Genomic DNA, 123731 nt, shown 5'->3' on the forward strand with positions numbered 1-123731 from the left:
AGGGCAGAGGCCTATTTCATATCAGTTCTGATCCTCTGAAGTTGTGTGGACTGGAGGAAACAGTAAGCTGAGTCGTTTGAAGAAAGACAGAAAAAGAGTGACAGTGTCCCTCCCCATGAAGATCCCTTCTCCACATGTCTCTCATGGCACACCATGACCTGCCTTCACCATTCCATGCTGCCCCCTGCATCAGGACGGCTACACACAGGAGCCCTGAGGAATGATCCCATCCCAAGGAAAGACAGGCTTATAGAATTCCCATCCCATCCATACTAAGGCACTTTTCTCTTCTCCACCCCCACCCCAATCCCAGCCTGAGTGACTTCCTTCCATCTGTGACTCTAGGGTCATTGTGAGGACAGAGCAGTGTGCTTATAAAAAGTGTAGGGGGAAAGAAAAGAAGAAAAGATCCCAGTTCCATTCCTGTACTGGGTTGGCAGAGATCTCAAAAGTTATCTCTTGTGACTCCCTGCCGACACATGCATATCACACACTGAGACACAAAAACACACATAAGCACCCACAGACACAGACGTACAGACATACACAGATGTACAAACACACACACAGACACATAGATAAGCACACACAGAAGGACACTTAAATGAAGGGGTAGTGAAGGGTAAAGGGGGCCAAATATATGGTGACAGAAGATTTGACTTTGGGTGGTGGGCACACAATGTAATATACAGATCATGCATCATAGAAACGTACACTTGAAACCTATGTGATCTTACTAACCAATATCACCCCAATAAGTTTAATAAAAAAGACACAATACATACATGCATACTCACACAGAGGGATACACGCGCAGATACACGTGCAGACACACGAGCACACACTTGCATTTCCCTGGGTAACACTGACTGGATCCCAACCCACGCACTTGGGACAGTCTCCCTGATACCCAGCTTCTACCTATCCTAATGCAACAGGAGCTGTGTTCTTTCTTGGTTCCTGAGCAGACACAGAAAGGTGTGGTCAGAGGCTCTCACCCCATGCCCACCCAGACTTACCGCTCCCGTCACTCCTGTTAGGCCGCTCCCACTTCCCTGCGGTCCCCAGTTCCTCCCAATTCAACCTGCCTCTCTCCCTCTGTGAGGCCATATAGCTGCTGTCCCTCTAAAACCCATGTCTTGAGTCCATTGCCTTATCTTCACTCCCCATCCTTGCTTCTCAAGCCCAGGGCTGTGGCAGTGCTTTGGGCTCACCACAGAGAATATGTGCCCCTCAGCAGCCGGGGGCTGTTGGGTGTCTCCGCATTCTCTGATTATCACATCTCCCATGGTTGGTCTCTGTCACTCTGGTGTGCGTCTCCATCAGCAGTTCTCCCCTTTCAATAAGCCTCAGCTGCATTTTGTGGCACAGGGAAGGTGTGGGTGCCAGGGGCTACAGATGGAGTCACTCACACTGGGTCTCCCCGCTGTAAGCATGGGACCCAGTCTGCTGTGCTCCTTGGTTAGCAAGTCTCCCCCACATTAAGTAGCATATGCCTCTTTGGGAAACACTTTCCCTACAGCCTGTTCACACATCATTTTCCTCTCCTTTTTCCATCGAGGTGTGTCACTGGTATTCACATCTCCAGTTTGTAGTTTGTCTACCTCCCTTCCTGTGGAGAGGACTTGTCTTCTCCCCTGACCTCCGCCGGTGCTTCCACAGCGCTTCCCCCAGTAACCCCTGGAGCATCTGTGCAGTGGTCCCGGGAAGGATGGAGCTCCCCTTCATCATATCAGCAAGGTGGTCCTGTGTCTTTGGCCCACTCCACTCACAGCCCCTCCCCACTCCCCCAGGTAGATGGCCCCCCCAGGCCAGGACCTGCGGACACCCCTCCCTCCGGCTGGCGGATGCAGTGCCTAGCGGCTGCTCCTAAGGACGAAACCAACATGAGTGGGGGAGGGGAGCAGGCCGACATCCTGCCGGCCAACTACGTGGTCAAGGATCGCTGGAAGGTGGTGAGTGACCCGCCGGGGCAGAGGGAGGGGCCGGGGGACGAGGCGAGGAGGGGAGGAGGGGGTCTGGAGACCTGTAAAAACAGGTGCCTTTAGCGCACCTGTCCTAAGAGGGAGGTGCTCCTGAGCTCATTTGCACACTGCTGGCAGGTCATTATTTTTGCCTACACTTGTGGACAGTCTCTTTCTCCCAGGGCCCTCTCCTCAGCCCCGCCCTCTCTCACCCTTGCCCCGCTAGGTCACGCTGTCGGTCCCAGCCGGGAACGACTCCTGGTTGGATGCCGGAGCTGGAGCTGCAGAGCTCCGTGGGGGAGGAGGGAGGGTGGGGGAGGGGGCTCTTTCTCCGCCGGACCTTGGGGAAGGGCGGCGAGTGAGCAGGTGCCCCTCCGCTTCCGCAGAGGACGGAAAGGCTTGGGTTCCGGGAAGAGGTCCGCAGGCTGCTCCCACGGCATCTGCGCTCCATCTTCTCCATCCACCCTCCTCCCCTCACTGGTTCCTGCGGCAGGTGCAACACGCCGAGACTCCATCTCCCAGCGTGCCTTGCTCCTCCAGCCCAGGACTTCAGGCTGCTCGGCCTGCTGGGAGTTGTAGTCCAAGCCTCCTGGGGGTTTGGGTCTGGAGAGGAGGGGGACACTTGAAGGTTAGGGAAAAGTCTGTGCCTGGGGAACAGGACCTACTGTAAATCAATCCCTGTCCCACCCCCACCCCCCTTTTTTCCCCGTCCCATAAGAGCTTCCTGCCTGCCTGCCTCTTTTGATTGTGGGGGCAGGCTCATGTGGAGTGGATTGCGGGGTGATAGTGTGTGAGCTGTGGGTCTGCACCTGGATAGGGAGCCAAGAGGAAGAGAGGGAGAACGGCACAGGTCAGGTCTATAGTGAGCTTGTGTGTGTGTGTGTGTGTGTGTGTGTGTGTGTGTGTTGGGGGAGAGGCTCAGCTCCCTTAGGGATTGAGAGGAGAGTGGGGCCTGCGTGCAGGTGGGTCTCCATGGCAACAACCACCCCACTGGGCAGGTCCCTTAGAGGCCCAGGGATAGGGGCAAAGGTGGCAGCCTTGTCAGAGATGTCTTGGAAGGGGGGCACTGGAGGAGCTGGAGAGCTGAGGGTAGGGGCTGCCTGTTTCTGCAGGGGGACCTCCTGAGAGGGAGAGTAACAAGACAGAGGTTGGGGGAGGAGGAGCCAGCCAGTAATCAAAGGAATGAAGGTCTGGTAAGGTGAGGAGTGTTACAAGAGCTTCTTGTGCTGGCAGATTGGAGGCAGGACATTTGCACTGAAGAGGTGAGAAAAAGATGGTGTTGGTGAGTTTGGGCTAGAGCTTTTTTGTGCTTCTTGAGGGAGGAACTGGGAGATGAGTGGCAAGAGACATGGTAAGTGGGAGTTGGGGAAGGGAGGCATGCATACAATCTGCCAGCTTACCTGTCTACTCTCACTTACTCCCTGCCCCCTGGACAGCTAGAGATGGCGGGGTACCAGATGCTTCCCATCAGCGCATCTCCCTGTGAACAGGACCTACTGTGAAGGATGGGACAGAGGCATGAGGCAGAGCTCAGGAAACAAGAACAAGTTGCCCAGGGATGGTCTGTAGCCAGGAGAAAATGAGGATCAGTGACACTAGGTGGAGTATTTAAAAATTGTAACATTTTCTTCTTCTTGAGGCAGGCTTCTCAGAATTAGAATAGCAAACAATAATAGTAACAAAAACTTAGTATTTGTTTTGAGCACTTACTATTGCCAGACGCTGTGAAAAAATGTGGACACTGTTAGCCCCGTTTCACAGGTCTGAGAATAGAGGCACAGAGATTAGTTAACTTGCCAAGTTACCTTGGCTGGTAGGTAGAAACAGGTCTGTCTGAACCCAGCCATGCTGGGTCAACAGTCATGCTTTCCAAGAATTAGCCCATCCAAGAATCAGGACCATAGAACTGATGGAGTCTGTGACCAATTCCAGTCCAACTCTCTCATTTTACAGAGGAGGAAAAGTGGAATCTAAGAAAATTTAAGAAACTCACCTCAGATCAACCAGAGCTGGGCCAAGAAACCAGGCTTCCTTTTTCCTAAGTGAATGCGGGTTCTATTATGTCATATTTCTCCTCCAGTTTAGGGAGGTTCTTCAGCAGGGAAGGGGATCATGAATAGGGCCCAGTGAAGGGGGTTTGAGAGAATATTCCTGTTACTGGGCTGAGGGCAGGGCTGCATTATGGCTTTCATGGGTCCTGGGCACTTCTCCTCCTTGGGCCCCTTCCTCAATAATAAATTACTAAAAATTGTATTTTATGACTGCATTGGTATAAAAAGGAATAAATTAATATTACATATTAAAATTTTCTTTTTGACCTAAAAGTTTTTTCTCCTTCTGATTTTAAAAGAAACTAACACATTTTCATTGCCTCCTAAAAGTATTATGAGCCTAGTCACTGTGCTTGCTGTGGCCCATGGATAAGTGCCCAGGGAAGAGGGGAGTTGGGTGAGTGGTGGGTGCAGATGCCTGGCTCCCCATCCCAGGGAGGTCCTGTAAAGGGTGGGGGTGGAGTAAGAATGGGACTAAGGAAGGAAAAATAAGCTCTGTTTGGAAATGAAGGTGGTGCAGAAATACCCTTGGGCACCCTGGGAAGTTGGGGAGTAGGTGTGAGAAATACCTTGGATGCTCCGGACCCTCCTTACCATCCCCAGCAAGGATTTTGGAGCCTAGTAGATCTGAGCTTGAATCTCAGCCCTGACAGTTTTAATCCCAGTGTGATCAACTGTCCCTATAGCACTGTGCTTCAAAGTGTGGGTTCTACCTCAGATTGCCTGCATTTAAACAACTCCTGGCTTTGCTACTTACTAGCCCTGTGACCTGGGGCCAGGTACTTAACTCTGTGCAAATGGTGACTCCTGCGACCTTCCTCACTTGTGTTGCTGGGAACCTTTGGGGATGAGCTGAGATGACATCTGTCTTTTCTCACTCTCTGCCCTGGGATGCTGGAGGAAGAGCATCTAGAGGGTTAGATCTCCACTGCACTGCCCCAGGAATAAACAGATTCTTGCCAAACCATCCCCACGTGCTCCCACAGTGTCCCCTGCCCCAAAGAGGGGGCTCACCTTGGTTTTGGGCACCTGAACAGAGGCCTAGGAAGTGATGTGAGCCTCAGTAGCAGGTATGGGCAGTGAGCACTCTTTCCTGAGTCTCCTCCCCCAAATACTCCTCCTACCAATACTCTGGTGGCACTTTTTAGGATTCAGCCAACCCCTTCCGGGAGGATCCGCCCTGAAGCTGGGAGGTTCTGGAAACTGGTTTTCCTTCTGGAGATTGCTCAGTCTATGCAGGGGATTGAGGGGAGCATGATATTTATTGTCCTTCCAGAGAAGAAAAGATTCACGACAGCCCATTATCTCTTCAGAATCCCACATACCCTTGTCCCCATGTCTATATGAAGGCACACATGTCATACTCTTCCCCACTGCCCACTCTGACGTCTGGCCCTGTGTGTGTGTGTGTGTGTGTCTGTTTGTCTACCTGTGGGCTGAGCTGTCTGTCTCCAGCACTAGGAAAGGAGGTGGGGGCCCTGGTGGATGGGGCAAGGAAGGGAGACGTGAGGTCCTCCCCTCCAAGGGTGGCCCCTGCCCCCATCAACAAAGGATATGACCCAGCAGTGGATGGGATGAAGAGCTGCTCAGGCTGATCCCTCTGTCACCTATCCCCCCCACCCCAACCTGTCTCTAGCTGAAAAAGATTGGAGGCGGGGGCTTTGGTGAGATCTACGAGGCCATGGACCTGCTGACCAGGGAGAATGTGGCCCTCAAGGTGGAGTCCGCCCAGCAGCCCAAGCAGGTCCTCAAGATGGAGGTGGCTGTGCTCAAAAAGCTGCAAGGTGCGGGCCTAGGGCAGGAGGATGGGAGGGAAGAGGCGATGGAGCCAGGGGCTAGGAGAGGGGATGGGATAAGAAGCTGGGAGGAGGTGTAGAGGGGCGGAGGGAAGGGGCTAAGGGGGAGCTGATGGACAAGGTGAGATGGACCAGAGTCTAAGAGCAATGACAGGGCTAAGGGCAGGGGGTGGTGGTAGGCAAAGTGGTCGTGGGGCCCGGGCTAGGGGCCCGGGAATCCAGAGCGCGCCAGGAGCCCACCTAAGGGTTGGAAGTGAGGAGAAGGGGTAGGAGTTGGGAGACGCCTGTCTGTGCCCCTCAGGGAAAGACCACGTGTGCCGGTTCATTGGCTGTGGCCGGAATGAGAAGTTCAACTACGTGGTGATGCAGCTCCAGGTGAGTCCCCGTGGTCCATCTTCCGTCCGTCTCACCCAAGGACTTGGGCTGCAACCCTGGTGGCCCCCCAGAGGAGTGGGGAGTGGGCACAAGCCTCAGTGGTGGTGGGTAGGACGGTCGATGAGCAGGGTTACACCCCCACCCCCAGGGACGGAACCTGGCTGACCTGCGCCGCAGCCAGCCGCGAGGCACCTTCACGCTGAGCACCACGCTGCGGCTGGGCAAGCAGATCCTGGAGTCCATCGAGGCCATCCACTCCGTGGGCTTCCTGCACCGTGACATCAAGCCGGTGAGGGCCACCCCCCACCCCCTCTAAAGCACGCCCCCTCCTCTCCCTCTTCGGGCCCTGGATTCTTCTCCAGAATAGTTTCTTCTCCATCCCAGGCCCCATCACTGCCCCTCACCTGCCTCGCAGGAGTACACACCCCTGCCCGCCCCTTGGCCATGCCCATGCCCATGCCCATGCCCTCTCCTGCGCTTCTCTTCTCTTCCTTTCCCTCATCCCTGACCTGAATAGTCCTTGAACATAGAGAGGTGAAGGGGTTGAGGAAGGATGGATGGGGGAGATTGAGAGAAGGGGACCAGGGGCTGGGGCTTTGTAAGGAATCCCAAATAGCTAATTTTGTGACATCTTGGATCTTGGTTCTGAAAAAAACTACCAATCTTAAGAGGTGAAAACTGGGGCCCAGAAGGGTTGGTTGAATGGCCCAAGGTCACATAGCAAGAACAATGTAGGTCCTGCTGAGGAGTCCCAAGGATTCAGAGCCAGACAGACCTTGTTTCAACTGTCAGCTGGGTCATCAGTTGCTGTGTGACCTTGGATAAGCCCCCTAGGCTCTTTGACCTTCAGCTTTCCTCATCTCTAAAATGAAGATAATCCCACCTGCCCCTCCAATGGGTACAGTAACAGGTCAGGGGTTTTACTCTTTCGTGAGTGTAGATGGGCTGAGGGCCCCTCCCCGGTTTCTTGGCTCCCCTTGAGGTGAGCTCACAGCTGCTGTCTCCCTGCAGTCGAACTTTGCCATGGGCAGGCTGCCATCCACTTACAGGAAGTGCTACATGCTGGACTTCGGGCTGGCCCGGCAGTACACCAACACCACGGGGGACGTCCGGCCCGTGAGTACCACTGCGCGCAGGAATCCTGGCCTCCCGGGATCCCTTCGCCAGGTTTCCCTGCAGCTGCCTGAATAGGCCTGGCTTGTGTTCAGTATCAGCAGCACCCAACTCTGTGCCCACACTCGCCATCCCCTCTCTCTAGCCTGGGCTCTTGATGGCAGCCACACCCACGCTCTGTGGTCTGTCTGCCCACTCTGGCCAAGGACAGACGCAGGGGCAGGCGGCAGGCTTAGGACTGAGGATGGGTGTCAGGTTTGTTCCTGACCGGGCCAAGGTGGCGGGGGTGGGGGGTGCCTTGGGGAGGCGGTCAGGGTTAAGCAGGCAGAGGTAGGCTTGGTAAGCAGGGTTGAGCAGGGCCGAGGTCAGGGGCAGCAGGTGAGGTTCCTGGTGGTGTTCTCTCCTCTGCAGCCTCGGAATGTGGCCGGGTTTCGAGGGACTGTTCGATATGCCTCGGTCAATGCCCACAAGAACCGGGTGAGTGGCAGAGCCAGGACTGAGGGGCCTAAGGGCAGTAACAGGACAGGGGTGGCGTGTGCCGCTGAGGGAGAGGGTGGGGAGGGCCGCTCTGGAGGTGGGAGAGAAGTCTGGGGCAGGGGCTGGAAGCTGCCACTCCAGAGACCCCTACTGGGAGAAGGCTCTGCCCTTGACTTCCCCTTCTTCCGTGTTTGTGGGGCTCCTCTCCTCTCTGTTCCCAGCACAAATCTCTGTGGGGTGAGAATGCACAAACAGAAGTTTTGACTGGGACTCTATGTGTGCTGGTCAGGGAGGGAGCCATGACTTCGGGGAGACCCCAGTTCTGCCCATAGAAGCCTGGGTGTCGAGCCTCCTTGACTCAGCGAAGGGTCAGTGCCCTGCTCCCAGGGGAGGACCTGAGAGCTGTGGGTCACCCCCCCCGTTCCCCACCCCTAGGAGATGGGGCGCCACGATGACCTGTGGTCCCTCTTCTACATGTTGGTGGAGTTTGCAGTGGGGCAGCTGCCCTGGAGGAAGATCAAAGACAAGGTGAGCCCAGTGCGGCTGGACCTGCGGTGGGTGTGGACGGGCAGGGGGCCCCATCTGCCTGTGTCTCTCGCCTCCAGGAGCAGGTAGGGATGATTAAGGAGAAGTATGAGCACCGGATGCTGCTGAAGCACATGCCCTCTGAGTTCCACCTTTTCCTGGACCACATCGCCAGCCTTGACTACTTCACCAAGCCTGATTACCAGGTGGGAGCCTGCCGCCGCCTGCACCCCGGACACCTCTCTGTGGGCGACCGCTGCCAGCAGCACCCTCCTGCCGAGGCCCCACGCCCCTGCCGACTTGGCCCCGACCATCTCCCCCTGGTCCTCCAACTGCACGAAACTCTTTTGCGCTCTTACGAACAGTAGGCATAGCTAAGATTTATCAAGAGCTTACCTTGTTTTCAGTGCCTTCCATGCCTTCATTCATTTAAGCTTCAAAACAAGCCTTTGGTGATAATCGTGTGTTCCTTATGTTATTATTTTGGCATTCAACAATTAATTAAGCCAAGTGCTTTCAATTACTTTACACCAAAACTGCAGGAGTCCAAGTGGGATGATTGTCTCCATGTCATAGATGAGAAAACTGAGGCCTGATAGCCTGGTTAGGAGCAGGCCTGGGCTCAGGCACATCTTCTGACTCCAAGTCCAGTGTTCTTTCCAAGGCGCCATCCCCAAACTCCTATGGGATCCATGACCCTGATCAGAGAGTGGGGAAAATGTCAGCAATGTTTGCCCAGGTTCCACTGTGTGCCACCATGGGGAGCACAGTGTCGGGCACACAGTGGGCACTCAATGAAGTGGGTCTTGCCAGCAGAGAGAACTTGCCCTGCATTCTGGAGAGAGCGAAGTCAGAGCGGAATGGTCTGGGGGCCTAAGAGGGTATACAACTGAGCACAGAGCCCTGGTTGCTGACAGAGATGCCTCACTTGGGGAATAGGAAGCCATACACACCCTAACCCCCCTTGCTCAGCCTCGTGGGGTCCCCCAGACCAAACAGCTGAGAGCACACCCTGTGCTGGGCCCTGTGCTGGCTGCTAGAGATGTAGAGTCGGCAAGTAGGCGTGCAAACAGTTCTAGCCCATGCACTGTGCCCAACCAAGGGAGCTGAGAGGCGGGGGAATCAGGGAAGGCTTCAGGGAAGAGAGGTGGGTGGGAAAGGCATTGCAGGCAGAGGGAGCTGACTGCACACCCCTGACCCCAGGTGGTGGGTTTGGGAAACTACCAGTGGTTCTGGGCTGCTGTTGCTTCTGCTGAGATAATGGAAATAGCAAAGGAGTCTGCAGCCAGTGATCAGGGAACAGATTTCAGGGGGCTTCTATCCAGCCAGTGGGGCTTAAACCAAGATGATAATTTGCATGCCGATTTGCATATTGTGTGCATGTTTTCATTTAAAATCAATGTGCCCTTCTCCTTCCGATGCCTCTTCTTGGCCCACCCTGGAAGGCCCCTTTCTTTCCCCTGCAATCCCAGAAACTGTCACCTCCTCCTGGCTAGCCCCAGGGTCACCTCTCTGTCCTCCCCCAAACCCCCACCCCACCCCCTGCAGTTGATCATGTCGGTGTTTGAGAACAGCATGAAGGAGCGGGGCATTGCCGAGAATGAGGCCTTTGACTGGGAGAAGGCCGGCACCGATGCCCTCCTGTCCACGAGCACCTCTACCCCGCCCCAGCAGAACACCCGGCAGACCGCAGCCATGTTTGGGTGAGTCTCAGGAGGGGCGATGGCTGGGTGGGGGACCACATGACCGCTGCCTGGAGCTGTCATCCCAGAAGCCAGTTCTCTCCTCTCCTACCTGGACACACCTGGTTTGTCTCTCCTATTCTTGGTGCTGAACAGTAGGGTTCTAGAACCCCAGGAAGTTCTGCGACACCTGCACCCTCAATCTGGGCAGGAGTGGGATCCTCATTTGAAGCTATTGACCTCGGTGGGGATCAGGAAGCCCTGAGTGAAACTGCCTGAGCCCCACCGTTTGTTATTTCTCACATGCGCTCATTTAGGGAACATGTCTTGAGCCCACACCGCTTGACCCGGTGGGAGCACAGGAAGAACGTGCAGCCCCTGCCTCTGAGTGCTCTCAATTGTGTCTATGGTATTTGTAATTGATGGGTCAGCAATTTCAGAGCAATGTGACAAGCACAAAGACAAAGGTGGCCAGCGTGAGAAGAGGCTCTCCACCCAACTCCAGGAGCGAGCCAGGGAGAGACGTGGGCAGGTCCTCCAGGGACCTTTGGGAAGGAGACTCAACAGGACTTGTCAGCACATTATGGTGCTCAGTCTGTAAAGACATCGCTCTGGGAACTTCAGAGCGATCCTTGTCTTTAGCCCCACTCCTGGTCTAAAGGAAGCCAGGCAGTGAAATGCAGTGGCAATCCCTTAAATAGGGCTAGGTGGTGGTGTGCCCAACCCAGCAGCCACATCTTCTTACAACTCTCTGCCAACCCGAGGATGGCCTAGTCTCAGAGGTTTTGTGAGCCGGGTTGGTTATGGGCCAAAGGACACCCCCACTCCTGCTGGGGCCTCACCTGTGCCCACGCCCATCTGTGGCAGTGATCTCCAGGGCCTGTGCTGGTAGGAGAGGGCACCCATGCCAGCCTTGCCCATCGCCCCCTCCTGGCCTCTCCAGGGTGGTCAACGTGACACCAGTGCCTGGAGACCTGCTCCGAGAGAACACAGAGGACGTGCTGCAGGGAGAGCACCTGAGTGACCAGGAGAACGCACCCCCAATCCTGCCCGGGCGGCCCCCTGAGGGGCTAGGACCCGGACCCCACCTCATCCCCCATCCTGGTGGTCCTGAGGCTGAAGTCTGGGAGGAGACAGATGTCAACCGCAACAAACTCCGGATCAACATCGGCAAAGTAACTGCAGCCAGGGAGAAGGACAGGGGTGGCCTTCCCAACCTGCGCCCCCCCCCCACCGGTCCTCCTGACACCCTCTCCCCAGCTGCAAGCCTGCTTGCCCCGCCTCTGTGGCCTTGCCCCGTCTCAGGTCACCCGCATCCTTGTGCTCCACTTCCTCGTCTCCTTCACCCTGAGAAAACCACCCAACCCACAGCCGCCTTGTGAGCCCCAGCTCATGGAACTCCCCTCTCCTGCAGACCCCCTGTGTGGCTGAAGAGGAGCAGAACCGAGGTGTAGGGGTCCCCAGCTCTCCAGTGCGTGCACCCCCAGACTCACCGACAACCCCAGTCCGTTCCCTACGCTACCGGAGGGTCAACAGCCCTGAGTCAGAGAGGCTCTCCACTGCGGATGGGCGGGTGGAACTCCATGAGAGGAGGTGGGTCTGGGACCAGGGGGTGGTAGTGGTGGGGGGGCCCTGGTTCCCTCCCCCCTCATCTGGTTGGTCTGGAGGAAAGGTCAATTCCAGGCAGAGGTGGGGGACTCTGGGAGTGCTGAAAGGCTTGTACTTGGGTCTTTAGCCAGACTCAGAAAGAGTCAGTGACAGGGCCTGGAGTGTTGGTGAGTTTAGAGCTAAGATGAGCCTTGGGTGGCTGATGACCAGGAGGGACCAGGGCCAGATCTGGTGGGTGGGACAACCTCAGAGGGAAAGGAGATGTCCTTACCCTCACTACCCTCACTTGGCTTTGGGTAGGGCTTCACCTCATAGCAGGGCTGAGGCCACTTTGCAGCAGGAAGGGGATCGCTTCCCCAGGCCCAGCTCTGGAGAGGCCCTTTCCACACGCAAGCAGTGCGGTTCTTCATGCTTCACCTCAGCCATGGCCCCTCCTCTGGTTTCTCCCAGAAACAACACCCCACCTCCAGGATGGGGCACAGTGCTCCTTTGGGGCATGGCGATGCCCGAGACAGAGGAGCACTATCCCTGTCTCTGTGGTGACAGAGGGAGATGGGGATCCTATCTTCAGGGAGCTGACAGCTCTCCCACTCACGTTCACACTCCTGCGGGTTGCCTGCATTTTCACCCTGGGCAGCCTGGCGGGTTCTGGGAACAGGGAGCGTGAGGGGGGCAGTGTGGAAAGGATGTGAGTGGAGGGGAGAGATGGGCAATGCTCTGAACAAGGACAGTCCTGAAGAGCCAATTGCTTTGGCTCAGAGTGAACCCTTGTTTCAGTGATGGTGGGTAAAGGAGAGAGGCGAGGAGGGATTTTTCTGGAAGGGAGTTTTCAGGATCTCATAGGCAGGGCAGAAGGGTTTGGGTGGGCTCTGGGGTACTGGGGAGTAGGGGGGTATGAAGCAGATGGGAATTGTTCCCCCCCCCCTCAGCTTCTACGCCCCTCCTTGCCCCTGATCGTCAGCCCCTCTCCCCTTCGCTGCCCTCTCTCCTGTACGTCCACCAAAACAACGCTCAGGAAAGGAAGCGGCATCAGCCATTTACATGGGAGTATAAATGTCAGATCATGAGTGGCCTCCCTCAGGGGTGTTTTTATTTTAAGCCTTATTAACAAATCAATAAAAATATTGTGTAGAGTCCTAGTTGGCAGATCCTACGTGGGCAGTGGTGGCCTTATGTTGAGAAAGCCCCACAGGTGGCTTCCATCTGCACCCCTCCCCATCACAGGCTGGGGGGGGGCATGAAAGACAGCCCTCTGCCCCCAGGCTGAGTGTGAGGAAGACCCCACCCCAGATCCAAGCCTCCACGGCTCTCAGTGGGCGCTCCCCAGGCATTTGGGAAAGGATAGTTCTTTTGTAGTGGCCCATCCTCCACACACTGTCATACATCCAGAAATATCCTCACGCTGGGGCCAGTACACCCCTGGTTGACAATCTCTGGAAGTAATGTGAGAGTCACAGCACAGTTTAATTTAACAACAAAGGAGATGTCTCAAGGCAGGATCCAGAGGTGAACAGTCAGATGGGTCCTGCCTGGCAGAGCTCACAACCCCTTGGGAGGCAGGTACGTAACCTCACATGTGCTCCTTTCTGTGATGAGAGGGGACACAGGAAGCGCCAGGAGGGCAGACTAACCCCTGTGAAGGATGGAAAGACTCCCTACGGAAAGTGACATCTGAGCTGGGATGGAGAGCAAAGAGTGGAAGGACAGGTCTTGTGGAGGGAATGGCACGTGCAAAGGCACAGAGTTGTGAGCTCGTGGGCAATTTGGGGAAAGCGTGTGAATTTGAGATGGGTCTGGCTGGCTAAGGGAATGGGGAACCGGGCTTTAGTCTGGCAGCCAAGGACCCTGAGTGCCAAACTAAGGAATTTTGACTTTGTCCTCGGGGCTGGGAGCCACTGGAGTTTGTTGGAGGTGAAACCAGCCAGGCAGGGCTGCATGGTGGGAGTAGAAGAGGCTAGAAAAACCATCTGTAAACTCAAGGGCCAGGTGGGCACTTGCCCTGGATGCAGCAGGAGCAAGGGCCTGATGGGGTGTGAGCACTGGACAGGCAAACAGAAAGCTGGCTTTAGGAAGATGAAGTTTCACTGCGGTGGTCTGGAGGAGAGAGCACTCTTGAGCACAGGAACCAGGCTTTATTTCCTGTATGTTTATATTCCTGGAATACAGTAAGCATTCAAAAACGTGTTGAGTGGATGTATGAATGAATAAATGAGATCTTCACAGGGAGTGAGGGTGGAGGGTGACAATCCAGGAGGCGACGGGGCCTCTCCCAGGGTGGGAGAGTGCCATGGTCAGGAGGGTCCAGGTGTCACGGTCCACCCTGTCACCTACGTGGGGTCCTTGGGGCTCCAGAGAGGCCGGGCACTGAGCCGCACCTGGGGTGGCTTTGCAGGTCACGGATGGATCTGCCCGGCTCACCCTCGCGCCAGGCCTGCTCCTCGCAGCCGGCCCAGATGCTGTCAGTGGACACAGGCCAGGCCGACCGGCAGGCCAGCGGCCGCATGGACGTGTCGGCCTCTGTGGAGCAGGAGGCCCTGAGCAACGCCTTCCGCTCGGTGCCGCTGGCCGAGGAGGAGGACTTCGACAGCAAGGAGTGGGTCATCATCGACAAGGAGACGGAGCTCAAGGACTTCCCCCCGGGGGCCGAGCCCAGCACGTCTGGCACCACCGACGAGGAGCCCGAGGAGCTGCGGCTGCTGCCTGAGGAGGGTGAGGAGCGGCGGCGGCCAGGGCTTGAGCCCACCCTCCGGCCCCGGGGACGCAGCATGCAGACACTGGCTGAGGAGGACCTGCGACAGATGCCATCCCAGCTCCCACCACCCCAGCTGAGTCAGGCCGATGGCCGGTCAGAGACTTCGCAGCCCCCCACTCCAGGCAGCCCTTCACACTCGCCCCTGCACTCGGGACCCCGCCCCCGACGGAGAGAGTCAGATCCCACCGGCCCTCAGAGACAGGTAAGGTTGGGTTTGAACCCCACACCCCATCCCTGGACACCCAGTCTTGGTATGGTAGCTTGGAGTGCTCCTCATGTGCTCCACGGGGCTACTGACCAGCAACCAACAGTTGCATGTTGTGATGAAGGCAGACAGGTTTCAGGGCCTGAAATTATGCTTGGAGGGCAAGTGGGCTTCCTAGTGGAAGTACTCCCCAAGTTCTGAGCTGAGTCTGGCATTATGAGCAGTGTCACCCAGGTGACAAAGCAGGAGAAAGGCCTCCCAGGTCAAGAGGACAGCACATGCAAAGGCCCAGAGGTGGCGATCAGAAAACACTGTGCTGAGTGCATGTTGCTGCAGATGAGGCCTCCAGGCAGGTCCTAGGGCCATGTGCTGGAGGCCTTGGGGCTAAGCTAAGGGGCTGGGGCCTGATCTGAGAGCTTGATAAGCCACCAAAGTCTTTTAAACAAGGGTACAACATGATTACATTGGCACTTTTTGAATGACCCCTGTGGAAAGTGGATTGGAGGGGCACAGAACTCTAAGCAGAAAGGCCACATGGCAGGCACCAGCAGGAGAGTCCCCTGTGGCTTGGATCAGGGTGGGGGCTCTGGATGTGGGGCAAGGTGGACGGAGCCAGAGGCATTGGGGCTATGACAGACTGGAGGGGGTCTTGGCTGGTGCCCAGCATTCTGGCTGGACGGTGGTGCCGTCACTGAGTGGTTCGAGGGGAACATGGACTCAGGTTTGAACACAGTGACCTCCTGGTACTATGGGATGTCCACATGGAGGCCTCAGAGCTCAGGAGAGATTTCAGCTGGAGACATGGATTTGGGAGTCATGGAAGCCACAGAAGTGGGTGATGTCACCCAAGACAGCTGTGTGGGGTGGGGAGAGCCAAGGGTGAGGGCAGAGCCAGGGAACACTCACCTCTGGGGGTGGAAGGGCGCTGAGAGGAAAGGAACTTTCGAGAAAGACTGAGAAAGAGGGACTAAAGTGTGGAAGGAGCACCTGGGCAGAGGAGTCCTGGACACCAGGGAAGGGGTGGCTGAAGGGGGTGAGGGCAGCAGGAGGGGCAGGCTCCATGTGGGTGGTGAACCCTGAGAGCCAGGATGAACAGACAGTGATGGGAAGCAACAGAGCCAGGGCGGGAGGGACCCTAGACTGGGCACAGGGGCGGGCATGTTGGGGCCCTAGGAGGACCCGGTTAGGCTGCAGTGGCACTTTCTTGCATGGGAGGACTGAGGGACAAGGCTGGAAGGACAGGGGTGGGGGTGCCAGGCGGTGGCTGAATCATGAATGCCAGGCAGGCTGAGGCTCTGCAGCATTTCTCACGGTATTGTGGTTACTTTCTTCCTGCAAGGATGGGGCGTGAGAATAGGCAGAAGGCCACTGGCCTGGCCTGGCTTCTCTGTGTAGGGAAGAGGCCAATCTCTGTCTGATCCAGCAGGTGGCGCCAGCTCTTACCCTGGGTACTGAATGGGGCCCATGTTCTCTGAGAGAGGTTGGGTGAGCCCAGGAGAGGATGCCGGAGGGCTCAGGGGCTGTGCCGCGTTCACTATATCGGGCCACACTGGAGACATGCTCTAGGATATGTGAAGGTGCAGGGCCGGGGCCAGTCTGTTGCATGCTCAGTTGGGAGGTCGCACCTGGGAGCATGCAGGTGCCCTGGAGAAGGGCAGCTCCAGGCAGGGCTCTATTCAGGCTCCATCCATGTGTCTAGAAGAGAGGACCTCTGAGTTTAGATCCTGAGGAGTGTGCATTCTGGCCTTGCCCTGGACTCTGGAAAATTGAGCCCTCACCCAGAGAGGACCTAGCCAGCGCTGGGGCAGGGTGTGGGCCAGCACGCCTGTGTTGCTGACCTGAACAGTGTCCCCCAGGACCTGTTCCTACTGCCCTGGGGAAGCAGTAAGAACAAAATCTGTTTGGGGCTTCTGCACTGCCCTCTCATTCATTCACTTATTCACTCATTCACTTGTTCATTCCATACCTACTGAGCACCTACTCTATGCAGGGTGCCTGAGGCATCAGAGATCATATGCACAATAGGTTGTCCCCACAGGAAGAGCAGTCTAGGAAGGAGCCAGACAGTAGTGGTGTGGGGCGGAAAGAAAGCCCAGAATTAGAGTCAGGCGGCCTGGGTCTGGCCCTGGGTTCTACCAGTCCCTTCTTGGTGACTGTATGACAATTGAGCCTCAGAATGAGGGAGCTGAACTGTCTGGGAGGTTTTTCTCACTTTCAGATTCCCATCCATCTCCTGGGAATCATCCTCACATTGGGGAACTCTGGCCAAGGGGGCGACGAGAGATTTGGGGGAGCAGGCACGGGCCTATTGTACTGTCAGTCAGTCTTGGACTCAGTTTCTGGTTGTGACACGGGTAGGCACAGCTCGTCCCAGTGAACGATGGCTTGTGTGTCTGGAAGGGGTGTTTGGTGACTGCAGACCTTGGTTTACCCACAGAGGAGAGGATGATTAGCATTCTACAACGTGTGTGTGCATTTCTCTGTCAACTTAGCTCAAGAGTGTGATGGTGTGTGAGTGCGTCCACATGTGTGCACATGCGTATGGGGCACACGGCAGTGCGCCTGTGTGAAGTCAGTAGTGGGTCTGCGAGTGTGTAGAGAACCACAGAAGCCTGGAACGTCAAAGCTGGAAGGAGACTAACAATCACAGCTATAATTCTAATGGCAATCACAGTGGCTGTCACTGCTCTGAGCACTTTCATATTTTGCATGTGTATTGCCCACAACAACACTGTGAATGGGCAGCCCCCATTTAAAAGGTAAGGAAATGGAGGCTCAGAGGAGCTAAGTTTTAGCCCAGGGTCACCAGCTGGTAAGTGGGAGGGCCGGGATTTGAATCCAGGCAGCTGACTGCAGGGTCATGCTCTGGGCCACTCAGTCTGAGGCCTGTGAGTTTAGGAGAGGTGCAGACACAGGCCTGAGAGAGCAGCGGGCTTGTGTGGGGTCAGAGAGAGTCAGACTGGTATGTGTGTGTATGTGTGCGTGCGTGTGTGTGTGCGTGCGTGTGTGTGTGTGTGTTGCATGCAATCCCTGGCTGGACCATGTTAGCAGGTGTGCTGGTGGGCATGTCAGTGTGCATGGTGGCCTCTGTGTCTGTGCGTGAGCACATGGGGTGTGACTTGTTTAACTGAGTATTTCAGTTCAGCAGGGTGGAGCAGAGACCTTCCTTGGTCAAGGGGATGGAAAGAGGGAAAAATGGACTGGCATATCTTTCCTTTTTTTTTTTTTTTGTCTGGAGAGAGTCCTGGACTTGTCTCTGAGGGGGCTCCCAAACCTGGCTGCACATTGGAATCACAGTTAGTGGAACTCCCCTCCCTCCAGTCCTATAACTAGATTAAATGGCTCGGGACAGGCAGGAACTCCCACCCTGCCACCTCCTTTCAAGGAATCCCTCCTAGACCTAGCTCAGCCTGCTCAGAGTCGGATGTATGAACTTCCTCATAACAGCAGTCCTTAAAGATAGAAGCACCTATGACTCTGTCACCTGTCCCCATGAGGAGCAGGGACAAGGATAATGTGGGACCAGGAACGAGTTTGGAACTAGGCACACCAGTAGTTTTTGGTGCCCCTGCCATGATGCTTTAAATGTTTTTCTTTACACACACCTCATGTTCTTCTCTGGGAATATAAGGTGCAGATTGGAAGTGGCTGGGAAGGCTAGGGTGGAGGGGAGAGTGTAGATCAGTGTGTGGTTGGGGGTGGATGTTTGCGAGGTCATCTCCGGCTGATAACAAGGTCAGCATTCCCAGAGCACATGGACATTTGCTGGCAGCCGCTAGGACATTTCCCTGCCAAGTGCCAGGCAGTGCACTAGGGGCTAGGGGACAAAGATAACAATGTGGCTTCCAGTCCTGCTCTTTCGGAGCTCGAAGTCAAGAGAAGTGGGATGCAGAGTGTAGACATGGAGGTTCATGATCAAGGGCCTGGGGAGAGAACAGAGAACTCTTCTTTGCCAGGAGCAGGGAGACTGCCTGGGAAGCTGGAGTGGTCTCCCAGAGGTGGTACTTCAGCTGGGCATTGAGGACAATCACAGGAGGTACCTGGCCTGAAGGGGCAGAAGCTTGCTGGGAGTGAATCCTCCTAGCAGCTGACCAAACTCTGGCTGGGCTGTTACACTCGAGCCACCCACATGTGCGTGAGAGGGACTGTGGGCAACTGTGGGTGCCTCTGTCCCTTGGTGAGTCAGGGTGTGCCTTAGACTCCCACCTTCAGCGCTAACAGGACCAGCTCAGAGAGATCTGGTCTTGGCCAAAAAAAAGAAAAAGAAAAAAAAAAAGCTGGAAGGAAAAGCAGGGTGAGGGCAGAGCCAATCCTATCAGAGTATTCTCTCTCCACCCCTCCCTGCTGGAGGCTCCCTGTTGGGTCCCTCTACCCCCATTTGACATCTGCAAGGGGACACTGAAGCTAAGTGTCCTGGACCCCCTCCCCCTTGAGCCCTCTAACAGCTGGCCCAGCCAGTCCTCACTTTCTCCACCAAAAGCTAAACTGGCCTCAGTCCCAGGAAGAGGTAGGGGTCAGGACAGGGAAAATCTGGTGACACCCAAGCCACCATTTCCATCCTCACATGGCTGGGACACTCAGCCCCATTTTCCTTCTGAAGGCACAAGGGTAGTGAGGTGCCCAGGTCCCTGCCCCTGCTGCCTCGTGGCTCAGCCTTGGAGAGGACAGGGGAAGAGCCACTTCGGAGAAATGATTTCTGTTTGCCCCACCTCCCGCCAGCTTCTGTCCCTTTCCTCACTCTCAAGAGTGATTTAAAGTATAATAAAGCCGCTTACAGGACATAGCGTTTACTCCGTGGCAGGTGCCGTTCTAGTTGCTCTGCGTATTATAACATCTAATCACCGTAACAACCCTGTGAGGTAGGAGCTATTGTTACCCCATTTCACAGATGAGGAAGCTGAGGCATGGAGAAGCGAAGGAAGTAACTCGCTTGAGGTTCCCCCAGGTAGTAAGTGGTGGAGCTGGGATTCAGCCATGAGCAGTCGGACTCCAGAATCCTACCCTTATGATAGTTGTCGCTGAAACCCTAACACCCCCTGTGATGGGGTGGAGGTGCCAAGGCAGAGGGTGAGCGGTGAGAACATGGAGTCCAGCTGGGGACACAGACGGATGGGGAACAGCTGCTGACACCTGCATGGCAGGGACGGCTGCAGAGAGGATTCCCCAGCCCAGAGGGAACTCTGAGCTAGGTGGGGCTAAGCCAGGAAAGCTTCCTGAAGGAGGTGAGTGACCAAGGCCTCTGCAAAGGGACCGCAGAGAGGAGGAGAGGGATGGGCGCTGGAAGCCAGAGCCTAGGTTCCGAGGCAGGACGGGGCGGTCCGCGCCCCCTCCCCCGCCCGACGCTGCCCACCCGCCGGGACGCCGTCGCCGCAGGGGCTGTGCGCGGTGGGTGGTCCCCGAGACGGAGCTGTCGAGTCTGTGCCTGACACCTCTTTTCCCTCCACTCTCTTGGTCTCTTTCAGTCGGAGGAGGACAGACTCTCGGGGCACTCCCTCCCGCGGTACAGCCCCCTGCGACGACTGGCGTCCTCCGTGTTCTCCTCCTCCACGCTGGAGACCGAGCATTACCCTCACCCCGGCGGCGGCGGCTCCTCGGGCTCCTCCGGTTCCCTCATTCAGCGCAGCCGCTCGGCGGAGAGCAGCCCCGTGCGGGCGCCCCACCGGCGCCACGCGCCCCTCGCCGCCGGCAACCACAGACTCGTCCCCTCGGTGCTCCGCATCTCGCGGTCCCAGCTGCAGCAGGTGTGGGCCCGCTTCACCCACAAGACCTAGGCTGGGCCCCCCCCCTCCTGGAGGGGGCAGGTGGGGGGGGTGGGGAGCAGACAGAGACCGTGGTTCCTTCCCGGGACGCAATAATCACACTCACACGCCCCATCCGCCCCACCGTGCAATACAGCCCCCCTAACTTGGCCCAAGGTACTGTAATACCCCTCCCCCGTCTCCCTTTGCCCCGTGCCAGCCACATGGTGCAGGAAGGGTGGTGCTGTCTGCAGTTTCAGGGACAGGACGGTGGTACTTGGCTGGAGTCGTCGGTGAGTCCAGAGTCCAGTGGAAACCAAGGTGTCAGGGAGATGGGTCAGAGTCAGTCTAGCGTGGGGTCGGTTCTGTTTAATCTTTGATCTCTTGGCATGGCTGGGCCCTGTCCGCTCAGGTGGGGGTGGCAGAACTGGGCCTCACGGGGCGGAGCGCGAGTGCCCGCCTGTCTGCTTGGGGCAAGGCAGCGGCCCCGTGTGTGAGATGGAGGCCTGGCCAGCCAGGCCTGGGGTGCTGGGGAGTGCCTCTATACTCAGCGCTGCGGGGAGGCAGCCTGTGACCCAGCGCGCCTTTCCCATGCCCCTGTCACAGAGGACACAGTCCCCGCCTCCCACATCTCAGCCCAGGAGGCCTGGCGCTGGGTCCACTGCAGGCTGCCCCTTCCCCAAGGCGTGTGTGCTTCACTCACTGGCGGGAGTGGTTGCCTGGTCTAGCTCCTTGGGAGCTGAGGATGGATGCATGCAGGCCTGAGATCTGCCCTCCGGAGGGAGCTGGCGCCTAGGGGAGAGGGTACACAGTGTAGAAGTAGTGACAGAGGGTGATTGTTAAGGATGAGGCAGGACCTGTGAGCTCAGGACAAGCCCCACCACTGCCCACCACTGCCCTCTCTGAGGGCGACTTCTTCCTGTAGGTGCTCAGCCAAGCTGGCTGGTCCCAAGGGACCACGGTGAAGTCAGCACGGGGGAGGCAGATCAGACGGGGACCTGGAGATAGGTGGGGGATCAGGATGCCAGATTGCTTATGCCCTTTCTGCCCATTTTTCAGCCCCTAACCTGTCAGTGCAAGGATCCCCAAGGTTCCCTTTCTTTATTCCTGCCCATGCCAGCCAGCACCTCTGTTCCCCGAGGTAATGAGGTAGTGATGAAGGACAATGCCTGTACAGGGACGGGAGGAGGGGGGAGGCCTGAAGGTGTGCAGAGCGTTTGCTGCAGTGAGACTGTGCCCGTGCCTGTGTGCATGCCTGTACACTTGTGGGTGTGAGTCTGCTTATATCTGAGCATCAGTGCGTGTGGCAGGGCTGCCGTGGGTGGTTGCTTAGGCTGTGCACTGCACAAGTCTGTGTGTGGGTGTGCGTGGGTGTGTTAGGGAGTCAGGAAGATATCTGTGCAGTCCTCGATAGTTTCCTATGCACCTACTCTCATCCTGGCTCTTCCCTCTACCCCCATCTCCCCGACCTCTGCTGCCCTCCCAGCTCTCCTCCCGTCCACTCCCCAGCTATCTCTGACTGGAGTAGAGGCCTCAGGGACCTCCCCCCCAGCCACGTCTGGGCCAGGAGCACCTTCCCCATCTAGGAAGGAAACTTATCCCCCACCCCACCCCAGTCCTGGTTGTTCATTCTTAGGCCTTCTCTCTGGGCTATTTTGAGTCACAGAAGCTAGAGGGGGGGTCAGGGTAGAACCTTCTTAAGAAAGGACAGAAAACACAAAGCACAAAGGTGAGAGGTGGGCGAACAGTAGCCCCACTCCCGCCTTCCTGCACTGCCCGCCCCCCTCTGGCCCTATCCGGTCCTCCCCAGCTAGCGGCAGGGTGAAGTGAAGGGGAGTCAGTCCACCAGCCGCTCCAAAAGTTGGCGGCAGTGGGGGCAGGCTGAAACCAAGCACTCTCTTATCCGGCATTCCCTTCTAGAGGGTTCCACTACCCAACCCTGAGCACAGCTCCCACTCAGTGACCAGAACCCTGAGGTACTCTAAGATCCCAAAGTGCCTTGTGACTTATCAAAGACGGTGGCACTACCTTCAGCCTTGTTTTAGCATTAAGTGCATATTACTGTTTCCAAAGCCTTTGGAGGTGGGGAATCCATTCCAAAGGTGGCTGAACTTCCACACACACACACACACACACACACACACGCACACACACACACACACACGCACACACACACACACACGCACACACACGCACACACCCAGAACTGATACCTGTGGGAGAGGGCGTGTCCTTTAAAGTAAGATCATGATTCAAAACATTTTGTCCTTTGGGGAACACTCTTTTTTGCATGCCCTCTGTGTGAGGGAAAGAGTGTCTTATAAGCCATAAAGCTCTGAGCTAACTGGAGGTGATCTTGATAATATTATCTTTTGAGGGTGGCTTTGACTTTTGGAAACAGCTAAGTCCATTTGAAGCCACTTGTTCAAGTTCACATGAAGCTTGGCAGAGCCCTGCCTGGTTTGGAGTTGAGTCACTGTCTCCAGGTCGCAGGCTGGGCGGGGAAGCTGTGAGCCTGTGGTGTTGTCAGGCTCTTCTTTCTGAAGGTTTTCCCAAAGAGGAGAAGTGATACTCTGCTTTGGGAAAGTGCATAGCCTCCCCAAAGTCAGCTTTGAAAGGAGGCAGTGCTCTTGGTTGTACTTTGGAAATGCTGTTTTCATACTTTATAGTCACACCCAGCATACTGGATTGACTTCCAGTTATTTATTTTTTATTTTATTTAACAGTCACTGGCACCCAGGGCTTATTATGTGCCAGGCAGTGGTCTAAGCACTTTACAAAATTAACTCATTTAATCCTCATAATAGTCTATGAGGGAGATCCCAGTATTATCTTCATTTAATGGATTAATTAGAATGTTTAACTTACAAAAACTTATTTTAAAAACACCTCTGTCAATGCCGAATAACTGAGGTCTTGTTTGATAGGAATTTAAAGTATTTCGGTCTGTGTACTGGTCTACTTACTGTCCTTCCTGGTTGGTCCCTCCTCCCCCCATCTAGTAAGAAGGGAGTTGTCTGTGGGTCAGACTCCGATGGTGTTCAGGTGGGGTCACTCCAGAGTACTGGGGTTGTTTGAAATGGCAGAGCCTTTCTCTCCAGAGACCCCAACCTCTCAATCCCACACCATCCCAAGCATCCTATGGCAGCTCTGGGAATTAGGTGGCCGAGTAAGGGTTATAGTGAGAAAGCAGATGCTCAAAACTTTGACCTTGGTGGTCTTGGTGAGATCCTTGGGGTCAGGCTCACAGACAGGGCAGGTACTGAAGTTGGTGAACGTTGACCATGGGATTTCAGCTCAGTGTCACTAACTCACTGGTCAAGAGGAGCCAAGCAGTGTCAGGGAGTGGTAAACAGGGGAACCACTATATCATCCTCTGCTCAGCCAATTGTTGCTGAAATCTCCAATTTTTACATGAAGTCTCTCAATTTTTAATTATTGGCATCTAATTTAAAAAAAACACAACTTTTTAAAGAAAAATCACTGTGTGAACCTAACAAAACCTGTTTATAGGCAGAGACCCCAACTCAGTTTGCAACCTCTGTGAGCCTGAGCACTGTCTACCTCCCTTCTGTCCAAGGCTGCAACTCTCAAAGGGACAGTGCTCTTCCCCCAGTCAGGTGGGCTTCTTAGCAGAGACAGCTCACAGCCGGTGGGGGTGTGTGCTGTGCGGATGTATTGTGTGTGTCTGAATGTATGTGTGGGCCAGTGGACTGGTTCCTCGTGAGAGGGGCCCTCCTCATAGGACCCGAGTCAGTGAAAAATGCTCTATTAAATTCTCCATAATGAACAGACACCCCCACACTCTCAAGGCAGCTTGGGTCACAGCAATAACCACTCTACACTCTTCCAACCACTAGCATCCCTAACCCTGCGATCTCCCTTTGCATTTCCAGTTTTGGGGAAAATGGGCCTAAAACTGCCCAGGTGGGGAATGATGGATGGCATCTCTGAGCCATGCTGGCACATTAACCCTTGCTTCCCCAGCCAAAGGGGGCAGGCCTCTCCAATCCCAGGACCCTCCTTGACTGTTTCTCTCCTCTGCCCCGCCTAGGTCCCTTTTTCTGGGGAGGGGTGGTGCTGTATTCGAGGCAGTGGGGGAGGGGAGCCTGGGCTACTGGGCTTAGCAGAAGGAGCTGAGTCAATGTGTCTGTATTGGGTGGCCAGGGGAGGGGATCATGCTTAGGGGGGGTGTGGGTGCCCTTGGCTGTCGGAGCACAGAGAATGCTGTATCCCCTGCTGCCCTTGGGTTGATTTGAGGATGGAAGCATAGACACTTAAGGAGGGCCTGAACTCCTCCCCACCCTACCCCAGACTCCACTGAGATCCCAACCTGAAGGGCAGGAATCAGTCCACCTTCATGGGCAAACCTTGGTAATAAGGAGGGTGACAAATCGCTCTCCTTAAGTTGGGGGGCATGTCCCCAAAGTTCACATTCCCACTAGGAGCAGAGGTGCCCCTGGGACTGGTGGATCAGCCTCTGAAAATTTTAAAGCATCCCTCTCCCTAAGGGAGAGGCTCCCAGACTGAGGACCACACCCCTCAAATGTCCCTAATGGTTCCACACACCACCCGGTGGGTTCCCAGCCCAGGGAGCCCCCCGAGCCTGAGCGGCCCCTCCTCCGAGTAAAGAGCTGAGACGCAGCAGCAGTGGGGGAGGAGGGGCAATGAAACCCAAAGGAGTACGGGAACCTTCCCAGGCCTCCCCCCTCACTTGGTCAGTTCCCCCACATACCCTCTTTTCCACCTGCGCAGGCTGGGTTGGGGCGCGGGGTGGGGGTCACTTCGCCACACTAACCGGCACACACGCGCACAGACACGCTCCGAGCTGTGCGCGCCCTCCATCCACTCTCCGGACAGCAAACTAGCAGCCCCAGCCAGCGAGAGCACAAGGCCCGCGTTTCCCGGCACCTCTCACAGGTTTCTAAGTGTAACGGGACCCCAACCATCACTTCCCACTCTGTCGGGGTGCCCGGGACCCGCCCGTGTCACACCCCTGTCCGCGCCGCCGTCGCACCACGAATGTACGTTCCGTCTTTTTAACTAATTAGCTGCTACGCCCGTGACCAGAGGACCGCCCGGCCACTGAGCCCCCCCGCACCCCACCCCCGTCCCTAAAGTCCCCAGAGCTTCCCTCCCGGGCGCCAGGCGCGACCCCAGGGACTTCAGCCCCTGCCCTGCACCCCAGCCGCCGAGCTGCCTGCTGCTAAAGACTCCACTTGGGTTCCACCCCCTGCGCCCCGACGTCGCGCTCAGTCCTGGTTTGCTTTCCCCTCTGCTGGCTCGCGGCCGCTGGGTCCCTGGCCCCGGGGAGGGACGGGGGCTGGAGGGAGGCTCGCCCCCCCCCAGTGCTCCCAGGTCAGGGGTGCAGATGAGGGGCTGGGAGGGGGAGCTGGCCCGTTTTCCAGGCTCGAATAGCCCCGTCGCCCCACCCCGGATTCCAGTTACCTCACCGCCCACCTGGCTGTCCCCACCCCCCAAATAATTGGCCTTGTATTTGGATGCCAAAGAGCCCAGAGTTGAGGGGGAGCCAAGCTTTGAGCCTCGATCTCTCAGAGCCACCCAACACCCCCTTTCGCCCACGCCCCAGAGTGCGTATCTCCTGCCCCACCCCACTCCATCACTGGGGGCCCTGGGGTGACCTCAAACTTGCCCCCACTTCCGGCTCTTCTCCCTCCCCAACCCCGAAAATAAAACTCAGGGACCAACATCTGCTTCCTTTGCACTTGCTCCGCCGACCCCTCCCCTCACTTAGGAGGGGCTTCCGTGGGGGAGGGGGCGGGGTTCGGGGCGCTTAGGGCTGACAGTACTGAGCAGGAGAGGGCTGGCCCCGGCCCCCGGCCCCCTGAGAGGTGGGACTGGAAGGATGGGGGGAGCTCAGCCCCGGGAGCCCAGCTGAGCCCCTTCCCTCCAAGCACCCGAGGACCCCCTCCCAGCGTCAGGAGGCGCTCCCCAACCGCGGTGGAGAGGGAAGCGAGGAATGGGAAGGGGGTGGGCGAGAGGACCCTCCCGGGTCCCAGCTGGTTGATTCCTGAGCCCCCCTCCCATCATAACCCCCTTGTGCTGCAGTAATCCTGTATTATAAGCTTGCACTGTTCCCCGGCCTCGGCCCGCGAAAGCATGCACGAAAAACTCAAAACCACACACACGAAGATGGGACGCTCTTTTCTCTCTCTCTCCGGGGTGCGTCCTCAGTGTACGCAGCGCCGTCGGGGCCGCGGGCCCGGTGGGAAAGCAGGCGCCGAGCCCCGCCCCCAGGCTGCGAGTACTGTACAAATCCAACACTTGAAACCGACACGCACACGCGCGGCGCCGCCACGGGGTGGGACACGGACACGCACCCACGCGCACGGGGCCGCGCACTGGCGGGGGTGGGGGCGCCCCGTCGTCACGTGTCCCTGTGCGAGGGATCTTGTGCCTTTTTAAGTCCCTGTATGTTAATGCAGACAATCCGGAGAGCTTGTGTACTACCAAATCCTGATTAAAGACGCCTTCCAGGAGCCCCGCCTCGCCTGCTTTCTTTAACCCACCTCCCTCCTGACCCACCCCTCGCCCGGACCCCAACTCTGGAGTCGCCCTGTCGGGCAGAGGGCAGGGGCTAGGCTTTTGCTGACTCAGGGATGTGGTGGGACCAAAATCTGGATCCAGGGCTCCATCCCCACCCCTACCTCAACCCTCAGCTAAGAAGGGCGGATGGGGAGGGGGAGGGGTCCCCCGGAGGTCGCAGCCAGGTTGGACTTGAGCAGCTCACTCTCTCCTAGCTGGCTGTCTCCTTTCATTCGGGGGAGGAGCTTGGGGCTGGATTCTGGTCTCTGGGGCCCTACTCCAAACTGCCAGATTGCCACCTTGCCAAAGCCAGGAGAGGTAAGGGGTGGACCCACTCATAGTTTCTATACCGATCAGACTGTTGAGTCCATGGGTGCGGTGGGATGGGAAGCTAGGATTCCAGAGAGCTCTGTGAGGCTGCCGCAAGAGCCTTCCCCTGCCCCTCTGCTCCAGTGGGGGCTCTGAGGTAGCTCTGGCTGGGGAGAGGGTCTGTTGAGGGAGTGGGGGTGCTAGGATAGAATGTGAGTTGTGGGACTAGGTCAATGAGAGGGTGGGGACATGGCCAAGGAGAGGATTGCACAGACTTCTGAGACTGCAGAGGGTGGGGTGCTTTCCCTGTCCTCTCTGATCCCCATCACCCCTGCAGGCCTGCTGCCACAGTGCCAAAAGAGGAAGACATCTTCCTCCTTGGGGCCTGAAGCAAGTGTGGGGGCAGAAGAAGGGCAGGCTACAGGTGCATTTCTGGACCTCCAGAGCATTTACAATGCCCTGGGGGGGTCAGCTCCTTGCCCCCGGGACAAGGGATGGGTTGGGGACAAAGAGACCTGGAGATGGAGTGTGTGAAGATCTGCATAGATCTAGGGTAGGCAGTCACCTTCCACCCAGAGGACTGTCACTGGCCAGTGAGTCTGGGGTGGGTGGGACTCCTGGGTGTAGGGTGGTGGGACAGGAGGAGGACTCCTGGCTCGGCAGATGTGGTTTGAGAGTGGAGACACAGACAGATAGGTAAAGAATCTGGGAAAGGCGTGGTGGGCAAAAGAGGCGACACTGTTGACTTCTCATCTCCAATTTTCAGGCTGGGCAATTATGGCAAGGAAGAGTTTTCCCTGGGGAAGGGGGGGATAGGAGGTGTGCACCTGGTGGCTGCTGAGGAAAGAGGAGGGGGGCACTGCTGTGAGCGGCACAAAGCCTTCCCCACCCCCACCCAGCGGGGGAGGGGTGGGCATCAGGGCTCACCCTCCTGTTTCTGTCACTCAGCAGCCCCCCTTCTTCGACCTTGGGACCCGGGTGCGGATGTGCAGTGTGCAGTGTCTGGGCTTGGCCGGGGGCCAGGCAGGAGAGTTGCTCTATGCACCCTGTGTGGGGATGGAGGAATGTGGAGTAACCTGCCCCCAGTGTCAGTGTCAGAGGGTGAGAGCTGAGGAGAGCCAGTTTTGTTGGTGGTAGGGGAAGATCAGAGCCTGGCCTGTCTACCTCCCTTCACTTTTCCTACTGACTGCAGAAAACATGAACTTGGGCTGGGCTCTGAAGCTAGTGAAGCCACAGCCCTCTGGTCCGGGCTCAGTGGGGGCAGGGAGAGGGCTGGGCCTTACGTTCTCTCTATGTGTCCCAGCTCCAGTGGCCTGCTTTCCCCTCCTACTGCGATTCACCCTTATGACATCTGCCTTTTGCCAAACTCCAGTAGACTCTCCAGGAAACTTTAAACAGATAGATTTCTGGGCCTCATCACTGACCTACAGAATCTGGGGGAAGGGCTCTGTATATATATATTTTTAATCCTAACCTGAGGATATTTTTCTATTGCTTTTCAGAGAGAGTGGAAGGGAGAGAGAGAGAGAGAGAGAGAGAGAGAGAGAGAGAGAGAGAGAGAGAGGGAGGGAGGAGAGGAGGTGGGAGAGACAAATGGATTGGTTGCCTCCTGCAAGTGCCCCAACCAGGGCGGGGCATCAAGCCTGTAACCAAGGTACGAGGTATGCACCCTTGGCTGGAATCAAACCTGGGACCCTTCAGTCCATGGGCCCATGCTCTAATCACTGAGCCAAACCAGCTAGAGCAGGACTCTGTATTTTTAAGAAGCACCCACAGATAATGCTGTGCAAACCAGGCTGGAGACCCATAATAAGCAGATTGAAATCATAAAAGGTCGCTGCCCTGGGAAGGGAGCAGGAAGGTCTGAGCTTCCCTAGACCTCTGGGTCCCCTGCTGACACCTAGCACTCTTGCTTCCCTCTGAGCTGGAATGAGGGGTGTCACTGCTGTCCCCTTCCCATGGTGTCCTCAGCTGCCAGGGCCAAGCACACAGAGGCTATCTAGTGATCGCTGACTGAGTGAATGAGCACTGGATGGCGTGGATGAATGAATGAGTGCATTGGGCTTAGGAGTCCAGGATAGGACAGGAGAGAATGAGGGAAGACTTTTTACATGGAGCCAGATGTGGGGATGGGGGTGGGGGGCAGAGGGATTTTGAAACAGAAAACCCAGCAAACCCAGGTGGAGGTGGACTTGGCAATGAATGATCCGTAGGATAAAGCTGTGAGGTTCACAGCCCTTCCTGCTAAAGGGCAGAGGGTCCCAGGTTTCCCTGCTTGGGAGGATGGGAGGCCAGTGAGGCAATGGACAGAGTTCTGGTCCATTCTGGTTGATGGGTTCTGTGACTTGGGCATGTCAATGCCTCTTTCCAGCCTGATATTATCACTGATGCCTGATTTTCAGTTCTCATGTAACGACTTTGAGATGGAAGGAGAGAGGGTTCCAGCTGTGACCATCTAACGTGGGCATGGGCGCTGTGAGAGGCAGGCCCATCCTATGGGTGGCGCTTTTTCAGAGAGATCCAGGTCCTGGCCAGAGGAAAAGGTGGTTCTGCCAGGTACGCCCAAAGCGTCAGAGATGGGGCAGGGAAAATAGGCAGAGGCTCTGCTGAGAAAGGATGCCTGGTGAGGTTGAAGGATATCCCTGCCGGGGAGAATGTGTCTCGTGTTGGGTGGGTGAGTTCTGAGCTGGACAGGAAGGAAGACAAGATCAGAGCTCTGTATCTCTCTGCCTGTCCCTGGCTGTCAGTGCCAGCACCTACCCCGTGGTCCTCACAAACCCAGGAGCTCACAGCAACCCCCTCCACCTCTGCCCAGTCATCTGCTCTAGCCTTGATGTTGGTAACTATACATGGCAAAGGGTCCCAACACAAGGCCTGGCACAAAAGCAGTGTTAATGTTTGCTAAATGAATTAATGAATAAATGAAGAATGAGAATGCTACAGAAAAACAAAAAATTGCTTGGGACTTCCAGCCTGGATATGAAGGGGACAGTGCTCTAAGGAAGTTCTCTGTCTGGCTCAAACAGGGTGTATTGGGGTCCTGTCTGGGGTCTGATGATGTCCTGTCTTGTACCAGTCCCCCCTCCCAACCTCCATCCATCAAGTTCTCACCTAATGGCCTGATAGTGAGGGAGATTATGGCAGTTGGGGCAGACCCTCGGCCTTGGGGATTTCTGCCTTCCCCCTCCACCAGCCTTTGGGCTGACTATTTGCACAAAGACCTCAGCTAGCAGACCCCCTCCTTTTCCTATCACCCTATCCCCTATATATGTGGTATCCAGGCATTTCTGGGGTCAGGGAGAGAAGCAATGATCTTTAAACCAGGCAGGAGGAGGGTGGGAGGGAGCTAACATTTATCAAGAAACTGCAACATGCCAGACCCATTGCCTGTATGACTTTATTTATGATCACGGCCTTGGCGGAGTATGCATTAGCCCCATTTCCCTTCCTGATATAGAGATTGCACACTCCATGAAAATAAGGACCGTGTCTCTGTTGTTTAACACTGGATTCAAGTTCAGGACTTCTCGAATGGATGGGTGGGTGGGTGGGTGGATGGATGGATGGATGGATGGATGAATGAATGAATGGAAAACCCTCAAGGGGCTTAGTGCTTATGAGGAGAGAGAACCATGCAAATACCTGCATGTGGAATAGAGGGTGGAAGGTTCTCTAAGGGAAGGATGTGGGAAAACACGTACCAAGGAGGGTGATGCAGCCTGCTTGGTGGGTGGACAGGAAGGCTTTTTGGAAAAGGAGCTGTTTGAGCTGGGTCCTGGAAGAAGAACGGGAATTTTTCTTGTGAATAGAGGGGATGAGAAGGAAACTGCCTCGGGAAAAGGCCCAGAAGTGTGAGATGCATGACACATTTAGGGAACTACCGGCGGCATCTGAGTGATTGGGGTGGAGGGCGGGGGATCAGAGGGTGCTGCTAGAAGTGAGGCTGGAGCAGAAGGTAGGGGCCAGATCATGGGGGAAGGGGGGTTTCTCATATGCCAAGCCAAGGATAGGCATTGTCTCCTGAGGACTGTGGGGGCCAGTGGAGGTTTCTGTAGGTTTGAAGCAGAGAGATGGGGTTTGATTTAACTTTCAGGAAGATCCCTCGGGCAGCTATGGGGTGGATGGATGGGCAATGTGGGATGCAAAAAACAGGTCAGTGGGGGGCAACCACCAGGCAAGACAGGGCCGTGTCCATGGGGCTGCGGTAGCAGACACAGATGTCTAAGAAGGTACTTGGCAGGACTCCCTGAGAGTCTGGATGGCACCCAAAGGTGTTGGGGCTGTCAGGATCTCTCTGGGGCTTCTGGTCTGAATGGGCTGTGTTTAGGAAGACGGAGGCCGTGTGTTCAAAAGGCTAACACGGTGCCGGACACTGTTAGCACCATCACGCCTGGAACAAAGCCAAGTCAGTCTGGATGGGGCCCAGTACATTGTGGGGGCCCAGGATGTGTGTGGATTCACAGGGCAGAGCTGGAGAAGATGCAGCAGCAGCTTCTGATAAGAGGTCCTGATAAGGTGGTCGGGCCTTTCTAGTCTGGAAGGAAGGAGGCTAAGGGGGCATGCGGCAGGAGCCTTAGGAAACCAAGATCAGTGAAAAGAAACTGTCCTTCACAGCTCGGCTGTGAATTCCTAGAGGAAGTACAGACTCCAAACACCTGCAGAGGTCTGAGAAATTCCTGGCTGACAGGCCAGGAAGGGGCAGGAGAAGGGTCCTGGAGCTCCAGTGGCCCAGGCTGAGTTTTGGGGCGTTGGGGCAGCCTGAACTTCGCCTTGTCCCACATAGGTCCTGGTGGCCTTGGGCAGCCAGCTCCTGGCTGCAGAGGAACTATGCTCTGTGAGGAGGCAGTGAGGGCCCCTCTCGGGACCTGGTTTCCTCTACTGTAAAAGGGAGGGTTGATCTGCCTTGCAGTGGTCATTTTACTCTATTGATTGAACTAGAGTGGCTCTGGGTTTGGGGATGCATGTGGTGAGGAGAGGAGTGGGGGAAATGGGAGACTGAGAAACAGAAGAGCCACCAGGATCCGGGCCTGGGACCTCAGGGGACCGGGAGCATGGACACAGTCATTCATGGGAGATTTACTGAGAACCATTCCAGGCCCTGGGGATAGAGCAATGAACAGAACAGACCCAGTGCCTGCCCTTGTGTTGCTCACACTCCGTGGGCACACCTGCGGGCCCCCTAGCTGTGGGTGCACCCCGGGTCTTCTTGGGCCCAGGAGGGTGGGTGACCTTGGTGGGTCCCTGTGTGTGTCCCCTGCAGGTGTTCTCCGTGGCGCCCCCGTTCGAGGTGAACGGTCTCCCACGAGCTGTGCCCCTGAGCCTGCCCTACCAGGACTTCAAGAAAGACCTCTCCGATTACCGGGAGCGGGCTCGCTTGCTCCACAGGGTCCGGAGGGTGGGCTTCTCCCACATGCTCCTCGCTGCCCCCCAGGCCCCGCTGACTCCCCTACAGCCTCAAGCTAATGGGAAGGAGGAGGAGGAGGAGGAAGAGGAGGAGGAAGAGGAAGAAGAGGAGGAGGAGGAAGAGGAAGAAGAGGAGGAGGAGGAGGAAGGGGAGGGGGAGGAGGAGGCAGTGGCTCTGGGGGAGGCGCTGGGGCCTGGAAGTGGGTCCAGCAGCGAAGGGAGCGAGAGGAGCACCGACCGGAGCCAGGAGGGCGCCCCATCCACACTGCTGGCCGACGACCAGAAGGAGTCCAGGGGCCGGGCCTCCGTGGCCGACGGGGACCTGGAGCCTGAGGAGGGCTCCAAAACCCTGGTGCTCGTCTCCCCCGGTGACATGAAGAAGTCGCCTGTCACTGCCGACCTGGCCCCTGACCCTGACCTGGGCACCCTGGCTGCCCTCACTCCTCAAAACGAGCGGCCCCAGCCCACGGGCAGCCAGCTGGATGTGTCTGAGCCAGGCACCCTGTCCTCCATCCTCAAGTCTGAGCCCAAGCCCCCTGGGCCTGGGACAGGGTTGGGGACCGGGGCAGTGACCACAGGGGCAGGGGGAGTGGCAGTCACCTCCTCACCCTTCACCAAAGTTGAGAGGACCTTTGTGCACATTGCAGAGAAAACCCACCTCAACGTCATGTCTTCCGGTGGACAAGCCTCACGGCCCGAGGAGCTCAGCTCTGGGGGCGAGCTGGGCCTGGAGGTGCCCTCTGATGGGAGGGCTGCAGAGGAAAGAACCTCTGTGCCCCTGGAGAATGGCATTGCCCAGTCAGGGCTGGAGAGCTATGCCCTGTCTGGCCCTCCTGGGGACACCCCCTTGGAGGTGGCCAAGGACTCACTGCCCAATGGATCATCGCTTGCCGATGGGCCAGCCCCAGCATCCCTGCTGGAACCAGACCCCGAAAAACTGGCCACCATCTCCCCCAGTCACCGTGCCATGCCAGGCCCTCGCTGCAGGAGCCGTATACCTGTCCTGCTGTCTGAGGAGGACACAGGCTCGGAGCCCTCGGGTTCGCTGTCGGCCAAAGAGCGGCGGGGCAAGAGGGTGAGGCCACAGCAGGACCTGGCACGGCTGGTGATGGAGAAGAGGCAGGGCCGGCTGCTGCTGCGGCTGGCCTCCGGGGCCTCCTCCTCCTCCAGCGAGGGCCAGCGGGCCTCTGAGACACTGTCGGGCACCGCCTCGGAGGAGGACACGCCTGCCTCTGAGCCCTCCGTGCCCAGCAAGGCCGGGCGGGCAGCTGCCACCCGCAGCCGGATTCCCCGCCCCGTCAGCATCCGCATGCCCACGCCTGCCCCAGCCCAGCAGTCCCCTGGCAGACCCCGTGGTGCGGCCCCAGCATCTGACACAGCCATCACCAGCAGGTGAGAAACCACTGCCAGCCCCAGGGACTGCCCCAGAGCCAAGACTCAGGAAGGACCCCCAACTATACCTCCCCAGCTAGGTCTCTCTTCTGACTCAGGTCCCAGCCCTGCCCCTGGGTTCATGGGGTGGACACAGTGAGCATGCCTGGAGGGGTGCCAGGGAGGCCAGGTTTGGGAAAGGTTGATGGGAGCCTCTGGTGTGCCATGGGGCATTTGAAGCTAAATGGGAGGAAACTTTATTTTAATATAAACATGGGTATATTATAGAGCAGAATGCAAACTCCATGAGAATTCGAAAGATGAAACACAGGCCTCAAGGAAAGCCTGCAGCAAGCTCTGCCGGAGGGCCCTGGGAGGGCGTGGCCCTTAGAGGTCCTGCCCTGGAGGATGGAGCATTAGGCCTCAGTTTATCCATCTGTGCCATGGTCTCAAACAGGTTTGAGGATGCAGGACTCCAGCGCTCGGTGCGATTCTGAAAATATCTCTTCTCCGCCCCTCTTTTCTCTTGTTTCTCTCCTCCGCTCCTCCCGCAGGCTCCAGCTGCAGAAGCCCCCAGGGTCGGCCATTGCTGCTGACCTCCGTCCCAAACAACCCCCGGGCCGAGGCCAGGGCCCAGGGCGAGCCCAAGCCAGCACCAGGTCCCCAGCCCCGCGCAGTCCGGGCCTCCCCGCCTCCACCACTCGCAACTCCAGCGCGTCTCCCCGGAGCCAGTCCCTGTCCCGCAAAGAGAGCCCCTCCCCCTCGCACCAGGCCCGGCCCGGGGGTCCCCCACCCCGGGGCGCCTCACAGGCCCAGGCCGAGCCTGATGGCACCTCTTCCCCAGGGGTCCCCAAAAAAGGACCCAGAGGGAAACTCCAGACTCAGCGCTCAGCAACCAAAGGCCGGGCAGGTGCGGCGGAGGGCCGGGCCGGGGCCAGATAATGACGCGCGGGCTCCGCGCGGCCCCCGCCCTCCTCCAGCTCCCCCGCAGCCGGCCACACTGGAACAGCTCCCAGCACAGCCTTACGCGCCCGACGCGCGCCACCCGCGGCCCAGCTTCCCGCCCGCCCCGCCGCGCCGCCGCCGTCCACGCTCCACCGACAGGGGGCGCCGCGCCGCCGCACGGGTAGCGCTCGCCTCCCCTCCCTTTCCCAGCCCCTCCCACCTCCCGCGGCCCCCCGGGTGGGGCTGGCTCACCCTCCGCCTCGGGAAGGCCCAGCCACTCTTCACCGAGGACCCCACTAATCCGGACAGCCTGCTCCCCCGCCAGGCCTCCGCTGCTCCCCGTGCTCCACCCCCGGCACACCTCTGCTTTGACACCGCCTACAGAGCCTTTCCCCCTCCCAGCCCTCTTCCAGCCAAAGCCCCCCTTTTCAGAAAGGCGGCCTCAATGTCCGGAAGTGGTGGCTCCAGCCTCCCCTAGGGGTCAACCCCACAGTCTCCTGGGAAGGACCTCTTTTCAGAGACTAGACTGGGGGTGGGGAGGTGGGACCTAGGGGCCATTGGTCTACTCAGGTGTGAGGGAGCAGGTATGACCTGCCCCAAGGTCAGCTCCATCCTGGACACCCCTGTGGGAGGCAGTGAGCAGGTGATGGAGGTTGCTCCCCTGCACCTCTAAAGTGCAGATTCTCTTCTCCCCCTAAATTTGGGTGGGGTCTTAGTGAGAACCATAGAGTGTGGGCTGCCTGCCTGGGCAAGTATTTCCTAGTGGGAAGTTGGAGGAGGGGCTTTAAAGAAGTTTTCACCTGTCCCTTGGCCCTCAATCTAGTGCTCAGGACCCCTCACCATCAGGAATTCCTTATTGCCATCTAACCTCAATCTTGCCTACTGCAGTTTCGGCCAACTCCCTTCCCTCCTGGGTTCAGTGGAGGTGGAGAATGGCTGGTTATCATCTCTCACTGGCCCTTTGGAGATTCAGGGACACAGCTCTGGCCAGGTCACCCTCCCTGTTCTCTTGGCTGTGACCATCATCTCCCCTAGTCATCAGAGAGAGCAGAAACAGACAGCTAGCCCCTGGACTCAAGGCAGAAAGGCCCTTTTAACTTCCAGATTGTATGCTTGTGCGATGGGTCCAGCCCAAATCCTCTCCTCCCCCAGCTCACCCTTCAGCTTGTCCCCTCTTGTCCTAACCCCAAACCATGCAGCTGAGCTGTCCCTGCAGAGATGTGAGGACTGTGCTGCTCCATGAATACATATGGGCTTCCTCCTGGGTCTGGTTCCTGCATAGCTCTCATCCCAGCTCATCACGAGCCTCAACTGCCCATGTCTGGGCCAAGCAGTGCACTGGCTGCAGAAGGGACATCCAACCCTGCCTATCTGGAACAGGTCCCCAGCAGGCTCCTCCATGCTTAGAACCCACAGCCCCTGTCCCCTGGCCTGCCCCTTCTATTCTTCACTGGGTCATGGAGAACAAGGCAAGAGAACCAGCGGAAGAGGAAGAAAGGCCCCAGCATGCCCCAGTGGTCTGGCAGCACCCGGCCACCATTGCTTAGAAGGATGCTCATGAGGAAGTTGGACCAGGGAGCAGCCTGGTGGTGCCAGCTGAAGCCCCTCATGGAGAGTCAGCAGGCTTGGGCAGCTGCTTCCATGCCAAGGTGGTGGCTTCTCTGCAGACCAGCCTAGAGGAGGACTCCAGGGTGGACACCCCGAGGTCCACCCCATGCTGACGCAGAAGCTCCCAGAACACTCAGGAAACCTCTCTGGACAGAGCCCTCTTTGTCAACCCGAGACCCTCCCAAGGCCTCTACTGCCCTCTGGGTCCAGCAGAGGGGGTGGAGGAGGGGCCGAGCCCTCCCACCTAGAGCTTCTCTGAATGACAATCAGCTCCTGCCAGGTGGGGACCAGGGCATGACCCCTGGTGCCCAGGTCCTGGGCCTGCTCCTTGCCACCAACCGAACTGTGAATGTAGGGCCCCCAGACTCACCCCTGCCCCAGGACCAACAACACCCTGGTTTGGTGTTGAGAGGAAAGGGGGGTGACCTGAGAGAGCCCCAGGCCCATCCCACTCCCCAGTTTCACCCAGCACTGAAGCTGGGCAGAGCTGCAAAACCCTGTCTGTCCTTGGGAAACCAGACCTCCCTAGGGCTCCCAACTGACCTCAGGCCTCTGCGTCATTGAATGTCACCAAGGTTGGGGGAAGAGGAGCAGGCGCGAGTGTGGGAGGAGGCTAGAGGACTCTGCTTCTCTCCCCAGGAAGGATCTAGGGCAGAGGAAACCATATCTCCCAGTGCCCCACCCCCAGCTGCAGCCTCTTCCTCCTTGAGCACCCATCCCCTCCACCAAGCCCTGCGGGTCCTGAGCCCCTTCTCTGTAAGAGTGTCACACCACCACCACCACTGCGCTCCTCCAGCACTTCATCATGACAGCCTGTGCCACTGGCCCAGATGCCGGGCTGCTCACCCCAGAACATGCCTTCCCACCCCAGCCTCACTGTGCACCAAGAGGGACTGTGTAGAGGGACTGTGCCCCAGGTACGTGGGCTCCCCCCTTCCCAGCTCCTCGCAGGGGCCTGGCTTGCTCAGTCTTCTCAGCCCTGGGGACCGGCCCTGGTGGGCGGGGGTGGGGGGCAGGGAGTTGCCCTCCCCCTCCCCAAGGAAGCCACTAAAGAATGTTTACATGCCAAACAGAATGTAACACCCTCCCCCACCCCGTCCCTGTCACTGCATGGCCTCTGCCCACCCCGCACTGTCCACCCCTACCCCAGCACCCTGGAAGCCGCTGTCATGATTAGATCGGGTCTCAGAAGGGAAGTAGCCATCACACCATTAAAAAGCCTGTGGACCTTTCTGCTGGCCTGGACTCTTCTTCTTTTGGGGGAGAGGGCAGAGCCCGGGCCCTGGGCTGGGAGTGGGCAGGAGAGGCGAGCACAGGTTGGTGCGCAAGTGCCCAGGGACCGTTGTGAGGCAGACTGTCCCACAGGCGAGGAAATGGAAGCCCTGGAGGATGCAGGTAACTTGCTCAGGGTCACACTGGTGGGAGGGGGCTTCCTGCTGTCTCTGATGGCAAAGCTGTGCCCTTTCAGCTCCCTTGGCTTTCTCTCCCAAGGGCCAGAGACTCTAAGTTTAGCTTTCTGCAGAGAGGGAGGGAGGAAGAATTGTCATTGCCCAGAAGTTAACAGACAAAAGTGTTTGGAAAACTGAAGTACAACAGCTCACAGACAAGGAAGAACTTGGTCACTATTCTAGTAAAATCTATAAAAATCACAAATGAACACAGCCTGTGGCCCAGCACTTCTAGAAAGGTATCTTCTGTATACACTTATAAATTCCCAAGATTGCATGTCTAAAATCATTCATTGCGGCACTCTTTGTACAGCTCCACAAAGCCTCATCTGTGATTCTGAAGCCGAAAAAGTTCTGAAAGCTGGGAGTTTTTCCATTAGATTGGTACAAGCTTGTTTGGTACCAAACCCTGACAAGACTATTTGTGGTCTTTATTTATTTATTGAAATATATCTTTATTGATTTCAGAGAGAGGAAGGGAGAAGGAGAGAGAGATAGAAATGTCAATAATGAGAAAGTAGTCATTGATCGGCTGCCTCCTGCGCGCCCCCAACTGGGGATGGAGCCCGCAACCCAGGCATGTGCCCTGGCCGGGAATCAAACCGCGATCTCCTGGATCCTAGATCAATGCTCAACTGCTGAGCCACGCCTGGCAGGGCAATTTGCAGTCTTTATTAATTCCACTTGTCATACATGTTTGCAGTAGAAATGTTAATGTGTTTGATTATGGAATATGCACAGAATTGTATTACATACGTGTGTGTGTGTGTGTGTGAAATTTGAATTCTAAAAGAAATCTGATCCCAACGGTTGGTATGAGAGACTGTGGACCTGTAAAAGCAGAAGTTCAGATGTAACTAAAAGTCTGTTTGTTGGGACTGATTAATAGAATGTGGCCACCCATACAATGGGGACCCTATTATGGGGTACTGTGATGCTCTACAGTGAAGCAGGTGGCTCTTTGTAGGCACCTGTGGACTGGTCTCTAAGACTAAGTCAAAGAACTGTGTGTATAATGTGTACCTATTTGGACAAGTTAGAGGTCTCAAGTTGCTTCTGGGAGGAAAGCTGGGGGGAAGGAGGCTTTCGTGCAGTATATCCGCTGTACCTTTTGCACTTTGGACCCTAGGTTCACTAAGTGTGAATCTTTCACCCAGGTAGTACCATAAACAACTTCTGTCCCAGGGCCCTACCTGGGGATCAGAGGTAAGAGAGCCCAGGCTCCAAAGTCCTGCTCTCCCTCTGAGCACCTCTGCCATCCCAGAACCTGTGTAACCATCTTCGGTCCCCACGGTGGCCTCCTGGAACCCCTGTTCTCCAGCATGGGTGCCAGGGGGCTTCAGGGCCTGACTTGCAGCCTTCAGTGGGGCGTTAGTGTGCTTCCATCGCCCTCCTTGTTTGAAAGTGTCACAAGCAGGTCATGTTTTCAGTAAAAAGGCAAAAGCTAAAAGCATATAAACTAAAATATGAGAGCCCCCATCTATGAATATGACTATGTAGAGGTAGTGTACTCAGAGCTGCGTAACCATCGCCACAGTAAGAATGGGGGGGGGACACATTTCCAACACCCCAACGAGAAACTCCATGCCTATTAGTTTGCAGCCACTCCCATTTCCCCTTAACCCCTCCAGTCCTCAGCAACCATGAATCTACTACTTTCTGTCTCTATATAGATTTTTTTATTTTGGACATTTCATATCATTAGAATCACGCAGTATGTGGCTCTTTGTGACCGCCTCCTTTCATTTAGTGTTTCGAGTTCACCCGCGCTGTAGCCCGTATCAGCACCGCATTCCTTTTTATGGCTGAATAATATTCTGCTGTATGGATCGGCCGCATTTTGCTTGTCCATTCATCGTGGACTGTTTTTTTCCTACTCGTTGGCTATTATGAATAATGCTGCTATGAACATTTGCTTACAGGTGTTTGTGTGGACATACATTTTCATTTCTCTTGGATATATAGCCTGTGAAAATATCCAAAATAGAATTGCTGGGTCATACGGTAACTCTTTAATACTTTGAGGAATTACCAACCTTTTCCACAGTGGCTACGCCATTTTACATTCTCACCAGTAATGTATGAGGATCCTTATGTTCTTTTAAATGGCTGCTTAATAGTCCATGGCATGAATGTTCCATAATCTGTTTACCCAGCTCCATGTTGACCTTCCATTAGATTTTTTCCCAACTTTGCACTATTTCAAATAGTGCCAAAATTAATAACATTCCTTTGATCTTTGCTTACTTCTCTATGTCTAATCCTAGGGGAAATCCCCAGAATAATAAAATAGATGAAACTGGTATCTTTTTCTATTTTTAATTTCTTTTATTATTATTGAGAATAAATGAGTGAAAGAATTCTATGGATCATTCATTATTTTGCATTCCTTTAATCATTCATTCATTCCACTAATTCTGCAGGCCACTGCTGAGCCCCACATGTACCAGAGGCTGCCAGACATGGGGGACTGTCAGGCATTGAGACAGTGTCCAGTGAGCTGTGAAGGAGGTGGTTGAAAATTAACTTTCATGTGCTATGTACACTGATACACGAGGCTCAGGCAGACTTCCAGCCCAGACTGGGAGCTTCAAAGAAGGCCTTCAGATCGATGTGACTCTTAGACTGAATTTTGAAAGACAAACAAGAGTTAGCCAGATAAAGAGGAGAGGACATTCTCGCAGAGGGAGCAGCATGGGCATGGAAGGTGAGAAGGTGTGAGAACTGCTTGTGGTTCAGTGTGGTGGTCACAGGTGTGAATCAGGGAACAGAGAGAGGAGTGAAGGGGGCAGGACAAGGCCTGGGGCAGGGGTGGGCTATGCCCAGGAGGATGGCTTTAGAACTAAGGTTGCAGAGAACCTTGCCCATCCCCTCTCCCAGGAGCCTGACACCTGTTGGGCACACTGACTTCCCAAAGGCCAGTCAGGGCCTACCTGATGCTCCACACATTAGGACCTGCCTAGCCCCTGGCCAACCTCTTCCCCACTCCCCCAGAAAGATATTTCTCTTCTGTGGCTAAGAGAGCTCGGAGGACAGGGGCACAGAGAAATAAGTGGCTTGAGTAAGGTTGCTCAGTCAGGGGCTACAAGACCAGGGACATTGGAGGGGCCTTTGCTAGTAGGGAGGAAAGGCCCCTTGGGGGCCTTGGAGAAAAGAGACCAAGGTGAGAGTGTGGAGGGTGTCATGTCTCTGATCATCAGACACTGGGGCCTGTGGAGATTTTTCCATTGGCTACTCAGGCATCAAGACCAGGACAAGAGCTGAGATTAACAATATTGAAGGATGGTCAGAATGACTTTCTAGCCCTCAGCAGATGCAGGAGCCTGAACGTTGCCTATCGTGGTGAGGTGATGGGGCTGGAGAGTCAGCATGGTCATGGGAACTTGGCTCTAGGTCAAGGAAATACAATACAAGCTCATTTTCATCAGCTCCAGGTGGCATCTTCTTCATTCCTTCTTATCCCATGTAGTATGAAACCCAAAGTGGTGTAACATCACCCATTGTTACCACCATCAATTTTTATCACAATCATCACTATCTCCCTTACTCGCCTCCAGCACCATCATCACCCAAATCGCAGATACTCTTCTTCCAAACTAGGCTCCGTCACCACCATCACCATCACCATCACCATCACCATCACCATCACCATCACCGTCACCATCACCACTAGGCTCTGATGACATAATGATTAACAAGGTCCTTGCCGTCAGGGAGCTTTCACATCTTCACCATCCCCACCACCTTCACCACCACCTTCACGACTACAACCGCCACCACCATCAGCATCATCTACATAATCCTCGTCATCACTGCCCTCGTAACTGCATCACTACTGCCACTATCCCAGCCCCAGCCCTCATCCTTACTTCAGCCACCCCATCATTTCTACCATCAGGACTCCCACCTCCATCACCACTACACCATCCCATCGTCACACGCACAACTACAAGGATTCCGTCATTACCGCCCTCATCAATGTAGGAAATGATTATGTGCGGTATTGCTCAGTGAAACCCCAACTAAGTGGGGAGGTTAGCTGAGGTAACTCAATGCAGAGAGGGGTAAAAAAGTTTGCAGTCCTAAAGTGTAAGAAGTCCCTATTGCAAGTAATCCCAAATAGGAAACTGTTTATCTTAGGAATTTATTCTTCCCCAAATCCTCCAACAGTGCTAGTAGTAATTTCAACTAAGGAGTTGTTCTTTTTCCAGTGCACAAGGCTCCTTCCCGTCTAGTCTGGTATAAATGAAGGTCTCCTCTACTGTGGCCTCCGAGCTCAGGTTTGGATTTCCAGGTTGGAGGATGGGGATAGTTAAAAAGTTAATCAAAACCAGTTCCTGACTGGTGATTCAGAGTTGATCTGCCTTCTGATTCGGCTCTTGGCATTTCATATCTTGCCTGTCCAGCTCCATCATCTGCCTCTACACATCACAGTCATTGTCACCACCATTCCTTGATGACATCAGAGAGGAGAGCTGCCGTAAGGGCCAAAGGCAGGGAATAAGATGAAGCCACGCCTGGCCGGTGTTGCTCAGTGACTACAACCACCACCACCATGCACCAACCCACACACCAAGAGGTCACTGGTTCGATTCTGGGTCAGGGCATGTGCCCAGGTTGCGGGCTCGATCCCCAGTAGGGGGTGTGCAGGAGGCAGCTGATTGATGTCTCTCTCTCATCGATGTTTCTATTTCTCCCTTTCTCTCTCTCTAAAAAAATCAATAAAAACATTTTATTGATGAAGCCAGGGGTACAGTTAATGTCAAATTACTCTCTGTAGAAAGTGGCTGCAGATTTAGATCTGAGTTTCCTAGGCGACAATGCAAAGAAGGAGATGTGGCCACTATATGACTACCAGCTCTTTTTCAGGTTAAGGCAGGAGGGAAATCCCTGTTGTGAAAACAAAGGCATCACAGCCAATGCCCAGGGTTGGCCTCATTGGCTGTCATCTCAGGCTATGGAAAAACCTCAGAGTCTTCCCCTGTGGAGCCACTGGATGAGCCATGGAGATGAGATGGCTGCAAAACTTACCTCTTAGGAGCTGCAAAGGGTTATGGTGTTTTATATTTTAATATAAATAATATGAATATATAGTATTAAATGAGGGAGGAACCAACAGCGTGGGGATCACATGTGAGGGATAACAAACGGGACGGTTGTTGCCTCACCCTTGAGCTGGTCTCCAAGATGCCTTGGGCATCCACCAGGTGAATAGGAGGGAGGCCAGTGAGGTGCCAACAGGCTGGTGTGTCTGGGGAACTGGAGGGAAGGGGGCCTAGTTGGGAGGAGCCAGTCTTGGGGATCATATGGGCCAAGTTAAGGAGTTGGACTTCCACCCTCCAGCAGTGAGAGCTGGTTTTAAACAGAGACACTCCCCTGTCACATTTGTTCTAAAATGTTCATTGTGGCAGGTGTGTGGAGAGTGGGTTGAAAGGGGTGAGACTGGAGGCAGGAAGGTTTATGTAACTTGTTTGAACCCTCCTGGTAGACTGCATGCTCAGTGAGGGCAGGGGTTGTGTCTGAGGCATCTCTGTATCCACAGAAAGCTTAGGTTGCACTAGAAATTCAACAAATATCTCTTACTATTATTGCCTTCTCTCACCACCTCCAAATCCCTGCCCTCAGTCCCATGCCTATTACACCTCCATGAACACACACCATGTCACTGATTTAACTCTTTTCCCAGAGCTCTTTGAGGGAGCCCAGCCTAGTGCAGACTGGAACATCTCGAGCTCAGTAGCTGGGGCCAAAGACCTGGGCCAGAGTCAGGGGTCCTGGTTCCCTTTTTATTTCTGCTGTTGAGTCACTATGTGACCCCAGCAAACCACACCCCATTTCTTTATCTGTTCAAAGTGGGGACTAGATTAAATTAGTCATTTTCAAACTTTTTAAAAAGCTTGGGCCCTTAGACACCTATTTGCTTAGAAATCTGGAGCCCTGGGAACACAGTTTGACAACCTCCCAGCTCTGCTGATGTGGTGTTTGGAGAATCAGATCAAAAACACTTGACATCGCTGGTTTCTGCTGTGCTTTTGTGGCAGGGCTGTGAGAGAATTGAATGGGGAAGACAGACACATCCTAAATCTTAGGCATTGCAGATACCTCTGGCAGGACCTTGGCAAACCCTCTCCTTCCCTACCCACCCCCTCAGGGGTATCTAGGAAGCTCCTGAAAATAGGGGTGGGTGGGAGCAGGCAGGAGGGACTGTGTGTATGGGAAGAGCCCCTGAGTGAAGACATGGGAAGGTGATAGGTCTGAGATCCCCAGATTGGCCAGGCTGCTCAGGGTGGTTCCAGGTGTTTCTCAGGCCAGGGCATAAGGTCCAGGTGGGGACATAAATCTGACAGGGTACAGAGAGCCCTCATGGCTCAGCAGTAAGAACCCTTCACCTGGTTTTGAATCCTGGGCTGCTGGCCAGGCTGTGGCTGCAAATAGGCAAGGCTCACCTAGGGTTTCATAAGACAAAGGGCATCCAAGGAGAGCTGGCATCATGCCCTGGAGACTCCTCCTCCTAGGGATCCTTGGAGCTCTGCTGATCAAGGGATTATGGGCTCATCTCCTACACACCCTCCTACCCATCATAGGGGCCTGAGGATACCCCATTTTGTCCCTGAGCACCAATGTGTAAGTCCCAGAGCCATGGAGTCCATGACCTCTGAATGGCTGGCAGCCCCTCCTTCACAGGCAGTGTAGCCAGGGTGGCCAGGAAAGGTCCAGTCTTGGGTCAGCCCCTGAGGGCTGGATTGTGGCTGCAGGCTCTCCGCCCATCAATCTATCTGCTCCCGCCTCTAGAGTCCAAGGGTCCACTGCGCTGAGTACTACAGAGGGAGCCCACACTGGGGACAGTTATTGGTGGGTGGCATGGGATTCGAGGAGCTGCTAGACCAGGTGGGTGGTTTTGGGCCCTTCCAACTGCGGAATGTGGCCCTGCTGTCCCTGCCCCGAATTCTGCTGCCCATGAACTTCCTCCTGCCCATCTTCCTGGCTGCTGTGCCTGCCCACCGCTGTGCCCTGCCTGGTGCCCCTGCCAACTTCAGCCACCAGGAGACATGGCTGGAGTCCCACCTTCCCCGGGAGCCAGATGGCACGCTCAGCTCCTGCCTCCGCTTCACCTACCCCCAGGCCCTCCCCAACTCTACGTTCAGGGGAGAAGGGCAGAGTCCTGGGGAGCTGCAGGGTGAGCCCTCCACTATGCCATGCCCTCAGGGCTGGGAGTACGACCACTCAGAGTTCTCCTCCACCATTGCAACTGAGGTACCTGAGCCAGGAGGCTGGGGGACACGTGAGTGGGATGGGTCTGCCATTGCCTTGGGTGGTTGCTATGTGGGCACTGGACACATTCTTTCTTTCTCAGAGTCTCAGTTTACCCATTTGTAGATGAGATCTATGAATTTAAAGTGCAGAGCTTGTAGTAAGGAGCCCATACATGGGAGCTGCTATTATTAATCAGGAGGTGATTAAGGCAGGGAAGGGCTAAGGTGGCTCCACGGAGTTGGGGCTGAGGATTGAGAAGGGTGTTTCTGCACTAAGAGGTGGAGAAACAATAGAGGCCTCCTCTTTCTTCCTCATTTGGGCCCCAGGTCTAGGACTTACATAATCCATCTGGAGGTGTGTGCAGGTGGGGGCAGAATCTCTCTGGAGAGGTACAGGGCTCCTGTTGTCATGGTCAAGGCCCTCCATGGGAAGAAGCTGAAGCTGCAGGACTGGGGAGGGGCAAAGTCTCCCACTCTCAAGTTGAACAGTTGGGGGTTTATTATCTGACATGGAGGTACCAGGATGGCACAGTTGACCTCAGAAGGCCCCTGGGTCTGGAGAGGGGCCTGTGCCCATGGGAGGCCCCTCCTTGCCTGTCCCTGCAGTGGGACCTGGTGTGTGAGCAGAAAGGCCTGAACAGAGCCACTTCTACCTTCTTCTTCGTTGGTGTCCTGGTGGGGGCTGTGGCCTTCGGATACCTGTCTGACAGGTAGGGTGAGGTGGGGGGCCAATAAGGGAGTGGGGTGGAGAACCTTCTCCCACTAGCTGGGGTCTGGGCCTAGTCTACCTCTATCTTGGGACCTCCCCTCCACAGGGAGCTAACCCTACATGATCCCTGTGCAGGTTTGGGCGGCGCCGTCTGCTGCTGGTGGCCTATGTGAGTGCCCTGGTGATGGGCCTGACATCTGCAGCCTCAGTCAGCTACGTCATGTTTGTCATCACCCGCACCCTCACTGGCGCAGCCCTGGCTGGCTTCACCATCATTGTGATGCCACTGGGTGAGGCAGGCAAAGAATGCGTAGGGCCTAGAGGGCTGGAGGGATGCAGTGGTCAAGAGTGAGACTGATGTCCCTTGCTAACTGTCTTCCTGTCTCTGGCTGTGGACCTAGAGTTGGAGTGGCTGGACGTGAGACACCGCATCGTGGCAGGTGTCCTGAGCAGCATGTTCTGGTCAGGGGGCGTGATGCTGCTGGCACTGGTTGGGTACCTGATACGGGACTGGCGATGGCTTCTGCTGGCTGTCACCCTGCCTTGTGTCCCAGGCATCCTCAGCCTCTGGTGAGGCCTATGGGCAGCTGGGGAGTGAGAGATACAAGAAGCCAGAAACAGAATTATTTAGAGGCTGAGAATTGAAGACAGAGACTGAGAAAAAGAAAATGAGAGACAATCCATGACATGAGAGTGACAGAACCAAGTACTAACTTAGGTTGGTGCCCTGGAGGGGTGGGGATAAGGACAGGGACAGGATGGAGGTAGGAAGTCCAGGTAGGAGGGAAGGTCAAGTAGGGTGGGCATTTCATTGCCTGCCCCAAATGAACTGGCTTTGGATGACACCTCTGGGTATGTATGTCTGTATGTCTGTCTCGCTTTCATCATATGCCCTCCTGTCACCTGTAGGAGAAGTGGGTGGCTGGTCCTGGGGGCTGAGGTCTTGGGGGAGAGACCAATTCAGTTGAGCAGAGAAGTGACTCCTGGGCTATGGAGAACCTAGGCCTGGGCAAAGAAGTGTGGGAAAAGGTGGCTTTTAAATTGGGCCTTAAAGAATGACTGAAAGTTCACCAGGTAAGGATGGTTGGGAAGATGTTCCAGGCTGAGGGGCCAGCCTGTGGTGTGTCCAGGAGGGAGACATGGCTTAGGGTGCTGACTGACTGAAGGGCCTCCTGCTGTCCCCCAGGTGGGTGCCTGAGTCTGCACGCTGGCTTCTGACTCAGGGCCGTGTGGAGGAGGCCCACAGGTACCTGCTCTGCTGTGCCAGGCTCAATGGGCGGCCTGTGGGTGAGGACAGCCTGAGCCTGGAGGTGAGGGTGAATGTGTGTGAGTGCATGCAAGCACATGTATGTGCGTAGCCTGTGTCAAGCACTCCCGTCCTGGGGCCCACTGTGTGTTCAGGAAAAGCTCCTTTCTCTAACGTAGAGCTCTCCCAGAATGTCCTCTGGTGGGCCATACCCTTGACTCCACTTACTCTCCTCAGCTCCCATGTGCATCCCTTCCCTCCAATGCAGAAGGGAGGAATAGAGACCCAGAGAGAGCAATGTGCCTTGCTAAGGCCACACAGTCAACTCCATGTCACAAACTTTCCTCCCCCACCAGGCCCTGAGCAAAGTGGCAGCTGCAGAGAGGGTGGTCCGAAGACCTTCATATCTAGACCTGCTGCGGACACCACGGCTCCGACATATCTCACTGTGCTGCATGGTGGTGTGGTGAGGAGAGGGCAGGCCTGGGGGGGTAGGGGTAGGTGGAGGGATGCTGCTGAGTGTGACAGGAAACTGGACAAGTGTAACTGTGGAGGGCCAGTGGGGGTGGTGGGTGAAGGGATGGGGGGATAGGGCTATGGAAGGTCAGAAGATGGCATAGGCATCAGTCACGTGGGTTCAAATTCAGGTTCTGCCACTTCTTTATTGTGAGACCTTGGACAGGTGTTCCTTCTGTAAAATGGGATGCTGTTAGTTCCTACCTCACAGAGTGGCTGTGAAGATTAGGCAAAGGTGCTTTGGCCACAAGGGAGAAGTGGTCTCTAAAAGACCAAGGTTCCCTGAGAGGATAAGGTGGGCTGGGAAGGAGGCCCCTGAGTGGCATTGTGACCCTTCCCAGGTTTGGAGTGAACTTCTCTTATTATGGCCTGAGCCTGGATGTGTCAGGGCTGGGGCTGAACATGTACCAGACGCAGCTGCTGTTTGGGGCCGTGGAGCTGCCCTCCAAGCTGCTGGTCTTCCTGTCGGTGCGCCATGCTGGACGCCGCCTCACACAGGCAGGAACGCTGCTGGGCACTGCCCTCACCTTGGGCTTCAGGCTGCTGGTGTCTGCCGGTGAGCCTTGCTCTGGGGCCCTGCCTCCTGGCCAAGAACCCCCACCCTTTCCTGGGCTCTAGGCCAATTAAGTCCTGCCCTCTCTGGAAACTCCACCTCCTATCCTGAACCCCTTTTCCTCCAGAGATGGCGTCCTGGAGCACTGCCCTGGCGGTGATGGGCAAAGGTTTTTCTGAAGCTGCCTTTACTACTGTCTACCTGTTCACCTCAGAGTTGTACCCTACTGTGCTCAGGTGAGGGGAGCCTGAGCCCCAGCCAATCTGAAGAGGGGGTTGTTAGTCTCATCTCTTACCAACACCCCCACTTACACATAACACACTGCACCCCAGTCCCTTTCACCCATTCTTTGCACCACACTCTGTTGGCCTCAATCGGGCAGAAGGTGGGGCATTTTATCTTCTTCACTAAGTGACCCCGAGAGAGGTCAGACAAGTTCTCTGGGCCTCCCTTAAAAGAAAACAGTGGCAAAAAACCCTATCTGCCCATCCCATCCCATCTCCCCACAGCCCAGGCCGAGCTGCCCTTGAAAATTGTCTCTGGACATAAGGCCTGGGCCCTTTCATCTAGCTATTGGCAGGTGAAGAAGAGACTTGTAGGCAGCTGGGTATGGTGAGAAAGCCTTGTACCTCCTCTAACAACATGGCAGAGTCTATATGAGCTGCTGACCCTCTTTCTTCCATACTACTCTTTCCCCATTCCATTTCCAGTGATTTTTTTTTCCTTCAGTGACATCTGACTGGCACTCTGTCAGAATGGGGGCCCCATCCTCTGGTGGGTGTTGGCTTGGAGGGCCCTGGCCAGGGGGTGGGTGGGAAGACCACCTGAAAGAAGCCTCAGCTTTCTTAGCTATCTAGGGAGGAAAGGGAAGGAGTACCCCCTGCCAACCTGGGGGGGTGCCCCATGAGGCATGACCCCAAGTAGCTGAGAGCACCAACTCTCTTCCCCATCCTTTCTCTGAACAGACAGACAGGGATGGGGCTGACTGCGCTGGTGGGTCGGCTGGGGGGCTCTTTGGCCCCATTGGCGGCCTTGCTGGATGGAGTATGGCTGTCACTGCCCAAGCTCACTTATGGGGGGATTGCCCTCCTGGCTGCCTGCACTGCCCTCCTGCTGCCAGAGACAAGGCAAGCACAGCTGCCAGAGACCATCCAGGACGTGGAAAGGAAGAGGTGTGTGCACTTGCATGTGGGTATGGGTGCTCAGGTATCTGACACCTCAGGTAGGACTCAGAGGAACACGTCTGTATCTGGTGCATGTATGCTAGTATGCATGGGTGCATGGCCTGAAGTATGTAAACTGCGTGTATAAAAGCATACATGAATCCATATCCATATCCATATGTGTGTACATAAATACCCAAGACTGTCCAAGAAGAGTTGGGTATGTGCACACTCAGGTATGCCTGCACATCAGGGATGTGTACAAGCATGTGTAGGAGTCCCTTGTGGGAGTACACGTTTATATATCAGGAGTTAGGGAAGCCCTAGGCCAGCACTGATGGGGCAGGCTGTGGTGGTTGGCCTCAGGGGCTAAACCCTACCACTGCTCCTGACTCCTTCCTCCCCAGTGCCCCATCCAGCCTTCAGGAGGAAGAGATGCCCATGAAGCAAGCCCACGACTGAGTGGTTTCAAGAGCAGGCCCCCCACAGAAGTCCTGCATCAGGGTCTGGGAGAGCAGAGGGCAGGCCCTGTGACCGGGACTGGGGGCATTGAGCCCTGTGCTCAGGGCTGGATTTGCCACCAATGACCTTCTCTGTGCTCATCCAACTTCTAGCAGAAGTGTGTCTTCCTAGAATGCAGTGGACTGCTGGAGAATCCTGGTACTGCTCTCTTGGCTGGGGAGATTCTGTAAACAAAGGCTCCCCTTGGGTTGGGGCAGCAGTACAGAGCTGTGGGATGAGCCCCGAACGGGAAGCCACTGAGTCTGCTGCTGGCTTCTGATCTCAGCTTTGCCACCGATTTGCTGTGTGACCTTGGCAATGTGACTTTCCCTTTTTGGGCCTCAGTCTGTTCGTCTCTCAAATGAATAATGAAGCCTTTTTACATACCTCACCACAGGATCTATCTGTTGTCATGTTCAGTGAGGTGCTGAATAAGGTGCTTCTTCTAGAGATGGTGCTAAAGAAGGGACTGTCCTATGATGACTTCTGTGGGCACGCTGTTCACTGTGTGGTGCTGGGGGCTGCCCAATGCCAGGGTCAGGGGACCAGGAGAACAGAGCTCTTTGTTTCATGGCTGGCCTTGCTAACTCCCTGGCACTTTGCAGGGTAATGCACCCTCCACGCCCACACTCCCCACCCTCTAACCCACTATCTAGGCTTCATGCCCAAAGAAGAGTTGAAGGCATGGGAGCTAACATTTTATTGGAGAAGCAAGAATAAACACAAGTTTTATGAGTACCATGAAGTTATAGAATTTGCTGGGGAAAGGAACTGGGAAGGCCAAGAGGCCGCCATTCAAAATGAGGTTGATCAGTTCCTCTGAGCAGATAGGAATGGGAAAGGGAGGAGTTGGCAGAGAAAGTCTAGACTTTCTGGTCTACTATGGAGCTGAGGCCCAGGCTGCCAGAATCCCACCTTCCCCTACCTCCATGGGACTGAAGAATTCTGTAGCTCTCATTGGATGACGGAGGGGATGGTGGGGGGCCTGAGTGAGGGTGACTTCTTCTGTAAGCATCTCACTTGGATTTTATCTCCACGGGGTCATAGATGTAGCAGCCCACATCACCAATGTTCACACCTGAGGGAGAGAGCCCAATCACCCAGGGCCTTGGGACCAGGGGGTACTGGGCTGAGGGCTGGAAGGAACTGGGAAGAACCTGGGGTATATCTGACTACAGGGGAAGTTGTCCACACATCCCCACAGACCCACATGCCATACTTTAGGCCCAGTGTCTAGGGTGGGGCTGCCCACCTTTGGGGCCAAACAGGTAGCCGTAGCAGGGGATGTGGCAGTAGGGGTCACCGTCATGCTGGGACACAGAGAAAGAGAGCACTCTCAGCTTGACTCTTTTCCTATCTCCAGCCTCTCTCCTCCCAGCATAACCACCCATCCCTTCCCTGCTCACCTCAGCATGACTCCCAGGAGTCAGGGTCTTCCGGCAGCGCTGGCACCTCAGACAGGGTCGGTGCCAATTTCTGCCCAAAGACATCACCTTCTCAGCTGGTGGTGGAAAGAAGTAGTAGCCCTAGGGGCAGGGCAGGGAGACCCACCTGCCTTGCACCACCTCCCTGTCCTTTGATGCCCACCTTGCACTCCCCTCCTTACTCTTTCTCTTGTCACTTACCAAAATAGACAGGTTCCTCACAGCCGGGGCACAGTGAGGTCTCCCCAGTGAATGTCTTCGTGTGGGAAGGGCCTTTAAGGGGAAGAGGCCCTGGCTAGGGCTGAGGTGGGGGCCAGGCCTAAGTAGGGCCCTCCAGCACCAGCCTGCATATGGTATTGCCCTCTTCCAAAAGCCATGTTCATCCCAGAGCCCCCCACCCAGGTGGCCATAAGTATGCCTTCCTCAGACAGAGCTGCGTCCCCTCTGACCCTACCTCCTGTCCCATCCCTGTCTGCAGGAGGGACCACCTGCTTCCTTCTCATCCTCCCAGGGGTTCAGGTGCCCACCAGCCCAACCCTGTCCTGTCAGCAACTCAATCCTTAGGAAACCTGAGCTGATATAGGAGCTGCCCAGGGCAGGGGTGTCAGGTGTTTGGGGAGCACGGTGTCACTGCCCACTGCAGGGGACAGGAGAAAGAAACAGGGAGAGGGGAGAAGGGGAAGAATGTGAGGGATTGGCTCCATCTCAGTGACTCCTCATTTCATAAGTCATTCCTTCCTTGGCCTTGGCCTGGGAGAGGCCTGAGTTATAGGCTAGCTTTGCCTCTGACTAGCTGTGACTACACAAGGTCACTTGCCCTCTCTGACTTCAGTTTCCTCACCTGTAAAATGGGGCTGGTAATGCCATCTACCCACTTAACCTCTGAACTCAGCAGCTGACATGAGGAAACATCAAAAAAGGGGATCTTGAATAATGGAAGATTTTGCGAGGCAGAGGATTTGTGAGAGACTGCCACCTGGTCCCACCCCTGGTTCCAGACTGGGAAAGGTTGGGAGGAGGGGTAGCTGGGGCTCAGACTCACTTACTTTTCTTGCGCTGGGGGAGGCCAGTCCTGGGCCTTGGGGGACTGAAGCTGCTGGGGTTGAGGGGAGTGGTGTTGGCACGGGTGGGAATGGGGGAGTTGTAGAGGTAGGAGCCCACACCACCAATGTTCACCCCTGCAGAGAGAAGAGGGGAAGTCTGCCTTGAGTATCCAGCTCTCTGCCATAGGGAGAGTTTCTGCTGCCCTGACCCCTTCAAGGCTGGTACTTACCCCTGGGTCCGAAGAGAGTCCCATAGCATGGCTTGTGGCAATACGGCCTCCCATTGTGCTAGGCACAAGCAGAGGAAAAGGGGTTGCTCAGGGACAAGGGGGCATTTCCTGTGCCCCACAGACCTTCCCCCCAAACAGGCTGTCAGGTGTGTCTGCCAGCTGGGAGAGATCAGGGGTGGGCTGGCATGCCAGAATTGCTACTGCGGTCAGAGAAAAAGGGCAAAAGCAGGCCAGGAAGCAGTGTCGCTGCCTTCTCCTCCCCCTCAAATGGCATGGGGCTCACCAGCACAACTCGGTCCCCAAATCGTGGCTGGTATGGGACCCACCCTTTAACTGGACTTGGGAGTTGGCACTGAGATTGCCTCTGGCGAGCCTCCAGGGCAGCAATGGGGCTGGTGTCTGGGGGACAGTGACAGACGTGGGGCTGTGTGCCCCAGCCAGGTCTCACCTCTGCATGCCCTCCTGGGGACAGGACACTGTGGCAGTGCTCACATTTCAGGCAGAAGGGGTGCCAGTTCTTGCCCAGGGAGCTCACCTTTTCCGCTGTAGGAAACAAGGTGGAACAGGGCTGCCGGGCGCCCTCCTTTCCCTCCTCAACCCCGTCCCGCTTCCTGGAGACGGTGGGGAGTATCTCCAGCAGGCTAGCTCCATCCCACCAGAGCGCCAAGCCCCACAGGTAGAAAGGGGGTCTGGGATTACACCCGTGCCAGCTCCTCGTGTCCTCAGGGAACCCAGCGGCTCACACTTGCCCAGTCTTCTCCCGCTCCTCAGCCCATGCCTCACCGAAGAAAACAGGTTGCTGGCAACGTGGGCAGGTCCAACTCATGGCTCCTCTCTGGGAAGAAGCTGGTGCCGCACACAGTAGGAACCCCGCAGAGACTGTGTTCCCGCCCCCTCAGCTGGCTCCACCCATGGCTCAGCTTGGAGCCTCATTGGGCTGAATACACTGTTTACTGAAGTCCATTAGACACCAGAAATTTAGCACTACTCCACCTGGGGGACGTAGGCAACTTCGCAATTAGTTCCAAACACTAAAGCCTCTGTTGGGAGAGGTGAGAAGATCCTGAATCCAGACTGGGAGAGGAGGGAGCAGTGAAGACACCTGGAAGGGTGGCACTAGTTTCTGGGTTGGTACCGAGAGAGAAAATGCCCAGAGTGTAGACACCATGAAAACACTATTATTTCAAACCCAAAGCAAGGGGTTAGGCATTATTTGAAATGGTTTAATTACACTTTGACAGTCTTGCAGGTGCTTAGGAGCAACGGACGCTGGAGCGCATCTCTGCTATTTACTTTTTGGCTTCAGGCAAATTACTTAACCTTCCTCTGCTTCAGTTCTGTATAAAGCTATGATGATGTCTCTACCTCATACGATTGTTGTGATAATTAGATAAGTTAACACATGCAAAGTGCCCCAAAAGTCCTGGCATATAATGAACTCAAGACTCTTAGTGTGGAAGCTTCAAAGCGTGGTCTGCAAACAATGGTTTGCCTGTAAAATTATAATGCTTATTAAATTTAAATGTATAATTTAGACACCAATTACATATTCCTAATTTAGTTTGTTTTAAAATGTTTTAACATTTATTAAAAGTAGCTCAGCAATGCTTCAAAGGACACTTCAAAAATTGAAATTCACAGAATGGGAGAAAAATATTTGCAAACATGTATCTGATATGGGTCTAGTAACCTGAATAGATAAAGGACTGTTACAACTCAATAATAAAAACACAACCCAATTAAAAAATGAGCAAAGAATATGAATAGACAGTTTTTTCCAAAGAAGATATACAAATGGCCAACAAACAGATGAAAAGATGCTCAACATCATTAGTCATTAGGGAAGTGAAAATCAGAACCACAATGAGATACCATTTTACACCTATTAGAATGGCTATAATAAAAAAGTGAATAATAACAAGTGTTAGTGAGGATGTGGCAAAACTGGATTCCTCGTACATTGTTGATGGGAATGTTATTTTACATTTTGTACAACCTTTTGAAAAGAGTAACAATTCTTCAAAAGGTTAAATGCACAGTTACTACATGACCCAGCAATTGCACTCCTAGGTATATACTCAAAAGAAAGTATTTGTCCACATAAGAACTTATACATGAATGTTCACAGTACTTCTATTCACAATAGCTAAAAGGTGGAAACAGCCCAACTAATAAACAAAATGTAGTATAACCATAATAGAATATTATTCAGCTATAAAAAGGAATGAAGCATTGATGGCATGCTATAACATGAACCATAAAAACATTGTTTAGCCAAAGAAGCCATATACATACCACATATTTTATGATTCCATTGATATGAAATGTCTAGAATAGGAAAATCCATAGAGACAGAGATTAGTGGTTGCTCAGGGTTTGGAGGAGGGGCAACTGGGAGTATTTAATGGGTATGAAGTCTCTTTGTGGGGAGATGAAAATGACCTGGAATTAGATAGTGGTGATAGTTGCACAACCTCATGAATATACTAAAAATCAATGAACTGTACACCTCAAAAGGGTGAACTTTATGGTATGTGAATGTCTCAATGTCTTAGTATAATATAATATCTCAATAATGGTGATGATGATAACAATAATAATGCCTGCAGTGAGCTACTTAAAAAAAAAAATTTTGTAGGGAGAGGAGAGGGAGCGGATTACTTTGTGCCCCAGCAGAGCAGAAAACCCCTGGAGGAAATATCATGGTGAAATGAAGATTTTTCTGGAGTAAGTTCCTGGGTTTTTGTTTGTTTATTTGAAATATGTTTTTATTGATTTTAGAGAGAGAAGAAGGGAGAGGGAGAGAGAGATAAACATCAATGTGATTGCCTCATGAGCACCCCAACCTAGGAATCAAACCCGCAACCTGGGTATGTGCTTTGATCGGGGATCAAACCGGGGACTTTTGGGTGCACAGGACAATGCTCAACCAACTGAGCCACACTGGCCAAGGCTAAGTTACTCTGTTTTGTGAAGTTAGTTCAGAAGGGCTGAAGGGTGTGTGTGTGATAAACTCATCATTGGGCTACTGTGCCCTGATGGATGAAAGGAGTCTTATTTGTGTCTGAAATCCAACACCCTCTCTGAACTTCAGTCTTCTCAACTGGGCCACAGGGATGGGACTGGTGTCTACGAACTGCCACTTAACATTCCTGTTTCCCTCACTTGTTTTCATCAGTCCGTTTTGCTCATAACTACACTTGTTTTACCCTCCTCAATGATTTATAAACATGGAAGGCTTGCACCTGTGAGAGAAACTTTTCTATACTTTCTCATTATTTGTTTCTTGTTTTGGGGAATATTTCAAGGTCCTTAGATTTATAACTGTTTCTTTGAGGGCTTAACAAACTTGAAAAATATTCCAGTTTTGGTCTTCACTGGTATTTTACTCTCTTGTTTCTGCCTCTCTCATTTGTTTCTTTTTGAAGAAGGCAGCTCAAGGTTCACTGCCTTTGCTCTCTATGGCACTAATGGAGAAGGTCCCACTTCAGGAGGTTGGGAGGACGTGTATTTATTCTTAAATATGCTGCCTCCTTTAGGAAGGACTAGCTTCATCTGCCCAAGGATTCATCCTCAGCATTTCCAGGGCACATCATATAATCCTTTTCTAAGACTCTAGCTCTTTCTGCTTTGGATCACATTGTATGTGTGCCTCAGCCTTCTAGACAGGTTGTCTTTACCCTAGCATACAGCACAGGGCCCTGCTAGAAGAAACAGGCTTCAAAGTGTGAGTACCATGCTGCTTTTACACAACTTAACAATGTCAGTGGGGCAAGTGCTTTACTGCTCCCCATCTTGACAAACATAGTATGCCTCCATCTCTTCTATTTCACTGCTTAGGGAAGACTAGTTGAGGTTCTTCTTTTCCAAATATTTGCCATCTATTTGCAGATATAGCAAATCACAGTATTCCACTCTTCTTCCTTCTCTGATGTCCATTACTCTGACTCTAAAAGAGGCTTTGTGGACTGGCCAGGGAAGGGGGCATTGCCAGGTGGGCACTGAGGAGAGGCAGTGGGGGAGGAAAAAAATAATAAAAGAGGCTTTGTAAAGAATGCTTATGGGGCGCTCTCCCTCCCTGCGCCCATGCCTTTCTTCCCTCTTAGGCATGCATCTCCTAAACAATAAGGGTCCCCATGAGACTTGCAACCAGGGGAGCAATGGGCAGTGACAGCTTATCCTAGGCTAACCTCCTGAACCTGTCTCCCAGGCCCCTTTTCTCTGACCTTCCAGTGAGCAGCCCCACCTAGGCTCTCTCCTATTGCTTCTTCTATCCGAAGCCCTTCCTTGTTTCAATGTCCCCAGCTTTAATAAACACACTTTCAAAAAAAAAAAAAAAGGATGCTAGTAGGGAAAATAAACATTTCTAGTAGGAATGTATTTGCAGTTACTGACAGTGGCTGTTTTGAATACTTTGTGACTAAAACCTCTAAAATGATATTATAACAAAACCCACGAATGGATTAGTCCAGTTGAGTGTAGGTACAGTGGTTCCCCTTATCTGCAGGGCATACATTCCAAGACCCCCAGTGCATACCTGAAACCATGGATAGTATAGAACCCTGTACATACTGTGTTTTTTCCTGTACTACCTATGATAAAGTATAATTTATAAATTAGACACAGTAAGGTATTAACAATAACTAATAATAGAACAATTATAATAGAAGCAAAGTAACAATTACTTGAATGCAAGCATTGTGATACAGCAGCAGTCAATCTGATAACCAAGATGGCTACAAAATGACTAATAGACAGGTTTCATATGCAGCATGGATATACTGGATAAAGGGATGACTCACATGCTAGGTGGGATGAAGCAGGACTACGTGAGATTTCATTACGCTACTCAGAAGAGTTCACAATTTAAAACTTAAGAATTATTTCTGTAATTTTCCATTTAGTATTTCAGACTGCCACAGTTGACTGCAGGTAACTGAAACTGCAGAATGTGAAACTGCAGATAAGGGGGGGCTACTGTATATTACCTACTGAACTGTCAGGGTGCAGTTTGTGTAATCCTTTATAAGGAGGCAGGCTCCTCTTTCATATAGATGACTGTTTCTTTGGTGTCCTCCACCCCGCTTTTCCTCCACAGACCTCTGTCACAGTATCTGTAAATGCTGTATTATATTTATTTACTTGTCTGACTTTCTTCAATTGACAGGACTGACTGACTAATCTGTGTATATATAGCCTAAGTATAGTGTGGGTGCTTAGTAAATGATCCTTTTGTTATTATTATTAAAATCTACCACTAACTTTTTACTTCATGTTTTTAGGTAGATGTATGTTTTTAGGATTGTTGTGTTTTCTTGATGAACTGATCCCTTTATTGTTGTTAGGCAAGAAAAAAGCTTTTCAACTCTCGGTGAGTAGTGGATATAATTACTTCAAACACCTGGAGGGATATCATATGGAAGAGGCATTAGGGACACTACCAAGACCCCTGGCTAGAGGGGCCTCAGTAGAAAAATACAGGAAAGCACATTTGGATTCAGTCTAAAAAAAGAACTTTCTAATAGAGCCCAAACATGGAGTGGCTGCTTCAGATGGCAGTGAGCTTCCTGTCTCTTGATGTTTTAAGTAATGTTGGATAACAAACGAACTGATTGTCAGTGTTGCAGAAGGGATGCAAGACAGACGGACCTTTAAGGTTTTGTCACAATTTGAGGACGTACGGTTTTGTAATTCCATTCCCAAAGAGGAGTTTGAAATTTGTATTAGCATGAAAGCATTGCTAAAATAGTGACAGCTACCACCTATGGAGTGCCAGTCATATGTACTGTACTTATTTCTGCCCCTACAACCACCTGATGAGGCAATTAAATGTTACATTACCAATTGTACGGTAAAGGAAGTAGCTTGGAGAAATTAAGAAATTCATTCAATATCATATAGACTCAAGCATTCTGATTCTAGAACTCATACTCTTTCTGTTCTATGCTCCCAAGCATGGTTTCTGCTAAGCTGTCCGTGTGTTTCAGTCTGGAAGCATGTCTATACCTGAAGAGGGCCTATTCTGGTAAATGTCATTAAATCTTTCCCATGGCTTCTTAGTGTCCTCAAGATAAAATTTTTAACTTGACTCCAGGACTCTCCACCTTTTCAGTCTTCTAGTAATTTCTCCTGGGGCATCAACCCCTCCAACCATACTAAGTGAGCTGCCAAAGCTCTCTCCTACCTCAGGGCCTTTGCAAATACCATCTCTTTCCCAGAACTTGCCTCCCCAATATCTTCACCTCACCAATTCCTCTATAACCTCAGGTTCTTCTCACCTACCCAATAACAGGCTATTGGCCCCAGGCACTCTCATTTAGCATCTTGTGCTGAAGCATAGAGGGAGTACAACCTGACAGGTGTGTTTTCCCTGAGAGCTGAACCAAATGTGGAAAAAAAGGCAAACAGAGACCCATGATAAAAGGCTAGGTTTGTAGCTTAGTGGGAGAGGAAAATAGGTCTGCCAACTTCCTGCTCTCCCCCCCAATCTAGGCTTTGTCTACCCCATTAGTCTATGTGCTCCAGGAGGGCAGGGACTAGGACTGCTTTGCCAACCACTGTGTATGCTTCCAGTACCTTGTTCAATCTCTGGAACATAGTATTCAATAAATATTTGTTGGTGAATGAATGTTAAATGTTACACACAAGTCTCACTCAAGTGTCAGTAGATGAGCGCTAATGGGATAGATGTGGGATTAGGAGGGGAAGGGTAGGGGTTGAGAGTTTTGTTACAACAAAAGCCCCGGAACAAGGGAAACTCAGCTGCTTAGGAGTAAGGACTCAGGAGTTTGTTTCTTAATATATATAAGGACCTGCGTATATGACACAAAATGGAATATGATTTAAACTGATTATAAATAGTAGGTAACTAATAAAGTAAAAAGACAACTGAAAATTTTCTTTGGCAGGAAACCAGCCCCACTAACTACAGTAATTCACAAGAACTTACTAATTAAGCTTAATTAACAGGTAGCACAATTATGTCTATCATTAAATATCTGGCAAATGAGAGAATGTGGGAAAGTGTCATGTAAACTGTAAAGCACCTTACAAATATGGCTGCTAATTATGTCAGGTTAGCGTTGCAGTGAGTTTTGATGACAACTATAAATTCTGCTCATTTTATATCTTTGTAGACTTGTTCAAGTACATGGCTATATGCTTGTGACTTTTAAGGCATTATCAAAATCTTTGTTCCTACATGACTTTTTTAAAGGTTTCACTCAGCTCTGGTATGTTAATAAAAAATCAGCCTTACCTCTTTATTGTGCTTCTTAACCTTTATTACCCATAACCCTTTTTCTTTCTTATTCCATCTTCTGAATATACCCTCCAACTAGAAAGCTTTACTTCCTGTAGTTTAAATTACTTTAAAAAATGAAAATAGAAACATAGCCCCACTGGGCGTGGCTCATCGGTTGAGCCTCAACCTAGGATCCAGGCGATCGGGGTTCGATTCCCGGTCACATGCCCAGGTTGCAAGCTCCATCCCCAGTTGGGGGTGTGCAGGAGGCAGCCTATCAGTGACTCTTTCATCATTGATGTTTTTCTCTCTCTCTCCCTCTCCTTTCCTCTCTCTGAAATCAATAAAGATATATTAAAAAACACACACCATAATACAAAACAAAAACAGACTGAATTGCTTTCTTAAATATATACTAATCCTCCCACTTACAGAGAATTACTGCTGTGCAATCACATTATTTATGGTTTTTGTAAGAGTCTGATTTTTGCCTTTTTTCCCAGCATCTACTTGCCATCACATGAACCTGTTGAAAGTACTCTGTATATAGCTACTTGTGGTTAGCTGCTTGGAGCTACTGAGTGGGCTACATTTTGTGATTCAGTGGCATCAGCTGAACTAATTCAGAATTAAGACTGCAGGGAAGGATCTCCTGACCCTCCACCATGGCTGCCCATGAAGAAATCAACACCAGCTTTAAAAAAGTGTTTTCTAGTTTGCCGGGCATGGCTCAGCGGTTGAGCATCGACCCATGATGTGGAAGATCGAGGTTCGGTTCCCAGTCAGGGCGTATGCCCGGGCTGTGGGCTTGATCCCCTGTGGGGGGCATACAGGAGGCAGCCAATCAATGGCCCTCTCATCATTGATGTTTCTCTCTCTCTCTCCCCTCCCCCTCTCACTTCCTCTTTCTGAAAACCAGACATATTTAAAGAAAAAACAGAATGTGTTTTTCATGCAAACGTGTATTTGGTTTCTCAATTACACTTGGAAATGCATATTTCATCTAAAAGTATATAAAAATAACTATCCATAAATAATTTGAAGCATGAAAAATGTATCTATATGCTGGAAACTGAGAAGAAAAAAAGAGAAGTGAGATTTGGTAGTCAGCTTGCTTATAAAGGGTGATGATGCTCCTTGGTGTGAACTACCAGCAATTTCTTCATCTTCTAAGGTATAGGGGGTAAATTTTTTTATTATAATATGCAAGAATAGTTCTTACCACCATCACCACCACCAATACCCACACTCCCAAAAAAGAATAGTCCTTCCAGGTCATGAGACTATGTTAATGGAACTAAAATAGTTTAATCTGATGAATTAAGAAAAGTGCAAATGCTTACCTTTATATAGTTTTTTAGTTCCTTCATGAAGGTAAAGTTCACATAATCAGGAGTCAATTTCCAACCTCTTGCCAACTTCAAAATGACTGGACTTTTTCTCTTCTTCTGAGCTTTTGGAACAGGCAGAGCTATAAGATCTTTATTTCTAATCTCTTACAAGTCCCCCACCCAACCAGTACCAAAAAAAGGATAGTAATTACCAGTATCTTAGTGGGGACAAGAACTTGAGCACCTATCTCTTGATAAGAAGCCACAAAGAGAATGGGTACAAAGAAGGCACTGAATCTTTGCAGCTCTATAGGGGACATTTTATTTTCTACTTAGAAGCATTTCCTTCAGAGAACCTCATCTCCTCCCATTCCACATTAATTCAATTTAGTCTAGATTGTTCAGTAGGGTAAACTCTGCCTTCCCATGGTGAGTTTATGACTAGGGCCTGGTCTGAGTACTTCATCAACCTAGCCACAGTAATTGTTCAGGGTGAGAAATGTGGCCCAAGTCACACTAATCAATATCCTCCCTGAGACTTTTTGGTGTTATATGGAAAGATACACTCTAATTTCTAGAGAGAAGCCTATAAGGACCATCCATGGTAGCTTGAGATTGCAGGACTGTCTTGCCCCTGAGTGGAGAGAAAATGAGGCCAAGCAGAGCTGAGGGAAAGAAGAAAGAATCCTGATGACATCTCTAACCTCCTAGATCTAACTCTACCTCAGTTTCTCAGTTACCAAGGCATAAATTAACCTCTATCCATTTTTTTCCTTAAGCTTGTTTAAGTTAGAGTTCTGTTACAACCAAAAAACATGTACCTTTCTACAAGGTAGAAGTGTTCCTTCTTATATTTTAGAATTACATCATGTTGTGTGAAGTTCTGACACTGTAGATAGCTCTGTTCTCAAAAAGTTGTGGCTGAGAATATTGCCCTGTCTGGTAGTTCCCTGAGGGATGTGTGCGGAAGCTGATCTTTGTTTTGCCCCCCTCAAGCTGGAGCAACTTTCCAAGTAGCATCTGTTGAAAGCATTTAAAGACCATTCTATCTGTGGCTGCCTAGAGCAAGGGACAGTGAATGGGGGAAAAGGCAGATGGATCTAAAAGCCTGGAAAGGAGAAGACTGAGGAGGAAGATACATGAAGAAATAAGGACTTAAAAGGGCTACCAGTGTATGGGGAAATCTGGCAAGCAAAATGCATGCCCAAGGACTAATGCATGTTCTACGCCTGCACATTTGGCTGAGTTTTGAGATCTATGCAACCAGGAGGTAAAGGCTAAGGCAGCATTTTAGTCAAACTGGCTTAGCATTGAAGTAGTGTTCCAACTCAGAGCCAATCTGCAAAAATGAGGAGAGGTTTTTTGTTTTCCCCCCCATTGTTTTGTTTTTCACTCTAAACATTTAAGGAATGTTTGAATTATTTCATCATTCAAAATATATGTGAACTCTGGAGGCGAGAAACAAGATGGCAGCGTAGGTAACAGCTGCACCCGCCGCCTCCCACAACCACATCAAAATTACAACTAAAATACAGAACCACTATCACTCAGAGCCTCCTGAAATCTGGCTGCACAGAAGCCCTACAACCAGGGAACTGAAGGAGCATCGAGAGCGGTAGGAAAGGCGGAGACGCGGGTGGATTGGGGCTAAATAGCAGAAACGTGGCCGCAGGCCCACACCCAGTGCCTCGGTTGAAACCCGGGAGGGACATCTCGGCGTTGGGGGTTTCCTGGAGGAGTGAGAGGTTCTAGCTCCACAGCAGGCCCCAGCCCAGGGCTCCAGGGGTGGGAAGAGAAATCCCTACAACTCTGGGCTGTGAAACCAGTGGGGACTGTCTCTGAGGGTTGAGGAGGCTGCGGGAGCCCCAGCAGCTCCTCTTAAAGGGCCCAGCACGGACTCACTCAGACTGCACTGTCTGAGCCCCAGCGCTGGGCAGCAGCCTGAAAGAAACCTGGGACACTTGGGGAGGAACTAACCTGCCTGAAATCCGGGCGAGAGGTGGAGGGGCAGCTCTCTCCCAGACAGAAGAGCTGGCAGAGGCCACTGCTCCTTTAGAGAATCCTCCCGGCACACAGGTGGCAGGCAGGCGCCATATTTGAGTCACCAGCACCTGACTCACACCTTGGCCCCGCCCCTCCCTACCTGCAGGCTCATCCAGGCCATTTCCAGTGGCTTTTCTGTGCAAGTGGCCTCTCAAGCCTCATGCTTAGGACTTTCCTAAAATCTCTCAAACAAGCAGCAGCGTGCCCCATACGGCTTGATAAGTGGCCCCAGGCCTGGCACTAGTGGCAGCCTGCATTGGTTCATAGCTTGGCCTCTCCTGGACACCTCCAAGCCCAGCACAAGTAGCAGCCATCTACGGATTGCTGTGTAGCTCAGGCTGGGTGGCCCTGGGCAAGGCACTGGCACAGGCTGACTTTGCACCTCCCAGGAAGCCTCAGAGACAGTGCACCTGGTTGTCAGACTTGACCACGCTGGATTACAACCCTGCCACATCCACAAGTGACACATTCAAGGGGCGCACTTGGTGAACATCAAAACTCCACTGAAGTAAATCCTGCTCCATAGGGGTGTCTCCAGCACAGCAGCTCTCTGGCTGTAGTTGCAGCTGGTCCTCACAGCTGATTGGTCTGGGAATCAGTTCCTCCCAGTGACGCCAACAACAACCAAGGCTCAACTACAACAGGACAGTGCACACAGCCCACTCAGGGGAGCACCTAGAAGGCCCAGCTCAGGTGACTGGGGAGGCTGAGCCACTGACCCTACAGACACCTACTACACAAAGCCACTGTACAAATTCCAGGAGACATAGCAGCTCTGCCTAATACATAGAAACAAACACCAGGAAGCAGCCAAAATGTGGAGGCAAAGAAACATGTCACAAAGGAAAGAATAGAAGAAATCTCTGGAAAAGGAACTAAATGAAATAGATCCAAGCAAGCTAACAGATACAGAGTTCAGAATAATGGTTATAAGGATGCTCAAGGATATTAGTAAGAGTATGACAAAAATAATTGAGAAAATCGATGACATAATAAAGGACCAATTTGAAATGAAGGCTACACAAACTGAAATGAAGAATAATTTACAGGGAATCAACAGTAGAGTAGAGGACCTGAGAATCAAATCAGCAATTTGGAACACAAGGAAACAAAAAACACCCAACCAGAACAGCAAAAAGAAAAAAGAATCCAGAAATATGAAGATAGTATAAGGAGCCTCTGGGACAACTTCAAGAGGCCCAACATTTGTGTTATTGGGGTACCAGAAGGAGAGAAAAGAGAGCAAGAAATTGAAAACCTATTTGAAAAAATAATTACAGAAAACTTCCCCTACCTGGGGAAAGAAATAGACTTACAGGTCCAGGAAGCACAGATGGTCCCAAACAAGAGGAACCCAAAGAGGCTCACAGCAAGACACATCATAATTAAAATGCCAAAGGTTAAAGACAAAGAGAGAATCTTAAAAGCAGCGAGAGAAAAGCAGTTAATTATATACAAGGGAGCACCCATATGACTGTCAGAAACTTTGCAGGCCAGAAGGGAGTGGCAAGAAATATTCAAAGTGATGAAAAACATGGAACTACAACCAAGATTACTCTACCCAGCAAAGCTATCATTTAGAATTGAAGGTCAAATAAAGAGCTTCACAGATAAGAAAAAGCTAAAGGAGTTCATCACCACCAGACCAGCACTACAGGAAAAGTTGAAGGGTCTTCTTTAAGAAGAAGCTAATGAACAAAAGAATCTGATAAACTAAATAGATCTAGAGACATTGACGCATGTAACAGACAATCATATTTCAGAGGGAAGAGGGAAGGGGGGGTGGAGGGTGGGAAGAGATTAACCAAAGAAGTTATATGCATATATGTATAACCCATGGACACAGACAATGATGGGGTGAAGGCCTGGGGAGGGAGTGGGAGCGAGGTGGAGGGGGTCAATTGGGGGGGAAAAATGGTACACCTGTAATACTTTCAACAATAAAGATAAATGAAATATATATATAATGAACTCTAGCATATCAAATAAAAGAAGCCAAAAGGGAAAAGCATTCTAACAAATGTTTCCTTTCCCCCTGCCCATTCCCCAGATTAGCACACTTTAGAGGTAGACTTTAGATACCACTGGAGAATGGAGGTCCAAGCAGCAAACTAGGGTCCGGTTAGTAGGTGAGTTACAGTTAGGAATGAAAACTGTGTCCAATACCCTTGATTGCCCATGAGCAGAGGAATGTGGTAGCTGATGAGAAACAGATCTTGGGCTGTAGAAAGGGAGAGAAAGTGGTGGTGACAAAGTGTTGGCAGCCCTGGCACCAGGCTCCTTTCCATTGCTTCACCTACAGGGTCATGCTTTAGGAATGAGTAGTCCTTAACTGTTGTTAAGTTCAGCAGCAAGAGCCCCTGAGATACTTCTTACCCCTTACTTCTTATTCTATTGATGGCTTTGGTTGTACATTTTAAAACATTTATAATGTTTTGAGTATTCCCCAAAATTACCCAAACCATAGATTTATTTGGGCAAAAACTAGACTTCCAAGACACTGAAAGTACCTTGATTTACATATCAGGAACAAAACTAGGCTAATATTTTTAAGGGTAAATCTGCAGTGGGGGAAGCTCAGATTTAAATGAATCAAGAGCTTAAAGGACTTAAAGCTCAGCTAAATTTTATTTGGTTCTCATTCTCACTGTGTTCCTGAGCCTACAGTCCCAAAGTACAAAAGAAGCACCCATTGGCAATTTAGATGGAGAGTAATGTGTTTCCTTGGTATTTTGAAACGATGCTTGCCTGTGTGTACCTGATGTTCCAATATATGCAGGAGAGATAGTAAGACTGAATAGAAAGTGGTTAACAGCTGTCCTGAAGTCTGAAATCCAGAATTGTTCAAATACCCCCTTTGTAATCATCTCCCTTTTTTTGAGCCCTCTTTGTCTACTTATAGCCTCCCCTCTAAGGACATACCTATTTTTTTTTTACCTTGATTCTTGTATGAACCAGTAAGGAAGGCTGAAATCAAAATATGAGATGTTCTCCTTGCTGGGAACATTTGGACCCAGGACCCAGGAGGCATGAGAAGATATGAACTCCACACCTTTAACGTACTATGGCACACAATGAGTGATGGAAGTTAGGAGATAATTTGAGATGAGGAGCAGCAAGTTTAAAATATATCCCTTCTACGCCTATCTTCATCTTGTTCCTCCTCTACTGGTACAAAGATACAGACATATGTACATATTTGCTTACCCAACTCACCACTTACTGGCAGCTAAAGTGACAGGGCCTCTCTACAACTCATTCCTGCCCCAGGAACCATACCCACCTTCTGGAAGTCAGACCCTAGAGTTGACTGTCTACTGGCCTCAAGGGCACTCATCATTTCCGTGGTATCTGTGGCTTCCATCCCTGCCTCCTTGGGGCAGAGATGTATTCTGTAGTTCTTTCTTCTGGAAATCTGAAGACTTCTACAGTTGCTCCTGAAAAGAAAGGAGGATAGGTAGGTGAGAGTCAGTAAATATCATCATGATTTATTCTTATGTAGGTAGGCTATAGGAGAGCAGGACAGAACTTTAGCATGGGCAAAGTATCAGAGATAAAAGAAAAATAATACCTTAACATGGTTGATTTTATTTCTTTGCTTTCTTTCTCTACATCCTCTCCCATTATTTAACTCTGACTCCATTTTTACCCTGCTCATTCACTTCCGTTAAGCATGCTCATTTCCCTTCCTTATTTTCTACAAAACTTGTTTCTTTCCTGATCCTCAACAAGTAGAAGGAAAAGCCAGTAATGCTTTCAATCAATACATCTAGATATGAGTTATCGTGTCTTTATGCTTTCAACACAGACTTTGTGATTTATTTTGTATACCTTCATTAAAGTAAGCTTTGTGAAGACACAAATCTTGATATATGTAATTTAATGTCCAAGAGCTTATACAGTATGAAGGGAAATGCATAACCAGTTCAACAGAGGCAGGGGCAAGAGCAAGGGAACAGAAGAGAGGAAGTAGAAAAGAATGGTTTCCTTCAAGAATGGAGATTCTTAAAGAATGTATGTTGCCCAGCCTTGATGGGAGTAGAGGAATTTAGGAAGCCTTGAGGGAAAAGCAGCAAGACCTGTTGGTAATGATGGAAAACTGACGAGATGAGTGAAGACAAGAATGCACTGAGTGGCAGAGACAACTTTTTAAAAAACCCACATTTTTAATACATAAAAATACATAGAAGGAAAAAGAAAAACCTGATCTATAATTCCACAGCACCAGATAACACTTACTGACATAAATATTATACATTTTTATGTGTGTACATATTTTGTGTATAAAATAGTTGTATTTTATATAAAATCCATTTTCATGGTCAAAATGTTTGAAACAAAAGAGATACAAAATAAAAAGTGAAAGCCTCTTCCTTTTTCCAAAGGAAACCCTTTTTGGTTAATGTCTTTGTTTCCTTCTAGAAACAAAATTGGCAGCTTGATGTAGTTTTATTGAGGTGACAAGATGGTGTTGGGCCATGAAGGATTGAATTACTGGTTCAGTCAAATCAGAGGGATCTGGGGTTTGACCAACTGATTTCACCATGCCTATGAAATCTGGTTGGAAGTAGAAAGGGAGCCATCTGAAAATCAGAGTCCCCAAAGCCTTTTATTGCTAACTCTAAGGCTGCTTTACCCCCATTTCCCATCCTCAGTTTTTCTTCTAAGGAGTTCCAGGGCCAATGTGTCCCCCTTCTGGCCTGGCACCACTATTCCTGAATGCTATTGAAATGAAGGGGCCAATGGCAGCCTTGATATGCACTCACTGTAATAGACAGTGCTTTGTATTCAAAGATCTAAAACAGAAGCAAGAGAACAGACAGTTGGCTTCTGGAGTGCTAAGCACCCAACAAATACAATCAGCAATTTATAGCTTTTACCCATTTATAAATTGCTAAGTATTAACAATCAGTTAATAAAGGATAGTTACTATTACCACATTGATTTTTTTAAATCCTCACCTAAGGATTTTTTTTTTCTTGTTGATTCTAGAGGGAGGGAGGGAGGGAGGGAGGGAGGGAGGGAGGGAGAAAGAAACATAGATATGGGAGAGAAACATCGCACATGCCCCAACAGGGGATCAGGCCCGAGACCCTTTGGTGCACGGGATGACTCTCTAACCACTGAGCAACACCAGCCAGGCCAGGGCCTCACACTGACTCTTTTAATGAATTTTCATTGAGCACTCTTTTGTGCCAGGAAACTATGTACTGTAAACACAAAGATGAAAAAACAGTAAGCAATGACAGACTATCGTGCTTTGGAGAGTTTATAATCTAGTTGGGGGGAAGGGAGGCATATATTAATCAAGGAAACACATAAATGTAAAATTACAACCACATTAAGTGCTATAATGAAAACATACATGGCCCTTTGAAAATGTGTAAGTGTTGAGGACAAATCAGGATGGTTATTTATTTACTTTATTGATTTTAGAGAGAGAGAAGGTTGGGGGAAAGAGAAAAATACCAATTTGTTGCTCCAACTATCTATGCACCCACTGGTTGATTCTTGCACGTGCCCTTACTGGGGACTGAACCTGCAACCTTGTCGAGTCAGGATGATGCCCTAAGTGAACTACCTGGCCAGGGCGGTGATTTTTTTTAAGGACAGATGCTTTTCATTTAAGCTCAATTGCTTGGCTTATCAATGAATATTGTTATTGTATACATAACTTTTAAAGTTATATAAACATTATTGCAAAATTAAAATAAAATACAGAATAAATGTGCTCACAACCCCGATTTTCATTTGTCCGTTTTCTCAAAAAATTGTTAATAAATGAAAATCTTATTAGATTTTCATCATTGTCTTGGTAGGTAAGCTTTGTTGAGGAGAGAACCAAGTTTTAGGGATATTTTAAAAACCCCACCTCACTTCCTTTATATGCCATTTCCTCTCTGAACTCACCTCTACCCTTTAAAAAATAATACCCTTAACGTCCCCATTGGATGTCTGTATACTATATGTCCAACCCCAAATATACATATACCTCTCCCCATTCTTCCTCAGTCCCTAAACCTGGCAGTCTAGTAAACGGGCATATGTTCTGTTGTGCTTTGCTACCAAAACATTACTTTTTTGATTTTTTAACGAGATGTAATGGCATGGGGTAAAGTGAGAATACTCAATAGAGAGGTTATTAAGAATATTTTGCGTCCTGAAGCTAGCTGTGAATAGAAGAAAGATGGCTTATAAAGCAAGAGGTCTCCATTCAGAAAGCCAAGGGAAATTTTTAGGGTTGTTTTTTTTTTAATACAACTTAGGTAAAATTAGATGTTTGTCCAAATTTAAACCTAACTGCTCATCAATTGTGCTCACAGTTGAGAGGATTCAATAAAAACTGCTTCTGATGTTTACAGAAATTTGAAACACAGTTATATACCATAAGCCACACATAAAGATTAGCTTGTGCCTTTGTCCCCTAAGGTAAACGTTTATTCAGTACCATGATAGTACTGAACTTCTAGGATATAGCAACTGGGTTAGAGTTCTGCCCTTTCTTTCACATGGCTTCTCTGGATGGGCTCCAAAGCTAGATCCCACTAATTAGAGGAAGCAAGCAATACTTCCTGCCCAGATCACAGGATCCTAAAAGTTCTCCCTCTGCTGGTTTCAAGGCAGATATGGAGAATGCTGTTGGTTTAGCTGTTACAAGGAACATTATTCTAGAAAACCCTTGAGAATGGTAGATGCCTTTGGTATAAAGCTCTAAATTATCAAGAGAGTACAAGAAAAGTTGGTCAAAGTACTCCAGCCCCAGCTACTTGAATTAGTTCTGCCCTTCCTAAATTTTGCCTCTTCCCTTCCCTTCTCAAGTAGTTCCCTCCTAACCTGGAAAAAGATTCTGACTCCCTCGGAGATGAAGTGAAGTTAGGAGTATGATCTGGATAGAATTAACCCCACCCCACTCTTTTCCTAAACTTGCCCACCTCTCCCCAAAGAGTGGTTAAACTTACTAAGTGAACAGTCCTGAAAATCAGTTACAACTGGCATTTTAAACTCTTATTTTCTCTGAATTCTCTAAAATGGGGAGATTTCTGGAAAAACAAATATATCTCCTAGGTTTATGTTTTTGTAAAGGGCACCTTCTGAATCAGTCTGGTTTCCAGGCCAGAAAAGCGCACTGAACTCAGGCTTCAGCCTAAAGAAGCAGCCCTAAACAACTACTCACGAAGGCCTGACCCTGTACACGTGGAGATAATAATCTTCATTTTAAGAAGGGGGGGAGACTCCTGTGGCATTGTGAGGTGAAGAAACGTCCCAAATCACAGCAAGGCAAATGGCTTAGGAACATTCAAGGACCTAACTCTCCCAAATCTGTGCTCTTTCCACATGATGAAGAGAGGCCAGGACAACTTCTAAATAAAACATTAGTCAAGGCTCTAGAAAAAGTATATAGCCTCCCCAAACTCCAAGTGGGGATTCTGCAGCTCTGCACACAAGGAAACAGGGACAAATAGAATTCTTAAGAAAAAAGACTGGAAACTTTGCATTATTTTTGAGAGTTGGGGGCCCCTCCTGGGGCAGAGCTAGACTCTGAAGTCTCTGTTGAGACAGTTTATAGATTGCTGACAATAGATGTCAGGAGGAAACTGGAACAGAGGTTAGAACACCTGAGGACCAAGCTCCCCGATTCCCAAGAGCACTCTTAGCAAGAACATGAGTGTTCTTGGGGAAGCTCAGTTCCCAGAGGAGCACAGGAGAATCAATACAAGGACACATAAAAAGCTTCACAACAGGAAGATGTCAAAACTAGACCATTGTCCTCTATTTACTGCCCATCTAGGCAGCACTGGGGCACAGACTATAATCTAATAATTTGACATAATCAAAGTAACCCCCCCAAAATGGTTGGAGGGGGTATAGAGAATAGGGCACTGGGGGTTCACTGCTTTAGTTTTTCTGTGGAGGTCAAATGTGTGTGGTTCCAAAACAAAAATCCAGAAAGAAACATGAGATTAATGTATTTATTCCAAGTAATTAACACATTAAAAATAAAGTTAAACTTGTCCAAGCCAACTCATAAATTCTTTAATCTTTTAACAAAATGTACAACCGAACACATCACACTATGGTGGAAATAATGTGGGGAAGGGAGAGGTAGAGGAAGGAATACATATGGGTTGTGGAACAGAGAATAAATCCAATCCCAGAACAAGTTTCAGATCTCTACCTCTTCAGAACAGAAATGGTGCTATGCAACTTAACACAAAGTGTTACTGCATCACAATACAATGAACAAGGGCCATTTCGAAAATAAAAGTGACCCAAAAAGTATATTTGCTCCTGGCACTGAGCCATGAATAAGCCTTACCGATTTGTTGTCTTCCATAATGAGCCTGCTAGGTTTTCTTCCATGTTTGCTGAAGCCATTTCCAAACAGGTTTGTGGGTTAGCAGGACCATTTCAAGCCAAAGCAACAGAATGAGGAAAGTATGGGGACTGACATGACACAAGGAAGTAAACAGTAAACAAAAGATCTACTCACGCTCCATTTCAAACAATCTTAAGGCAGGCCCATCCAAATGGAAGCCTAACAGAGGAACAACCCTTCCTTCATCAGTTTTCCATTTCTGTAAGCTTTCTGGTATTTCTCCCAGAGACCTATCAAGCTGCCCAGAAAATTGGGTGGGGATACAACACAGCAATTGGAGAAGTCCGCTCTTGTCCTCCCCCCCACATTCCAGAAATGGCAGAGTCAAAGGCAAAATACAATCAAAGCACACTATGTGGTAAGCCAAATAGACATTTGATTTTAATGACAAAGTAGGAGAAAATAAATTGGCAAAAAAAAATTAACAGAAAGTACTTTTTTACAGATATGTACAGAAATTATGATTGATTTGTCTGATACCTTAAAGAGAAAGGAAAAAAGGAACGGAGGTAAATTTTTTAGCTTCCATGAACATTTACTTTAGATGCTGACTGCATTTCATGGTATAGGTTCCAGATGAGTTAGCCAAATAGTCCTGGATCATTTGGGCACCGGATTTCTAGAAGCCAATTTGATTCATCCACAAGTAGCTCTGCATAAACTAGTCGTGAACATAGGATTCTGTGTGGTCCTGGATGGCATCAACTGCAGCGTCTTGTGCAGGTATTTCCTGAGCAATATTGTCTCCAACTACCTGCTCCCTTATAGGGGAACCAGGAGCCAAAGATTTTACCAAGTTCAAAGGGTTGTCATTGTCCTCATCTACTTGAGGAATTGCTACCTCTGTGATGGATGCATTCACTATTTCTAGCTGTAGTGGTCCCATCTCTAAGGAACTACACTCCGGAGGGTCACCTGGCATAGAGAGATGAGAACATAACTTCTCTTTCTGAACTCCAGATGCCCGTGTGACAAAGTCAACAAGGTCTGGAAGGCAAGGAGATGGCCCAAGGCCTGTAGTGTTCATTGTTTCCGATTTCAAACAGAGTGAATCTTGTTTTTCTAATTGAGAAGTTTCTTTTACTTCCTCAGGCATTGTTCCTCCTGCTAAAAGGTCAAGGGCCTGGTGTGTTCCCTCTAGGCTCCCCAAGCCAAGGTCAACATTTTCCATAGGATGTCCAGTTTTCAAAATGTTAGGAGTGACCCTCCCACTTCTGGGATTAGATGAGTTTTGTTCACACTCTGCACCAACATTAAGCACCAGGGGTTTGGGAGAATCTAATGGAAACTCAGAAAAGGATGGGACTGATTCAAAGCCAGTGAGAGTTGGGGGAGTACATCCTATAGGTGACAAATAATTTTCTTCACACAATTTCTGGGACAGGGCAGTTGGGGATCTGTGTGCTGGGTCTACTTGAGTACTGCAGAAATCAACACCCACAGTCCCCAGGTTCCCCAGGGCAGCAAGTTTTTCTACTTTCAAGCCTGTAACTTCAAAGTCTTCTAAGGCCTTACTCTCTATTGCCACTGTTAATTCTGGACGGACATCTTGTAGCTCCAGGGCTTCCACTTCTGGTTTCTTTGGGCTCTCCCAACTCTCTGTCTTCTTGTTTTCATCCCAAACAGCCAGTTCATAGACCAATTTACCCTGAAAGTCTTTCGATCTTTCTCTCTTGAGTTTGAGGCTTCTGTACCTTGAAGCTCTGGAAGCTGATTCTGGAGGTGAATTTTCTAGACACTCCTCACTACCTGTTGTAACTCCTTGCTCCTGTGCATAACCTGTTACACACGTATCTGATCTGGCTGGGGACTGAAGAAGCAATTCTGGAGCAGAAATTTTCACAGCTCTGTCTTGTGGGTTCTGAAGTAAAGACTTAGCTTTTGGTGGAAATGAATCTATTTTTGCTTTTGTGGAAGATAAAGTCTGTGCACTCAATTCAATCACTACTTTACTTTGAGTTTCACTTCCTGTCATCAATTTCTTGGATTGTTCAGTCTTTTTGTCAGTGATTTGCAACTTTAGCTGTTCTGTTTTTCCCTCCCACATGTATCTGTTCCTATGGTTCAAATTAGAATCCTTTATGTTATTGGGCCCAACACTGATACCTGTTTCCTTTCCTATCCTCTCAGAGAGCTTTGCTTCCCTTTCTTTCAGTTCAGTGTTTGCCTCTATCTTACTTTCTCCACAATCCTTATATTGGTGGAGCTCTTGGCTTTCTTCATCCTTGTTACCAGATTTCATAAGGTGGTTTTCTACCAACTTCTGAGATTCCATGGTATTACAGTGTTTATCTGACAGCTGAGGGGCTGGCTCTACACCTGGTGGCCCTGGCTCTTCCGCGTCAAGCTCAATTTTTCCCTCTGGAGATACATCCCTATTAGTGTCACTCTGGAAGGAGCTAGAAGTCCACAAAGCCAAAGTGTCTGTCTTTGGGGTAATAGTTTCATAAGGCTTGCTTTGACACAACCTTGTCAGAGGCTGTAGGAAGCCATAGCTGCTGCCTCTGCTTTTTGAGTCTACATGTTCTACAACCGACCATTTCCCTAGGGACACCAGGGTTTTTGCAATGGGTTTTTTAGGGTTTCCAACTGAAGGAACAGAAACCAAACTTCTATTTGGAGGTAACTCCTCTTGGGATGCACTGCTGTGCAAAGCAGACGTGGAAAAGGTATCTGAACTTTCAGGTCTAGAGAAGTTGCTATTTTCCCCATTGGCCAATGGACCACTACTCAGCTTAGTCTCAGAGGCCCCTTTTCCACCACTACTGTAGAATATGTCATACAGGTCCTTAGCATTGGCTGTGGCTAAACATGAATTTCGCTTTTCCAATTTTTTGGCTTGTTCACTGAACACACTTGAGAGGGGAGGCGGTGGACGCACTAACACAGAGAATAGGGTCTGGTCCCGATCACTCTCACTCACCCCAGGAGCCGTCTCATCAGAAGGAATGGCAGTTGGCTGTGCTGAGGCCATGATGGCTACCGGCAACACTGGATTCAAAATGTTAGGACCCAGGAAGCCAGGGCTGATTGTGTGAGATACAGCTGGGTTTGATTTTACTGGAGCCAAAAGAGCCTTTGCTTGAGCAGAAGGGGCAGCTGCAGCTGGATGAGGTATAACTGGGGGGGGTGGAGGTGGGGGTGGAGGAGGTGGTGGAGGAGGCGGGAGCATTTGTTCAGGTATATGGGATGGCTCATTCTTTTCAGCCAGCACCATTTTTTCCTCTGGAGACCCTTTTAGAATCACCTCCTCCCCTCCAAATGCTTTGGAGATGATGTCAGGAGGCAAGAGGAGATCAGATGAAGACTCTTTAACCACTGGCAGAGGCTTAGCAGTGGTTCCAGAGGACTTGATGGATAGAAAAGTGTTAAGAGGAGCTGGCTTGCTGACTGTGGCTGACCCTGACTTGCGGAGCACTGTTGATGGGATAGGCAGGTTGGGTCGGATCTTAGTCTGGGTTGAAGTTGTCACAACAGGCATCCAAGGGCTAGTATGTGCAACAACAGTTTTCCCAGAGAGCTTGATTTTGATGGGCTTTGCCTTCCCAGCTTCAGCTTTGCTATCCTCTTTGTCCTTACTGCTTTCCACAATCTCTTCCTTGGGCATACTTTGGGCCACTGAACTTTTTTCCTCCTCTTTTTCTGGTTTCTTCCAGCTGAATTTCCCAAAAGATGAAGATGCTGGTAATTCTTTCTTTACTTCTTCTTTTAATTGGAGTTTGATGCTACTCTTCCTCTTGTTTTCATCCTTTTCAGGGGAGTTCCCATCCTCATAGAGCTGGTCCTCTAATTCCTCAGAGACCTTGTCATCTTCCTTTATGTCTTTCATAATCTTTGCCTTTTTTTCTTTCTTCTCTTCCTTTGGTTTCTCAGTAAGTTTGCGTTTTAGCTCACTCTGACGTCGCCTTTCTGTCTCTAGGACCACAGCCAAGCCAGCTTGGCGGTCCAGATTCCGCCGCTCCTCATACAATGGGTTTTCGACCACATATTTCTGGGAAGAGAAAAGATAAAGGCTCAACAACTGGTCAAAATACTACAAGAGAGAAAATATTGGCCCCACCAATCCCCAGAAGTCATCTCTCTCAAGGATATAGATGGTTCTATCAGGACAGCATCTCTCACTAGGATTGAGAACTTCCTAGCAATCATATGGAATTTGTAGTGTTAATGACTTTTTCTGGTTGTCAACTTGTTTGACAAAGTCAAAAGGATTACTGCAGAAAGTGGGAAACCCCACAGGCTACTACAAGAACCAACCTTATATTTCTCATTGTGTTGGTGACCCTTCACATGTTGCTCTCCAGAAATTGAATCCCCCAAAAATTCCTCACAGAGCTGGCAGTAATATCCAGTGATGGGAATCAGAAACTCAGAGCCTGGAAGTGGAAGAAAATCAAGAAAATAAGTTATTTCCACCCAGGATGACAGCAACCAAAGGAAATCCCACTTTCCCTTTGTAGTAAAATGGCTAATGGTATAGAGGACCTTACCCACTTTTGAGTCAGAAGTAGCATTTAGATAAATTTCAATGGCATAGTCTTCCCAACCTAAAGCCTGAACTCAGGATCTATGCCTTCTACCTCTTGGGAACACTGACTGGTACATTCAGGAGTTTCCTGTGCCAGACTCATTTCTGTTGCCAATTCTCCTCAAACTCCAACTAGCACTAAGTATTTTAGGAGATTTTAAAACTATACTCCCAAATAGCCCAGTACTATTTGTATGAGGATCTCTCATGTTCGTATTAATTACTCAGGAACCATCTATCTTCTTCAGATCTATAGGATGTAGCAGCACTGACTACTTATGAAGGTAAGAAACTGAGAAGTTTAAAGACAAAGAAACTTTCTACTTCTCAGTTTACCCCCTTAATAACAACTATTCAAAAATATTTCTTAGTTGAAAAGGCAGTTAAATTACTGCACCGTTTTTGGGTTTTAAAACTGTATTTCAAATAAATAAGACTTTAGTGCATAAGCCAGTGTCAAAGAAAATTCTATTTTTAAGTGGTATACATGTTTAATATCTGTTAGATTTTTGGCCATATGGATAGAGATCATTCTTGTCTTATACAGTTCTGTATTTCTTCAGGACCTAGTATTCTTACAGTTTTGTCAAAAAGTATTTATGTTTCACACTATGCTGCTTCCTAGCACCTTAGTTTAGGGATACCTCCTCCTTGGCTGAATATAAGGAAACCACAAAAATGGTAGGGAGGAAACATACCTTTTGCAGGAACAGTTATCTTGTCAGTGCGCTTTGTGGTATCTTGCTTGGCCTCACTCTGGGTCTTTAAAGCCCAAGGTCTGTTGTAGGGATCCAGTGTCTATTTGCAAGAGGCAGAGGCGCTCACACAACAGCACTAAAAACTCAATGACCCACTTTTCTTTTCTTTCTCCCCACACACCAGGGGGGACCAGAAGCCCCCAGCTACCCACCCCCACCCGCTCTGCCAAACGTTTAAACGGAAATCACCTGTGGAAAAGGTAAACACATGTTAGAGCAAGTACCAGCAATGGCTAAAATGAAACAAATAATCAGGTGCTCAAGGAATCAAAAGAGGCTGAAGCCTCACTTACACTTGTCATGGTGTTTAGTTACAGGCAGGTCCCCTGGACTGAGACCTGGGGATGGTGTCTCCTTTGCTGGTATCTCTTGGCTCTTCATATTGGGGCTCCTGCCCATATGAGAATGTTTCATTTGCCAGCTTTGTAATGCAGATGGGGGTATAGAAGTTTGAGGGGAAGGAGGGTGAGAGAAGCAGTAACAGAGGGCAGGGTACCTACCTGTGTGTGCTTCTTATTGTGCATATGGGTGAAGAAGTCAAACATGGTCCCACAGATGGTGTTGCAGTCCTTGCACCAGTGACTGCCAGCATCATAATACTCATAGGCAGCAATGGGCTGATCAGACTGCTTAGTAGCTGACTGGAGGCTCTCCACAGGCTTAGGGCTCTTAGTACGAGAATTCTCAATGTTTACCTTTGATTCCTACAAGGGAAAAAAACCTGCACTTAGAAGAAATTCAAGGCAGCCTAGATCTGTCTTCTCTCAGAAAAAGCAAGTAATGCCCTAGCCAGTATGTCTCAGTGGTTAGAGTGTTGGCCCGTGGACTGAAGGGTCCCAGGTTAGATTCTGGCCAAGGGAACATACTCATTGCAGCTTGATCCCTGGCCCTAGTGGGGGAGCATGCAGGAGGCAATCAATTGATGTTTCTCTTTCTCTCTCTCTCTCTCTGAAAAGCAATGGAAAAAATATCCTCGGATGCGGCTTAAAAAAAAAAGAAGAAAAAGCAAGTAACCTATCACAATTATAGAAATAGGCCTCTATGATCATTTTTCCAGTACCCAAAGCTGCATAAACTGGAGAAAACTCCAAAGAAGTCTCTGTAAGGCTCAAACAGAACTAATTAGACTCCAGAGTACTATCTCCTCATGGGACTAAATCACAATGGCAACATATTTACTTATATATCCTACAATATCTAGAAGAATACTCAAGATTATCGAAATGCTGGCTGCCTCTGGGGAAGTGAAGTAGAGAACAGGAATAGATAAGGGTCTTTTTATTGTATACCCTTTGGTAGATGTTGAAAGTGTTACCTATGCAATTAAATACAACAGTGAAATTTAAAAATCATAATGAAAACTATGGAGGGAAGAAAAACCAAAGAAAAAAGGTAAATTTACAGGTTATGCAAATGCAGAGAATGGATGACAGTGAATTCACTTATCACAGAAACATACCGGTAAGGAACACTGGAGAGCAGGGATTATGATGTGCACAAAGCAGACAGTAGTCTATTTCTATTGATATTTTATACCACCAATTTAACACCTCTGAGTTAACATGAATCCTCTTTTAAAACATACCAACTCCCAAACATTAAGTTATCGATAATAAATACTTTAATATGAATTCATATGTCAGTTAGCTGAGAACAACACACTTAGGAAATAAGAATTTTGGTTAATGTTCAGGAGTGAGGAACAGAAAAGAGATAATTCTGGAACACAGAGTGGGTAAGTATACATAAGGTTCTATAGTAGATAAGATCAGGGAGCTAGGCATCTATAATACTGACTGGTGGGAAATGGACAGGATAAAGGCTAATAATTAGCACATCAAAGATAATCTTTCCTTATTCAAGAGTCACTAAAGCCCAGCCGGAGTGGCTCAGTGGTTGAGAATCGACCCAGGTACCAAGAGGTCACAGGTGCGATTCTTGATCAGGGCACATGCCTGGGTTGCAGGCTCGATCCCCAGTAGGGGGCATGCAGGAGGCAGCCAATTGGTGTTTCTCTCTCATCGATGTTTCTATCTCTCCCTTTCCCTTCCTCTCTCTCTAAAAAAAAAAAAAAAAATCAATAAAAAGTGTTATTAAAGAAGTCTATTTATTGACATGAAAAGAAGTTCATTATATTCTGAGAAAAGTATGTAACAAAATACATTTGAATAATCAATAAAGATATGTGAATAGGCATAGAATATCAAATGTTACCTTATCCAAAAAACTTTCCCTAACTACTCTATATCCCTTATCCTATTTTCTTTGTTTAGGCACTTGTCATTACCTAACCTGAACTTATTTATTGTCTATCTTCTCCTATTTCATGAGAAGAAGGAACAAGAACCTTGTCTATACAGTTCCCTGCTATACTTCCCATATCCAGGATAGTGCCTGGCACTTTCTCAGAGATCAATAAATATTTCTTAAATTAATGAACAGAAAAAGAGTATTGGAATAATATATAAGGTATTAATAACAGTTGTCTCTAGGTGAATGAAATGATGGAAATGTGTGTTTATTTTTATGAAATGAATAGAAAACAGAAAACCAAATATGCATTTTAAAGAGAGGCAAAGAAAGAAGAAATACCAAGAACAGGTAGAAAAGAGAGATTACAGACACAACGTTCCTTACTGCTGAAATGAAAACTGAATTGCAACATATTTCTGTTAGCTTCAGAGAACATGAAGACTCACTCAAATAAAGATGATAGACTATCATGGGTTGGTGTATAAACAGAGCCCCAAACAATGTATAATTCAACTACAAAGAGCCAGAACTTTCAAGCTCTTCTCCCATTAAAGGTCATTGAACTCAATGACCCTGGTATAAAAGAGTATAGTGTTATCTGGTTGAGAAAGAGAACTCTCCAGGAAGATACGGAATAATGAGAGTTTGGTTGATAGAGAATACAGAATATTCTTTTCTCTATCCCCCAAACATGAACTGAGCATCTACTATATACTAGACATACTGGATGCTGTGGGAAACTCGAAGATAAAGTTATACTCTTTTATTCTCACAAAGCTCTCATTTACTGGAAGACAAGCATGAGAACAGACATGCTGTAAATCATGTTTTAAATATGATAGAATGAAATACATCTTATAAAGAAACAAAGTAATATATTGTAAGAGTATTAAAGAAGGGCTCACTAAATCTGGGTAGAACTCAGGAATTCTTCATGGAGAAGTAGTATTCAAGTTGGGCCTTAGAAGATGAGTGGGGTTGGGAAAAAGATTACTCCAGGCTAAGAGAATTATTAATGCAAAATTAGAGAGGCAAAATAGCATATTGCACATCTTGAAAAGTGCAAGCGTTCTGAGGTGGTAGGAGTCTAAGATGTAGTGTAATATTTATTGAGCACTACTCACTATGTGCCAGGCCCCAAGCTACATATTCGGGACTATATTGAAGAATAAGACAGTGCCTGTCCCTTGAACCTTAAAATCTAATTGGGGGAACACATGCAATTATATAACTGTCATAAATGCTAAGACAAAAAATTACAAGTACTGTGAATGTGTATCAGGCAATTTTAACAGTCTGGGAAATCAAGGAAGGGAGTCAGGGAAATAATTTAAGCTGCAACCTGAAGAATGAATATGAGTTAGTTACAAGGGATAAGGAAAGAGTGGGGTTTGCATGATAATCAGAGGGAAGAGAAGATGCAAAGACATTAGAGAGAATGATAGATTTGTGGAAAAAAAAGGCCAGTAATGAAATTATAGTGAGTCATGGGGAAAAGATGCATAAAATGAGGCTGAAGAGGTACGCAAGGGAATATCATGATCAGTGGCTGTATGTGAAGAAAGAAATAGGAGTGTAGCAGTATAAGCAAGACTTGAAGGTGGCCTGAACTTGGATGGCAATGGAGATGGTGAGATGGATGAAATTGAGATCTATTTTGGAGGGAGAGCAGGTAGAATTTGGTATGGAGCAGTAAGGGAGAAGAAAGCACCAAGAATGCTTTTCAGATTGTTGTCATGAAAACTAGGACAGTAGTGCCATTCACTGAAATGGGTAATAACAGAGGAAGAAAAAGTTAGAAAGAAGTTGAGCACAATCATTAGTTTAGTTTAGGATATATTGATTTTGAGGTATCTATGAGACATTGAAGTAGAAATGGTGAGTAGTCTGTTGGATACTTAGGTTTGGACCTCAAAAGAATCAGTATAAAACTAGAAGGTGTCAGCATGGTATTTCAGCATAAAACTGAATAAAATTACCTAAGGAAAAGCAGAATTCTGGAGAACTAAGCTAGGACTGAGACCTAACTAAAATAGTTAAAGATCAGGTATAAGAGAACAGGCAGGGAAGGAGACTAAGCAGCAGCAGCCAGCATGCTAGGAGAGAAAGAAGTGTGATAGCAGCCAAGGGAAGAAAGCATTTTTAAGAGTTAGTGACTCCCTGTATCAAATACAGTAAACCTTCGATTTTGCAGACCTCAATGTAATGGACTTCTGACTTAACAGACAAAATTTCTGGTCCATATGTCATAAGTGAAAATTAACACCTTGTTAATTTTAAAATGCTTTTAACCAAGATTTGCTTATAATTAAATTAACACGTTAAATTTTTTTGTTATTAATTCACTGTTATTTTTAACAAATTTTTGCGAATAGGCCATATGTTGGAAAAAACACTGTAGTAACTGCACTGGCATAAATAAATATTCCATATCTACAACTATAGTCTACATATTTAAATCCAAGAGTCACTGCTTATAAACAATGTTCAGTGAATGATTAGTACTTCATCACAAGGCATCTCGCCCACTAGGTAATTGGTTCTGTTGTTGCGTGGCATGATTTTCTGCAGCAGTTTTAACGTGTGCAGGCTGATGATGTTCCAACAGGAGCTAAGCCATGCCTCAGCAATGTGCATTTGTTTACTCTTGGTGACTGGTGAATGCATGCATTTACTAGACCTATTCAGTATAAATTTAAAATTATAGTAATATATATAGAAAACTTTTCTGTGAAATTAAACTTTCCAAACATACTTAATTTTAATTACACAAACCTGTCTACATAAGTAAAAACGGATAAACTAATTTGTCAATTTTTTAACATACGCATTTGGAAAACCTACTTTATTATATAACGGACTTCCGGCTTTAATGGAAACCCTCTCACCTGAATTAATCTATTACATTGAGATTTTATTGTACTGATTTGACAACTGAAATGTACAACATGACTTTGTTGCTAAACATGAACCCACAATATGGTATATATAAGTTATGATAACAGAAGCCAAAACTGGAGTAGGTTAAGGAGTAAATGCTAGAACAAGAACATGGAGTGCCCTGAATACTGAGGATTTGGGATTCTTTGTCCGCAATGGGGAACTGCTAAAATTCTGGAGAGTATCATGATCTGATCTATGCTTTACAAAAATCTAACAAGAGTAAGAACAGGTTGGAAAGGAAAACTAAGAAAATGGTTAGTTATAGAAAGCTTCTTTAGGAGTCCATGAAAATAAAAATATAATAAAAATGGAAAAGTTGAGTTTTCACCTTGTTGTTCGAAGAGGAGTTTAAGTACGATGACACTTTTTCTGGGCTCTTAGATTTTTCTGCTTTCCCAGGCTTCTCTGTAGGCTCCTTACTGTCACTTGAAGACTTCTGGGATTTATCCAAAATGTTAATTCCCAAGATTTGAGCCACTTTGTCCAGTTCAGATTGCTTCTTTTCGGCCTCTTCTGCCTCTTGTCGAAGTTCTGCGATGTCCTTCATAATGTTATCCTGAAGCCGACTCACTTCCACCAGGAGTGGGTCTTTGTGGCCATCCTTCTCCCTTCGTTTCTTGCGCAGCATTTCCCCTGAGCAATCAAATGTCAATGGAAAGAAACACAAGGAAAGTAAGTTAAGACAAATTATTTTTCAGTCATAAGTAGCAATCTCTCAAGATTTTATGGTCAAAAATCTTTCCCACAAAACTTTTTTTTTTAATCTTCACCAAAGGATATTTTTTTCCATTGCTTTTTAGAGAGAGTGGAAAGGAGGGGGGGGGGGAAGAGAGAGAGAGAGAGAAAGAGAGAGAGAGATATCAATGTGAGAGAGACACATTGATTGGTCACTTCCCACAGGCGCCCAGAATGTGGCCAGGGATTGGTGTCTGCAACCGAAGTACATGCCCTTGACCAGAATGGAACTTGAGACCCTTCAGTCAGCAGGTGAACACTCTGCCAAACACTGAGCCAAACTGGCTAAACCTCCATAAAACTTTTAAAAACCAAGTGGAACTCTCTTTCCACCTGGGCTGGTTTAGTTGAAGCTTCTATGGAGGTAAAAGAGGAGTGATTACATTATCTTTCATACAGGGGTTATTAGCTAAGGATCTACAGACAGGCCTCAGGGGCCCCATGAATCCCCAAAATAGTATACATACATGTTGTGTGCATGTGTTCTCCAAAAAGATTAATAAATGTTTTAACTATGAATCCAGTGGCTGTCCTCTCCAGATCCAGAAATGCAAAGAATTATTCAGAGGATAAAAATTGGTAACATGTTCAACTTAGTCTGATTTAAGGACCCTTTACCAATGCCTACCACTGAGTTTTAAGTTTTGCCTTAGGCTCACTTAATGTTATCTCCTAACCAAATGGTAGGTCCTCATGAATTAATCCTCACAGGATTAGTAACTAAGATTCTTATCCCTAAATAGTTCAAACCCAAACAGGACAAATGATATCTTCTCCCACTCTGTTTTCCCACGCTATCACCAAGCTGTAGTATTTAGAAACCTTGTTATGTTCTTTCCTTGAGGTGTATGTTAATTCTTAAAAGTATAGGTGAAGAGAAGGAATCAAAAGAGGTATCCTGGACCCTGGCCGGTGTGGTTCAGTGGTGAGAACGCTAGCCCATGCACCAAAGGTCGGGTGTTCATGTACTTGGGTGGCAGGTTCAATCCCTGGCCCAGGTCGGGGTGTGTGCAGGAGGCAACCAATTGATGTCTCTCTCTCACGTCAATGTTTCTCTCTCTCTCTCCACCTCTCCCTCCCTCTCTCCTTCATTCACTACCTTCCACTCCCTCTAAAAATCAATGGAAAAAATATCCTCAGGTGAGGATTAACACACACACACACACACACACACACACACACACAAAGAGGCATTATAGAACATCTTTTTAGGACAAAAAGTAAAGTACTCAAAAAATGATGGGGACATATCAGAACAACACAGGAGTCAACCTAAAGGAGTCCCACTGGCCAAATCTGGGACAATTTGAACATGAAAATAAATGACAGCATTTTATTACAATCTATTGAATGAAGAATCCATGAGTTCACAATGATATAAATGGATAGATAAATAAATGGAGGAGGAGAGGTAGGTGGGAAGCTCCTCCTTACAACATAAAGTAAACTAATGAAGACAGAATAATGAAATTAGAAAATCACTATTTAACAACCATAACAACAACTCATTCAGGCAAGAACATCAATGAATGCTAAAACTAGTAGGCAAAAGTTTGAGGAGCAACTGAATATTTATATAGTCTCAAAGTATCTCCCCTATAAGATACTTACTAATTAAAAAGGGTAAAATAGTAACTTTACAGTGGAGAAACCTGGCAGACACCACCTTAACCAAATGATCAAAGTTGGTATCACCAGTAATGGGACAAATCAACACTTGATATGAATTCAGCATCACCCTTCTGTGATGTTCCTGCCAAAAATTCATAATTTGAATTAAATAAAGACAAACCAAAATTAATGGACAGTCTACAAAATATGTGACTTCTCTTCTAAAATGTCAGTGTTGCCCTAGTGGGTTTTGCTCAGTGGTTAGAGCATCAGCCCACGGACTGAAGGGTCTCGGGTTTGATTCCGGTCAAGGGCATGTACCTCGCCTCAGCTGCAGGCTCAATCCCTGGCCCTGGTTGGGGCAACTGGGGGAGGTAGCCAACCAATGTCTCTCTCTCACACTGATGTTTCTCTGTCTCTGTCTGTCTCTATCTCTCCCTTCCACTCTCTCTGAAAAGCAGTGGAAAAGAATATCCTAGGGTGAGGATTAAAAAATAAAAATAAAATGTCAATGTCATGAAATAAAAAGATTCAGAAATTATTACATATTAAAGGAGACTAAAAGAGCATGACAACAGAATGCAATGCATAATCTTGCATTTTCTTTTGCTGTAGGACATTATTTAGACAACTGGTGAAATATGAGTATCAGTAGACTAGTACTACATTACTGTTCATTTCCTAATTTTGGTAAATGTACTATGGTCATGCAAATCAATTCTTTGTTGTTAGGAGACACATGCTGACTCAGGAAAAATTATACACACCCACAGATTGAGAGAGGGGAAAAATAGGAATAGAGCAAATATAGCAAAATGCTAGTAATTATGAATACGTGAGAATTATTTACACTACAGTTGTAACTTTTCTATAAGCCTAATTATCTCAAAAAATTTTTACAGTGAAACTTCAGGCCACTCTTGTCTGAGAGTCCCCAGAGTTCTTGATTTGGGTCTCCTACTCAAGTTACTACAGTCATACAAAGGGGTGTCTGATACCTTGTTGTTTATGAAGTCGTTCCAACTCAGTCCTGAGATAGTACATTTTCTTCTGGCGAGCTTCCCTGTCACTCTTTAGCTTTTCCCTCTCTTCAATAACCTGCAAAGTACAAAACAGTAAGAAAGTGCTTCAGCGTCCAATATCTTCCATTTCCTATTGCACTCATCCATAAGCCCTCATGCTAGGTAGTATCTGAATGCAAGAATCTAAATATCTGTACACAGAAGCTCTGACTTTATAGTGAAGGTGATTTCATTCTGATTCAAGTTCCAGAACTGAATTATCCTTTCCAGAGCTACACTGCCCAAAAAGTATTATTTTTATACAGGAAGCACTACACTATTAATTTTAACTAATGCTACTGAGAGCAATTGTTAAGATAGTAGTTCTAAGCCCAAAGGGAACCATCAAGAAAGAAACTAAAATGTGTTATGGGTGAGGCACTGTGTTAGCTGCATTACATATGTCATTTTATTTCATTCTCATGACATTATCTCTGTTACAGTAAGAAGATTGAGGCTGTGAAAGATTAAGTAACATACCCAAGATGATATAGTAAGAGGATTTAAAATTCATGTATAAATGATCTAAAGCTCATAATCTTTCAATTGTATTACTACCACCTAATGGAAAAAACAAATATGGCTTGTCCATAATGGGCAAGTGTGAAAAACCTGTGTTATTATCAGCCCTGATATAAGTGCTAGGTCCTTAATGGGAAAGTGCTCAGTCTCCAAACAGTATCTCTTCAGTCTTGTCTTTTTTGAACCTACCCTTCTTTCCCAAAAGATTTCAACAAAATGGAACACTGAAGTTCAGGGAATCCAAGTACAGTGGAAAATTAAGCTAATTTTTTTTGGTCTTCTCAAGGATTAGCTAAATTTCTTGTAAACTGGAAAAAAATGAGATTGGTTCTCCAATTTTTCCTTTTCTTGTTTTCTCCTCAGGTGTTATTTTATTAGCAAATCAAATCTATGCATATAACATTTTTACGTTCCTAAACAAAGTCAGTTAATAGTTATTAAGAACCTTTAAAATTAACAGTATGTATTAATTTTTCCATTTAAAATTCTTCTAATTAGTATTGCATGTCCCTACATAATTTTTACCTACTGCTCTAAAACATTAAGAATTATTGTACCTTTACCACAGCCACTGCTCCCTTCCAACAGCCTGGGAACCCAATGAGCCTTGATAGTATAAAAACTACTTTTTTTAAAAAAGTGTCATAAAAAGATACTCCATCAGACAACCCAATTTTGGTTCCTCACTCCCTGATGAGGTCATATTGAAGACTTCAAGGCTCATAGTGTTCTAAGGCAAATATTTTGAATAAAGAAAATAAACTTAAAATAGAAAAAAAGTAGTCTAGCAGTTACAGTGGGACCTAGGGCCAGACTTAGCTTAGTCTTAATAAAAAAACATGTGAGAAAAACAGGAGATATATACATTATTTAGGGTGATGACAGCAGTCTCCAAAGAACTTAAGAGGGTCTTAAATTTTTTCAGCTCCCTCTAAAAGACAAATGCAAATTTATGTTAAAATAAAAGACTCAGGCACAGGATCCCCAAAGCTAATATTCACCTTCAGCTTCTGGGAAGCACGATTCTTCTCATCAGAGATCTTTTCCGGATTATATCTTATGAGCGATGGGATGGTCACCTGGACAGGCAATTGTGCAGTAGGAATTGAGCCTAGCACTAACTCATCCTGTTTGGGCTCAGCAGGAGTCACAGTGGGGATCACACGAAGATTGGGACGGCTACGAGTAGCTTGTTTGGTAACTGGCATTACCCTGTGTGGGTCAGGTAGAGGGTGCTTTGATGGTTGTGAGGTGGAGTACATGGGCCACCTTGAGGCTGCATATGCCATGTAATGCCTATAGGCATCAAAGGAAGCAGGGGGAATGGCAGGACCCTGGTAGTTTGAAGGTATCCGAGCTGCAGCAAACTGAGAGGCTCTTGGCACATGAAACTGAGATAAAGAAGCAGTGTGTGGAAGTCTAACTGGGGCGGATGGGGCCGATGGCAACAGGCACCTGACTGCAACAGACGACTGAAACCCACTGCCAACCACCTCTGGTCCTGCAATATGACCCCCTGGATGGTCAGACTTTAGGAATGGGGGGCTGTTTTTTGTGAGCAGGTAAGGATCCACAGGGGAGACTGGATGTGGACAGGACACCTCCGGGGAGTGGGTATTGCTATGGTGTGCCTCCCTGCTCTCCAATTTGTGAGGATCTGAGGAATGTCGATCAGCTGAGAAACGGCGGTCAACTGAGGAACAGCGGTCAGTGGAGGAACGTGATGGCTTCTTGCCATGAAGTCGTTCCTGGGTGCGTGCAGCCAATTGACTAATCTCTGTTACCCCAATATCCAGGCCTATGGTCTTGAGCAAGTCATGAATCTTGGCATATTCTGGATTGGTCTCTTCTATTGATTCTAGCTTTACAGCTGGAACTGAAGATGGCAGGGAAGAGCTTGCTTTCTGCCTCAAAACTTCACTCTCGGAGCCCCCAAGGGGCTTCGGTGGAGATTCTGCCTTTAAATCCTCTTCTTCATCTCCATAGAGAAACTTCTCCTCATCCTCAATGTCAGGGAAGCTACGTCGCCTTTTCTCCTGTGTACTGGTAGAATCTGCCAACATGCTCAGAATGCGGGAAAAACCACTGCCATCCTGGCTAGCTCTCTCATGGGGCAGCAAGAAGTCTGTGTGCCGCTCAGGTCCCTCAGGCTTCATATCCAATTTCCCTTTGTGGCACAGAAAACTTCCAAACTTCTCTCGGAGAGGACTGTTATCCTTGGTCATCCCAGGGAGGGGACCCCATTGGTAGAGGTTGCCCTGAGGTTCCTTCAGGGTAGTCTCTACCATAGTCCCCTTGTTGTTTTCAAGCTCTGAAGCAAAAGCATCAATAGCACCACTCAGTGGAACAGATGGGTGTCCAGAGTAGAGAGAATGATCCTGGCTGCAGCTGGTACTGCTGGAAAAACTCTCAAGCTGCAAAGACAAATACAACCAATTTGGCCTCTAAGCAGAAACTCAGAAAACTAGCAATTGAGCGAACTACTTAGTTACTTTGTTATTCTTGAATTAATAGGAGGAAGATAAGTATGGATGAAGGGGAGGTACAGTATCCTTAGCCAGGTTCAAGATTTAGGTCCCCATCTCTCCAGATGTTTCTGCTATGGCAAAGAGAAATAGGAAAGAAGGCCAATTTGAATGAATCCTCCCTTCTGCTCATTTGTTGTCCTTATCAAAGAATCTGAATAGAAAAGAACTTTAGAGATGTCCTAGCTTACTTGTTTTCTACGGATTCCAAAAGAAAGAAAAAAACACACATATAAAGGTAGAGCTGCTTTGGTTGAAGTGGAGTTAGGAAACTCTGAAACACTAACTGTCCAGCCTCCCCTTGCTTCCCTAAGTATCCTAAGTACCTCTTCAGAAACCTTTAGCTGTTAAAAGGACAGCTAAAAACTAGTGCTCATGCCTGACCATCTTTTCATAGGTGAGGAAAAAACATCAAGGCCCAGAATGGTGAGGTGAACTTGTCTAAAAATCACACAGCAAACTGGTGGCAGAGATGGGTCCAGAATCAGAATCACCTGATTTCTGGTCTAGTGTCTTACCACTCATTTATTTTGTTTTCTCTCTAAAGAGAGATGAGGAAAATTCAGATCATCTCCCTTTGCCTCAAGCTTCATTTCCAAGAAACTCATACTCAAAATTCCTACAGGGCTACCCAGTTTAGAGAAATAGATACAATGGATAGTCTCCAAAATGTCTGTTTAGAAAGCCTAATATATGACAGTAGAAGCTCTCTACTGATGCATTATGAGACATACAGTTAGTTTCCTTTGGGAGTCCTGGAAGGTGCAACTCATAGGCATAACAATGTTGGCCCAGTACATATTACAAAGATACCATTAGGGATAGAGCCCCAGATAAGTAACCAGGCTTTAAGGTATTAAAGGAACTAGCAAGAGACCATAGGAAGAAACACAGCAGAGACCTGCATGGAAGGTTCCATGTCCACCTCAATCCGCTTCTTCAGAATCGACTTCTTGGGCATCACAGATACCTCCTCAGGCCGATGTAAAGAATATGCTGGTTCTGATGCTGTTAGCACACCTGACAATCCAGGGATGGAACAGCTTGTGCCACCACCATCAACTCCCACCAGCTCCTGACTCAAGTTCCTACTTCGTTCCTCCTCTTCCTCTCGTTTTCGCCTGGCAAGGTCCAGCTCTCGAAACTCAGGGTCTAGAAACCTAGGGCCTGGGCTCTGTCTACGCTGTCGATAGTTGCGGGTCCCTGATGTAAAACTTGGGTGATCACTTCCCATGCTATGCGTCTTCTCTGTGTCATCATAACGGGGCCGTTTGGCCTCCCGGCTCCTTTCCTCAGGTCGTACAGAGTAGGAGCCTTTGAGTTTGTCTCTACTCCGTTCTGTTCCATGCAACATATCATCATGACAACTGATATGGGGACTATAATCAGAACGATGCAGGAAAGTTTCTCTTGTTCGGTAGTCCTCATCTAGCTGTCCCAAGAAGGGACTGAGAGGCCTCTCCTCCCGGGAAATATATCGTTCAAGACCTCGAGTGCTTTGGGAACTTCGAGTGAAGACAGAATCATCAGTCAAGTTATCCCTGAGGAAAGAGAAAAGACTTACTGAATACAATAGACTTGGAAAGAGCAAGACCAGACAAGGCTAAGAGACTGACATTCGATATGGATGCTATAGAATACTTAGGACAAAAGACAATAATCATGAAGTCCAAGAACAAATCACATGGAACATTTTCCTTCCCTTTCCCCTGGGGCACACACAAGCAGCTTCAGCCTCAAAACAAGGGGAAATATTACTAATCTATATAGACAGACCTCTTAGGCTGATTTCTTTGACTAGACTTTGGTGGTAAAGTATCATGCTGGGGTTTGGCAGATGTGAAACCACCACTACCAGACTACGAAGAGCCCTGGGTTACGGACCTCTACAGTAGCTAAGTTCTAGCTCTTTGCTACTAAAAGTGTGGTCTGAATAAGCAGCATCAGTATTACCTCAGAACTTTTTATTTTTTAATTATTTTTTAATTTTTATTTTTTTAAAATATATCTTTATTGATTTCAGAGAGAGAGAGGGAGAGAGAGAGATGGAAACATCAATGATGAGACAGTTATTGATCTGCTGCCTCCTGCACGCCCCCGAATGGGGATCGAACCCACAACTTGGGCATGTGCCCTGACTGGGAATCGAACCCCGATCGCCTGGATCCTAGGTCGACGCTCAACTGCTGAGCCACGCCCGGCCAGGCACCTGAGAACTTTTTAGAAATACAAATTCTCAGGCTCCACTGAGGCCTACTAAATCAGAATCTGCATTTTAACAAGATCTCCATGTGATTTGTATGCACTTTAAAATTTGATAAACACAAGTTAAGATCACTGATTTTCAAGTTGTCCTCCACAGAGATTCTAAACAGTGCTCAAGAGTTGCCAAAAAAAGGACATACTAAGAAAACAGAGTGTGCATGGCTCTGAGCCTTCTACTCATTGAATCATACTAGCCCCAAAGTTATCTGTTTATATAGTAAAGTTCTGTATAATATTTCACTTGGAAAAGAAAGATTTCACTGTAAGAAAAACACACACAAAACTTGTAACTACTGATCTACCTAATTGGCATAATTTTCTTGTAAGTTTTAGAAGGTTCTCCAATGCTTTGTTTTGCTGGCTCACATATTAAAAACTGTAAAACTCCCTCACAGCCTGTTTTGTTACCCTCTTTCCTGCCTTGCCTTGATAGCCATGAGCACTCTGATAATCTCAGGCCCAGGAAAGAGTTTGTGATGGTGTGGCTCACTATATATTTTTATTTCATAGAAATAAAAAGGTCTTGGACCTTTGTGACATGAAGGTAAAAAATACAGGATGGGACATCTGTCCTTTTAGCTCAGAGCTCTACACCACATACAACAGTCCTAACCTTTTTGGGCATATGGTCACAAAGCTTCTATTGCCCAAAAAGAAAGTTTCTGACTTAAATCATAGATGGAAATAAAGATCCTTTAGCATTTTCAGCATATGACTTTTAAGTAATATGAATGAAAAATTTACATGTCACTCACATTCCAGAGTGAATTACCATCCAAAGCGTGGTAATTATTAGTGTCCTCTAAGTTTCTGATACCTACTTTTGTTTTTTGTGAGTTTCTAAGAAATGACTTTTTCTTAAAAAAATAGTTGCTTTCCTGTCTCTGGGACTAAGTTAGCAGAATATAGAAAACTCCAGTTGCCTTTTCTTATTCACCAGCCCAGCCTTTGTTCAAAGTTTCAGATCGGGTTAACAGCTATAAATAACTTTATGAAAGACTATCAAGGATAAACTTTATCCCCTCCTATAAAAGAATGCCATCTGTGGGAATCCAGGTTCCTGTTACCTCCTTCCCAAGAATCTGAGGAATTTTAGGTTCTCAGTATAGAATGAAATAGGAAGGGATGGGAATAATCTCTGAAATCAAATGTAAAAATATTTTACTTTATAGGTTTGTCAGCTGTGAACACACCTATTTCCAGAGAGTATTGTCCATGAGGTGAGTCACTCCATTGCTAAAATACAACCTACCATACAAAAAGTCGCTGATACTATTAGTGAAGGGGAAAAAAAACAGTCTCCATGAGTAGTAGCAAGGTCATCCATGCTCCCACATTCAGCTCCACTAGAACTATTACATGTCACCACCAAACGGCATACTAACCCAAGATCTAATCCAACACTAAATACCAAGAAGCTAGAAATGAGATGACTCTCAGAAAGTCTCAGTCCAGACTTGCAATCTCCAGCAAAAGGAGACAAAAAACAATGAAAGAAGGCATAGAAACAGTTAAAAGAATAAATTATCATGTAAATACAGGCAGAAATTGGGTTGCTTATTAGAAGTTTCTATCCTCCTTCCCTAGCTCTCCCAAAGGATAAGTGAAAAAACTGGCTGCAATAAAAGTGAGCCCTAAAAAGGGCCACCTGATCCCCTATAACTCAGAATAGTCCAGTGACAGATTCTTTATTAGAGCTTTGGTTAAGGCCAACTCTTTCCTAAAATATGATCTATTTAAAAATTGGATTGTTGGATGTGGGTGATGAATACATGGGGCTCACTGTACCATTCTCTCTGCTTTTTTTGTATTTACAAATTCCATTAAACAAGTTAAAAATCATATACAATAACATTATGTCCACAAATAAATTTGTACACCAATATTCACAGCACCATATTCATAATAGCCAAAAAGGAAAAACAACTCGAATGTTATCCGTCCATTCATCGCTAATGACTAGATAAACAAAATACCTACAATGAAATATTATCGGCAATAAAAAGGAATGACTGAACCTTGAAAAACTGTTATGCTGCCCCAGTTGGGGGACTCAGTTGGTTGGAGCATCATCCCTGCACCAAAAGGTTTTGTGTTTGATTCCGGATCAGGGCACAAAGCTAGGTTGTGGGTTCAATCCCGGTCCGGACACGTACAGAAGGCAACCAATCGATGTTCCTCTTTCACATCAACGTTTCTCTCTCACCCTTCCTCTCTTTCTAAAAAATCAATGAGGAAACATATCCTCAGGTGAGAATTAAAAAAAAATAATAATGAGAAAAACTGCTATGCTAAGTGAAAGAAGCCAGTCACAAAGGACCATATGTTATATGATTCTACTTATATGAAATATCCAGAATGGGCAAATCCATAGAGTTGGAGAGTAGATTAGTGATAGGCTAGGGCAGAGGGTATGGAGAACTAATAGCTAAGGATGCAGATAATAAAAATGTTCTAAAATTAATCATAGTGGTGTGAATGCACAACTCTGTGAATATACAAAAAGTCACTGAATTGGATGCTTTAAATGGGTGAACTGTATGGTACATGAATTATGGCTCAATAAAGCTGTTAAAAAAAGTCCTTCAGAGCCCAAACTTTCCATTCTTTTATTTTGCTGATTCCCTAAAATGCCTGAAGAAAGATGTTTGCTTCTGTCTTTTCCCTATGGCAAATCAGAGGGAGGGGGGAATCCTACTCCTTCAATGTATGTCAGGGCAAGGAAGAGTGAGGGTATAATAATTCCAAGAATGGAACTTACAATGTGCAGAACTTACAATGTGTAGTGATAACTACATCCGCATGTCTTTAGAAACTGTCTTCACACAACTTGATCATGTTCCCTTTTCAGAATAAGCTACAGTCCTACATACAGAGCTGCCAAGGTGAGGATACTGATAACCCTGGCAATCTGGCTGTAACCCAAACCTGATATAAAATTTAACAGATTCAATAAGGGAAAAGAAATAATTCTGGGATCTCAGGAAAAAAATAAACAAAAACCTACATACAAAGGATGAATATGAACTGCTTCATTAGCTAAAAATTGGACTCACTTTCAGGAGACATTCTGAGAATGCCAACAGTCCCATGTCCTGGTTCTAGTGGACAGTAATTATCCACAAACCCTATTGAGCAAGAGTGCAGGAGGTAAAAAGTCAAAAGAATGGCCTCCTTTTAGAACTTTAATACCACTTTCTCTAAAATAGACTTGTTTCTCTAAAATATATAATTCTGAAAAGATTACTGCCCCAAATCCCTAAGAGGAAAATTTTAATTTTTATAATTAAAAAGCAGAAAATTGGCTATCTGAAGAACACATGCATAATGAAGTTCATGGAAAGGGAGGTGACACCTTAGGCCTAACAAGAGGAAATGCTAAAGTTACCTCAAAACCTCAGCAAGGAAGGAAGACTATCACACGATGTACCACCCACTCACAATGCCTACTCAGTCATCTCCTAAAATAGAAACAGCAGAGGGGCAAGGGCTGTTTTCTCAATTAAGTGATATAGTCACATACCCTGAAGCCCTATCTTCAGAAGCTTCAGTGTTATATGACACTGGACTGGACTGCCTTGCTTCAATGCATCAAATAGCCACTGGAGTTTTGAAATAAATATTACCAAAGGGCAACACTGGTCCTCAGACTTCCTGCCAGCTGTCCCTCACCTGCCTGCCTATGCTCTGTGTACCACTACATGGAAGTACTAGTTTGAAAGAACAGTACATTGATTTATTGCTACTGCTAATCATTTGTGAAAATTCCCAATGTGCTGAGCAGAGACCATCACAGACATGGTTCTCAGATCTCAGGTAAACTGAGTGGTTTCCCTGTACTGTCCTTACTTTTTTACTATTGTGAGGTGAAAAACATCTAATGTGATTATTTACTTCCCATACATAGTTAAGTTCCTAGCACCTGAGATCTATATTTAGTACTCTGTAGGGTGTGTTTGCCCTTCCACAACACTTAATAGCTGTAAAATAGTAACATTTTTAAAGATCCTTAACTTTCTATTAATGCTTATGTATTTAATATAGATATGTTACACATGAATTTATCTAAACACTTTCTGAATCTATAGTTCAGCCTGGATAAGCAGAACAATAACACTATTAGAAGATTTCCTATTTTGTCCAGAACTTTCCTTTTGAGGAAGGGACCCCTAGTATCAGTATCTTAGAATTCATATCATCTCAACTATTTTTTTTAAAAAAATATATCTTTATTGATTTCAGAGAGAGGAATGGAGAGGGAGGGAGGGAGAGAGAGACAGAAACATCAATGATGAGAGAGTCATTGATCGGCTGCCTCCTACAAGCCCCTCACTGGGGATCAAGCCCACAACCGGGGCATCTGCCCTGACCGGGAATTGAACCAAGATCTCCTGGATCCTAGGTTGATGCTCAGTCGCTGAGCCACGCCCAGCCGGGCTCAACTATTTTTAATTTGGAGGACTCTGTTTATGTTCCCTCAGCCATCCCCTTTCCAGTTGGACCAGGATGACCTTTAAAGTATTTTCTTCTATATAATTCTTTCAGCAACAGTGTCTACATAAATATACTCTTCCCAACTCACAAAGTCTTTTCCAATGTTATACTTTGTACTGGATATCAAGCATCACTCTTTCAAATATACCGTTCAGAAGACAACATTTCTATCTTCAACCACTATTATAGCCCTGCCTCAGATGAAGCCCACCTGTCCATGTCTTCCAGATTATCCACTGGTGAACCCAATCTATCACTAAGCCGCCGTCGTTCTGGTATGCCGACACAGAAGCGGTCATTGCCAACAGTGATCCTTAAGCTCTGTTCCAAAGAAGGGTCAGAACGCAGACCAGGAGAGCGTCTCTACAAAAGCAAAAGATAATAGTTAATAGGTCAAGACATCCCTTTTGGAAAGAACCCAAAAATGTTCTTCCTAGTCATAAAGCTGTGGTCCAACAAGGTGAGAAATGGCTACAGTAAGATACTACTCCAAAAATAGAGCACTTTTAAAAAAATTATCATTTTCTTAGATGAAAGCCCACACTTCCAACCCTCCCAATCCGTGACCTCTAATTCTTTCACTTACTGGTACTGGGCATGAGGCTAGAGAAGTGAATAAATTCTGCTCTCAGAACCTATACATTTCTAGTGAAGGAGGCAAGGCAAAAACAGTTGAAAAGGAATTCTGATAGTAAGTGCTATAAAGTCATTAAAACATAACACAAAAGACATTGGAAGAAAAGGACCTACTCACAGGATGGTTAGAGGATTTTCTGAGGTGATACCATTCAACCTGAGGCCTGAATGATGTCAGTCTTACAAAGAACAGATGGAAGGATGTTTCAGGCAAAAAGAATGAGCTCTGTAATGAGCTTACTATGTTTTGGGTAACAACAGAAAGGGGACGACTGTGACTACATAAGAGTGACAGAAGAGATGATAGGCAGAAACAAGTTATGAAATTTGGATTTTATTCTTGTTGTTAATCCTTACCGAAGGATTTTTTTTTTCCATTGATTTTTTTTTATAGAGGGTGAAAGGGAGGGGGAGGGAGGGAGAAACATCAATGTGAGCCAGACACATCGATTGGTTGACTCCCGAACTCACCCTGATGGGGTCAGGGATCAAACCTGCAACCCAGGTACATTCCCTTGACCGGTAATCGAACCCGAGACCCTTCGGTTTGCAGGCAAATGCTCTAACCACTGAGTCATATCAGCCAGGGCTGGATTTTATTCTTTAAAATAAGCCACAGAAGAGTTTCAAGCAGGAAAGGGAAATGATCTGACTACCTTCTTCCTCCAGATGCTCACACTGCTCATACCCTCATTTCCTTCAGGTCTTTACTAAAAAGTCACCTTACCAGAGCCCTTCCCTGGCTACCCTATCAAATATTATAACTCCTGCCCTGACTGGTATTTCTCAGTGGTTAGAGCATTGGCCTGTGCACTGGAGGGTCATGAGTTTGATTCCTAGTCAAGGGCACATACCTGGGTTGTTGTAGGTCCAATCCCTGCCCCAAGTCAGGCATGTGTGGGAGGCAACCAATCAATGTGTCTCTCTCACATCCATGGTTCTCTCTCTCTCCCCCTCCCCACTCCCTTACATTCTCTCAAAAAAATCAATGGAAAAAATATCCTCACTCCTGGGATGAGGATTAAAAAAAACCCTGTAACTCCCTTCTCTGTTTTCTTAGGCATTTCACATGCCAAACATTTTACTTCTCTATTTTATTATCCAGCTCCCTCTGATAGAATATAAGCTCTACCAAGGCAGTTTTTAACTGGTTTGCTCACTGTTATGCCCCCAGTACCCAGAACGGCACCTAAAATATGGTAGATGTTCAATAAATACTTCTCAAATGTATAAAATAAAGTTTTAAAAACCATGTTGATTGTTGGGCACAGAATAAACTGGAAGGTAACAAGAGTGGAGTGTAAAGGACCTAATGTAATAAGCCAGGCAAGACACAGCAGGGTTTAGAAGAGCATGATGGCAAAAGGACAGTTTGGGGGAATATATTTTGGAGGTAGAGGGGACAGGTTAGACAGACGAAGTTAATATGACAGATTAAGCTTGGGAGAAGGGAGATAATCACTGTTTTGGCTGAGCAATGGGTAATGTCACTGAGACATAAAAGACTGGAGCAAAAAGGTTGTGCATTGGAGAAGAAAAGGGCAGTTTGGAAACGTGTTCTGTAATAACTAACACTCAGACTATATAGCTGCTGATCTATGAAAATCTTAATTTAGTGACAAGTCAATTCACCCATGATCAGAGTATCCAGAGCATACAGTTAGAGCCCTTCAAGAAAACAGAAACTTTGTCACGGGGTTTTCAAAATAAAATCCAAACCCAAAACACCAGACCCTACCCAGAGGCTCTACTAAGAGTGATGCTTATGGTGAGAGATCAATTATTATGTCTAAACTATTATGCTTTGTTCCTCTAGCAGGGAAATACAACGGTAAAAATCATGGGTGCCTCGGAGCCAGGCAGACATGCATTGAATCACAGCATCACCACTTCTTAACTGTGTGACCTTGATTAAGTTACTTAAACATCTCTGGGTTCCTCAGCTGATCTTTAATAGAGAATACTTTTAAATGCCTCACCTCAAAAGGTTGTTCATGTTCAAAGAGAATGTGTAAAGTGAAAGGCTAAGCCCAATTCCTGCCACATAACTCAGTTAAGTGATAGTAGTTATCACAAAGACTGTGGGTGAGTATGCACACTTCACTTCGGAGAAGCAGCTCCAATTTAAATAGCCAACGATTTACACTCTAGGTGTCTACCTGGGCAGTTTAAGCAACCCTAACTCGCCACGAAGACATTTCAGCATCTTTTCTGCGATGGGGGGGTGGGGGGGTGTAGATCAGGTCTAAGGGGATACAAAACCACGGAACTTTGAAGAAGAATCAACTATTGAAAAAGTACCAAGCACACGGTTTGGAGAAATTCCCCTCGCCCTGGCAAACTTTTCCACACCTCACCCAGAGTTCGACAAACAGCCTAGTCCCCCAAAATAGAGCACTGACTCCCGACCAGGTGCCCTAACGGGTCCGAGTCCTTATTGTGCAAATGAAGCTCCCGGGGCTGACAGGGAACCTCCAGGTCGCCAAGGGAATGAAGAACCTCTGATTTGGGGACCCTGGCCTGGAGGCCCGGCGGCGCCGGGGCTGAGGGCGTTTCTGGAAGCGAGAACCCTGGGGTACGGAGAGAGTCCTGGTCAAGGGGTGGGATTACCCGGCTGCCGCTGTCGCCTGGATGGTCTCCGCGGCCGTCCCGGGCGAAGTCGGAGCGGGACTCCCCCCGGCTGCTGCCTCGGAAACCCGCCGAGCCCGGCGGGAACAGTCGTCGGCCCCGCGGCGGCGACGGGGAACCGCGACGGGTCCTCGGCGGGGAAGGGGAGACGCGACGACCCCGCGGCGGGGACGGCGAGGCCCGGCGGCCGCGGGGTGGGGATGGGGAACCGCGGCGACCCCGGGGCGGGGATGGTGAGGCCCGGCGGCTGCGATGCCCTGAAGGCGAGCGGGGCCGGCGAGCCGGGGTCCGCGACGCGGAGGAGCCGGAGGGCGGCGGCGGCGGCGGCGGCGAGGTGCGGCGACCCGAGCCTGAGGAGCCGGAGCTGCGACCGGTGCGCGGGCAGCCCCCGCCGCTCTCTTTAGGCCGGTGTGAAGAGACGGAGGAGCGGGAGCCGCTGCGGTACATGGCTCCGGCAGCAGCGGCCGCGGCGGCAGGTCTGACCCGCAGGCACCCCGGACGCGCGGCCCCACCGCACCGCCGCAGCTGCAGCCTCGGCCGCCACGGCTGCCGCGCGCCGCCCCCTCAGCCGGAGCAGCCCCCTCCCCTCTGCCCTGCGCCGCCCGGGGGGGGCCCGCCGAGCGCGCCGCCGCGGTCGCGGCAGGCGGTTGGAGGGCGTGAGCACACGCCGGACACACCCCCGCCCTCTGGGGCTCCCCGCTTCTCCACTCTGGGAGCGGCCACAGGAGCCAGAAGTGGGGAGGAGCGCGGAAGCCGGCTAGAGGAAGGGCTAGGGGAGGGGAACTGAAGCGCGCGACCTACACTCCACACGCTCCGCCTCCAGAGCCGCAAGATGGCGGCCGCTGAGCCGCCCACTTCCCCTCCCCCGGTGGCCACGTGACCCCAAGGGCCTGGGGGGGGCGGGAGGATGGACCTGGAGGGAGAGAAAGGAGGAGCCAGAGCAAGGCTGTTCTTCCCGCGATGTTCGTGGCCTCAGGACACTGTGGGCTTTGAGGTTTTCGGGAGCAATTGTGCTCTTCTCCTGTGCCCCAACCCTATTAATTTAGGTGGGGACAATAAAAGGTTGTAAATGATGGGAATATAAAAAAACTTCCCAAACATTAGGTGTGTCAGAGGTTAGCACCTCAGCAAGAGCGACCGCTGAAGTCCTGGCCTCCATAGATGCCCAGCGATAACCATGTTTACTTTTTTTTTCCAGTTTGCCTGATTTCTAGAGTATGAGATTGAGGATGGAAAAGTGTGGGAAGGGGTGAGAATGCAACCCAAAGCACACATCAGAATACACTTGCAATCTCTCAACCAGAACGCTTAGGGTTATGAGGAAGGTCAGTCACCACGATGAGCCTGAGGCAGGATAGTGAGAAGCTAGGAAAATTCTTTGGCAAGTGGAACCGGGAAACTGAGACAGAGAGCTGAACAAGTTGGCTGAACAATTTATAGCCAGATAATAAATAAATCACAAGGTCTTAGCTTACACATTCCAGACTGTGCTGGGGCAGATCTGCCTCAGCCCAGGTCCATTTTTCTGTGAAATGCTTTGAAGGTGAAACTGACCAGAGAATTTTTAAAAATTTTTTAAATCCTCATCTGAGGATATTTTTTCTTCATTGCTTTTCAGAGAGAGTGGAAGAGAGAGAGAGAGGAGGAGAGAGAGAAACATTGATGTGAGAGAGATACATTGATTGGTTGCCTCCTGCAGGAGCCCCCAACCAGGGCGAGCCTGCAACTGCGGTACATGCCCTTGGCTGGAATTGAACCTTGGACCCTTCAGCCCGTGGGCCAATGCTCTAAGTACTGAGCCAAACTGGCTAGCGGCTATAGGCTCATTTTGATGCATGAGCATATTAAAGGACACACCTGGAAAGCTGGTGAATATTCTATTGAGATCCTCCCTTGAGACCTGCCCTAAAATTCCGGCCTTTGGAAAACAGATAAAAACACTTAAGACAAAGGAGCCAGCGCATGCTCTTTCTGGAGCACACCTGTGCCTTCCCCTCCCCACTTCTTTCCTCAGGGGCATAACTTTGCTTGCTTTCTCCTAAGCTGTATAAGTTCCCAGGAGACTTGCAACCAAGGGAGCAGCAGGCAGTTGTAACTTGTCCCACGCTAACCCCCTGAATCTGTCTTCAAGGGCCCTTCTTTTGCCTTTGTAACTTGTTTCCTGAGTCCAAGCAGTACACCTGGCTCACTTCTTCTGCCTCTGTGACTTTTTTCCTAAAAGGCCAAGGCAGCTCTCTGAGCAGCCCACTTGAATCGTCTCTTTGAGTGTATTTTCATTTTGCATGCTAAATAAACTTTCTCTTGCACTAGAGTTCTTTTTTTTTAAATTTATCTTTATTGTTCAAAGTATTACAGATATCCCCCCATATCCCATTGATCCCCAGCACCCCCCCCCCCGGCCTTTACCACACTATTGCCTGTGCCCATGGGTTATGCATATATGCATATAAGTTCTTTGATTAATTTCTCCCCACCGACTCCCCTACCCCCACCTTCTCACTGAGATTCACCAGTCTGTTCCATGCCTCTGTCTCTGAATCGATTTTGTTCCTCAGTCTATTTCGTTTATTAGATTCCACGTATGAGTGAGGTCATGTAAAACTGAATCAGGAAGAATCAGAAAACCTGAATAGGCCAATAACAACTGATGAAATTGAAGCAGTAATAAAAAAGCTTCCAGCAAACAAAAGCCCTGGTCTGGACGGCTTCACAGGGGAGCTCTCTAATTCTTTAAGTTGTAGGGTTAGATATCTTGCTTTTTGAGGTAGGCCTGTAGTGCTGTGAACTTTCCTCTTAGGACTGCTTTTGCTGTGTCCTATAGATTTTGGGTTGCTGTGTGTTCATTTTCATTTGTTTCCAGGAAATTTTTTATTTCTTTCTTGATCTTATTGGTAACCCATTCATTGTTTAATAACATGCTATTTAGCCTCCATGTGTTTGAATGTTTTTGAGTGTTTTTACTGTAGTTGATTTCTAATTTCATGCCATTGTGATCTGAGATGCTTGATATTTCAATCTTCTTGAACTTGTAGAGACTTATTTTACATTTAAGATTATTATTGATAGATACCTATTGCCATTTTAATTATTTAGGCATATGTTTCTCTCTCTCTCTCTATTTCTACTTCTAATTATAGCAGTTCCTTTAACATTTCCTGCAATGCTGGTTTGGTGGTGATAAACTCCTTTAGCCTTTTTTTGTTGTTGTCTAGGAAGCTCTTTATTTCATCCTCTATCTTGAATGATAGTTTTGCTGGATAGAGTAGTCTTGGTTTCAGATCCTTGTTTTGCATTACCTTGTGTACTTCATGCCATGCCCTTCTGGCCTGTAGAGTTTCTGATGAGACATCAGCTGACAGCCTTATAGGAGCTCCCTTGTAGGTAACAGATTGCTTTTCTCTAGCTCCCTTTAAGATTCTCTCTTTGTCTTGAATTCTTGGCATTTTAATTATGATGTGTCTGGGCGTGGGCCTCTTTGGATTCTTCTTGCTTGGGACTCTCTGTGCCTCCTGAACTTGTGTGACTTTTTTCTTCACCAGGTTAGGGAAATTTTCTGCCATTATTTCTTCAAACAGTTTCTCTAACCCTTGCTTACTTTCGACCTCCTCTGGCAGCCCTATAATGCAAATACTGTTACATTTCATGTTGTCCCACAGCCCCCTTAAACTGTCCTCCTATTTTTTTAATTGTTTTTGCTTTTTGGATCTCTGATAGTGATTTTTTCTACCCTGTTTTCTAATTCACTGATCCGATCCTCAGCTTCCTCTAATCTGCTGTTTATTCTTTCCAATATCTTCTTTATTTCTGCTCTGTCATTCTTAATTTCCTTCAGTTTCCATATCTTTTTTCATGCTGTTGAGCATCCTTACAATCAGTATTCTGAACTCTATATCTGATAGATTGCTTATCTTCATTTCGTTTAGCTCTTTTTCTGGAGACTTCTCTTGTTCCTTCATTTGGGGCTTGTTTTTTTTGTCTCCCCATTTTGGCTGCCTGTTTGGGTTTGTTTCTATGTATTAGGTATATATGCTAGGACTCTCATTCTTTTTGGAGGTTCTGTGGTGCAGGCCGATGTCAGACGCAGTTTGTGACTGGCCCTGAGTACCCTGTTAGGAGCTATGATCAACCCTCAGCTTGAGGTCTCCTTTGCTGGGTCTGGGTGCAGTTGGACAGGACCAAGATGCACACCAAAGTCTGCTTTTCCAAGGCCCAGGTCCAGAAGCAGCTCAGGCAAGATTTAAAGCACTCTGAGGTTTGCCCTGCCTGCAGGCTGACTAATCTGATTCTCTTAATGAGCCTCAGACTGTAGAAACTCCTGCCCAGCCGGGCGTGGCTCAGCGGTTGAGTGTTGACCTAGGATCCAGGAGATCGGGATTCGATTCCAGTCAGGGCACATGCCCGGGTTGCGGGCTGCAGCCGGTCATTGACTCTCTCATCATTGATGTTTCTCTCTCTCCTTCTCCCTCTCCCTTCCTCTCTCTGAAATCAATAAAGATATATTAAAAAGAAAAGAAAAGAAAGAAACTCCTTAGGGTCAGGGGAGAGGTTTTCCAGCAGGGTGGGACAATTGCTTCCCCCCTAGGCAAAAGCAGCAAAATGTTTGCCTGAGAAAGATGCCTTCTGCAGTCTGGGGGAATGGCTCGGCACAGGAATCCAGAGGGGTGCCCTTTTAGCTCTATCTCCAGAGCCCACAACCCTAGATTCTCCTCACACAGCTCCAGTCCCCTCTGCCCTCCCTCTGCTGGAGCCCAAGGTGAGTGGCTGCACAGGAAACTTTGTGCATTGGCTTTTTAAGAGGGTGCCTGCATTTCCAGCTGTCTCTACCTAACAGATAGAAACCCTGCTGCTTTTCAGAGCCAGATGTTATGTGGGCAACTTTCTCAGTTCTGGTGTTCTTGGCTGGGAAGCCCAGCCTGGGGTTTAGGCCCCAGAGTCCTCAGTGGGAACCCCCACAGCTGAAATATCCCCTCGGACCTTCGACTGTTGCCTGTGTGAGCCCAGCCAGCCATCTCATGCCTCCACACTTCCTACCAGTCTCTATGGGGTCTCCGCTTTTCCTCCTTGGTAATGAGGGTGCTCTCCAGCTCATCTTCAGTTGCAGTTTATTATTCAGGATGGTTTTCTATATTTTAGTTGTAATTCCAGTTTGGTCGTGGGAGAGTGTCAGTGTAGCTTCCACTCAGTCCGCCGCCATCTTTAATCTCCTGCACTAGAGTTCTTGGCCCTGAATTCTTTCATTGCTGAACTCAAGAACCAAGAGCTAACAACACCAGTAACAAGTCCACAGCATGACAGAGACCTGTGAGTGAGTGGAGGGTGTGAGTAATTCACCACCTGCCCAATCTATGGCCATGATTTTCCTGGACACCTGCCCTGCTTACTAAATACAAAAGTCAAGAAGAAGACAACACACAAAGAAAAAGAATGGTTAAAAACATGCAAAAAAAGGTTGACCCTAACCAGTGAAACTCTTCAAAATAAAACATGGCTTAACAGTTTTCATCTACCAACTAGAAACACATATCTGAAATTGGTAGAAAATCATGTTTCTGATTCCAAAGCAAAGGCAGAAGAAAAAATTAATTATAAAAGATTTTCCATTTTCTAATTTACATGTTTATATATTGAATTTTAAATGTATCCAATTTCACATATTTGTATAATGGCAGATGCCTGAATCAAAACTCAATAAAAGTGAAGTAAAATTTTTACTAGTTGATTTTCTCATATGCAGCTTACTTCACACCTTAACATTACCTGCTTGCTCCCCATGGGGATTCAAATTTCCAATTCCTGACTTCTAGGTTTTGTGGCTTAAAGAGACCACAATCATATCAAGGTTATTAATATAGTATTCTATATAAATTTTAACACTTTAATGATTTTTATTTCTGTATTTAGTTTACTAGAGATTTTATGTATGAATCCTATCTGTTAAATTAAAATCTAAAATTACTCTTCACAGATGGATAGCCAATTTTGTTTGAAACATGAATTGAGATTACCTGTATACTGGGAAGCCATAGTGAGGAAATGAGTTACTCAGCTAATGAATGAACCTTGCCAAATCCACATCTCAATCCAATTTTGTTGTTTTCTTTTGGTTGCATTACTTATGGTAAAGAGAGTTTTTTTAATGTGATTTCTTTGTGAAAAGAAAATGAAATACCAGGGTTGATGATGGAAGTAAAAGAAAGTAAAGCAGTCTAAGAAAGTGATGGCTCTAAACCAGACAATATGAGTTACATGCAAGGTTTCTGAGCAGTCTAGAATATATTTCATAATATATCCTGTGAAACAAACACCAGAGTTCAGAGATTTGAATATGTGAGCTTTGTAGCATAAAAGGCCTGTCAGAGAGGGTTGACAGTCTATGTAAGTGAAACTGCCATGCAAAATAGTCCAGAGAACTTTATTTTAGTCATCTCTGGGTTGGTGCAATTAGGAGATCTAGCACACATTACCAGGGCTCCCTGATATCTGGTTGTCTTCTCATTTTGGGCAGGAAGAAGAGGATACTTCCTTCCTTCTTTCAGAAAGGGGGCCATCTGACTACTTCCAGTCACTATGGGATGTGAATGGAATTACTTTGTATAACTTCCAGGTCCATTGGGGAAAGAGTAGTTACAATAACTTTCCATGCTCTCTTTTCCCTTGATGTGGACGAATGAGGAAGCCATGTGTTGCAGATGGTACAGCCTGTCAGCCTAAGCGATTGTGTGGATCAGAGCATCACCCCCACCCTGAGTTGAACATGTACTATGAGAATGAAATAAAACTTTGTTGTGTTAAACACTGAGATTTGAGGGATAATTTGCTACCACAGTATAGCCTCGCCTCATATAACTATTGGGGGGGGGGGGTGTTTTTTTTCATCTGCGTTTTCTGACTTTGGGGTTATTTATATAATTTATATAAAATTTTAAAACCATAAAAGAAATTTTAATGAGAAAGTAATTTAAAATATTTCAGAGGTGTGCCCTGTCTTTATTAGCCTATATCTGAATTTTAGTTACCCATGTCTTGGTGGAATCTAAGTAAATGTGAAGAAAATGTGGATAGGTATTTATAGATACATGGAGTTAGTACATTTTATTTTATTATTATTTTAATCCTCACCCAAGGATATGCTTACAGATTTTAGAGAGAGGGGAAAGGAGATTGATGGGAGAAAGAACATCAGTTGGTTGCCTTCCACATGTGCCTGGACTGGGATTCGAATCCACAAACCTAGTTATGTACCCTGACCGGGAATTGAACCTGCATCCTTTTGGTATGTGGAACAACATTCCAAACTGAGCCACATTTTATTTTATTATTATTTTTTAAATATATTTTTATTGATTTCAGAGAAAGGAAGGGAGAGGGAGAGAGAGATAGAAACATTAATGACGAGAGAGTCATTGATCGGCTGTCTCCTGCACACCCCCCGCTGGGGATTGAACAACAACCCCGGGCATGTGCCCTGACTGAGAATCAAACCCCGATAGCCTGCATCCTAGGTCGACGCTCAACCGCTGAGTCACGCCCGGCTGGGCTGAACCACATTTTAAATCAGTGTTAGTTATACTCTGTATCAACTTTTCTTCCTCAACCCTTTTCTACTATTGAATAAGTTGGGTTTTGTTTGTTTGTTTTTTTATCAAGGCAGCTGGCCTCCATGGTATATAATTGGAAAACTCTTCTGCTTCCCCTTCAACCTGCCCTTTGCATAATTCCCACAAGTAGTCTTATTGCAGTAGTGAAAATATCTTGTCCAGGGTAACAATTATACCTTTAAAGTTTATTCAAGCTAAAGGTTCTGTCCTCCCCCAGCTCTTGCCTGCTTCAGACATGAAGTTTGCTGTGATGAAGGGAGGTGTGCCAGACTTCTCCACATCCCTGCCTTTACTCCTCAGAGTTTATCCCTCCTCTCCCCCTGGCTAGCTGCTATTTCTGAACCCCCCCCCCCCCCCCACACACACACCCTCCCTACACACACCAAGGGTTTGGTACAGGAGCATGGATTAGGGGAAAAGAGCATAGTTTTTCCTGGTCTTTGCAGGATGCTGTTGTCTTCTAAAGTTAGTTTCCTATGGACATGGAGGACTCACAAATGGCTCTTTGTCCCTTACGTCACCTTTGTGGGCTTTGTTATGACTCTGCGTCTGGGACCGAGGCAATGCTCCTCCTCCGGTTGACTGTCTATGACACCTCCTCTCTACCACCAGTCCTTGGCCTTCTAGAGGTTCATCACATGTAAAGTTCAGTCTCCTAGGGCCCTTTCCTCTCTGAGCATCCCTCATGGGAAGGATCCTTTTTAAATTAGCCCAGATCACTTTCCTTCTAGGTATACTTGACCCACAGGATAATCATGCATCTTTGCCCTGCTGGCAAGGGCAGTGCAGCTCGTTCTCTGTGCCGCCCACCTTACTCACCATCCCTGCACAGTTAGTCAGCGAGCATCTTGCTCTTGGGCTTCACCAGGTGGAACTTAGGACATCAGTCCCTATAGACTTCCAAACCTCAGGATATATAAGTCAAACATTCTGAGAGATGCTAGTGGAAGCCTCTATCTCACTAGGCTTTAGGCAGAAGGAATGGGTCCCTCTTTCTTCCCAGACCACAGGTAACTCTCCAACACAATCCTCATTCTCTTATAGACTCATGGGGATGATTAGTAATGCTGGCAGACTGATTCCTAATCTCTTCCCAACTCTTTTTGAGGTGGAAGAGGGAAGGGGCTACCTGGCACCTGTTGTCTTGCTTTCTGCTGTTGAAGCTTTTGCTAAAACTCCAAAGACCACAGGGAGAATCTAATTACTGTCCTGTCACAATTGTTGTCTGTTATCAGTTCGAGAAACTCGTACTAAACTTCTAATGAAAATAGTGAAAATGGGTTAAGGCTTTCACACACACACACACACACACACACACACACACACACACACACACCCCCTGTAGCAGACATAGAGCAATGATACATAAAACTTGAAAAGAGAGCCCTAGTTTCAGGTTCAGTCCCTGGTTGGGGTGCATGCAGGAGGCAGCCAATTGATGTTTCTCTTTCACATTGATGTTTCTCTCTCTTTCTCTCTCTCTCTGCCTGTCTAAAAATCAATAAAAAAAAATATTTTTAAAAACTTGAAAAGAGAAAAGTAGAGACCAAAGCTTTAAAACACATGGAAGCCACAGACATACTGGGCTTTAATAAGTCTAGAAGCAAAGATAACAGTCAGAATCTTGGCTCCTGTGGATAGAGATGTAAGTGCCTTCCAGGAGTTGGAGGACCTGGGCCAGGTTTTCAACTTGAAGCCAAAGACATCCCACCCACTACATGGAAGCTGAACAAAACTATTGCCAACCTTCTGCTTGGGGCTATACCTTTATGGGAAGCATTGTGCCAAGTGGGTGGGTAGACAAAAATGTCGACAGTCTTCGGATGAGAACTGAGCACAGGCACTCCCTGCTCAGTGGCTGAAATGGCAATTCCCTGATATCATCAATGTTTCTATACACCAGTAATAACCAATTCGAAAATATGCTTTATGTTAAAGATGGTAGATTCAGTCCATGCATTTATCACTATTAAGTCCCTAAACCCCATTAAAATGACAGTAAAGGGTTTTATTTATCTTTTTTTTTAAACCTCATCAAGGATATTTTTTCCATTGCTTTTCAGAGAGAGTGGAAGGGGGAGGGGGAGAGAGAAACATTGATGTGAGAGAGACACATTGATTGATTGCCTCCCACACACACTCCAACCAGGGCTGGAGATGGAGCCTGCAACCGAAGTATGTGCCCTTGGCTGGAACTGAACCTGGGACCCTTCAGTTCATAGGCCGACTGAGTTCTAACCACTGAGCCAAACAGGCTAGGGCTATTTATCTTTTTTTAAGGTATAAACTCATATATGTGCAACCTGGAAGTGTGAGGGAAATAATGCCCTGTGGGGTGAAATTTTGATCAATGGAAGACAGAAGCCAATGAATAATTTCCCCCTGTTTCTGCCCTTGTCTCACTCCTCCTGGGATGGTCTTGAGATGAAGTTTGTTTGTTGAGGAGACAGTCCCCGGATCCAGCGATCAGTTTAATCTAGTGGCACCGGGATGAGGAAACATCCTGTTGTTTCTCCTTTCTTTCCTGCTTCACGCTCCTTGCCGCTCACACCTGCTCCCTGGACTCCCTAATAACAAAATGAGGCTCTGGTTTCTGGGGAACCGAGGCGAATACAACTAACAAGGCAAATTTGACTTCATGAAAATTAAGAACTTCTGTTTATCAAAAGAAACCATTAAGAGAACAGTGTGGGCCCCTGGCCGTTGTGGCTAAGTGGTTAGAGCATGGCCCATGCACTAAAGGGTTAGGTTCCCGGTCAAGCAAGGGCACATACCTGGGTTGCTGGATTGATCCCCGGCCCCGGTTGGGGTGTGTGCAGGAGGCAACCAATCGATGTGTCTCTCTCACATCAGTGTTTCTCAGTCTCTCTCTCTCTCTCTCTCTCCTCCTCTGCCCTCCCCCCTTCTATACTCTCTAAAAATCAGTGGGAAAATATCCTCGGGTAAGGATTAACGACAAAAATAAAAGTTAACAAAAATAAGAGAAAGACACGCCAACCAAAACATGGACAAAATACTTGAGTAAGTGCTCAAAAGAGGAAACCCAAATGGCCGGTGAACTTTACTGATTGACCAGTCTCCCAGTATGTTACCAGTCTCCCACTGCCATCACCAGCCCCTCCCTTGTGCAGATACTCTTTTCACTCCACTTGGACTCTGATGCCCTGTGCCAGGCTGCTGCTGCCAGCCCCCCACCTGAGAACACCCTCCTGAACTTCCTGATACTTCGACACCCCACAGCAGTTCAGCCCCCCAGAATAGAAGCCGTCCTTACCCCCATGGGCGTGACTCTTATTTCCAGGCTACCGTCTCCTGGGCAAGCTCCTCACCCTGCGACAGACGACAAGCCCAGTGAGTCTTTCTCTAAGTAAGTGTGGCAGACAATATTAGTCCCTCCCTAATATCCAAACCACCTTTATGGGTTGAATTGTGTCCCCCGGGAAAAGATACGTTGGAGTCCTAACTCCCAGTATCTCAGAGTGTGGCCTTACTTGGAGATAGGGATGCCCTAAATGCCACGGGATTGTTCACCTTAAAATGTGTTTTGTTGTTATTGTTGTTGTTATGTGAATGTTACCTCAATTTAAAGAGGGGAAAAAAAGACAAGGGAATAAAAAAGGCACAAATACACAAACCAAAGAGAATGAGAGTAATAATGAAAGCAGACAGGACATGTTGACAAAACTTAGGGAGCTAGAAAGTGGCTGGTGATGGGTAACTGACTTAGCGAAGCAGAAACTTAGGCGTGCAGGGAGGCGGCCAAGCAGAAACAGGATGATTCATACCCAGAGATCTAGCAGTTTTTATTTCTTCCTTTTAGGAAAGTTTTTTTTTTTTTTTAAATATATCTTTTTTTTTTTTTTTAATGAATTTGAATATCCTCTATTTTTCTTTTTTTTTTCTTTTTTAAGAGCTTGTATTATTTATTTATTTATTTTTTAATATATCTTTATTGATTTCAGAGAGAGGAAAGGAGAGGGAGAGAGAGAGATAGAAACATCAATGATGAGAGAGTCATTGATCGAGCCCGCAACCCAGGCATGTGCCCTGACCAGGAATCGAACCCCTATCACCTGGATCCTAGGTCGATGCTCAACCGCTAAGCCACTCCCGGCAGGGCTCTTATTGATTTTTAAGAGTTCTTTATATGTCCTGCTATAAGTCATTTGTTAGTTATACGCATTGCAAATGTTTTCTTCCATATAGTGGCTTGCCTTTTTATTTTCATAATGGCATCTTTTAATGGCTTATCAACTCCTTCATTTTTAAATTGCTATTTTAAACTCATGTAGAGAAAATAGTTTGAGAGAAAAATTTTCAGCGTAAAAACCCAGGAGCCTGAAAACCCCAGTTCATAAAGTTTATAAACAATAATGCTGAAAGAAAAATTTCTGAGACAGATCTTTTTCTCTATAGTCCCAGAGAAATGAAAACTTCCTTGACTCAGGGAAGAAAGGGAAAGTCAGAGGTAAAGCAAAGAACTTGGACGTTGAGGGATTCAAGAGTAGATAGCTTGCACCTCAATTCCACTCCCTTCTTGGCCATGCAAGAAACGTAGACGTGGTAGTGTGCCTGCCATCAGAGGGCACAAGACAGCCTCCTAAATTTTCTGAGACCCCACAGTGTTTCAGCTTGAACCAGCAATTCACGCAGGACACAGATGAGACTCAGAGAGATCCTCAGGGGAACAGATAATATGAGACCCAAAATGAGACTGAGTTATCAATGGAGGTACCACTACGTCTTGATTGAACCAAGAAATTACACCGACACTTCATTGCATGCAGACCTTAAGGGCAGTTGCCGACAAGGTTCCCTGTGATCAGAAAGACAGAAAACTGTTTCAGAAACCAGAGGAGCCAGAGACCCTGTGAGATCAGATTTAAGACTCTCCCTCCCCTATGTCACCAAGAGGTCACATAGCCCTTTCACACTCCCTGAAGACATATTGGAAAGAAGCAGGGGGAGGAGGAGGAGACTCTCTAAAGGCCTGAGAATTTACTTGAAAGAGTTGTTTTTCCAAGAGGAGTCTGTTTAAACCGAAAGAGATGGATATTCTATTAGTTGGCAAGTTACCAACCAACTAGTGGTATTGGGGTTGTGAAGATTTGCTCAGCTATAGAAAATGAACTATATTTTCTTGGCACATGTGATGTGATTTTGTAACCACACTACTGTTATAAGTGTAAATGATTGTTATGCTTTCCCGCCTCTGCAGGAGCTTCTTTCACAATTATTCCCATCCCTTGTATTAATTTAAATGAGGCCAGGCTCAATCTCTGTGAAAATAAAAAACCTAGCAGAGTTAGGGGTTTTTATGTTTCACATTATGCCAATCTTCTGATTTGAGAAGACAGTATTTATACTTAGAATATTTGTATATGTATAGGAACATAAAAATACCAATTAGCATAACATTATTAGGGAAATAAATCCAATACCTGATCAAGTAGGAAAACTAGTAAGAAAAAAAAGAAAACAAATAAGAACTATAGGTTTATTTTTCAAGTAATTTTCTCAGGAAAAAGTCTTACATGACCCCTTTATTCAAGTTATTTTTCCAAGGACATATTTATATTAAGAGAGAACAGAGCAACTTGATAATAGTTATGAACAGTCACCAAGTCTCCATTTGCACAAATGGACATGGAAAGCAAGATTGACATTTTTGTAAATGTTCTCATTTTAACACCTTATCAAATAATATTCCATGAAGTAGTTTTATAATGCAGAACCATATTCCTCCTCTGTTGCTGCGAGGAAGAAGAGATCTCTTCATTTCTTTCATAGATGTCTTTTTGTTGACTTTTGAGTCTTGCTTTTAAAGGTCAGGCTCTGGAATTTCATTAGTTTGCATTAAAAGCTAAATTAAGGACTTTATTTATTTATTTAAAATATGTTTTTATTGATTTCAGAGAGAGGAAGAGAGAGGGGGAGAAAGATAGAAACATCAATGAGTCATTGATCAGCTGCATCCTGCACACCTCCTACTGGGGATTGAGCCCACAACCCGGGCATGTGCCCTGACCGAGAATCGAACCCTGACCTCCTGGTTCATGGGTCGACGCTAAACCACTGAGAAACACTGGCCAGGCAAAGCCTTTATATCATGATTTAACTGGTTGAATAAAGAGATGGAAGGAGCCCAGCCGGGCATGGCTCAGTGGTTGAGCATCAACCTAGGATCCAGGAGATCGGGGTTCAATTCCAACCAGGGGACATGTCCGGGTTGCTGGCTCGATCCCTAGTCGGGGGCGTCCAGGAGGCAGAGGATCAATGACTCTCTCTCACCATTGATGTTTCAACTCTATCTCTCCCTCTCCCTTCCTCTCTCTGAAATCAATAAAGATATATATATTTTTAAAAAAGAGATGGAAGGATTTTATTTGTTAAGGAACATACAGCAGGAATCTCCCATGTTAACCTTCCACATTAGTAACACACCTCCTCCCCTGTTTATTGATTCATTTTTCTCTGCCCTGAAATATGCATAAATTATCACAAAAGCTACCTGAATAGGCCCAGCCGGCGTGGCTCAGTGGTTGAGCATCAACCTAAGATTCAGGAGATCTCGGTTCAACTCCCTGTTAGAGCACATGCCTGGGTTGTGGGCTTGATCCTTGATAGAGGGCATGCAGGAGTCAGCCAAAAATGAATCTCTCATCATTGATGTTTCTATCTCCCTACCTCCCTCTCCCTTCCTGTCCCTGAAATCAATAAATCAATAAAGACATATTTTTTTAAAATTTACCTGAATGGGATATATTTAACTAATGGATTATTACTCAGCAACTAAAAGGAATGAGCCACTGATACATGCAACAATATAGATGAATCTCCAAAACTCTGCCAAATGGAGGAAATCAGGCCCAAGAGACCATACCATGATTCCATCTATATGAAATCCCAGAAAAGTCAGAAGTCATATAGAATGATAGCAGGTCAATAGTTACCTGGAACTGGGGGTAGAGTGAGGAACCGACTACAAAGGGGCTTGAGAGAACTTTTGGGGGTGATGGAAATATTCTATAATTTTTATTGTGGTGGTAATTACATGAGTGTATACATTTGTCAAAACTCATTGAACTTATACATTTAATTGGTGAAATTTTACATGTAAGTTATACCTCAATAAATTTAATTACTACAAAATTAACTGAAGAGAAATAGAAGAGATTACAAGAATCATAAGAAATTTGCCCTGGCTCCATGGTTAGAGCATCACCCTGCACACTGAAGGGTCTTGGGTTTAATTCCCAGTCAAGGCACATACCTGGGTTGCAGGTTTGATCCCCAACCCCAGTCTGGTAATCAGTGTCCCTCCCTCCCTCCCTCCCTCCCTCCCTCCCTCCCTCCCTCCCTCCCTCCCTCCCTCCAATCAATGGAAAAATATCCTTGAGTGAGGATTAACAACAACAACAAAAAGAATTATAAGAAATTCAACTTTTGTTTCTGACAACATGGTGAAGTAGGAGTAAAGTTTGAAACTTCCCACTGAAAACAACTAAAATGTTAGAGAGAACAGAAGAAAAAATTCCCTTGAATGCACCCATGAGTTAAGAAGACGGAGAAATGTTCAGCTCAGAAACTGAGTAAAGGCAGAAAACCAGACAGAAAGACCATTGAAAGAGCCTTCTCTACTAGGGTATTATCAAACTGCATGAACTTGAGCACTAGATTTTGAGATTCATCGTTCAAAGTCAGGGTCTTCCCAAAGTTTTCCTAAAAGAAGACATCCCCAATAAAGCTGGGACCCCAAAGGGCTATGCCCACAGTTTAAGAGTTAATTAGAAATAAACCTACCCTAAGGACTTGAAGAGACATTTCTCCAAGAATATCTACAAATGGCCAATAAGTAAAGTACATAAGAAGATGCTTAACATCATCAGTCACTAAGGAAGTACAAATCAAGCCATGAAATACTCCTTTACCCCCCAAGATGGCTATAATAAAAAAATGCATTAACAAGTGTTGGCGAGGATGCACCAAAATTGGAAGTCTCATACATTGCTGGTGGACTTATAAATGGTGCAGCCACTTTGCAAAACCATTTGACAGTTGCAATGAAATGTTAAAATAGTTACCACATGACCCAGCAATTACACTCCTAGCTGTATACCATGGAGAATAGAAAACATGCCCATACAAAGACCTGTACATAATGTTCATGGCAGTGTTATTTTTAATAGCCAAAAAATGGGGAGAATCCAAATTTCCTTCAACTCAAGAGTGGATAAACTAAATGTGGTATACCCATACAATGGAACATTATTTGGCAATAAAAAGGAATGAAGTTCTGACACATGCTACAACATGGACGAACGTTGAAAACATGTTAAGTGAAATAACCCAGACACACACAAAAATATTGTATGATTCCATTTATATTAAATTTCCAGAGTAGTCTAATCAACAGAAACAGAAAGCAGAGTCATGACTATCAGAGGCTGGGGAGAAGAAGAAACAGAGAGTGATTACTAATCGGTCTGGGATTTCTTTTTAGGGGAATAAAAATTATCTGGAATTAGTGGTGACGTTAGGGTTAGGCACAACCCTTTCTGTCTGGTTTTCTGCCTAACAACCACTGAACTGTAAACTTTAGAAAAGGTGAGTTTTATGTTCTGTGAATTATAGTTCAATAAAATTGTAATTAAAAAAAATAAAGTAAATCTGTCTACCCTCCAGGGGATCGTAAGGAAAATTGCCTGTCTTTTTTGTTGTTGTTGTTAAACCTCACATGAAGATATTTTCCCATTGATTTTCAGAGAGAGAGGGAGGGAGGGAGGGGGAGAGAGAACAAGAGAGAGAAACATTGATATGAGAGAGATGCTTTAACCACTGAACACACCAGCCAGGGTGAAATTGCCTGTGTTGACACTTACTGCTGAACAGGGGAGAACATTCCTTCCCTGAGAATTCATACCCTTACAACAGCTTTCACATAGGTTTGCAGCCCAAATTCAAACTGTTTAGTGGCCTGAAAAACTTTAAATTGATAATTTAAAATGGTCCCAGACTGGGAATGCCCCAAGCGTTTGAAGGTATTGCTGAAACAAAATGAAAAAGACCTAAAATAAAGCTTAAGATTTCTAAGACTCAGTATTATAAAGATGTTAAGTCTCCCTAAGTTGATCTATAAATTCAATGCAATTCCAATCATTATTACTACAAATTTCTTTTGTGGACATTGTCAAACTGATTCTAAGATTTATATGGAAATGCAAAGACCCAAGAATATCTTAGACAATCTGGAAGAATAATGAAGTTGGGAAACTTATACTTTCAGATATAAGACAGCTTAGAAAGCTAGAGTACTTAAAGCAGAGTGGTAAAATATGAAGACAGACAAATAGACCAATGGAACAGAACAGAGAACAACATACATATAGTCACCTTATTTACAGCAAAATTGCTGCTGTAATACAGTAGGAAAAGGGTAAACTTTTCAATAATTGGTTCTGAGTCACCAACAACTGGATGTCCATATAGGAATAAAAATAAAGAACCTTGATCCTCAGGCTAATACTACATACAAAAGTCAATTCCAGATGGAGTACGGACCAATGATCACCTACCCTAGTACCAACCAATTAGTAGAGACCACGACCCTGACCCTATAGGCTCAGTTTGATACATCAGCATATTAAAGGACACACCTGGAAAGCTGATGAATATTCTATTGAGATCCTCCCCCCTGAGACCTTCTCTAAAATGTCTGCCTTTGGAAAACAGATAAAACCCCTTAAGACAAAGGACCTAGCTCATGCTCTCGATAGAGCACACCTGTACCTTTCCCCCACCCCTTCTTTCCTTAGACATGTATCTTTGCTTTCTCTCTCCTAAGCTCTATAGGTTCCCAGGAGACTTGCAACCAGGGGAACAGCGGTCCTCAGCAGCTTCTCCCAGGCTAATCCCCTGAACCTGCCTCTGAGGGCCCTTCTTTTGCCTCTGTAACTTGTTACCTGAGTCCAAGAACTGGCTCATTTCTTCTGTCTCTGTGACTTTCTCTCTAAAAGCCCAAGGCAGTTCTCTAAGCAGCCCTCTCAAATCTTCCCTTTGAGCGTACTTTCATTTTGCATGCTAAATAAATTTCCTCTTGTGCTAGAGCTCTGGGCTCTGAATTCTTTCTTTGCTGAACTCAAGAACGAAGAACCCACATCACTGCTAACAATATGCTGAAGCCTTAAACCCCAGTACCATATAAAGTGACTGCATTTGGAGATAGGGCCTTTAAAAAGGTAATTAAATTAAAATGATGTGGTTAGGGCGGCTCTAATCCAATATGACTGGTGTTTTTATAAGAAGAGGAGATTAAGACACAAAATACTAAAAGATTATCATGTTTTTAAAATTTTTATTTATTGATTGGTTTTGAGGGGGTTAGGGAGAGAGACAGAGAGAGAAACGATTCATTCTTCCACTTATTTATGCATTCATTGGTTGATTCTTATATGTGCCGTAATGGGGGATGGAACCCACAACCGTGGCATATTGGAACAACACTCTAACTAACTAAACTACTGGGTCAGGGCTATCATCTTCATTAGTAATCAAAACACATGGGATTGCGTTTTTGTGATGATTAACAGAGGCAAACATTTTCAATATTCTCAATACCAGATTCCTCCCTGTCTTTATACTCATTTTCTCCATAATTCCCTATAATTGGCTTCTGCCTCCACACTCTACTGAAATTGCTCTTGGTGAGGTCACAGGACATTCCTCTCTATTCAAATATGAAGACCACTCTTACTCTTTCTAGAACTTTCCAAGGCATTTGGCTTCTAACCTTTCCTTCCTTGAATGCTCCTCCCAGGCTTCTTCAAAGGCTCATTCCCACTGCCCTGAACCACTTCTTGATCTCTTAACTAACAATTCTCCTTCCTTTTCCTGCCCTCTAGTAGCTTTGGCCAAATGTAGGTGAGATATATTTGGGGGGCGGGAGGGGGGGGAAGGGCTGCTCAGTATCTGAGAATTTTCCAGTTTATGAATCTTTTATGAAGCAGACCTCACTATAAAAGCTGAAAATGCCAGATATTTGCTTTTCCTGCCCCTTTTGCACCTGGGTGCTGACACTGACCTAGGCTGGGCCAATCAGATGCAGCTATCTTAGGCCTTTACTCTGGAGTTATTGATGAAAGAAGCAGTTAATAGAAGAGTGTTTCTGGCAGCAGCAACTTCCTGTTTCCATGACCGCTGTGGCAGCTATGTGGAGCTCAGGTCCCTGGCCTGATGGTGTCAGTGCTGTGAGACCTGCCATCTAGTGGAAAGAGGTGTCCTCACCAGACACTGTTCATGAAGCAGTTTTGGCTGTGATTATAGCTGTTTAGGCTCCGAGCCTAGTTCTCCAGCTTTCCCAGTGATTCTGTGAGCCATTTATAGCTTCACTTAAAATCAGAATCTATTTCCGTTGCTTGCAACTGAGAACTCTGACAAATATAGCATTTCAGGAAGCTGTCCTCAGTTCTCTTTTTCTCTCTACCACCTAAATCCACACTTATCTCTATATTTTCTAAACTTCCATTGCATTGTTAAAGGATCTATGCAGATTAACACACTCTCATTTGTTACTTTATACTTTAATTTTTCATTTTGATATATTTAATAACAGGCCCTGTGGTGCCTGTAAATTATGTCTCTCCAACAATAACTGAACCATGAGAACAATGAAAAGCAAAAGATAACATAGCCTTATATACCTGATGGAAGTGACAGGAATAAGAGAAGTTGAACATAGAGAGATGAATGGCTGGCAGGTTCGCTGTCCGTGGGTGAGAGGAGAAGAGATCTAGTATCCAAGTCAAAGAGTTGGCCTTGGGAGCAGAGACAGACCACCTATAGCAGGAGGAGGGCAGGCGAAGCATGTGGGTACAGATGCTGTCAGTGGGTAGATGTGGTGGTGGGTGCTTTAATTTTCTCTGTGGCTGAGGAAGCAATGTCATCAGTAGGGAATGAAAAAGGGAGAAAGTGTAGGAGGTTGGAGCAGGTACAGAACAGTCATCCAGGACAGTCGTCTGGGGCATAAGGCAACTTTCCAAAAAGTTTACAGTATGGATAATTTTGAAAGAATCAGTTTCCAGATACTCAATTTTCAAATTCTTTTTTCCTAAAATTGATCTTTTCTCCTAAAATAGAATGACTCCTGCGCTTTCTCAATTTTGCTTCTCTCACTTTAAGGAAGTCATACCTCCCACTCAGCCCAAATCTTACCATTATAACATGGTGATTATGATTTTCAACTCTGGGGCAAGATTACCTTGAGCTGAATTTCAGCTTTGCTATTTCCCAGCTCTGGTAGCCAGTCTCCAAGAAGGCTTCCAATGATCCTCGACTCCTGATATTCACACCCTTGAATTGTTCTCTACCTCATTGCATCAAGTCTGGTTTATGTAATTAATGCGTGATTACCAAAGCTAGGTCATAAAGGGCATGGTGGCTTCCACCTTGCTCTTTTGGGTTGCTTGCTCTTGGGAAAGCTAACCACCACATTATAAAGACACTCAAGCAGCCCTTTAGAGAAAGCCATGTGGAGAGGGACTGAGACATCCTGCTAGAGGAACTAAGAGCTCTTCTCCTCTCAGCCACAGACATTGGGCCTGCCAGCCATTCACCCCTTTATCTTCAGTTTCTCTTATTCCCATCATTGCCTACTTGCTCACCATGTGAATGAACCACCTTGGAAACAGACCCTCCAGCTCCAAACAAGTGTTTAGATGACTGCAACCCCAGATAATATCTGACCAAAATTTCATGAAAAACCTCAATTCAGAATCTCCCAGCCAAGTCATTTCTGAATTCCTGACTCACAGAAGCTGTGAGAGATAATAAATGTTTATTGTTTTAAAGCACTAAATTTGAGGGTAATTTTTACACAGCTATCGATGACTGTAGAGTAGATTACTCAAACTCTTTGAGTTTCAGTTTCCTCATGTGTAAAATAGGAATGATAACACAATAGCACCCAACTCAGGATTGTTATGAGGGTTAGAGTTAATATTTGTAAAGTGCTTAGAACAGAAAAGGGAAAACTGTATATCTGTTAAATAAAAAATGTATGGTCTATTCAACACAGTACTGGAAGTTCTAGCCACTGCAAAAAGGCAAGAAAAGGAAATAAAATGTATACATATAGGAAGACAAAATAAAACTGTTCTTATTTGTACATAACAAATAAGAACAGTTTTAACAAATAAGAATATTTCTATGATAGTCTGCATAGAAAATCTCAAGGAAGCTACAAAAAACTCTTAGAGTTAGTAAGTGAATTTGGCAGAGTTTAAAGATACAAGGTAAATATACAAAAATTTGTTGTACTTCTATAACCCAGCAATGAAAATTCAGTTGAGAATCATCCCACACACAGAGAGGTCACCAGTCTGACTCCTGGTCAGAGCACATGCCCAACTTGGCTCAATCCCTAGTAGGGGGCTTGCAGGAGGCAGCCAATTGATGTTTCTCTCTCTCATCAATGTTTCTCTCTCCCTCTCTCTTCCTCTCTCTCTAAAATCAATAAAAACATATTTTTAAAAAATAAAACACACAATACCATTTATAATCACTTAAAGAATGAATAGTAAGATGTAAATCTAATATAATATGACAGGACTTGTATGCTAAAAACTATAAAACACTGATGAAAGAAATCAAAGATCCAAATAAATGGAGAGATATATTGTGTTCATGGGTTGGAAGACTTAATATAGTAAAGATGTCAATTCTACCTAAGTTGATAAACAAGTTTGATATAGCTATCAAAATCACAGCAAGATTTTTTGAAGATGTATACAAGAGTATTCTAAAATTTATATAAAAGGCAAAGAAACTAGAATAACTAAAACAATTTTGAAAAAGTATAATATAGTGGGAGGAATTACCCTACCTGATTTCAAGAGTTATTATATAGTTATGGTAATCAAGACTGAAGTTTCAATGGAAGAACAGTCTTTTCAAAAAACAGTGTTGGAGCAATTAGATATCCACAGGCAAAAAAATATTTTTTTAAATCTCAAACTAAACCGCACACCTTATACAAAAATTAATTCAGCCCTGGCAAAGTAGTTCAGTTTGTTAGAGTGCTGTCGTGATGTTTCAGGGTTATAGGTTTGATTGTCGGTCAGGGCACATAGAGGAATCAACCAATGAATGCATAGATGGGTGGAACAGTAAATCTCTCACTCTTTCTCTCTCTTTCTTCCTTCCTCTCTTTCTCTAAAATCAATCAATAAATAAAAGTTAATTCAAACTGAACCATAAAAAATGAATCATAGATTTAAATGCAAAATGTGAAACAAACTTTTAGAAAAAAAAATAAAAGAAAATCTTTGGGACCTAGGACCTGGTAGAGTTCTTAAACTTGGTACCAAAAACATGACCCATAAAAGAAAGAAATCCATAAATTGGATTTATCAGTTTTAAAACTTTTGCTCTGTGAAAAACTCTGTTGAGAGAATGAAAAAAACAAGTTACAGACTGAGAGACAATATTTGCAAACCACGTATATAACAAATGACTACTATCTAGAATACATAACTAACTCTCAAAACTCAAACATAAAAAACAACCCTAGAAAATGGGCAAAAAAACATGAAGAGACATTTCACTGAAGAGGATGTACAGATGGCAAATAAGTACATGAAAAAATGTTCACTATCACCAGCCATTAAGAAATGCAAATTAAGACTACCATGAGCTAGCACTTCACACCTATTAGAAGGGCTAATACCAAATGCTGGTGAAGATGCAGAGAAATGGGATCTCTCATACGATGCTGATGGGAAAGTAAAATGGTATCGCCACTCTAGAAAATAATTTTGTAGTTATTAAAAAAAAAGTATAGAGAGAAGAAATAAGATGGTGGCGTAGGTAACAGCTGCACCCGCCGCCTCTTGCAACCACATCAAAATTACAATTAAAATACAGAACAACCATCACTCAGAGCCTCCTGAAATCTGGCTGCACAGAAGCCCTACAACCAGGGAACTGAAGGAGCATCGAGAGCGGTAGGAAAGGCGGAGACGCGGGCGGATCGGGGCTGAATCGCAGAGCTGCCGCTGCTGGCCCACACCCGGTGCCTCGGGTTAAACCAAGGAGGGAATCTCGGCGGTGGGGGTTTCCCGGAGAAGTGAGGGGTCCCAGCCCCACAGCAGGCCTCCAGCCCAGGGCTCCAGGGGTGGGAAGAGAAATCCCCACAACTTCAGGCTGTGAAAACCAGCAGGTACTGTCTCTGAGGGTCGCGGAGGCTGCGGGAGCCCCAGCAGCTCCTCTTAAAGGCCCCGGCACGGACTCACTGGGACGCTCCCTCTGAGCCCAGCGCCCGGCAGCAGCCTGAAAGGAACATGGGACACTCGGGGAGGGACTAACCTGCCTGAAATTGGGGCGAGAGGTGGAGGGGCAGCTCTCTCCAGACAGAAGAGCTGGCAGAGGCCATTGCTCCTTTGGCGAATCCTCCCGGCACACAGGTGGCAGGCAGGCGCCATATTTGAGTCGCCAGCACCTGACTCACACCTTTGGCCCCGCCCCGTGATTCCTGGAGGCCCCGCCCCTCCCCACCTGCAGGCTCATCCAGGCCCTTTCCAGGGGCTTTGCTGTGCAAGGCTTCTCTCAAGCCTCATGCTTAGGACTTTCCTAAAATTCTCAAACAAGGAGCAGCATGCCCCACATGGCCTGAAAAGTGGCCCCAGGGCTGGCACTAGCGGCAGCCTGCATTGGCTCATAGCTTGGCCTCTCCTGGACACCTCCTAGCCCACCACAAGTAGCAGCCATCTACGGACTTCTGTGTAGCTCAGGCTGGGTGGCCCTAAGCAAGGCACTGGCACAGGCTGACTTTGCACCTCCCAGGAAGCCCCAGAGACAGTGCACCTGGTGGTCAGACTCGATCACGCTGGATTACAACCCTGCCACATCCACAAGTGACACATTCAAGGGGCGCACTTGGTGAACACCAAACCTCCACTGAAGTAAATCCTGCTCCATAGGGTGCCTCCAGCACAGCAGCTCTTTGGCTGTATTTGCAGCTGGTCCTCACAGCTGATTGGCCTGGGGGTCAGTTCCTCCCAGTGACGCCAACAACAACCAAGGCTCAACTACAACAGGACAGTGCACACAGCCCACACAGGGGAGCACCTAGAAGGCCCAGCTCAGGTGATTGGGGAGGCTGAGCCACTGGGCCCTACAGGACACCTACTACACAAAGTCACTGTATAAATTCCAGGAGACACAGCAGCTCTGCCTAATACATAGAAACAAGCACCAGGAAGCAGCCAAAATGTAGAGGCAAAGAAACATGTCACAAAGGAAAGAACAGAAGAAATCTCTAGAAAAGGAACTAAATGAAATAGATCCAAGCAAGCTAACAGGTACAGAGTTCAGAATTTTGTTTATAAGGATGCTCAAGCATATTAGTAAGAGTATTACAAAAATAGCTGAGAAAATTGATGACATAATAAAGGACCAATTTGAAATGAAGGCTACACGAACTGAAATGAAGAACAATTTACAGGGAATCAACAGTAGAGGATGCTGAGAATCAAATCAGCAATTTGGAACATGAGGAAACAAAAAACACCCAATCAGAAGAGCAAAAAGAAAAAAGAATCCAGAAATATGAAGATAGTATAAGGAGCCTCTGGGACAACATCAAGAGGCCCAACATTGGTGTTATTGGGGTGCCAGGAGGAGAGGAAAGAGAGCAAGAAATTGAAAACCTATTTGAAAAAATAATTACAGAAAACTTCCCCTACCTGGGGAAAGAAAAAGACTTACAAACCCAGGAAGCACAGAGGGTCCCAAACAAGAGGAACCCAAAGAGGCCCACAGCAAGACACATCATAATTAAAATGCCAAAGGTTAAAGACAAAGAGAGAATCTTAAAAGCAGCAAGAGAAAAGCAGTTAATTATATACAAGGGAGCACCCATACGACTGTCAGCTGATTTCTCAACAGAAACTTTGCAGGCCAGAAGGGAGTGGCAAGAAATATTCAAAGTGATGAAAAACATGGACTACAACCAAGATTAGTCTACCCAGCAAAGCTATCATTTAGAACTGAAGGTCAGATAAAGAACTTCATAGATAAGAAAAAGCTAAAGGAGTTCATCACCACCAGACCAGCACTACAGGAAATGTTGAAGGGTCTTCTTTAAGAAGAAGCTAATGAACAAAAGAATCGGTCGAACTAAATAGTTCCAGAGACATTGATGCATGCTACAGACAATCATATTTCAGAGGAAAGAGGGAAAGGGGGTGGAGGCTTGGAAGAGATTAACCAAAGAAGTTATATGCATATATGCCTAACCTATGGACATAGTCAACAATGGGGTGAAGGCCTGGGAAGGGGGTGGGAGCGAGGTGGAGGGGGTCAATTGGGGGAGGGAATGGGACACCTGTGATACTTCCAACAATAAGGATACATTTTTTAAAAAGTATATATTTACCATAGAACACAACACCCACCCTCCTGTACATTTATCCCCCAAATAAAAACTTGCACCCACACAAAAACTGATACATGCATGTTCATAGTAGCTTTATTTACAGTATCCCAAACTGGAAACAATTAAAATGTTTCTCAATAGGTAAATGGTAAATTGTAGTACATCCATATCCTGGAGTACTATTCAGCAATAATA

At 47.8% G+C, this 123731-nt stretch overlaps 4 protein-coding genes across 12 annotated transcripts; 2 read left to right on the forward strand and 2 right to left on the reverse strand.

Annotated features, from left to right (window-relative positions):
* Nucleotides 1-1832: 1832 nt before the first annotated feature.
* Nucleotides 1833-34857, forward strand: TTBK1 (tau tubulin kinase 1; the record flags this gene model as incomplete). Of its 2 annotated transcripts, XM_081140660.1 has the most annotated exons (15): nt 1848-1955; nt 5652-5799; nt 6113-6186; nt 6335-6475; nt 7198-7302; nt 7711-7776; nt 8212-8304; nt 8382-8507; nt 9850-10004; nt 10927-11158; nt 11398-11576; nt 13984-14545; nt 20011-20289; nt 32402-33936; nt 34470-34857. In XM_081140660.1, the coding sequence occupies 15 exons, from the start codon at nt 1848-1850 to the stop codon at nt 34855-34857; spliced, it is 4191 nt and encodes a 1396-aa protein (XP_080996786.1). The 2 variants fall into 2 exon arrangements, with proteins under 2 accessions (XP_080996787.1, XP_080996786.1); XM_081140661.1 differs by lacking the exon at nt 20011-20289 and having other exon boundaries at nt 1833-1955.
* Nucleotides 34858-44712: 9855 nt separating this feature from the next.
* SLC22A7 (solute carrier family 22 member 7) lies at nt 44713-50248 on the forward strand. Of its 4 annotated transcripts, none has more exons than XM_081140035.1 (11): nt 44736-44804; nt 45123-45170; nt 45776-45879; nt 46014-46168; nt 46280-46448; nt 47065-47188; nt 47481-47590; nt 47982-48196; nt 48321-48429; nt 49159-49365; nt 49764-50248. In XM_081140035.1, exons 1-11 carry the CDS (start codon nt 44778-44780, stop codon nt 49816-49818), a joined length of 1323 nt encoding a protein of 440 aa, XP_080996161.1. In that variant the 5' UTR covers nt 44736-44777; the 3' UTR covers nt 49819-50248. The 4 variants fall into 4 exon arrangements, with proteins under 4 accessions (XP_080996162.1, XP_080996159.1, XP_080996161.1 ...); XM_081140034.1 differs by having other exon boundaries at nt 44738-44804; nt 45039-45170; XM_081140036.1 differs by having other exon boundaries at nt 44713-45170; nt 49159-49369; nt 49770-50248.
* Nucleotides 50249-50542: 294 nt separating this feature from the next.
* CRIP3 (cysteine rich protein 3) lies at nt 50543-53431 on the reverse strand. 3 transcript variants are annotated; one of them, XM_081140040.1, is made up of 8 exons: nt 53338-53431; nt 53003-53097; nt 52555-52612; nt 52328-52459; nt 51483-51554; nt 51264-51358; nt 51110-51167; nt 50544-50935 (listed from the first exon to the last, which is right to left on the reverse strand). In XM_081140040.1, the coding sequence occupies exons 1-8, from the start codon at nt 53378-53380 to the stop codon at nt 50874-50876; spliced, it is 615 nt and encodes a 204-aa protein (XP_080996166.1). In that variant the 5' UTR covers nt 53381-53431; the 3' UTR covers nt 50544-50873. The 3 variants fall into 3 exon arrangements, with proteins under 3 accessions (XP_080996167.1, XP_080996166.1, XP_080996168.1); XM_081140041.1 differs by lacking the exon at nt 51483-51554 and having other exon boundaries at nt 50543-50935; XM_081140042.1 differs by lacking the exon at nt 51110-51167.
* Nucleotides 53432-71127: 17696 nt separating this feature from the next.
* Nucleotides 71128-99059, reverse strand: ZNF318 (zinc finger protein 318). Of its 3 annotated transcripts, XM_081140071.1 has the most exons (10): nt 98490-99059; nt 95455-95606; nt 89386-90025; nt 86961-88373; nt 85375-85474; nt 82359-82663; nt 77335-77538; nt 76775-76874; nt 75806-75924; nt 71128-75539 (listed from the first exon to the last, which is right to left on the reverse strand). In XM_081140071.1, the coding sequence occupies exons 1-10, from the start codon at nt 98952-98954 to the stop codon at nt 72210-72212; spliced, it is 6828 nt and encodes a 2275-aa protein (XP_080996197.1). In that variant the 5' UTR covers nt 98955-99059; the 3' UTR covers nt 71128-72209. The 3 variants fall into 3 exon arrangements, with proteins under 3 accessions (XP_080996197.1, XP_080996199.1, XP_080996198.1); XM_081140073.1 differs by lacking the exons at nt 71128-75539; nt 75806-75924; nt 76775-76874 and adding exons at nt 76992-77023; nt 77128-77225 and having other exon boundaries at nt 98490-99037; XM_081140072.1 differs by lacking the exons at nt 71128-75539; nt 75806-75924; nt 76775-76874 and adding an exon at nt 77060-77225 and having other exon boundaries at nt 98490-99037.
* Nucleotides 99060-123731: the final 24672 nt, after the last annotated feature.

The sequence above is a fragment of the Miniopterus schreibersii genome, assembly GCF_964146895.1.
Source record: "Miniopterus schreibersii genome assembly, chromosome: 6".
Lineage (NCBI taxonomy): Eukaryota > Metazoa > Chordata > Mammalia > Chiroptera > Miniopteridae > Miniopterus > Miniopterus schreibersii.

What these genes read in the sequence shown, in the direction of transcription:
- SLC22A7 (XM_081140036.1), top strand. Translation starts at nt 44,778, where the DNA reads ATGGGATTCGAGGAGCTGCTAGACCAGGTGGGTGGTTTTGGGCCCTTC. An exon ending in CATCATTGTGATGCCACTGG is followed by an intron (nt 46,169 to 46,279) that starts GTGAGGCAGGCA and finishes CTGTGGACCTAG; the next exon opens with AGTTGGAGTGGCTGGACGTG. An exon ending in AGGACAGCCTGAGCCTGGAG is followed by an intron (nt 47,189 to 47,480) that starts GTGAGGGTGAAT and finishes CTCCCCCACCAG; the next exon opens with GCCCTGAGCAAAGTGGCAGC.
- ZNF318 (XM_081140071.1), bottom strand. Translation starts at nt 98,954, where the DNA reads ATGTACCGCAGCGGCTCCCGCTCCTCCGTCTCTTCACACCGGCCTAAA. An exon ending in ACATGGAACCTTCCATGCAG is followed by an intron (nt 88,374 to 89,385) that starts GTCTCTGCTGTG and finishes TTGTCTTTGCAG; the next exon opens with CTTGAGAGTTTTTCCAGCAG. An exon ending in ACTCCTCTTCGAACAACAAG is followed by an intron (nt 77,539 to 82,358) that starts GTGAAAACTCAA and finishes TTTCCCTTGTAG; the next exon opens with GAATCAAAGGTAAACATTGA.
- CRIP3 (XM_081140040.1), bottom strand. Translation starts at nt 53,380, where the DNA reads ATGAGTTGGACCTGCCCACGTTGCCAGCAACCTGTTTTCTTCG. An exon ending in CCTCCCCCAGCGCAAGAAAA is followed by an intron (nt 51,555 to 52,327) that starts GTAAGTGAGTCT and finishes TTCCCCTTAAAG; the next exon opens with GCCCTTCCCACACGAAGACA. An exon ending in CTACCTGTTTGGCCCCAAAG is followed by an intron (nt 50,936 to 51,109) that starts GTGGGCAGCCCC and finishes TCTCTCCCTCAG; the next exon opens with GTGTGAACATTGGTGATGTG.